Source organism: Moschus berezovskii, chromosome 22 (assembly GCF_049115385.1).
Source record: "Moschus berezovskii isolate FMDL1 chromosome 22, NW_MosBer_1.0, whole genome shotgun sequence".
Taxonomy (NCBI): Eukaryota; Metazoa; Chordata; class Mammalia; order Artiodactyla; family Moschidae; genus Moschus; species Moschus berezovskii.
The window spans coordinates 3,495,140-3,638,367 of record NC_142481.1 but is presented as its reverse complement, the minus strand read 5'-3'; the positions used below and the strand labels follow the sequence as shown (position 1 = coordinate 3,638,367).

Genomic DNA, 143,228 nt, shown 5'->3' with positions numbered 1-143,228 from the left:
TGCCCCTCCGCCCTCCCCATCATCCCCTTTGCATCTTTCACCCCATGCCCCAGAGAGACTGTGTTCTCCAGACTCTGGGGCCCACGCTGTTTGCACAAACCTGCCCCTCCCCCTCGTAAATACCTTTTTCCTCTGTAAATATGTTTTTTTTTTCCCCCTCTATGGCTGGATTTGGGTTGCTTGGGGGTGGGGCGGGGAGAGGATGTTTTTGCAAACGAGGGTCCCCAGGGAAGACTGCTGGGGACCTGATGGGGTAACTAGCGGGTGGGGGTGGGAAGGCGAGGTCAGGGGGTCTTGGGAGGGAGTTGGACCTTCTCGTTGCCCAGACTGGGATGTATTCAGCTGTGGAAGAGACTTCTTCTGGGGAGAGAGGGGAGGGGAGAATCTCTGGGTCTGACCTGGCTGTGGTCTGATTTGGGATTAAAGGTTTGGAAATTTAACAACTTTGGAGTCTGCTGTGATGTGGGTTGTGTATTCCAGGGTGGGGAAAAGGGGTCACGGAAAACGTCTGCCTGAAAAACCTCTTCAGAAAACCTCTGTCTGCTACTCGTCAGCCCTGAAGTCACGTGTCATTGAACCCATAGTGAGTGACGGAAAACCCAATATGGAACCCAGACTCTGTTGCGGGTTGAACAGGGTCCCTGCGGGAAGTATGTGCTGGGGTCCGAACCAGCAGGACCTCAGAATGTGATCTTGTTTGGAGATGGAGCTTTTGGGAAGTATGTGCTGGGGTCCGAACCAGCAGGACCTCAGAATGTGACCTTGTTTGGAGATGGAGCCTTTACGGAGGCAATCCAGTGAAAATGGGGTCATTAGTCTGAGCCTTTTGTGCTTAGTCGCTCAGTCGTGTCCGACTCTCTGCGACCCCGTGGCCCGTAGCCCACCAGGCTCCCCTGTCCATGGGCTTCTCCAGGCAAGAATACTGGAGAAGGTGGCCATGCCCTCCTCCAGGGGATCCTCCAGACCCACGGATCAAACGCAGGTCTTCCGCAGTGCAGGCGGGTTCTTTACCACTGAGCCCCCGGAAAGTCGCCTGGTGTCCAGCGTGGGGAGGAGATTAGGACTCTGAGGGCGGACAGCGGGCAGGCGAGGGGAAGAGACTCAGGGAGAAGACAACTGTCTCCCAGCCTAGGAGGGCTGCCTGTAAGAGATCCCCCTCTCAGCACAGGGGAGTGACCAGCCCTGCAGGCGCCCAGACCTCAGGGCTCCGGTGTCCAGCACCCCGAGACAGCATTTCAGGGTCTAAGACCCAGCCTGGGGGCTTTGTCAGGGCCGCCCCAGCAAGCTGGTACACCCGTCAGTGCCTGGCAGAGGGCTTCAGCTGTAACAAATGCCTACAAATGTACAAGTGGCTTTGGAGGTGGAGATGGGCAGCAGCCGGAGGTGTCTGAGGTGCGTTCTAGAATCAGCCTAGATTGCCTGATGACCCCGTTGGTAGGAATACGATGTGAAGGGAATTCTGAGGAGGACTCGGGAAGAGGGGAGGAGAACTGTGGAGGAAGCGTCCAGCATCTCAGAGAACACTCGGATCATCACGAGCGGAATGCTGGTGGAAGACGGCCCCCACAGCTCTCAGGGAGCAGGCCAGGAGACCCGGTGTCAAGTTCAAGCCCTTCAGCCCGAGGGCCCAGCCTCTTCCTGGGAGGACCAGTGTGCGCCTTTCAACTCAGAAATCTCAACTCAAACGAAGAATGAATTCTTCAGTTAGGTAGGAATCGCAGAAGCTGAGCTCAGAGGCCAAAGTCTCTTAAATTTAAGTTTAAAAATATTTAAATATGGAATGTGTGCTGGCTTATGACTACAAATGTTTAAATATTGTGAGTGTGAGTCTCTTAAGTGCTTCTATATTTAAGAATAAGTTACAATGTGATTATATATATGTATTACATAAAACATATATAATTTAAAGTATTTACTATGCTGCTGCTGCTAAGTCACTTCAGTCGTGTCCGACTCTGTGTAACCCCATAGACGGAAGCCCACCAGGCTCCCCCGTCCCTGGGATTCTCCACGCAAGAACACTGGAGTGGGTTGCCATTTCCTTCTCCAATGTGTGAAAGTGAAAAGTGAAAGTGAAGCCGCCCAGTCGACCAACCCTTAGCGACCCCACGGACTGCAGCCCACCAGACTCCTCCATCCATGGGGTTCTCCAGGCAAGAGTTCTGGAGTGGCTTGCCATTGCTTTCTCTGATTTACTATAAGTTCAGTTAAATATATTAACAGTATATATTTTATATGTATAAATATGTATATAATTACACTCATATTGTAAATTAACATATTTAATATAAACAGAAAAATAATATAATATAATATAATATAAAATTATAGCATAATATAAAATTATATACAATGTATACCAGTATTACATATGATTATATCATAACAAGCAGATTGTTATATTAATATTATGGATATCGTGACATATTTTATATTCATATAAATGTTTCTTTAATTATAGATTATAAACACAATTATGTTATATAGTCATACATAATTATAACGTCGATTATAATTTTATATGATATATTAATATTATGTCATATTATATAAATAGAGCATTCAGAAGATACATATATGTAACAGTATTTCTACAACATAATGTATTATGTAAATAATGTAATATACATGTAACATGTAACTTATATGAATATATTACTTATATGTGTAATGTCATTGATACAATATAACCTATATACATATAATGCCTATATATATGCCACGATATTTATACGATGTAGTCATACGCATGTAACGCGTGTATGTACCGTGATAATCAGACTGCGTAAGTCTTAGAACGCTCATCGTGTGGTTATGACTTGTCCCGGGTTGGAAGCCGCTTCTTCCGCAGGGGGTTCGTCGTCCTCGGGGGGCCGGGGAGCGTGCCCCGCTCGGATCCGGTCTCCGCGCCCTAAGCACGAGCGCAGGCCGTGCTAAGGGTGCTGGGTGCAGAGCCGGCCCGTGCGGCCTCTCCCCTCTGGTCGGCGGGGCAGCAGAGCTGCTGCGCTGCGGCCGCGAGCGGGGGCGCGGGCCCCGGCGGTCCCGTGGGGCTCTCCCTCCGTCTCGGCGCCCCCACGCTCGTGTCAGTGCGTGTCTCCTAGAGGCCCCGCGAGGAGGGAAGGCGGCAGTCATCCCCGCGGAGCCCCTGGAAGGCCGCCTGGCGCGCGTCACAGCTCCTTCAGTCTCGCCCTTACCGCTGTCTGTCGGGTGGCACTTCGGCCGGGCGTACAGTAGAGTAAAAAGGGACCCCCGTTGGGCGACAGTCCAGCGATGGAAACAGATATTGATCACGTAATCGCACCAATGAATGTGTAATTATAAACTGAGATAAGTGCTGAGAAAAGAGATCATGAATAGTTGGGTTTTTGTCCTGCTTGATGATGTGCCCAGAGAGCTCAGGGAAGCCCAGAGAAGTCTGCCCTGAGGGCGGGGTCTTCAGGTCTCTGGGGAATGACTCTGTCCAGTGGGCTCTGCAGCCTGCACCCTCTTCCCACCTGGGGTCTTTGTGGCTTTTCCAAAAGTGAGAGAAGGAAATTGGCCTGGAATCACATTATGCTATGGGATAATTCATCAAACCGTTCACTTGCATCTCACCACCTTGTATTTTTTGAAGTGAAGGAAAACAGAAGCTTCTTGAAGCCTACCACCTTTCCTGTCCTTTTTGTTTACATGTTTATATCTACTTTTTGGAACACAATTTCAAGCTTCCAGAGCCGTTGCAAGAATCAAAATAGTGCACGCGTTGTGTGCTCAGTCACGTCTGACGCTTTGAGACCCCATGGACCATAGCCCGCCAGTGTCTTCTGTCCACGGGATTCTCCAGGCAAGAACACTGGAGTGGGCTTCCATTTTCTCCTCAGGGGGTCTCCTCGCTGCGGGGGTTGGACCTGTATCTCTTGCATCTCCTGCTTCAGCAGATGGGCTCTTTACCACTGCCCCACCTGGGAAGACCCCGAGAGACAGGTCCTCTTTACTCAGATTCCCCTAGTGCTGACATTTTACCCTGCGTCCAAATGTGTGGGGTCTGTGTGTGCGGGGGGGTTAATTCAGCAAGCATTTATTTTTAAATGTGAAGTGCACCATATATGTGCTGACTTTGGATACAAATGAATGAAAAGTCTGAGTTTGATTCTCTTAAATGCAGACTTAATATTCCATAGAAAGAATTAAAATTAAAAAAACGCCTACTAGGGGACTTCCCTGGCAGTCCAGTGGTTAGAACTCTGTGCTCCCACACCAGAGGGCACAGGTTTGATCCCTGGTCAAGGAACTGCTGGAGAAGGCAATGGCAACCCACTCCAGTGCTCTTGCCTAGAAAATCCCATGGACGGAGGAGCCTGGTAGGCTGCAGTCCGTGGAGTCGCTAAGGGTCGGACATGACTGAGCGACTTCACTTTCACTTTTCACTTTCATGCATTGGAGAAGGAAATGGCAACCCACTCCAGTGTTCTTGCCTGGAGAATCCCAGGGACAGCAGAGCCTGGTGGGCTGCCGTCTATGGGATCGCACAGAGTCGGACACAACTGAAGCGACTTAGCAGCAGCAGCAGCAGCAGCAGGAACTGCTAATCTCAGAACCCAGGCTGAGAAAAAGAGCTAGTCTCCTGGACACTGCTGGCATTTCCTCACTAACAACCCCCCTTCAAGGCACAAGTCTCACAGGTAAACAAGCACAAGTTGAATTTTGACTGAATCATTTCTTGACTTTTCTTTACAGTTTTACAAGCCAAAATTCTATTATTTTTTGAAAGGTGTTGTTTCATTTTACTTAGGTTTGAACTTTGTGTAAATGGAATCATTTTATATGTATTTCTCTGTGTAATTGTCTTTTTTTTTTTTAGGCCCAAAGAAGAGGATTCTAACTCATGGCCAGAAGACTTGATAAGCCCCACCGAAGCGTTTTGTTCAGCCTTCAGAATGTTTACTAAGTTTTTTATTTACAACCAACTGCAGATGCAAAACACTCGAGGTGGGGGCGCCAGAATTCCAGAGTTCCAAAAAGCAAGACTTGCATTTGCCAAGGCAGACAAGTATTTACATACCATTTACATTGTATTTACAACCCTTTACATAGTATTTACACCTCTTTACATAGTATTTACACGCGTCGGGTAATGATAAGTAATCTAAGGATTATTTAAAGGGTAAGGAAGGGTTTGTGTAGGTTATGTGTGAACAGCATGCCATTTGAACGAGAGACTTGCCGTCGTGTGCTTCAGTGTCCTGGTGGGTCCAGGTCCACTCAGACGGTGACGAGCAACGAGGAGGACCGGTACCAGTCTCAGGCAGCTCTTCCTGGCTGTGCGTGCTCGGGCAAGTCGCTTCCCTTCACTGTGCCCAGTTTTCTCATCTGATAAGTAGGGGTAATATGTTACCTGCTTCATGGGGCTGTTGGCAAGATTAGTGACTTAATCCGTGTAAAGCTTTTTGTTGTTGTTTTCTGTCACATGCTCGTGGGATCTTAGTTCTCTGGCAAGGGACGGAACCCGCATTCTCGGCAGAGGAAGTGCAGAGTCCTAGCCACTGGACCACTAGGGAAGTCCCAGTAAGTGTTAACCGCTGATGGTGGTAATGCATAGCACTGTGTGTAATCAGTGTGTAAGCGGTAGCTTTTTTCGTGTCATAGTCCATCATTTAATCTCTCTTTCCCCACCTCGTCCTCTGAGGGTTCTGGCAGGCACCAGACTCTAACTTTAGCCACGATTGGACGGAGGCCCACTGATCCATGAGAGCTGAGCACTGGAGATGTAGTAGAAGGTTTCCTAGCAACAGAGGAGTTCGGGTGGACAGCAGCAAATCCCTGAGTGGCTCCCTAAGAGGAGGAATGTAGGCAGGATTGAATCTATTTGAGGCAAAACAGGAGGAGATTGACAAGGGCCACCCGGAGTGTCGGCTTCTGAGGAATGTCTCAGCCCTGCTCCCCAGAGCTCCTGGACACGGTCCCACGTTCTCGTCTCTTCTGCTTCTCACCCTCTCTGCCGTCTCCTTTTCTTTCCTCCTCTCCCCTCCCTCCCTCTTCCTCCTCTCTTACTATCACCACTGAGAATAATAGCAGCTAAACGTGCGCTGAGTGTCTCACCTGTGCCAGGCGCTGTCCTCAATGTTCCACATGAACGCATCTAAGCCTCACGACCCTGGGAGATGCTCCTACTATTATCCCACTGAGCAGATGAGGAAAACCAAGGTACAGGCAGTTCAAGGGAGCCCAGCTGAGAATAGCCAGAACCACACCTCAGGGTTATCCAGAGATTTTTGTCGTCTCAAGCAGGCATTGCTGGAGACCTGGAGTGAATGCTAACCCTCACTGGAGAGTCTGACCTTCAGGAACCTCCTTGGGGGCCCCGCCCTGCCTTGCCCAGCCCTTCTGGTGTCTCAGCACCTTGAGTTGCCGCCACTTCTGCACAATGTAATTCCTGGTCTGAGGGGGAAGAGAACCTCAGGGGACCTTGCAAGAGCGAGGTTGAACAAGAACCAGAACCAGTTCAACTTCCTGATGATTCTGGACAATTATGAGAGCCGGTATTCCCTACCCTTAGTATCCCCTACTCCATAGCCGTTCCCTCTGCTTGCTGATAAGCCCCAATGGCCCAGGCATGAGTGATTCACCTGAACCAGGCATCACAGCTTCCATTTCCTTTTCAGTGTCTAGGAGTGGCTCAAACAAACACATGCACACACATGTTCATAGCGGCACTATTCACAATAGCCAAAGGTGGAAACATCCCCTAACACCCATCAACTAATGAAGGGGTAAACCGAATGTGGTCCGGTCATAGAGTGGAATATTATACAGTCGTAAAAGACTGAGGTACCCATACACGCTACCACATGATCTGCAGACACACGATGCTCAGAGCAGCAGACACAAAGGGACCTATACCGTACGGCTCCGTTTGTTTATCTGTTTGTATTTGTGGCTGCTGGGTCTTTGTTGCACCATGCCGGCTTCCCTAGTCGCAGAGAGTGGACTCAGTTGCCCTGAAGCATGTGAGGTCTTAGTGCCCCGAGCAGGGGTCAAACCCAAGCCCCTGCATCGGAAGGCTGATTCTTAACCGCTGGACCAGCGGGGAAGTCCCCCATATGGTTCCAGTTAGAGAACAAGTAGATCCACAGAGACAAAAACCCGGAGTAGTTGCCAGAGCTGGGGGAAGAGGAGAATCGGGCATGCTTGCTTAATGGCTCTGTGGTTTCCTTTTGCGGTGATGAAAAATATCTGGGGCTAGATAGCAGTGACGGCTGCACAGCACTGCGAATGTTCTTCTAGCATCCCTGGCTCGTAGATTTTTAAATGGCTGAAGTGGTGGATTTTATGAGTGATTCTACCACAATAAGAATAAAGTCTGAGGACAGGCAAAGGGCAGTTCAGCCAGCGTGAGACAGAAAGAAGCCCGCTGGGGTTCTGGGGTGGACATCACGCCCTGATGAGAACACGGAAGGCAAGTTGGGATGCTGTTTTATTCTCAAACGTGTTTGTGCCAGGACAAGATGCTTGGAGCTGCCCCAGACATAATGCGATCTGGAGGCTGCAAGCCAAATATTGAGGATGTCAGGGCAGTAAAACAGAAAGGGCTTGGTCCTCATTGGCACACTCGAGCGTTGGTACAAAACCTTCCTGTTGGGCAGGATGATTAAAGATCTTCATTGCTTAAGCCAGCACTAGGTGATCCGTTCCTTGTCACTGAGCTTATCTTAGCTGATGGAATGATCCTGCCAAGGGACAGGACTTGTTGAGGAATCAAAGCCCATGGCTGCAGGTGAAGAGGATGCCTCTGAGAAGACTCTTTAATTTGCCACACTCCTCTTTTGATAGCTTAGAGTCTTATTAGAGAGGGGAGAGGCTCGGAGAGGGCTAAAAGTGTGAGATGTCTTCTTTCAGTACAGGGCACTTGAACGGGCAGAAGTTGACTGGGGGACTACAGTCTTCTCTGCAGCTCTGTAGCTGGAGAGACCATGTGTCTCAACAATTACCTTTTGCAGGTGGAAGAAGGTGGATGCTTTCATATCCTCCTCATCTCCCCCAGGGCCAGATCCCTTCCAGCGTTCCTCACCACACTCTCCTTGTCTGCCTGGATGAGCCCCGAGATGGCGACACAGGAGCAAGTGTATATCCTGTTTCTTTACTTCCTGTCTGACTGTAGATCCTCAGAGGGTGCCACTCCCCGGCTCAGCACCTGGAGGTGATGTCAAGTGTCCCCAACGCCATCCTTAGCAGAACCTGTAGGTCTGGTCACTCGACCCCCATCCATAGCTCTTATCTCCTTGATAGTTCTCTATTGTAGAAGCTGGAAAGTGCAAGTAAGAAAAGGATTAGGAAAGCTGCAGGTCCTTCCCTAGCAGTCCAGTGGCTAGGACTTTGCACTTCCACTGCAGAGGGCACAAGTTCAATCCTTGGTAGGGGAAGTTCCTCAAGCTCAGCAGTGTGGCAGAAAAAGAAAAAATGCAAAGAAGGGAAGATCAGAATCACTGGAGTGTGTTGCAAATTTCAATAAGATAGTGTATAAACTTCTGATTGCTCACTGATAGGGACAGAATGAAGAAACAAAATAGGTGATCAAATAGTGAATCCCCACTAGGGGATTCGGAGAAGGCAACGGCAAGCCACTCCAGTACTCTTGCCTAGAAAATCCCATGGATGGAGGAGCCTGGTAGGCTGCAGTCCATGGGGTCGCTAAGGGTTGGACATGACTGAGCGACTTCACTTTTCACTTTCACACATTGGAGAAGGAAATGGCAACCCACTCCTGTGTTCTTGCCTGGAGAATCCCAGGGACGGGGGAGCCTGGTGGGCTTCCGTCTATGGGGTCACACAGAGTCGGACATGACTGAAGTGACTTAGCAGCAGCAGCAGCACTAGGGGATTGTAGGTTGGAAAACTACGGGAGACACCTGGAAGTTAATGATGACTCCAGAAAGCAGGTTTGCTTAACCAAGCAGGTCGAAGCCATTCAACAGAAGGAGGAGACCTGCCCTTACCAATGAAACAGTGGTGGCGTGAGCCCACATCCTGCCCTGTGAGCTCGGGAACTTCATGATCCGAGGGACATGCTCTCTGCACGCATAAACAAACAAACAAACAATAATTTGTGGACCTAGCTTCACCATGTAGGAACAAGGATACTCCCCTGCTCAACCCCGGAGGAGGCTGATGATGGAAACGTGACGTCTACTCAAGAAAGACAAGAAAGGTCCTCTCCCCCTCCCCATTTTTCCTTTGATTATAAAACTGAAGCCAAGAAAGTTACTGGGGGCAACACCCCTTTGTCTGGCTGCTTGAAAGCCCCACAAGCGTCCTAGTCTAATGAATCTGTTCTTATCTACCTCCTGGCTCTCACTGAATTCTTCTCTGCACTGGGACGTGAAGGACTGTGGTACCAGAGCTCTTCGGAGCCCCCCTGAAATGACAGCAGTCGGCCTCACTGCTATAACAGACAGCGACATACTCGGTGACTCAAAGTGGTGCAGATTTACCATCTTCCGGTTCTAGAGGGCATCCGTCCAAAGTGGGTCCCGCTGGGCTGAGGTCACCGTGTTGGCAGGCTGTGATCCTTCTGGAGGCTCAAGCGGAGAATCCACTCCTTGCCTTTTCTCAGCTTTTCTGGAGGCTGCTGGCACCGCTTGCCTCCTAAAAACGAAGTCGCTCTGAAACCTCTTGGTGTCAAATCTCCTCCTCTGACTCCGACACGCCTGCTTCTGTCTTACAAGGACCCCTGCGACTGCCATGGGCACTTCAGGATCATCCAGAACAATGACCTCATCTCAGGATTCTTCACTAATCACGGCCGCAGAGTCCCACTTACCATGCGAAGGTCGTGTATTCACAGGTTCTGGCGACAAGGCAGTGGACAGCTTTGAGGGACTCTTCTTCTGCCTACCAGCAGAAGGAAGAGTGAGTCCCATTAGGAGGGAATAATGTTAGTGTAAATTCCTGTGCACAGCACACAGTGAGGCCAAACAAACCTGAACATCGGAGTTTAGAGCAGAGAAAGGTTAACTACAGGGTCAGGCAAGGAGAAGGGGTGGCTCATGCCCTAAAAAGCCCTGAGCTCTGAAAGGGTTTTGGCAAAGCTTTTTGTTTATTCATGTTAGAATACTTTGAGAAAGGTCTTCGGTTGTTTTGGTGGTGGTTTAGGCGCTAAGTCATGTCCAACTCTTGCGACCGCACACACTGCAGTCTACAGAACTGTAGTTGCTTTACACAGCAGTAAAAATTATATATTATACATTGCGTGCTCAATTGTGTCTGACTCTTTGTGACCCCAGGGACTGTAGCCCGCCAGGCTCCTCTGTCCATGGGATTTTCCAGACAAGAATCCTGGAGAGGGTTAGGCAAAGCCTTTTAAAAAGCCAGGTGAAGGGGGTGGGTCATGGGCTGTGTGACCAGCTCCTGCACGATTCTCTGATTGGCTGATGGTGAGGTCACAAGGCGGTGTCACGGGGGGTTCACTTTATAAGTCCTCAGGCTCCAGGAGGCCTGGAGTTCTGTGCTCATGGTCATCAAGGAATGAACATCTTCCACTTGGAGGGTTTTCACATCTGCAGACCAGCTCGGGAAGAGCACGTCCAGTACTGTTATCTGGGCACTTCAGAGCGGAGCTGAAGCAGAGGCTCTGGGGGAAGGCCTGTCCTCGCCCCCCGACACAAGGTCCCACAGCTCACTCACTGGTTACAATATCTGAGCAAAGACTTGAAGGAAGTGCTGCTGCTGCTGCTGCTAAGTCGCTTCAGTCATGTCCGACTCTGTGCGACCCCATAGACGGCGGAGTTGTTAAGAGTTATGCCTTTATTTGGAGGCTGGGCATTTTAGAAAGAGGAAACAGCCACTTCAAAGACCTAAGGCAGAAAAAGCACCTTGTGTGTCCCATCACTTCATGGGAAATGGATGGAAAAACAGTGGAAACAGTGTCAGACTTTGTTTTTTTGGGCTCCAAAATCACTGCAGATGCTGCTTGCAGCCATGAAATTAAAAGACGCTTGCTCCTTGGAAGGAAAGTTATGACCAACCTTGATAGTATATTAAAAAGCAGAGACATTACTTTGCCAACCAAGGTCCGTCTAGTCAAGGCAACGGTTTTTCCCGTGGTCATGTATGGATGTGAGAGTTGGACTGTGAAGAAGGCTGACCGCCGAAGAATCGATGCTTTTGAACTGTGGTGTTGGAGAAGACTCTTGAGAGTCCCTTATACTGCAAGGAGATCCAACCAGTCCATTCTAGAGGAGATCAATCCTGGATGTACATTGGAGGGACTGATGCTAAAGCTGAAACTCCAATACTTTGGCCACCTCATGCGACGAGTTGACTCACTGGAAAAGACTCTGATGCTGGGAAAGGTTGGGGGCGGGAGGAGAAGGGGACGACCGAGAATGAGATGGCTGGATGGCATCACCGACTCTGTGGACATGAGTTTGAGTGAACTCCGGGAGTTGGTGATGGACAGGGAGGCCTGGCGTGCTGTGATTCATGGGGTCGCGGAGAGTCGGACACGACTGAGCGACTGAACTGAACTGAACTGAACTGTGTTTGAGGAATAACCTGGGAAGCCGGCATGGCTGGAGAAGAAGTAGGAGATGAGGTTATAAGAAAAAAAAGTGGGGAATGAGGCTTTTTAAGATGGCATCACCGATTCTGTGGACATGAGTTTGAGTGAACTCCGGGAGTTGGTGATGGACAGGGAGGCCTGGCGTGCTGTGATTCATGGGGTCGCGGAGAGTCGGACACGACTGAGCGACTGAACTGAACTGAACTGAAGATCCCTTTTATTCATTCTGTGGACTTAGGGCTGCTCTTTTTCTTTGAGTAAAATAGGAAGCTGTTTCAAAATTCGGGGCGTGATCTGACTCAGCTTTTAACATAAAGTTGCCCTGGGACTTCCATGGTAGTCCAGTGGTTGAGAATCTACCTTCCAAGGTAGGTGACGAAGGTTCAATCCCTGGTCAGGGAACTAAGACCCCACCTGCTTTGGGGGCAGTTAAGCCCCCCTGCTGCAACTAAGACCTGTTGCAGCCAAAAATAAATTTTAAAAAAAGGGTTGGCCAATTAAATACAGGCTTCCCAGTTAATTTTGAATTTCAGATAAACAAATAATTTTCTTTTTTTTTTTTTTTTCAGTATTTAGTATCTCCCTGAAACTGCGAGAGACATACTTATGCTAAAAAATGTTTGTTGTTGTTGATCTGAAATTTAAATTTAACTGGGTATTCCGGGCTTTAATTTGCTAAATCTGGCAACCCTATTTTTAAAGACTCTGCTGTGTTGAGACCATGTGGTTGCGGTAGTGAGTGAGGCAGAAACAGTGTAATCATTTCAGAGGCCATCGTGATAATCTGGGTGAGGAATCTCGGTGGCTCAGGCTGGAGGCATGTAGAGGCTGAAGACTACCCTACCCCCACCCCGCCCAGCCCTGACCCTCCCCTTGCTTTAATGGCCATTGTACAATCTTAGTGAAGAGGAGGAAATACACTGCAGGATCCAACAAGGGCAGCTGTAAAAAGAAATGTTCCCTGCCCACTCATTTTCACGTGCAAGGAAAAACACTGAAATGTGAGATATGAAAAGTCACAAGAAAAGACTGGCTTCAGAATTTGCATGGCTCCCTTATCACTGTTATGAATGCATTTCTCACACTGCACTTCTTCCCCTTAGATAAAAATTCAAATTTCTTATCGTGGCTTGCCCTGGCCCGCTCCTCGAGCTAAGTTCGTTCTTTTAAAGAATATTTTTGTTGTAGTTGACTTACCATGTTCTGTCAGCTTCTACTGTACAGCAAAGTGAATCAGCCATACATATACATGGGCTTCTCAGGGGGCGCTAGTGGTAAAGAACCTTCCTGCCAATGCAGGACATGTGAGAGACGCAGGTTTGATCCCTGGGTCAAGAAGATCCCCTGGAGGAGGAAATGGCAACCCACTCCAGTATTCTTGCCTGGAGAACCCCATGGACAGAAGAGCCTGATGGGCTACAGTTCATAGGGTCGCAAAGAATCAGACATGACTAGAGGGAACTCAGCACACACACATACACATATCCCTTCTTCTCTTGTGCTAAGTTCTGACCAGCCTTCTCTGCTCCAGCCACACTGGCTGGAACTAGAATGTGCCAAGAACTAGAAGTTTAGGACTAGAATGTGACAAGCTTGCCTCTGCCTCAGGGCCTTTGAACTGACTGTATCTTCTGCCTGAGATGTCATCCCGCTTACATTTCCCATGGCTAGATAGTTCACAGCTTTTTTTTTTGTTTTTACTGTGTTGGGTTTCCGTTGTGATGTGAGCTCTAGAGCGCACGGGCTCAATAGCTGCAGTGTGCACATTTAGTTGCCCCATGGCACGTGAGATCTTAATTTCCAGACCAGGGACAAAAACCCACATCCCCTACATTGGCAGGCGGATTCTTAACCCCTGGACCACCGGGGAAGTCCCATTTCACAGCCTTTAATTCTGAGTCGAAACAGATTTCCTTCAAAGCTCTCCTTGGACTTCCCTGGTACCCCCTGCTTACAACTAGAAAAACAAACATAAGCAGCAATGAAAACCCAGTGCAGCCAGAAATAAAATTAATTAATTATTTTTAAAAAGAAATAGCATGCCCACACAATTAAAACAAGTTCTCCACCCTTGTTAACGTTTTGATGGAGGTCATCTTACATTTTCATGAGCATTTATTCATGAATTCTTCTTCTTAGGAAACTTTTATTTTTCATTTTTAAAGTCTTTATTAAATTCCTTTTGTCGTTGGTACCACATTGTTTCAGTTTTATACTTCAGGTTTTTGACTGTGAGGAATGTGGGGTCTTAACTCCCCAGTCAGGGATCAAACCTGCAACCCTTCCATTGAAAGTAAGGAGTCTTAACCACGGGACCACCAGGGAAGTCCCAATTCATGAATTCTTGTGTGTGTGTGTATGTGTGAGGATTGGTTTGTTTGTGTTTGCTTTTTGGTGATAACGGACTCCTACCATCCATTTGTCTTAAAAACTTGTAGCCCTTGTGCAATATTTGCAAGGTGTTTGCACACAACAGCATAACAGAACATTCAAGTAGGATCATTATAAACTCACTTTCTGCTCAAAAACTACAGGTGTCAATGGGGCCAGAATCCAAAGTAGGACCATCCATTTATGACTTAAGCTAGACACCCAATTTCCCCATCATTGGTTCCTTGTCCACCTGGTGGTAAAATTATAAGAGACTTTTTATTTTTTTCCTTTTTCTGACCAAAGAGACTGAGCACACATGCACCAGGGGCATGTGAGCTCTTAGTTCCTGCCTATGGAAGCCACGGACCCTACACTGGGAGCCCAGAGTCCTAAACCCTGGACACCAGGGAAGTCCCCGGAAGAGTTGCCATGTCTTGTTTTCACGTGTTTGTTTACAAGAGCTCCCGGGGGAGCTGTGGGTCCCATTCTCTCTTCAGCACAGGAGTGTGGTGAGGTTGACAGTTACTCATTTCAAGCTTCAGGCGGGGGAAAGCTTCGCCTGGATCATTCAGAGCACTGAATACGGGATGCGGCTGAGGACCCAGAGAAGACTGGGGTCTCGCTCGTGTCTGAGCTATCTCAGCAGCTCCAGAGCGTGCTAACGGCCTGGAAGGCGTTCAGGGGGAACAGCCTGCAGAAGAGGGAGGGGAAGGGAAGAGGCGGCGAGGGGAAGGGGAGAGAATAGAAACTAGGCGTCTTATAGTCTTTACAGGAGCGCCCTCTGGAGGTGGGAGGTGAACTCTGCAGAGACCCGCTGCAAATGCAACGGCGGACGCCCCCCACCTCCCCCGCCAAGACCGAGGGTTTCCTCCCTGGAGGAGGGGCACCTACAGCCGTCAGACGAGGAAACTGCAGCCTCGAGAGCGAGGAGGAAGAGGCGCAGACGCTCCAGGTAGGGACGTAAATAAAAAGCTGACCATGCCCGCGGAGCTGCAGGCGACTTGCCAAAAGCATTGCAATGACCGAACTGACACAGATTTTTTTCCTTGCATGTGATTAAAAAAAAAAAAATGACTGAAAGTCTTTATCATCTGCGATGACTGTAAAAGTCATGAGATTTGTTTTCGATGTCCCTCAAGGACACAGATTAAAAAGGACACCCGTGAGGTGGGTGCTGTAGGGGAACAAGAGGAAGAGGAGAAAAGTTGATCTCTGAGTCAGTGTGATTATCACACCCACATCTATACAAGGCCGTGTACTTAGAACTGTTCCCTGATAGTTCGGTTGGTAAAGCATCCGCCTGCAAGGCAGGAGACCCGGCTTTGATCCCTGGCTTGGGAAGATCCCCTGGAGAAGGGAACGGCTTCCCACTCCAGTATTCTGGCCTGGAGAATCCCGTGGACTGTATAGTCCATGGGGTGACAAAGAGTCAGATACGACTGAGGGACTTTTCACTTGCATACTTACAACTAGGGTGGCCAACTCCGATTTGCCCGGGAATTTCTCAGTTTTAACCCTGAAATGTTCATGTCCTAGGAAACTTCTCATTCCCACCCTCCAACTCCTCCACCACCACCCCGCCCCTAACCTGTTCCAGGAAAACTGGGTTGGCTAGTCCTACTGTTTACAACTCTTTGTCTCTATGATGAGGTCACAGAGCCCTGGAGACTTTTTACTTAAATTCTGACTCAGATTTTTATTTTTGATAGACAAGAAGTAGATTTATTCAGATACAGAGAGAAGCACACTCCACAGACGGAGTGTGGGCCATCGTAGAGGGTGAATGCCAGATTTTTTATTTTTTTAATTGAAGTAAATTTGGGCTTCCCAGGTGGCCCCTAGTGGGAAAGAACCCACCTGCCAATGCAGGAGACATAAGAGACATGGGTTCCATCTCTGACTCAGGAAGATCTGGAGGAGGGCACAGCAACCCCCTCCAGTATTCTTGCCTGGAGAATCCCGTGCACAGAGGAGCCTGGGGGGTTACAGTCCATGGGGTCGCAGAGAGTCGGACACGACTGAGCGACTAAGCACGCGTGGAAATTTAAGGTGGATAAACACCAGAGTAGATGTCCATAAAAGATATCTATTACGGTCACTGATTTCTTTTTTAAATTGGCGGGTAATTGCCTAACAATGTTGTGTTGGTTTCTGCTGCCCAGCAAAGTGAATCAGCCACAAGTATGCATATATATATCCCCTCCCTCTGCAACCTGCCTCCCACCCCCTGCTCCTGGTCACTGATTTTAATAATATTTGTCAAGATTCTTTGATCAGAACAGAAATCCCTTCTCAGACTAGCTTAGATACAAAGGACTGTTCTGGGTTGTGTGGGTTTTTCTTTGTTTTGGTGTTGGCTCAGAAGGCTCCCAGAGTGATTGAACGAGAGAGCAGTAAGGAGGGAAGAAATGTTGAGTTTCGAAAGCCATCCGAAGCCAGATACAAAAGCTTGAAGGCACAATCACCCCACTTCCTTTTTCCAAAGTTCTCTGAGTCATCTTCGTGTTTCTCGTTAGAGACGGGCTTCCTCCACATGGTGACACAGATGGTCCCCCAGAGCTCCCAGGTTTCAAGAGGATGACTTCTGGGGCAAGAGGAATGGGGAGGCACTCTCCGCCTCCATCCTGATTGTCCCCGCTGTGACTTCAGCACCTTGGCACCCGGGGGCTGGGTGGCTCGGCGGCGGGGGGAGCCAAGTGGGTTCTTCAGATGAACCATCAACGGAGGTTGAAACTGAAATGCTCACAGGGCCAGCTTCCAGGGCGAAGGGGACCTCGCATTCAGAAGGGGACCCGCGCTTGGGTCCTGATGCTCTGCAGTCACCGTCATGTTCTTTTTTAAAAATTTAAATATTTATTTATTAGGCTGTACTAGGTCTTGGTCGCAGCATGTGGGATCTAGTTCCCTGAGAGTGTTAGCTCCTCAGTCGTGTCCGACCCTTTGCCATCCCATGGACTGTAGCCCACCTGGCTCCTCTGTCCAGGGGATTTCCCAGGCAAGAATACTGCAGTGGGTTGCCATGCCCTCCTCCAGGGGATCTTCCTGACCCAGGGATCGTACCTGGGTCCTTGTTCCCTGACCAGACGTCAAACCCTGGCCCCCTGCATTGGGAGCACGGCGTCTTAGCCACTGGACCACTAGCGAAGTCACGGCCATTGTGAAGTTCTTCTTATGCTGCTTTTTTTTTTTTTTTTTTTTAATAAACTGGTCAATCCTAAAAGAAACCAACCCAGAATATTCACTGGAAGGACTGATGCTGAAGCTGAACCTCTAATACTTTGGCCAACTGATGCTGAAGAGATGACTCATTGGAAAAGACCCTAATGCTGTGAAAGATTGAAGGTGGGAGAAGGGGACGACAGAGGATGAGACTGTTGGATGGCATCACTGACTTGATGGACATGAGTGTGAGCAAGTTCCAGGAGATCGTGATGGGCAGGGAAGCGTGGCAGTGCTGCAGTTCGTGGGGTCGCAAAGAGTCCGACACCACTGAGAGACTGAACTGAACTGCACGTGTATTTATCTGTTTGGTTGTGTCGGGTCTTAGCTGCGGCCCATTGGATCCTCCCCGAGTCAAGCAGGACCTTCTGCTGTAGCACACGGACTCTCTAGTTGTGGCGTGTGGGCTCAGGAGTTGCAGTTTGAGGGCTTAGCTGCTTCGCTGGCATGTGGGGCCTTAGTTCCCACACCCAGGATCGAACCGGCGTCGCCTGAATTGCAAAGCGGATTCTTAACCACTGGACAACCAGGGGAGTCCCGATGGGGAAGTTCTTAATCATACGTCTCTGTGCTTTGCTGGCGGGTTCCGGTGGGACCGTGGAGCATATGCTGAGAGCGTCTGCATCCCCTAGCCTCCGCTGCCTCCCCGCTTCCCTGTATTCATCCGGTTCGGGCTGCTTTAGCAAAATGCCGCCGCCTGGGGAGGCTGGAACAACAGACGTCTGTTCTCGCACAGTTCTGAGGACAGAAGTCCGAAGTCAAGGTGTGGGCAGTGTTGGTTCCTCGTGTTCCGCGCCTCTCTCTGGCGTCTGGTGGGTCCCGGCGGGGAGCGTTGGCGTTTCTTGGCTCCGACACACATCACCGCGACCATGGCGGCCCCTCCCAGTGTGCGAGTGTGTCCCGGGTTCCTCTTTGACAAGGGCACGGTCATATGGGTTGAAGGCTCACCCTGCTGTAGGATGACGTCATTCTCTTATTGATCTGCGATGACCCCTCTGCAAGTAAGGCCACCTCTGAGCTACTGGGGGTTCGGGAAGTAGACAAAATTCAACCCGTAACAGTGTGCTCTGGTGTGTGATTGTGTGTGTGCAGAGGTTCTGTGTAGCTCCGTCGGTGGAGGTCTGTTTAGAAGAGCTTGTTTGGAAAGCTCTATTTTCTATGCTTTCTCCCTTCTGTCTTACAGAGAACATAAACCAACGTGGCAACAGGCTTTTTGTTTATTTCCTGCTTTTCAAAAGCAACGTCATAGTTTGGATATAGTTAACAGGGCAAGTCCATACAGAAAAAGTCTTTTATTTGTAGTTTATGAAAGCCCCGTGTTTGAATTTTTCTTAATGAAACCCTTTGGCAAGCCTTATTGTTATGCATGCTGTTGTTATTTTTATATGGTGACAATTATAACATCAAATGTTGTAATTTGACTGATGCCGAAGCTCCAATACTTTGGCCACCTGAGGCGAAGAGCCACCTCATTGGAAAAGACCCTGGTGCTGGGAAAAATTGAGAGCAAGAGGAGACGGGGACGACAGGGGATGAAATGGTCGGATGGCATCACTGACTCAATGGATGTGAGTGTGATCAAACTCTGGGAGACAGTGAAGGACAGGGAAGCCTGACGTGCTGCAGTCCATGGGGTTGCAGAGAGCTGGACATGACTTAGCCACTAAACAGCAATAACATCAAAATACTGTAGGGTGATTACAGTTCAGTACTTTCTAATCCATCTGTATTTTAGTTAATTATTAGAGATAGGTGCACGTGTGCTTGCTAAGTTGCTTGAGTCGTGTCCAACTCTTTGTCACCCCATAGACCATAGCCCACCAGGCTCCTCTGTCCTTGGGATTCTCCAGGCAAGACTACTGGAGTGGGTTGCTGCACCCTCTTCCAGGGGATACTCCCCCCAGGGGTCGAACCCATGTTTCTTATGTCTCCAACAGTGGCAACTTTAAACCAGAGCCACCACTGCTATCAGTGCTTCTTTGAAAAAGACACATCCCTTTGATTCTGACCATCTGATGTCCCTTCTGCTCCATCTCTGGGTATTCTGTCTATCACATAGCTACCGTTTCTGGACAGAAAGATACCAACCACATCCTCTGTTATTATTCCTGACAACTGGCCAGGCACTAATCAAAGATAAAGCTTGTGGGTTTTCTCCTTTATGTATTAGCTGTAGTAACTGCATGAGCAGAATCTTGGCTTCTTCATCTGTTTGGTTTTCCTGAGGTACAGGTTATAAGTGAAAGGCAGGAGAAATGCTTGCTTGCTTTGGCATTTAAAAAAATTTTAAGTTGTGTTTCTAGCATCTTCCAAAGATAGCCAGTAATATCTTTTTCTAAATTGATCCAGTAAGTAGGAGCCTGTTCCCCGCCCCCACCACCAGCCCTTACCTCTTTGGCTGAAAGTCTGCAAGGCTGTGAGCCTAGACTCGTCACTATCAGTTCCAGAGTCATAGGGACAGCTGGTATGAATAATAATGATAACACAGAAATAGAACAGATGAGAGACGTAAGGGAAAAAATAGCCCTTGGGTATGCGGATGTAGCTGTCTGAGGCTCTCTCTAGCTGTCTTTTCCTTAGTTTGGTTACGTGACTCAGTTCCTTCCCTCCTTCTTTCCTTCCTGCCTTCCTTTCTCCTTCCTTCCTTCTCTCTTTATTGTTTTAAAGTCTTTTCAAGTTAGGTTTTTCATCTTGTCATTTCCATCCAAGTATCTGAGCTATGCTGGCAATGGAAGGTGGTTCAGATGAAACAGAAATGGTCATATTTCATCACATTGAAAGCACAGCCACCACGAAAAGGAGCTAAGATCCTGCATGCTGTGCGGTGCATCCAAAAATTTAAAATAAATGAAAAAATAACAGGAAGTACTGGGACCGTTGATTATCCAGATGGAAAAATTAGACCTTTACCTCAGTCCTTGTCAGTCTTCACTCCAATCCCAAAGAAAGGCAACGCCGAAGAATGCGCAAACTACCGCACAGTGCACTCATCTCACACGCTAGTAAAGTCATGCTCAAAATTCTCCAAGCTAGGCTTCAGCAATATGTGAACCGTGAACTCCCAGATGTTCCAGCAGGTTTTAGAAAAGGCAGAGGCACCAGAGATCAAATTGCCAACATCCGCTGGATCATGGAGAAAGCAAGAGAGTTCCAGAAAAACATCTATTTCTGCTTCCTTGACTATGCCAAAGCCTTTGACTGTGTGGACCACAATAAACTGTGGAAAATTCTGAAAGAGATGGGAATACCATACCACCTGACCTGCCTCTTGAGAAACCTGTATGCAGGTCAGGAAGCAACAGTCAGAACTGTACATGGAACAACAGACTGGTTTCAAGTAGGAAAAGGTGTACGTCAAGGCTGTATATTGTCACCCTGCCTATTTAACTTATATGCAGAGTACATCATGAGGAACGCTGGCCTGGAAGAAACACAAGCTGGACAAGATTGCTGGGAGAAATATCAGTAACCTCAGATATGCAGATGACACCACCCTTATGGCAGAAAGTGAAGAGGAAGTCAAAAGCCTCTTGATGAAAGTGAAAGAGGAGAGTGAAAAAGTTGGCTTGAAGCTCAACATTCAGAAAACAAAGATCATGCCATCTGGTCCCATCACTTCATGGCAAATAGATGGGGAAACAGTGGAAACAGTGTTAGACTTTATTTTTTTGGGCTCCAAAATCACTGCGGATGCTGATTCCAGCCATGAAATTAAAAGATGCTTACTCCTTGGAAGGAAAGTTATGACCAACCTAGATAGCATATTAAAAAGCAGAGACATTACTTTGCCAACAAAGGTCCATCTAGTCAAGGCTATGGTTTTTCCCGTAGTCATGTATGGATGTGAGAGTTGGACTGTGAAGAAAGCTGATTGCCGAAGAATTGATGCTTCTGAACTGTGGTGTTGGAGAAGACTCTTGAGAGTCCCTTGGACTGCAAGGAGATCCAACCAGTCCAACCATTGTAAAGGAGATCAATCCTGGGTGTTCATTGGAAGGACTGATGCTAAAGCTGAAACTGCAATACTTTGGCCACCTCATGTGACGAGTTGACTCACTGGAAAAGAGTCTGAGGCTGGGAAGGATTGGGGGCGGGAGGAGAAGGGGACGACAGAGAATGAGATGGCTGGATGGCATCACCGACTCGATGGACATGAGTTTGAGTGAACTCCGGGAGTTGGTGATGGACAAGGAGGCCTGGCGTGCTGTGATTCATGGGGTCGCAAAGAGTTGGACACTACTGAGCGACTGAACTGAACTGAACTGACCATCAATTCTCAGCAAAGAAACCCCAAATGGTCAGTATTCCTCATTCATAATCAGGAAAATGCAAATTAAAACAACAGTGAGGTATCTTTATATAAGCAGCTTAAAATAGGTTTGTTGTTGTTCAGTCGCTCAGCTGTGTTTGACTCTTTGCGACCCCATGGACTGCAGCAGGCCAGGCTTCCCTGTCCTTCACTATCTCCTGGAGTTTGCTCAAACTCATGTTCATTGAGGCGGAGATGCCATCCAACTATCTCATCTGCTATCGTCCCCTTCTCCTCCTGCCCTCAATCTTTCCCAGCATCAGGGTCTTTTCCAATGAGTCAGTTCTTTGCATCAGGTGGCCAAAGTGTAGGTTACCAGTTCACATATTTTAATCAGCAAAAATTACAAAGTTATGTGTATGTGTGTGTGTGTGAGAATTGGTAATGGCTCAAGGAATTGAAAGCTTATACATCCTTGGTGGAAGAATAAATGGGGGAAACCACCTTAGTTATCAATTTGCCTTTTCCAGTGGGATGAAAGTTGTGGACGTCATGGAAGACAGATTTTACTCCTAAATATAAACCTTGAGAGATCACACATGTGAGCAAGAAGGCCAGTTCCAAAGAGGTTTAACTGCAGCATTTTGCTGACAGCACAGCAGGAAAACAACCAAAATAGCTAGCAGTCCAGGAAAGAACAAAGGGAAACGATGGTTTGTGCATACAACCAAGTGCTTTTAAAAATTTTCTTTTATTGACATGTAATCACATACCATAAAATCTACGCTTCTAAGGTATACAGTTCAGTGGTCTTTATTCACGAGGCTGAGCAACCATCACCACTGACTAACTCCACAACATTGTCATCAACCCAAGAAGATCCTCATACCCGTTTCTAGTCACTCCCCGTTTCTCCTTCTCCCCAGTTAATGGCAACCATTAACGGCAGCCATTAATCTGCTTTCTCTCTCTCAGGATCTGTCCTTTCTGGATATTTCATATCAATAAAATGCTGTGATGCACAGCTTTCTGTGTCTTAGCATAATGTTTCCAAGTTTCATCCAGGTCATGGCATGTAACAGTGCTTCATCCTATTTTGGGGCTGAGTAATATTCCATGGTATGGTTAACAACTGAATTCTGTGCAGCAAACAAGGAAATAAATCTTCAAAAATCACCTGGATGAATTTCAAAAGCATAATGTTGATGGCAATGAAAAAAAGGTGACAGAATTGTAATGATGATTCTCTATGTTTGTATAATGTAATAACAATAAAATATAATATACTGACTGTTGATAGATGCTTGAGGAGTAAAAGTATGAAAAAATCCATCAGTATAATATATACTACTCTGAGTGATGTTGACCTCCTAGAAGAAGAGGGAGGGAAATAGACTGGGAGGAGTAGAATAAAAACACAGCAAAGTCTTCATGGTTTGAAAATAAGGTCAGTGTGCTTATCTCCACTTATATTTTGGGGTGTTTTTCTTTATGACAGAAATATTTCATAATTAAAAACTTGAGAAAAAAGTTATCTAGGGAATTTCCTGGCAGTCCAGTGGTTAGGACTCCAGGCTTTCCCTGCTGAGGGCCTGGGTTCAATCCCTGGTAGGGGGGCTAAGATCCCGCAAGCTGCAGGCACGTCCAAAAAAAAGAGAAGTTATCCAGTGTATGCTACTGAGTGAAGAATATTTATATATGCATTCCAAATATTTATACTTTCATCCATTTATGTATTTTAAAATGACCTGCAAACCCGATTGAATGACATAACTTTGGAAGCAAAGCTCACATCCCCGTGCTTATCCAGGAGCGGTCATTTGGTACCACTATCACCTACACAAAAAGTCCGCATTCAGAAAAAAATCCTTAAAATTCTGTGTTCACATGAATTAATGAAGTTATGGGTGCCAAGTGACAGAGTCCACATAGATTCTGTGACTAACTTTATTGCAGCCTTTGATTTTAATAGTAAGAATAAAAACAGAAATATGGTGTCAGTAAGAAACGCTTTCATTCTTATCAGAGAGGAAACTGGTCTTGAGACTAGAGGGCTTGAAAGAATCAGGAACCAAATACTTCCAGCTGCTTTCCTAGGCGTGTGCTACTTAGGGATGCTTTTTGTTAATTCACGAGTGTCTCCCTTCATGGCTTGTATTTTTCTGCTCCTTTTGTGAAATCCCTGTGTCTGAGGGGTCACGTAGTCTTCTCTGAGGAACATTTTCCTTTTGCATGACGTCATCCTGAACTCCCTAAGTGAATACTCCCAGTCCCACTAGCCTATAGATACTGTATGTATTCTTAGCCTATGATTTCATTCAAACCCTCCTTGTGGCTCAGAGAGTAAAGAATCCACCTATAATGCAGGATACCTGGGTTCAATCCCCTGGGTCCAGAAGACCCCTTGGAGAAGGAAATGGCAACCCACTCCAGTGTTCTTGCTTGGGAAATCCCATGGACAGACAGAGGATCCTGGCAGGCTACAGTCCATTGGGTCACAAAGAGTCGGACACGACTGAGCGACTAACACTTGCATACTAAGGGTGCACTCCAAGTCTTGTGAAAACTCAGCTTGTAATTTTTGAGAGGAGGGGAAGCAAGAAGGGAAACGTGATTCTACTACTATGAATAAGTGAGCCAAGAATACAGAATCAGCTGGCTTTTCCCAAGTCTGGTCACCCCGGCCATGCTAATCCGTCCTCTCTCTCCCAGAGCAAAGCTCTTCTCCCAGTCCTATATCTTCACCGTTGTATAGTCACAAGACCCCGGGGTCTCCTCGGCGGGGACTGAAGCTGCCCCAGACAGCGCCGTGGTGTTTAGCTGGGCGTAGGTCACCTCCTCGGGCTCGTCAGGCTTTGGGGAGAAGAGAGACAGGCTTGTAGAGCTGAGCTGTGCAGTAGGGTAGCCACGAACCACACATGGGCATTCAACTTCAGACAAACGTCAACTAAATTCAAACTGAGGTCCTCAGTCTCACCAGATGCATTTCAGATGCGGCGGGAGGCTGTGATATGTGTGGGACAGCACAGCTATAGACTGTTGCCCTCCTCGCAGGAAGTTCGTTCTAGGACAGCACGTTCTAGGATGGCCATGTTTTCGACTCTCATAACAGGATACCATCAATCAGTGGTAACTTGTGCTTATTCAAAATCAGTGCAAACGTATGGTTTGCAGAATAAGAACTGCCCTCCTATATGCATACCTACTGATGACGTAGTATGGTATTTTAAAAAATAATTTTGCTGAGATATAATGTATATACCATAAAATTCCCCTGGGATAAGTGTACAGTTCTGTGACTTTTAGTGAATTTGTAGAACGATGCTACCATCACCACCGTACAGCGGGAGAATATCCATCGCCCCCCAAAAGTTCCCTGGGCTTGTTTGCAGTTAAGCCTTGCTCTCCCTGCCCTCCACCCCCACCCCAGCCATAAGTAACTACTAATTTGCCTTTCCCGGAAATTTTATGTAAATGGAACAATTTTATATATAGTTTTTTGTATCTGACTTTTTTCATCTAGCAAACTGTTTTTGAGGTGCAGTCACTTCTCGCCTATATCTGTAACTTCTTTCTTTTACTGCTGAATATTCTATTGTATGGAGGTATCCCATCACAACATGACATTATCATATTATAATTATGAACAATGTGCTAATCAAGGTCATTAAGCCAACACTTAAAATAGCCCAGATTTAATCACTGGCACTGACTTTGTGATAAACTATGCCTTTCCATAACTTAATATTTATGTGTATCTAAATGAGTGCATCACCGACTCTGTGGACATGAGTTTGAGTGAACTCCGGGAGTTGGTGATGGACAGGGAGGCCTGGCATGCTGTGATTCATGGGGTCGCGGAGAGTCGGACACGACTGAGCGACTGATCTGATCTGATCTGAAGTGAATGCAATGTACATAAATATTACTTTAAATGCAACAATGTTTGAATCTTTTACTAATGCTTTTTTTTCGGCCAGCAGCTTGCAGAATCTTACTTCCCTGACCAGGTATTGAACCCAGGCCCTTGACAGTGAAAGCACCGAGTCTTAACCACTGGACCACCGAGGAATTCCCTGCTAATGATTCTATTTACTTGCTTTGGCTTCAAGAATGAGCCAGTGAACTTCTGTGCCCTGTGGGAAAAAGTGTGAATTTTACTTGCTATTGCTCTTAGATGTTATAATGTTCATTAATATTAAATCACAAATAAACAGTATTTTAGGGGGCTTCCTGGTGGCTCAGTGGTAAAGATTCCACCTGCAATGCAGGTGACGCAGGAGACACCAGTTCGATCCCAGGGTCAGGAAGATCCCCTGGAGGAGAAAATGACAACTCCCTCCAGTATTCTTTGCCTGGAAAATCCCATGGAGAGAGGAACCTGGCGGGCTATAGTCCATGGGGTCACAAAGAGTTGGACATGCCTAGCTGACTGAGCCTACACCCAACAAGCAGTATTTTGAACAGAAGAAATTGATGGGTGTAAATTGATTAATAATTGTTAAATGATGCTTTCATGCCACCCATTTGACACTTAAAATTTGCCAGAAACACCAATAAACCCTTTACATTTATGACATCCTTAGACTCTCACAGCCTTTTAACTGGGGATTTGGATTCCCCTTAGACACAGGAGGAAAGAAGTGAAGAAGTGTTAGTCGCTCAGTCATGTCTGACTCTCTGTGGCCCCATGGGCTGTAGCCCACCAGGCTCCTCTGTCTGTGGAGAGGAGTGGGTTGCCTTTCCCTTCTCCAGGGCATCTTCCTGACCCAGGGATTGAACCCAGGTCTCCTGCATTGCAGGCAGATTCTTCACCATCCGAGCCACCAGGAAAGGAAGGGTCCAAATTATGTGGGCTTGTGTCTTGTCTGTTGAATTTTTGTTGGAGCATAGGTGACTGACAGTGTTGTTAGGTTCAGGTGCGCAGTAAAGTGAATCAGTTGTACATATACATGTGTCCCCTCTCATGGGGGTTTTGTGATTTGTCTCAGACCACACTGGTAATAAATAGTAGAGAATCCAGCTACTGTGAAATTCAAAGCACCTGTTTTGTTTGTTTGTTTGTTTATTTGTTTGAGATGTAACTGATATATAACCCAGTGCAACTTTAAGCTGTACTCATGTCGATGTGGAGAAGGCAATGGCACCCCACTCCAGTACTCTTGCCTGGAAAATCCCATGGACGGAGGAACCTGGTGGGCCCATGGGGTCGCTAAGAGTCGGACACGACTGAGCAACTTCACTTTCACTTTTCACTTTCATGCATTGGAGAAGGAAATGGCAACCCACTCCAGTGTTCTTGCCTGGAGAATCCCAGGGACGGGGGAGCCTGGTGGGCTGCCGTCTGTGGGGTCACACAGAGTCGGGCATGACTGAAGCGACTCAGCAGCAGCATGTTGATGTGATACACTGATATAGGGTACCACCTTGCTAACACCTCCATCCGTCACATAATTATCCTTTCTTTTTCGTGATGAGAACAATTGTGATCTAGCCTCCTAGCATCTTCGACACATACGATACAGTATTGCTGACTATAATCCCCAAGCTGTGCTTTAGATTCCCAGGACTTATTCATTTACAAGTTGCAAGTTTGTTCCCTTAAATGTCATCTTCCCAGGTCCCCTTCCCGCCCGCCCCCCGCCAGCCCCTGTTAACCTCCTATCTACTCTCTTTTAATGGGTTCCTCAGATGTTTTTAAACTCAATATCAAATGGCCGCATGAATATAACCAGCGTTTGAGCTAAGCCAAGAGGCAGACAGACCAGCCTCTGGTGGTACGTGAGCTCTTGGGTTATTCCATAGGGGAGAACTCACCGATTCAGATATCCTTTCCAGGGTAGGTACATCTGCGTGTGAGTACAAGGAGACAAAACTCAGTTCTCAGATGGCAAGAGTCAGATGGTAGTCTTTCCATCCCAAGGTTCCTCATGGTTTCAGCCCTGATCACTTACCTGAGTACCTCTGCTTGTGCACTTTGGAATGGCAGGTTCTGAGAAAGAGAAACGTGTTAAAAGTCTGGGATCTGGAGATCTGGGGGAGGGGATAGGGCTGACCGAGGTGGGGCTGGGCCTCAGAGTCACTGATGTGCAGACGGGGTCTCCGAAGAGTGGAGTGGGAGTTAAGGCAGGGCATGAGGTCTGTCAAGTGTATTTACCTCTTGGTGGATTCTTCCTGTGATGAATCTATTAAAAACAAACCAAGAAGGAATGTATCTCCCTAGCGCATCCTTCACTTTGGTCCCCGTCCTCGCTCTGAGCTCACCTTGCTGCGTGCACTTGTAGATGAGAAAGACGGCAAGGAAGAGGAGAAGGAGGGAGAGGCAGCTGCCTGCGGCCACGACGACAACCCGGGCGTCTGGCGGGAGAAGGACGGGGCCGAGGGTCAGGCGGGCTCCGCAACGCGCGGAGCAGCTCCGCAGAAGAGCTGCAAGCAGCCAGACAGCCTGGCGTCAAGACCTGGAGCGGCCACTCTCCAGCTGGGAAGTCCAGTCGCTTGAGGGAGTTTGCCTCATCTCCCTGAGCGTTTGTTTTCCGGATCAAACCGAGGAGAGCAGTTGTGGCTGCTTTACTGGTTGGTCGAGAGACGGAGTGGGTCAATGCCTACAGAGGGGGCTAGCACAGTGCCCAGCAGATGGCAAACACCCAGTAAACGTTTCATCCCCAGGAATAATACTTATTAACTGTGAGCCATTAGCACTTCTAAGTGTTTTCTCATTAAAATTTTTTTTTGTATCAACTTTTTTCTTTTGCCATGAAGCTTGCAGGAGCCTGGTTCCCCAACTAGGGACTGAATCCAGTCCTTTAGCATGAAAGCCTGGAGCCCTAACACTGGACCACCAGGGAATTCCCTGTTCTTTCTCATCTTGACAATAAGTACACAAGGTAAGTTTGCCATCCCCATTTCATTCATACATAAACCAAGTACCTGGAATTAAACTGAGTTTCCCCAGAGTCACATGGCCAGGATGGGCTTTGGATGCTGCTATGTCTAACCTTTCTGACTAGTCTGCCCCAAGGTCAGGGTAGCTCTGTGCTGACCCCAGGTGTGGACGTTCAAGAGAAGTGACATTCTGAACCTTTTCCAGGGAAGTCATAATCTGGTGAGAAACACATTTACCCAGACTAACTGTGATGCTATGGAAGGGAAGACAAGTCCAGCAACAGATGAATCAACGTCCAAGAATCATTTTCTCAAGATCAGGAAGCAACCTCAGTGTCCATCCATAGATGAATGGATAAAGAAGGTATGGTATATATACACATACACTGCCGATGCTGGGGGTCTGAGTTCAATCCCTGGTCAGGGAACTAGATCCCACAAGCTGCAACTAAGATCTGGTGCAGCCAAATAAATAAATATTTAAGAAAAACAAAAATAAACTCATTAAAACAGTGATTGCCAGAGGCTTGGGGTGGGGTATATTGGGGGAGAAGTTGGTCAAAGAACGCAAACAAGTTTCAGACGACTGAGGACTGAGGACCTAATGGACAGCATAAACCACAGTTGGTGGTGCTGTAGTGTGTGATGAAATTTCCTGAGGGAGTAGATCTTAAGCGTTCTCACACACACACACAAAGCAAATATGTGACATGAGCTGAAAGCTTCACTTTCACTGCAAGGCGCTCAGTCGTGTCCGAGTATTTATGACCCCGTAGACTATACCGTCCATGGAATTCTCCAGGCCAGAGTACTGGAGTGGGTAGCCTTTCCCTTCTCCAGGGGGTCTTCCCAACCCAGGGATCGAACCCAGGTCTCCCGCATTGCAGGTAGATTCTTTACCAGCTGAGCCACCAGAGAAGCCCATGACATGACTTGAGTTGAGTGACGTGCAATTAACTCTATGGGGCAAATCCTTCTACAATGTATTGTTGTTTAGTCGCTAAGTCATGCCCAGCTTGCAACACCTTGGGCTGTAGCTTGCCAGGCTCTTCTGTCCCTGGGATTTCCCAGGCAGGAATACTGGAGTGGGTTGCCATTTCCTTCTCCAGGGGATCTTCCCCACCTAGGGATCGAACCCGAGTCTCCTGAGTCTCCTGCATTGCAGGCAGATTCTTTACCACTGAGCTACCAGGGAAGCCCCTATCCTGTATCAAATCATCCCATTGTACACTTTAAGTATCTTACCGCTTTATTTGTCAATGATACCTCCATGAAACTGGTGGGGAGGGGAAGGAGGTGTGGGAAAGGGAGGTGAGGAGAGCTCCCTTGAAGCAGTGATGATGAAAAGCCCTGACTCGGAAGCGCTCAGTGTAGACTCTGACTCACGGTGTCGGATAAGGAGGTTGCAGTGATCGGGACTGTTCTCTCACACAGCATCCCGCCCCCACCCACCTCCCTCGGTAGCAGATGCTGTCAGCGCGCCTCCGCCTGCAGTCCCCCAGGTTCCCTTGCCATTCTTAGGCATGCTCGATCATGGTTTCTCCCCCTTCCCAGCGTGAGCACTTTGGTGTCTTTGTTGGCAGTGGTGGTGGTGGGGTACTGCCCGGAAAATGCCTTGGGAATCTAAGGGGCCCAAGGACACCCATTTTTCAACAGCTGACATCTGTGGGAGCCACACATCCCCGTGGACTTGGAAAAGTGGAGCAGAAACACCCCTTCCTGGATGGCAACAAAGGAACATCAGCCTTGCCTTACGCTCTCAACCCTCCCCTTGATGACCCTACAGTTTATCTCATGCTGCAGTTCACTAGAAATGAGAAGTAAATGATTGCGAGACTGTCCACCGCCCACTGAACTGGGTTTGCCCTGGGATGGCCACATATCCTGGCCAAATTTTACTTCAGCTACTTACACATTGCCAAAATTAACTTGCAGAAGGTCTGTCATACTGACCTAAGGCATCTGACAGAGCAGTGGGGTATGGCTTGACGCAGGGCATGAAGTCTCAGGACACCTGGCCTTGTGGTAAAGTTAGGGGATGAGCGTCATCGTCGTCTCTGCCCAGAGTTAGAGTAGGGGCCTCCTTTCTAGTAGCCAGGAGGCGCGTGTATGTAGGCTGCAGACAGCCTCTTGTTGTTGTTTAGTCACCAAGTTGTATCTGACTCTTTTGCATCCCCCATGGACTGTAGCCTACTAGGCTTCTCTGTCCACGGGAGTTCCCAGGCAAAGAATACTTGGGTGGGTTGCCATTTCCTTCTCCAGTGGATCTTCCCAACCCAGAGATTGAATCTGAGTCTCCTACATTGGCAGGTGGATTCTTTAGCACTGAGCCACCTGGGAAGCCCAGATCATAGAATTAAGATCCCCTAAGCTGCATGGCACAGCAAAAATGAATCCTGGATGGATAAGCCCATTTCAGTCTAAACCTTCAGAAAGCCCTAGTTTTTATGAGAATTTCTCCTAAAGGAAATCAGTCCTGAATATTCATTGGAAGGACTGAGGTTGAAGCTGAAACTCCAATACTTTGGCCACCTGATGCAAAGAGTTGACTCACTGGAAAAGACCCTGATGCTGGGAAAGATTGAAGGTGGGAGGAGAAGGGGATGACAGAGGATGAGATGGCTGGATGGCATCACCAGCTCAATGGACATGAGTGTGAGCAAGCTCTGGGAGTTGGTGATGGACAGGGAGGCCTGGCGTGCTGCAGTCCATGGGGTTGCAGATTCAGACACGACTGGGCGACTGAACTGAACTGGACTGAGGGTAAAATCTTAGTCAATTCTTGGCAGAAAACCAGCATCAGAAAAAAATTAATATTCACTGTTTTTTGAGAACTTGAAAGTTTTAGCAAGTCTTTGATCATACATCATCCCAGTGTATAGACTCCGCAGGTCCTGGTCCCATTCTCCAAACCAGTCATACCGACTCACCCCCGTTCTTCCTGAAACTCCACCGTAGCTTTTCATCATGTAAAACAGCAGACGATATACCTTGTGCTGTTTTACTCACCAGTGTTTTTAGAGGTGGATATAATTGGGGGAAACAAGTCCCTTCTATTACCTGTCTTTGCAGGGGTGGGTTTGCTTTCCTCTTGGCTCCCTAGAAAACAGGAAAGGAGAAAAAAATCACAGTATTTATATGAGAACCTTGGGGACATAAACCCTCATGTTCTATTTACAGACTTCGTGCCCTCTTTGGGAAGCAGAGAGGAGAATGTTTTTTTTTTCTCCCTGTTCTCCAGGTGCCCACTGTGCCCCAAACCCAGGCCAGAGCACTAGGTTAGTCTTTTTAACACTGCTGGAGCTTCGTATTATTTTAATAACAAAAATATTTATGAATGACACTGCTAATTCCCCACCTTCCAATCCTATCCCAGGGAAGAGCACCAACATTTTGCAAGTATTCTCTCCCATTTGGTAGGTTGCCGGTTCACGTTGACGATTGTTTATTTTGCTGTGCAGAAGCCTTTTTGTTTGATATACTGTTGTTGTTCAGTTGCTAAGTCATGTCTGACTCTTGGTGACCCCATGGACTGCAGCACGCCAGGCTCCCCTATCTCAGTTTGGTCAAATTAATGTCCATTGAGTCGGTGATGCTATTTAACCATCTCATCCTCTGTTGTCCCCTTCTCTTTTTGCCTTCAATCTGTCCCAGCATCAGGGTCTTTTATAATGAATTGGCTCTTCGCATCAGGTAGCTAAAGTATTTATTTTTGCTAATTTTCTGTAGATAAGATCATATCTGCAAATGAAGGCAGTTTTACGTCTTCCTTTTCAATTTGAATGCCTTTTTTTTCTGTCTTGCCCAGTTGTTCCAGAGAGGACTTCCAGTATTACATTGAATTGAAGTGGTGGGCATCTTTGTCTTATTCCTGATATCAGAGGAAAAGCTTTCAACTTTTCACCATTAAGTATGACCTTAGCTGTGGGCTTGTTATACTGGCCTTTATTGTGTTGAAGTATGTTCCTTCTACACCCAATTTATTGAGAGTTTTTATATTGAAATGATCTATTTTATCAAAATTTTTTACATGTAACATGAACAAATGATTTTTACCCTTCATTCTATGAACTTGTGTATCACACTCATCGACTTGTATATTGAACCATCATTGGGTTCAGAGGAGAAATCTCACTTGATCATGGTGTGTGAGTCTTTTAATGTAGTGTTAAAATTGATTTGCCAACATTTTGTTGAGAACTTTCACATCTGTATTCATCAGGGATATCGGTCTATAGTTTTCTTTCAGTGTCCTTATCTGGTTCTGACATCGAGGTGATGCTGGCCTTGTAAAATAAAATGAGCACAGGAATGTTCCTTCCTCTGCACTTTTTGGGAAGAGGCTGGGAATGACTGGAGTTATTTCTTCCTTAAATGTTTGGTGGAATTCACCAGTGAAACCATCCGGTCCTGGGCTTTTCTTTGTTGGGAGGTTTTGATTGCTGATTCAGTCTCTTTATGAGTTATTGATCTGTTCCAGTCTTCCGTTTCTCCATACTTCAATCTTGGTTTGTAAACGTCCGCAAACGTTCTCCTGTCTGTAGGTACTACCCGCGTCCGCGTTCTCCCAGACGACGGCCAAGAGGGGCTGGGATCAGGTCACAGTCGCCTGCTGGCTCCACGGCTAGTTCTGAGGTCTGTCTGCCTGTTATCCAGTGCCCAGGCGGGTAAGGCTCCTCCTGGGCCCTTTGGTGTCTGGTGGTGCCACAGCTCCCACGAGGCACTTTTGCTCTCGAATGGGTGCCAAATTCTAGTTGTTGGAGTGAGGGTACAAAAATAAGGAATGGCAGACCTCCCAAGTGGCACAGTGGGTAAGAATCCACATGCCAATGCAGGGGACACGGGTTCGATCCCCGGTCCAGGAATATTCCACGTGCCGTGGAGCAGCTAACCCCAAGAGTCACAACTTCTGAGCCCACGAGCTACAACCACCGAAGCCCTTGCACCCAGAGCCCGTGCTCTGCAGCAAGAGAAGCCCCTGCAATGAGAATTCCGTGCACCGCAGCAAAGGGTAGCCCCGATTCACCCCAACTAGAGAAAGCCCATGTGCAGCAGCAAAGACCCAGCACAGCCAAAACTTATTTGATTATTTTTTTAAAAGAAAAAGAAAAAAATCACAGGCTCAAAATGGAATCATTTGTGTAGGCTGTGCTAAGACTTAATACCTAATCTAACTGAACTTTGAACCCCATGCCCAGAAATGTTGTCTTAAATAGTCAGTCGGGACTTTTTAGCTTAGCGCCAGTGAGGTCATCTGTCACAGGGACCCCTCCTTCCCCCGGGGGACCGCCGGCTAATCTGCCGCAGACCCCTTTCTGTCCTCCACAGGTTGTGGCGGTGGTTCAGTCACTACATGCAAAGTCACTTCAGTCGTGTCAGGCTCTTTATCGCCCTGTGGACTGTAGCCCGCCAGGCTCCTCTGTCTGTGGGATTCTCCAGGCAAGAATACTGGAGTGGGCTGCCACTTCCTCCTCCAGGGGATAGCAAAGCACGATTTGCAGCGCACATTTTTAGTTACGCTCTGGGATGGGGAAAGCAGCTTCTCAGCAGCAGGTTTCGTGGGTCCATTTTACAGTGAGGTGCCCGGGGTCAGTGACGTCACCTGTGCAAAGGTGCTCTCTGACTGCACCCAAGGATTTTATGGCTGGAAGGATCTCTGTGCTGTATTTGCCAAACATTCAAGACTAACCTGTTTGAGAAATAAAGAGGGGGATTGTCCGAGGTGAAGGACAGAGAGAAAATATGCCCAGACCACCAATCAAGGAGCCCACGATTGCCTTAGGTGGGTTAGTTGCTCAGTCACATCCAACTCTTTGTGACCCCGTGGACTGCAGCCCTCCAGGCTCCTCTGCCCATGGGATTCTCCAGGCAAGAATACTGGAGCGGGTTGCCATGCCCTCCTCCCGGGGATCTTCCTGACCCAGGTATCGAACCCGCATCTTCTGCATTGGCAGGTGGATTCTTTACCATCTGAGCCACCAGGGAAGCCCAGGCTCCAGGTGAGTGAGGAGGAATTCAGCCACCTTCCTGTTAGTTCTGCCCTTTATTGTACCCAGAGTCCTGTGACTTCCCCAGCATGAACGTCACATTCCAGACGTCAGACTGGCAAGTGAGGGTCACGTTGCTGCCGCGTGCAGCCCCTGAGCTGGGCAAGGCAAGGAGGAGAGGTTTGGGAAGTTTCTCTGGAAAGATTCTGGAGTCAGACTCTTCACACTGGTGACCACCGAAACCCTCCTAGAATTCAGAGGATGAAAGGGAAAAGGTCATGAAACTTGGGGTGCGGTAACAGAGTTTAGGTGGGAGACAACTCACCATTCTTTCCCTCATCTTCATTGCCCAGACAAAGCCCTGGAAGAGAAACACTCATGAGAGGTGAATTATATGCTTGTCTTTTTCTTTTTAATTGATGTATCTTTGATTGTTGTGTTAGTTTTCAGCGTACAGAAAAGTGATCCAGTTATGTATCTAGATCTACAGATATACAACTAGACATGAGAGTGACTCAGGAGATCGGCCCTTGTTTCCACTCAAGTGTGGGCTCAAAACACAAGCCCCCAAGCTTCACCAGGAAGCAGGGACATGGGAGCCTGGCAGTGGACGGAGCCCACATTCGCTCTGGCTACAACGGCCGAACTGACAGGCAGGAAACTGGTTTCTGGGTGGTCGGGGGGGTGGGGGTGTCTCCAGGTCTCCTGGTCTCTCTTTAGTTCCTCTCTCCTCTGCTTTTAGTCTAAAGTCATCTCAGCTCTGTTATCAGCCAGTGTGCTGCTCCAATAGTGACTCCCATTCTTCCTTTCTTTTCTTTTTTTTTAAATAAGCACACGATTGCCTTAGATTCACTTTTCATCATGAAACCTTACTGAGGAGTAGGTGAAAACTGACAGAGGGGTTCTCTGTTTTGGACAAATAAGATTGTATTACTGTGCACATGTGATGACTGGATGCACGTATGCGTTGTGCAATGACCACCACCATGAAGCTAGTGAGCAAATAAGTCAGCTCACATAGTTACCATGTGTGTGTGTGCGTGTGTGCGTGTGTGTGTGCGTGCGTGTGCGTGCGTGCGTGTGCATGTGTGTGCGTGCGTGTGCGTGTGCGTGTGTGTGCGCGCGTGTGTGCACATGTGCGTGTGTGTGTGTGCATGCGTGCGTGTGTGTGCGCGTGTGTGTGCACGCGTGTGTGCGCGCGTGTGTGTGTGCGTGTGTGTGCGCGCGCGCGGGGGGAGAATGTTTAAGATCCATTCTCTGAGCTAATTTCAATATTATTAACTATTGTCACCACGCTGGCCATTAGAGCCTCAGAACTTATCTTTCTTTTTAAAAAATATTTCTTTTGTGTTTGTTTATTTGGCTGTGCTGGGTCTTTGTTGCAGCATATGGGGCCTAATTCCCTGACCAGGGATCAAACCCGGGCCCCCTGGACTGGGATCACAGAGGCTTAGCCACTGGGCCACCAAGGAAGCCCTGTCTTTCTTACTAAAGGGCCACAGCTGACATGGGCAGGGAGCCGGCTGCAGTGGAGGCGCCCGCCACTAAGGAGAAGAGACACTCCGGCGTGGGTGGAGCAAGGGGTAAAAGGATAGCTCCTTGAAGCCTTAGTGGGATTCTGAGGCAGGGAGCTGCTGCTGCTGCTGCTGCCAAGTCGCTGCAGTCGTGACCGACTCCGTGCGACCCCACAGACGGCAGCCCACCAGGCTCCCCTGTCCCTGGGATTCTCCAGGCAAGAACACTGGAGTGGGTTGCCATTTCCTTCTCCAATGTGCGAAAGTGAAAAGTGAAAGTGAAGTCGCTCAGTCCTGTCTGACTCCTAGTGACCCCATGGACTGCAGCCTACCCGGCTCCTCCATCCATGGGATTTTCCAGGCAAGAGTACTGGAGTGGAGTGCCATTGCCTTCTCCGAGGGAGCTGTAGGCAACACAAGTAAGCATATTTATCTGGAAATAATTGCAGTGACTAACTACCAATCAGTGAGAATCTATCATCTGACAGACTCTTCACATTCGTCAGCCATGTACCCACTTATATTATCTAGCGGGTCCTTTACGACAACTGACATTCGCCATACAGCTACTCTCTGCCTGACTCAGCCAGGTATCACCCATTTAACATTTAGTATGGGCTCTGGAGAATGAAATGGCAACCCGCTCCTGTATCCTTGCCTGGAGAATCTCATGGACAGAGGAACCTGGAGGGCTGCAGTCCATGGGGTCGCAAAGAGTCAGACATGACTGAGTAATTAAACAGTAACAATGGCCTTTAAATACACCACGTGGAGAGCTGCTCAATTTCCAAGTAGAAAGGGAGGAGGAGAGTGACACTAGAATCTATAGTTCCCCAGAGAAGAGGAAAAATTACTTTGATGTTGTGACATAATAAGAAACACATTGGGTCTTTGTCCCTGGTCCAGGTACAGAGTTCCTCAAACTCTTGAAATTCCTTGAGTGTTGTGAGAGGTAAAAGTGTCTTTTGTTATGTTAATATAACTTTTGGAAAAGTCTCTAGGTAACCTAAGGATGGTGGCTGGTTGCCAGGGAAACAACCAAGTGATTAAAGGGTTGGAACTGTCAGTCTTATCCACTCCCCACCCCACCCCCAACCCCGACCTCCAGGAAGGGAAGAAGGGCTGGAGATTACCAATTGCCAGTGATTCAATCAATCATGCCTAAGTCAACTAAAAAAAATACGCACAGCCTAAAAGTTGAGAGTTATCTTTTATTCATTGGATATTCTTAGGACTTCAAGCCCGGGAGGCAGTATCTCAGGTAACCCTGAGAGAACTGCTGGCAGGTGTGGTGTGGGAAGGATATGTGTGAGTTTTGCAACAAAGGGCAGGAGGTCAGAACAAAACATTACTGTTAAAAGAAAATCAGATATCTCAAGTTAAAGAATTTAGCGCTTTTGTCAGTATGGGCAGACGCAAGCGTCTGGGCTCATGGCAGTCATCCCTTTGGTATGGGCCTCGGCTGTCTGCGGCCAGCATCCCTGTGCTTTCCCACCCCTGAGCTCCCTCGGGGCTCACCGTGGGGAGTGGCTGCAGTCTGGTGGCTGCTGGATGGCAGGTGTCCTTTCCTTCCTGAGCGCCCTCGGGGCTCACCCTCAAGTTCTTCAGCCACTGATAACTGAGACACCCTTTGTTTACCGATCGGCAGGAGATAGTCCATTTCTCATCTTTGTAGCGAAGCCTCCATAGAAACGCAAATGGACGGGTTCAGAGAGCTTCCATGTTGGACACGTGGAGATTTTTCGAGCGCAATGTGCTCAGAAGCCCTTTTCCTCACACTTGGCTTTATGCACCTCTTCCATTGGGCTTTTCCTGAGTTAAATCCTTCTAGGCACTGTGCTTAGTCACTCAGTCGTGTCCAGCTCTTTGTGACCCCACGGACGTAGCCCACCAGGCTCCTCTGTCCCTGAGATTCTCTAGGCAAGAATACTGGAGTGGGTTGCCGTGCACTCCTTCAGGGCATCTTCCCAACCCAGGGATCAAACCCAGGTCTCCCACATTGCAGGTGGATTCTTTACCATCTGAGCCAGCAGGGAAGCCCAAGAACACTGGAGTGAGTAGCCTATCCCCTCTCCAGGGGAACTTCCTGACCCAGGAATTGAACCGGGGTCTCCTACATTGCAGGCGGATTCTTTACCTGCTGAGCTACCTGGGAAGCCCAAATTCTTCTATAAAAAATTGGTAATCTAGTAAGTAAAATGTTTCTCTGAGTTCCATGTTCTCACAAATTTGAGTTCTAGCAAGTTGATGGACCCAAGGAGGGGCTTCTTAGAACCTTTGATCTGTAGCCAGTCGGACAGAAACACAGGTGGCCACCAGGGCTCATGATTGGCACCTGAAGTGGCAGGGAGGTCATCTTCTAGGACGGAGCCCTCAATCTGTGGGATCTGACGGTATCGCCAGGTAGATTGTGTCACAGTGGAGTTGAATTGCAGGACAACCAGCTGAGTCAGCTGCTGGGTGGTATGAAAACACCCCCCCCCTTCATATTCACACACATCAGAACTGGGTGCAGAGTCCTCACTGATATCTGAGAAGTAAAACACTGCCTGCCACGTCAGTAAGCAAATGGTGTCACCACCATACCTCTGACAGTGAGCAGGTGAGCTCTGAGGCAACGCAGGAAGCAAAGAACGCCTGCCATCCAGCAGCCATCAGACTGCAGCCACTGCCCATGGCGAGCCCCAAGGGAGCTCAGGATGCGAAAACACAGGATGCTGGCCCCAGACAGCTGAGGTGTACATCCAAGGAATGACTTCAGTGAGCCCACGGCGAGCCCCGAGGGAGCTCAGGATGTGAAAACACAGGATGCTGGAGCTGAGGTGTACACCCAGGAATGATTTCAGTCAGCCCAGACTCTTGTGTCTTCCCATACACAGAAAAGAGCTAAATTCCTTAGCTTGAGATATATGGTTTTCTTTTATTAGTAGTAGTGTTTTCATGCTCAAACCACCTGCCCTTAGTTGCAAAATTCCTATCCATCCTGGCTCCCCCCTCGCCTCCTTGAAGCAGTTCTTTCAGAATTATTTGTGATGCTGTCTCTAGGGCTGGAAGTCCCAAGAATATCCACTGAATAAAACACAACTCTCAACTTCTACGTTGTGCAATTTTTTTTTCAGTTGACAGTTTACACAAGGTCCTACAGGAGTCGGCTGGAACCCTAACCCAATATGACCGGTGTCCTCATAGGAAGCTGGAAGGGCAGGCACTGTTAGGCACTGGGTTGCCAAGATGCCATTCCCCAAGTACAAGCCGTGAGCCTGGCCACCCTACCTTCTACCCTCGACCCAGCTGAATAGGATATATCTCTGGAAACCCAGAAGGAGCAAGCCAGCCTGTTGGCCATAAGATCCCGGTTTAAATGGGAGTACCAGCTTCCATGCAACAACCCTCGCCGCCGAGGGCTTATTGAGGATCCTGCTTTGGTTCATCGGACCTAAGCAAGGTCAGCAAATGTCTATCCCAGTTTCAGGCCCACCCCCAGAGCCTGCTCTCAGGAGCTCTGTTTGGGACTGGGCACCTCCTCCTCTGGTTTTATGTTTTCAAAACTGACAGAGATAGGAAAGAAAAACTGATCCAGGAAGGAAAATCGGATTGAGCATTTAACATCTCTTGTCAATTCTGACAATGATGACCATATGTACTGTTGTTTAAATGAATCTATTAATCATTAAAAAAAGATAAGAGGTTGGGAACAGACCTGGAGACAGAACATGCAGAGGGAAGGTGGTCATGTGACCATGTGAGGCTCTGTAAGCCGAGGGCTGCTAAGGGTGCCGAGCCATCTCCCAGCCAGAGCTGAGGAGGCAGGCATGGAACAGACCCTCCCTCGGAGCCACGAGGAGGGATCAGCCCTGCTGACAGCCTGGTTTTGGACTTCTGGCCTCCAGAATGGTGGGAGAATAGACGTCTGTTGTTTTAAGCCACCCAATTTGCAGTCGCCTGTTACGGCAGCCCAAGGGGATAAGTGTGGGGAGAATGAGGTCCATCTCTCGACTGCCCCATTTATTCTGTCCTGAGGCTGGAGGTTTGGGGTACGGGGACCAGCGGCCACTTCTCACGCTTACATGCGTGTGTGTGGGATGAGCGTGACCTCAAAGGGAAGGGCTTAGCCCAGAAGGAGGAAGGAACCAGGGGGTGGGAGGGGGGCACCTGGTGTCCTCCACGCCACCCCGCTCCCGAACCCGGCTCCACTCACAGAGGAGGAGCGGGGCACTCAGTTGGGTGGGGCTGCCTTTCCAAAGTCTGGAGAGACCAGGCCAAGATTATAGCCTAGGGCTTCCTTCCTGCCGTCTGAGTTCTGTTTGATCACCTTGTGTTCACGCTGGACATCAGCTTAAAATCAAGCTCAGGATACGGCTGGGCAGAAAATGTTCCTACCCTCTGCTCCCTGTTTGTATCATGAAGTGAAGTGTAATTTACTCAGTCGTGTCCAACTCTTTGTGACCCCACGGACTAGAGCCCGCCAGGCTCCTCTGTCCATGGGATTCTCCAGGCAAGAATACTAGAGAGGGTGGCCATTCCCTTCTCCAGGGGATCTTCCCAACCCAGGGATCGAATCCAAGTCTCCCGCATTGCAGGCAGATTCTTTACCATCTGAGCCACCAGGGAAGCCCCACCTTCACATCACAGGGAAAAACGAATCTGACTCCATCTTGGATCTGTTTCTTTGACTTTAACCTTTGTGTTCTGTGGTTTTTGCTACAAGTTAATCACTAAAGGGATGTTGTCTGCAAGCTTAAGGCAGTCCTAGTGGCTCTCGTCTATGAACCCTGCTTCTCATGCCTGAGTCTTGAGCTGGAATACCTTTGCTTCAGCTCACAGGAGGTATCCGGACCGGGCCCACCTGTGAATGGCTGCAGGAAAGAAGAGACCAACATACGCCTTCTGGATTCTGGCCGGAAGTACAAAATATTTGCAACCATTTGTTGCCGCTTTTATTTCACCTCCTCACTTCCCCCTCTTTGTTCTACGAGAGTAACGAGCATCCAGACCCTCGGCAAGATGGGTCTTTGGGACGTTAGTCCACCATCTTCTTGGGCCGCTGGTGCTATTTTTTACCCCAACAACCCATCTTTCAAGTTATCGGCCTGTCATGCAGTGACCAGTACGAGCTTGGACTCAGTAATAACGTGTCTCTTCTGTATTCCTTGTTCATAACCAAACACAGACTTTCACACCCTGCCTCCCATATGCCAATGGGACATTCAAGGCAAGTTGGTGGTATGTAGACAGTACAGCCTTGGGGTCCCATCCGAGCTGTGCGTTTCTGAGCCGAGAACACTGAGGGTGTTACCACATGTCTCTGCTTCCTCATCCCTTATGTGCAGGCACCAAAACCAGTGCGTGCAGATAGCACAGCCTGCAAAACTGTGACAGGTCGCTTGTACCCAGTACACGGAAGCCACCATTTCTGTACTTGCCACGTTCCCCTTGGCAACCTGCACTACCTGGGGAATGTTCCCACCCTCAAACCCATCTGTCCCAGCCCTGGAGACTCACCGAGGCAAAGCAGGGACAGGAATTCTGTGATCATCGCGTCCCTTCTGTCTGGACCAAGATCCCGTCTTCAGTTCTACAGTTCAAAGGAAGACACGGGCCGGGCAGACCACAGCCCCCTCCTGCCCTCTCGGTCCCAGGGATGTGTGGCCAGAGGTTTTGCTCTGACCCTTGGCTCCTCCACCATCTGGGGCACAGTTTCCTTCTCACAGCTGACTCAGGAAGCCAGAAGCCACCACCAACAACATCTTCCTCATAAATCTACTGTGTGAGGCTCCACCCACCCTGAGATCTTGCCTATCTCGTCTGAAGTCCGGCCCAAGATGTTTTCCTTTAAAATACTTTGTCTTTTCAGAGGAGGAGGAGTACCCTGTGAGATCCTTTCTATGTGGACTCTAAAAAGAAGTCATACAAATGAACTTACAAAACAGAAAGAGACTCACAGGCTTAGAGAATGAACTTATGGTGGTGAGGGCTGGGGGAAGGATGAAGGGAAGGGATAGTTGGGGAGTTTGGGATGGACATGTACACACAGCTATATTTTAAATGGATAACCAATGAGGTCCTACTGTAGAGCACAGGGAACTCTGCTGAGTGTTATATGGGAACTTGGGAGAGAATGGATACACGAATATGTACAGCTGAGTCCCTTCACTGTTTACCGGAAACTATCACATCGTTAATCGGCTGTACCCCAATACAAACAAAAGAGCTTTTTAAATAGATAATCTGTCTTTTAAACAGCTTTATGTTTTTAATTGAAATATAAATGGCTTATATTCGTTTCAGGTGTCCCACATAGTGATTCAGTGTTCTTATGAATTATACTCATTTTAATAAACTTGCTGCTGGGACAGAGGAGCCTGGTAGGCTGCAGTCCATGGGGTCGCTAAGGGTCGGACACGACTGAGTGACTTCACTTTCACTTTTCACTTTCACACATTGGAGAAGGAAATGGCAACCCACTCCAGTGTTCTTGCCTGGAGAATCCCAGGGACAGAGGAGCCTGGTGGGCTGCCGTCTATGGGGTCACACAGAGTCGGACACGACTGAAGTGACTTAGCAGCAGCAGCAGAGCAGCTGGGACTTCCAGTGGTAAAGAATCTGCCTTCCAATGCAGGGTACATGGGTCCCTTCCCTGGTAAGGGAACTAAGATCCCACATGGGGCAACTAAGCCTGCTTGCCTCAACTGGAGAATCCGTGTGCCACAATTAGAGGTGCTCGTGTGCTGCAATAAAGACGCAGCAGTCTAAATAAATAGATTTTCATAAAGTTATTACAAGATAGGGCTTCCTTGGTGGCTCAGTGGTAAAGAATACGCCTGCCAACGCAAGGACATGGGTTCGATCGATGGTCCGGGAAGATCCCACTTGCCGTGGGACAGCTAAGCCTGCGCACCACAGCTACTGAGCCCACGGACCACAACACTGAAGCCCGTGCGCCCCAGAGCCTGTGGCCCACAACAAGGGAAGCCACCGCAGTGAGAGGCCTGCACACCGTGACCAGACAGGAGCCCCTGCTCTCCGCAGCTAGAGAAAGCCCAGCAGCACCGGAGACCCAGCAGAGCCAAAAGCAAACAAACAAGTACATCTTCAAAAAAATGTTATTACAAGATAATGGCTCTATCCCCTATGCTCTACAGTATATCCTGTTGCTTATCTATTATAGTCGTGTCCAACTCTTGTGACCCCATGGACTGTTGCCTGACAGTCTCCTCTGTCCACGGGATTCTCCAGGCAGGAAAACTGGTTCCCGTACCCTCCTCCAGGGGATCTTCCCAACCCAGGGATCGAACACATATCTCCGGCATCTCCTGCTTTGCAGACAGGTTCTTTACCCACTGAGCCACCTGGGAAGCCCATATATATATATTATATATATATATATATAACTGCTATCTTATTTGGTCACCAACCTATAAAATTCAAACTGTTTCATGGCCATGAATACTACCCCACAACATAGTTATAAGTTGTTTCCCCAACATGATTTATTTTTTATTTTTGGTTCTTTTATTAGTTTATACATTATCATACCGTCTTGGAACACTGAGATTTCATTTTCATGTTCCACAGTTCAGTTCAGTCGCTCAGTCGTGTTCGACTCTTTGCGACCCCATGAACCACAGCACGCCAGGCCTCCGTGTCCATCACCAACTCCCGGAGTCCACCCAAACCCATGTCCATCGAGTCGGTGATGCCATCCAACCGTCTCATCCTCTGCCGTCCCCTTCTCCTCCTGCCCTCAATCTTTCCCAGCACCAGGGTCTTTTCAAAAGAGTCAGCTGTTCACATCAGGTGGCCAGAGTATTGGAGTTTCAGCTTCAGCATCAGTCCTTCCAATGGACATTCAGGACTGATTTCCTTTAGGATGGATTGTTGGATCTCCTTGCAGTCCAAGGGACTCTCCAGAAGTCTTCTCAAACACCACAGTTCAAAAGCATCAATTCTTTGGTGCTCAGCTTTCTTCATAGTCCAACTCTCACATCCATAAATGACAACTGGAAAAACAATAGCCTTGAACAGTTAGAACCGGTCATGGAACAACAGACTGGTTCCAAATAGGAAAAGGAGTGCGTCAAGGTTGTATATTGTCACCTTGCTTATTTAACTTATATGCAGAGTACATCATGAGGAACGCTGGGCTGGAAGAAGCACAAGCTGGAATCAAGATTGCTGGGAGAAATATCAATAACCTCAGATATGCAGATGACACTACCCTTATGGCAGAAAGTGAAGAGGAACTCAAAAGCCTCTTGATGAAAGTGAAAGAGGAGAGTGAAAAGGTTGGCTTGAAGCTCAACATTCAGAAAACAAAGATCATGGCATCTGGTCCCATCACTTCATGGGAAATAGATGGAAAAACAGTGGAAACAGTGTCAGACTTTGTTTTTTTGGGCTCCAAAATCACTGCAGATGCTGATTGCAGCCATGAAATTAAAAGACGCTTGCTCCTTGGAAGGAAAGTTATGACCAACCTTGATAGTATATTAAAAAGCAGAGACATTACTTTGCTGACCAAGGTCCGTCTAGTCAAGGCAATGGTTTTTCCCGTGGTCATGTATGGATGTGAGAGTTGGACTGTGAAGAAAGCTGATCGCCGAAGAATCGATGCTTTTGAACTGTGGTGTTGGAGAAGACTCTTGAGAGTCCCTTATACTGCAAGGAGATCCAACCAGTCCATTCTAAAGGAGATCAATCCTGGATGTTCATTGGAGGGACTGATGCTAAAGCTGAAACTCCAATACTTTGGCCACCTCATGAGACGAGTTGACTCACTGGAAAAGACTCTGATGCTGGGAAAGGTTGGGGGCGGGAGGAGAAGGGGACGACGGAGAATGAGATGGCTGGATGGCATCACCGACTCTGTGGACATGAGTTTGAGTGTACTCCGGGAGTTGGTGATGGACAGGGAGGCCTGGCGTGCTGTGATTCATGGGGTCGCGGAGAGTCGGACACGACTGAGCGACTGAACTGAACTGAACTGAACTGAACTGACTAGATGGACCTTTGTTGACAAGGTAATGTCTCTGATTTTCAATATGCTGTCTAGGTTGGTCATAACTTTCCTTCCAAGGAGTAAGCGTCTTTTAATTTCATGGCTGCAATCACCATCTGCAGTGATTTTGGAGCCCAGAAAAATAGAGTCAGCCACTGTTTCCCCATCTATTTGCCACAGAGGATGAGATGGATAGATGGCATCACCGACTCGATGCATATGAGTTTGGGTGAATTCTCGGAGTTGGTGATGGACAGGGACACCTGGCATGCTGCAATTCACGGGGTCGCAAAGAGTCGGACATGACTGAGCGACTGAACTGAACTGATGGAACCGGATGCCATGATCTTCATTTTCTGAATGTTGAGCTTCAAGCCAACCTTTTCACTCTCCTCTTTCACTTTCATCAAGAGGCCTTTGAGTTCCTCTTCACTTTCTGCCATAAGGGTGGTGTCATCTGCATAGCTGAGGTTATTGATATTTCTCCCGGCAATCTTGATTGCAGCCTGTACTTCCTCCAGCCCAGTGTTTCTCATGATGTCCTCTGCATATAAGTTAAATAAGCAGGGTGACAATATACAACCTTGACGTACTCCTTTTCCTATCAGGAACCAGTCTGTTGTTCCATGTCCAGTTCTAACTGTTGCTTCCTGACCTGCATACAGATTTCTCAAGAGGCAGGTCATGTGGCCTGATATTCCCATCTCTTTCAGAATTTTCCACAGTTTATTGTGATCCACACAGTCAAAGCCTTTGGCAGTAGGGCCTTGCTGATTATCCATTTTAAATACAGCAGCGTGTGCATGTCCATCCCAAACTCCTGGGGGAAGGAGTAGGCTGATTCTTAATAGGCAGATAGACCCAGTTTCAGCCTTTGTTGCTTCTTGTGAAAGATCCCAGGCTGTGTATGCATCTGAAGTGTAATCCACAGACCTGGGATGCTGAGGGCTGTGGACCCCACCTAGGATGTGACGTGACACGGATGGTGTCATGCATGAAAAGTATATGAAGAGTGGGAACTTACAGAATGGTCGTTTCCTGCCCCTTTCCCTAGCACCAAGGTTCTTTCTTATCCTGTTACTCAACAAGCAAAGGCTACCAGTGGTCTCAGGGCACAGCTGAAGGTTTTATTTTCAACTTAATGATTTATAAAACACCTTCATTTTTTATTGCTCTTGTTCAGTTACCGAGTTGTGTCCGACTCTTTGAGTCCACACAAACTGCAGCACACCAGGTTTCCCTGTCCATCACTATGTCCCGGAGCTTGCTCAAACTCATGTCCATTGAGTCGGTGATGCCATCCAACCATCTCATCCTCTGTCGTCCCCTTCTCCTCCTGCCCTCAATCTTTCCCAGCATCAGAGTCTTTTCCAGTGAGTCAGCTCTTCGCATCAAGTGGCCAAAGGACTGGAGCTTCAGCTTCAGCATCAGTCCTTCCAGTGAATCTTTAGGGTTGATTTCCTTTAGGATTGACTGGTTCTATCTCTCTTCCCTGTTGAAAAATCTACATCAGGCACTGTTCTTAGGGCTTCAGACTCCTGGCCAACAGACAGTCTTTCTGCAAAGCCCCTTTCTTAACTTCTAGACATTCTGGTTTGTTCAGATCATAGCATTCTCACTGGCCAAAAAAAAAAAAAAAAAAATCCTTGGTACTGTGGATTCCTGATCTGGGTCCAGGATTGGAGGAAGGGTCCAGAAACTAGTTATGAAGAAAATTTCAGTTATTAACTGTGGGACCTAGGTCAGGGTTTCTCAGTGTTGGCACTGCTGATATTTGAGACTAGATAGATGTTAGTGGTGGGGTATGTAGTGTAAGGTGTTGATTTTCATTCCTGTCTTCTCCCCGCTAAATTACAGCAGCAATGCCCTATTTGTCTGGTTATTGAATTAATGCTACTGCTGTTTTAGTCGCTAAGTCGCGTTTGACTCTTTGTGATCCCATGGACTGTAGCCCGCCAGGCTCCTCTATCCATGATAGATTTCCCAGGCAAGAATAGTGGAGTGGGTTGTCATTTCCTCCTCCAAGGGATCTTCCCGAACCAGGCACTAACCCACGTGTCCTGCATTGGCAGGCAGATTCTTCAGCAGTGGGCCACTAGGGAAGCCCATTACTGAATTAATAATCAACTCAATAAAAGTAGATAGGGCACCCATGGAATGTGTGTGGAAAAGAATGAAATAATTATTTCTCCTGCCATGAAAATCAGACCTTCAAAGACAGGACCTGGGCCTTATTAATTTTTTCTAATTTTCAGAATAGAAATGAAGGGTTAGATGAAACAGGAAAAGATGATTAATTTGAGACATGTGTGGTGTTTGTAATCTGTAAGCCTTGAAAAGTAACTGGTTGTGGTTGGTGGTGGGGACTAGGGGCTGCTGCTGCTGCTGCTAAGTCACTTCAGTCGTGTCCGACTCTGTGTGACCCCATAGACGGAAGCCCACCAGGCTCCCCCATCCCTGGGATTCTCCAGGCAAGAACACTGGAGTGGGTTGCCATTTCCTTCTCCAATGTGTGAAAGTGAAAAGTGAAAGTGAAGTCGCTCAGTCGTGTCCGACCCCCAGCGACCCCATGGACTACAGCCTACCAGGCTCCTCCATCCATGGGATTTTCCAGGCAATAGCACTGGAGTGGCTTGCCATTGCCCTCTCCGGGGGACTAGGGGAGTTTCAGGTAATTTCTACATTAACCTGGTAAAAGCAGTGTTTACTTACTGAGATGGAGATGACAGAAGAATCAAAGCTGATTTGAGTTCAACACGGAGTGAATTAAAGAGGCTTGGAGGACTCCTTAATGAAAAAATTCTGAGAGTCTTAAGAAAGTGGAAGTGGTAGTTGCTCTGTCGTGTCCAACTCTTTGTGACCCCACAGACTGCAGCCCGCCAGGCTCCTTTGTCCACGGGATTCTCCAGGCAAGAACACTGGATGGGTTGCCTTGCCCTCCTTCAGGGGATCTTTCCAACTCAGGGATTGAAACTAAGTCTCAGATTCTTTACCATCTGAGCCACCAGGGAAGCCTAAGGAACCAGTTAAATTTAGAAAACCAAACCATGGGGAGTGCTCGGTCTGGAGACAGAGGTTTTTGGTTCTTCAACTTTTAGGTGTCATTTTCAGCTGAAATAGGTTGATACTCTGAACATTGTCAGTAGCGCTGCCCTGAATATAGGGGTGCAAGTATCATTTTAAATTATGATTTTCTCCTGATCTGAGGCAAGGGGGTGGGCTTGCCTCATCAGGTGGTAACTATATTTAGTGTTTTAAGGAATGCCCATACAGTTTTCCTTCCAGGCTGCACCCACCCATTTCCATTTCCCGCCCGCACTGTAGGAGGAGTCCCTGTTCCCCTTGCCCTCCACAGCACCGAATCTTTGCAGGTCTTTTGGAGGATGGTCATTCTGAGGGGTGTGAGGTGATACCACCTTGCAGTTTTGATCGGCATTTCTCTAACAGTGACGCTGAGCATCTTTCAGGTGCTTTATGGCCATGTGGATGCCTTCTTTGGAGAAATGTCTGTTTAGATCTTTGGCCACTTTTCCACTGGGTTGACTGTTTCTTGATATTGAACTGTTTACTTGTTTTGGAGATGAATTCATTGTTTTTAAATTAGGAGGCAAATATTTTTTCTTCATTTTGATTGTTGTCTTTCTCCTTTGTTTAGTGTTTTCCTTGTTCTCTAAAAGCTTTTGAGGTTAACGAGGTCTCTTTAGAGTTTTACTTTTCCTTATTGTCACAGTTGATTGAAAAAGAATTTCCTGCGATTTATGTAAAAGCTTGTTCTGCCTGTATTTTCCTCAAGAAGTTTAGAGGAATCGCCCCTCCTCTTAGCTCTTTAATCAGTTTGGTGTTCCTTCTTCTGTGTGAGGTGAGGGAATGATGTAACTTCATTCTCTTTTCACTGTTTAAGGAACCTCCACCCTGTCCTCCGTCCTGGCTGTTAACAGTTTACATTCCAGCACCAGTGTAGGAGGCTTCCCTTTTCTCCGTAGCCTCTCCAGGAGTTACTGTTTGTAGACTTTTTGACAAAGGCCTTTCTGACCTCCGTGAGCTGATACATCATTGTAATTTTAATTCATACTCTTTAAGATTTCATGATGTTGAAACCTTTTTTATGTGATTAAAAAAAAAACAGCGTGAGTAAAACTGACCTCAGGGGATTGGCCTCTAGATCGTCTGCTCGGTTTTGGATTCTTTTTCCAGGATCTACGCGAGGATATTTGTTGAGGACAGATATCTTTCCTTATATCCGCTTATCTGGTAAATGTCCATCAGCACAGGTTTTTCTATTGTAGTTACCAAACATGGCCACAAGGTGGCAGCATTTCCACTGGGTGGGTTTATTTTGTTTGTTTTTTGGGTTTTTTTTGACAAATCTAATTTTTATTTTGTATTGGAGTACAGTTGATTTCCGTCCTTGTGTTCGTTTTATAGAAACTTGATTCAGTTATTCATAGATGTATGTCTATTCTTTTTCGAGGTCTTTTCCCATTTAGGTTATTTTGGTGTGCTCAGTAGGCTTCCCTGTGCTATTCAGTGGGTCCTTTTGGATTATCTATCTGATAATAAATAGTGCGTATGTGTTAATCTCAGACTCTTGATGTCCCCCTTCCCCTACCTTTTTTTCACAATCATAAGTTGGTGTTCTAAGACGGAGCCTGTTTCTGTTTATCAATTAGTTTCTTTGTATGAAATAATAGACCCCACCCGTAAGAGATGCAGTATTTCTCTTTCCCTCTCTGACCAAACTTGACTCAGTAGGATAAATCTCTTGGTCCATCCATGCTCCTGACAATGGCGTGCTTCCTTCTTTTTGAGCCTGAGTGTATTCCGGTGAGTAAATGGACCAGCCGCCCTTCATTTCTCTGTTGATGGACAGTTTGGTGGATGCTTCGTCTTGGACGCTGTCAACAGTGCTGCCCTGAAAAACGAGGTGCATGTATCATTTTAAATGATTTTCTCGAGATGTAAGGCAAGGAGTGGGCCTGCTGGATCGTGCGGTTACTCTATATTTGGTGTTTTAAGGAACCTGCATATTGTGTTCCTTCGTGGCTGCACCCACCCACTTCCCTCCCCACCCACAGGGTAGGAGGAGTCCCTGTTCCCCTTGCCCTTGGCAGCATTTCATCTTTGTAGATCTTTTGGAGGATGGCCATTCTGACCAGTGGGAGCTGGTTCCTTGTTGTAGTGTTGATTTGCATGTCTCTAATAATTAGTGATGCTGAGCATCTTTCAAAGTGCTCCATGGTTTTCTGTATGCTCTCTCGAAGCAGTGTGTATTTATATCTTTGGCCCATTTTTCTGTCGGGTTGTTTGTTCTTTGATATTGAGCTGCACGAGCAGTTTGCATGTTTCTGTGAGGAGTTCCTTCCTTTTAAATTCAGCGCAAATCTTTCTTTCTCCCCGCGCCCTCCCCCCCATTTTGAGGTTTGTCTTTGCCTTTCCTTTAAGGTTTTCTGTGCTGTTGAAAAGCTTTTGAGATTAATGAGGTCCCTTTTGTTGACTTTGTTTTATTTTTCGTTACTGTCAGAGTTGCTCCACAAAGCACTTGTAATTTATGTCAAATCGTGTTCTGTGTATATTTTCCTCAAGAGGTTTAGAGGAAGAGTCCCTCCATTTAGCTTTTTAATTGATTTGGAGTTTCTGTAAGCGGTTAAGGAGAGATGTAATTTCATTCACTTTTCACTTGTTTAAGGAACCTCCACCCTGGCCTCCATCCTGGTTGTTAACAACGTACATTCCCAGCATCAGTGTAGGAGGGCTCCCGTTTCTCCACAACCTCTCCAGCCTTTATTGTTTGTAGACTTTTTGACAAAGGCCATTCTGACCGTTATGAGCGGATTCCTCCTTGTACTTTCGATTTCCGTTTCTTTAGTAATTAGTGATGCTGAGCATCTTTTCCTGTGCTGTATGGCCATCTGGATGCCTTCTTGGGAGCAATGTCCGTTTAGATCTTTGGCTCATTTTTCTGTTGGGTTGTTTGTTTATTTGATATTGACCAGTTTGCCTGTTTTGGAGATGAAGTCCCATGTGGGTCTTGTTTGCTAACATGTTTTACTCTGCAAATGCTTTAAAGGTCAGTGAGGTCCCTTTTGTTGGCTTTTGTTTTATTTTTCACTACTCTAGAGGATGGATGCAAAAAGAACTTGCTGCGATTTATATCCACGTGGTTTCTGCTTATATTTTCCTCAAGAGGTTTAGGGTCATCATCCCACCATTTAGATCTTTAATTGATTTCGAATTCCTTTTTCTGTATGGGGTTAGAGCTGTCATAATTTCATTCTCTTTTTCCTTGTTTAAGGAACAAGGGAAAGATTGAGGGCGGGAGGAGACGGGGATGACAGAGGAAGAGATGGCTGGATGGCATCACCGACTCCATGGACATGAGTTTGAGTGAACTCCAGGAGTTGGTGATGGACAGGGAGGCCTGGCATGCTGTGATTCATGGAGTCGCGGAGAGTCGGACACAACTGAGCGACTGAACTGAGCTGAAGGAACCTCCACCTTGTACTCCATGGGGGCTGTTCACAGTTTACATTGCCAGCATCATTGTAGGAGGGTTCCCTTTCCTCCACAACCTCTCCAGGGTTTACTGTTTGTAGACTTTTTAACAAAGGCCATTCTGTGAGAGGTATTACCTCGTTGTTATTTTGATTTGCATTTCTCTTACGAATTCAGGAGGTTGCAACTTTTCCCTTAATTTTTTCTAAAAGCACTCTGAGTAGAAATGCCCTCTCCAGAGTGACCTCTTGACTGTCTGCCCTGTACTTAATCTTTTTCCAGGGCCTACACCAGGATGTTTGTTGAGGACAGGTGCTTTTTCCTTAAATTCTCCTGCCTGGCAAATAGTGCCCAGAACAGTTTTCAGTTGTAGTTACCAAAGGTGGCCACAAGGTGGCGGCATTTCTTCATGCGCCGGGCTCTTTTTTTGTTGTTGTTATGTTTCTATTTTCCTTTAAAGTACTGTTGACGTCTGTTGTTCTGTGTTTTAGGTTTACCGGAACTTGATTCAGTTATACATGGACATATCTATTCTTTCTCAGGAATCTTCCCATATAAGTTCTGTCTGTGTGTTCAGCAGACTTCTTTGTGCTGTTCAATAGGCCCTTTTGGATTATCTACCTGATAATAAGTATTGTGTATATGTTAATCCTAACCTGTGATTCATGGGGTCGCAAAGAGTCGGACACGACTGAGGGACTGAACTGAACTGAACTGAACCTCTTAATGTCTTCTTTACCCTACTTTTATTTTTTTAGTAATCATAAGTTGGTTTTCTAACTGTGAGTTTGTTTCTGTTTATAAATTGCTTCAATTTTATGAGTTTATATATTTCACCTGCAAGTGATACGATATTTCCCCTTCCCTCTCTGAGTGACTTCACTGTGCATGATGAATCTCTCTGTCCATCCACGCTGCTTCCAAGGCAGTTTTTCATTTCTCGGTTGATGGACATTTTAACTGAGACTCTGTCTTGAATGTAGTCAGTAGTGCTGTCCTGACAATAGGAGAGCAAGTATTTTAAATTACGATTTTCTCCAGATCTCAGGCGAGGGGTACTGGACTTGCGGTACAGGTGGAAACTCTATATTTAGTGTTTCAAGGAATGTCTATACTGTTTGCCATGTATGGATGTGAGAGTTGGACTGTGAAGAAAGCTGATCGCCGAAGAATTGATGCTTTTGAACTGTGGTGTTGGAGAAGACTCTTGAGAGTCCCTTGGACTGCAAGGAGATCCAACCAGTCCATTCTAAAGGAGATCAGTCTTGGGTGTTCATTGGAAGGACTGATGCTAAAGTTGAAACTGCAATACTTTGGCCACCTCATGCAACGAGTTGACTCACTGGAAAAGACTCTGATGCTGGGAAGGATTGGGGGCGGGAGGAGAAGGGGACGACGGAGAATGAGATGGCTGGATGGCATCACCGACTCTGTGGACATGAGTTTGAGTGAACTCCGGGAGTTGGTGATAGACAGGGAGGCCTGGCGTGCTGTGATTCATGGGGTCGCAGAGAGTTGGACACGACTGAGCGACTGAACTGAACTGAACTGATACTGTTTGCCATCGTGGCTGCACCCACCCACTTACCTCCCTGCCAACAATGTAGGAGATTTCCCTGTCCCCTCACCCTCAGCAAGATTTAATCTTATGGAGGATGGTCATTCTGTGAGGTCTGAGCTGGTACCTCGCTCTAGCTTTGTGTGGCAATTCTCTAACAGTGATGCGAGCATTTCTTCCTGTGCCTCGTGACCATCTGCATGCCCTCCTTGGACAAATATCCACTTAGATATTTGGCCTGATTTTCCATTCGGTTGATTGTATTTTTCCATGTTGAATAGCATGAGCTGTTTGCATGTTTTGGAGAGGAATTCCTTGTTTTAAAATTCGGTTGCAAACCTTTTTTTCTCATTTTGATGTTTGTCTTTTTCTTTCCTTTAGGGTTTTCTGTGTTGTTGAAAAGATTTTGAGGTTAATGAGGTCCCTTTTGTTGAGTTTTATTTCATTTTTTGTTATTGTAAGAATTGATCCAAAATGAATTTGCTACAGTTTTTATCAAATCGTGTTCTGCATGTTATTTACCTCAAGAAGTTTAGAGTAATTGCCCTTCCATTTAGCTCTTTAATTGATCTAGAGTTTTCTCTTTCTGTCAGCGGTTATGGAGAGACGTAATTTCATTCCCTTTGCACTTGTTTAAGGAACCTCCACCTGGCATTGCCAGCATCAGTGTCGGAGGGTTCCCGCTCTCCACACCCTCTCCAGGATTTACTGTTTGTAGACTTTGTGACACAGGCCATTCTGACCAGTGTGAAGTGATACCTCATTGTAGATTCGATTTGCATTTCTCTAGTAGTGATGCTGGGAGAACGCAATGGCACCCCACTCCAGTGCTCTTGCCTGGAAAATTCCATGGACAGAGGAGCCTGGTAGGCTGCAGGCCATGGGGTCGCTAAGAGTCGGACAGGAATGAGCGACTTCACTTTCACTTTTCACTCTTTCATGCACTGGAGAAGGCAATGGCAACCCACTCCAGTGTTCCTGCCTGGAGAATCCCAGGGACGGGGGAGCCTGGTGGGCTGCCGTCTATGGGGTCGCACAGAGTTGGACACGACTGAAGTGACTCGGCAGCAGTGGCAGCAGTGATGCTGAGCATCTTTTCATGTGCTCTTTGGTCATCTGGATGCCCTCCTTGGACGAGTGTCCATTTAGATCTTGGCCCATTCTTCTGCTGGGTTGACTGTTTCTGATCTTCAGCTGTGTAAGCAGTTTGCATGTCTGGAGATGAATTCCTGTCTTTAACTTCAGTTGCAAACATTTTCCCATTCTGAGGGTTGTCTTTTTCTTTCCTTTCGGGTTGCCCTTTTTGTGCAAAAGCTTTTCAGGTAAATGAGGTGCTTTTTTTTCAGTTTTCTTTTATTTTGAATTATTCTGAGCATAGTTCCAAAAAGAACTTGCTGTGGTTTATGTCAAAGCTTGTTCTGCATATATTTTCCTCCAGTGGTTTAGAGGAATTGTGCCTCTATTTGACTCTTTATTCGATTTGGAGTTTCTTCTTCTGTAAGCGGTTAGGCGGAGAAGGCAATGGCAAGCCACTCCCATACTCTTGCCTAGAAAATCCCATGGATGGAGGAGCCTGGTAGGCTGCAGTCCATGGGGGTCACTCAGTCGGACACGACTGAGCAACTTCACTTTCACTTTTCACTTTCACGAATTGGAGAAGGAAATGGCAACCCACTCCAGTGTTCTTGCCTGGAAAATCCCAGGGATGGGGGAGCCTGGTGGGCTGGCGTCTATTTGGTGGCACAGAGTCGGACATGACTGAAGAGATTTAGCAGCAGCAGCAGCAGCAAGAGGTTAGGAAGAGATGTAAATTCTTTCGCTTTTCATTTGTTTAAGGAACCTCCACCCCAGCCTCCATCGTGACTGTTAACAACGTACATTCCCAGCATCAGTGCAAGAGGGTCGCATTTCTCCACAACCTCTCCAGCCTTTATTGTTTGTAGACTTTTTGACAAAGGCCATTCTGACTGGTGTGACCTGATTCACCTCACTGTAGCTTTGATTTGCATTTCTATAACATTTCATGATGTTGAAAGCTTTTCATGTGATATTTTTAAAAACAGTGCAAGTAGAACTGAGCTCTCAATATTGGCCTCTTTATCGTCTGCCCTGTTTCGAATTCTTTTTCCCGGACCTACCCGGGACATTTGTTGAGGACTTGTTGGTTTTCTTACAGCCCGTCGGGCCTGGTGAAAATCAAGTGCCCATCCGCAAGGGTCTTTCATTTGTTGTTACCAAAAGTGGCCACAAGGTGGTAGCATTTCTGCATGCGCCACTTGTGATTGCTTTGTTTTGGCTAATTTTTATTTTCTGTTAGAGTAGAGTTGCTAGGGGTCGGACACGACTGAGCGACTTCACTTTCACACATTGGAGAAGGAAATGGCAACCCACTCCAGTGTTCTTGCCTGGAGAATCCCAGGGACGGGGGGAGCCTGGTGGGCTTCCGTCTATGGGGTCACACAGAGTCGGACACGACTGACGTGACTAAGCAGCAGCAGAGTTGATTTCCGTTGTTGTGTTTGTTTCAGGTTTACAGGGTCTTGATTCAGTTATACAAAGACCTATATCTATTCTTTTGGGGGGGTTTTCCCATGTAGGTTCTTTCAGTGTGTTCAGTAGACTATTAAATATTGTCCACAGTTCTGCCTTGAAAGTAGGGGTACAAGTATCATTTTCAATTATGATCTAAGGCAAGAGGTGGGCTTGCCAGATCAGGTGGTAAGTCTGTATTTAGTGTTTTAAGGAATCTCCATACTGTTTTCATTCGTGGCTGCACCCACCCATTTACATCTCTGCCCACTGTGGTGTTGGAGAAGACTCTTGAGAGTCCCCTGGACTGCAAGGAGATCCAACCAGTCCATCCTAAAGGAAATCAGTCCTGGGTGTTCATTGGAAAGACTGATGCTGAAGCTAAAGCGCCAATACTTTGGCCACCTGATGGGAAGAGCTGACTCACTGGAAAAGACCCTGATGCTGGGAAAGACTGAAGGTGGGAGGAGAAGGGGATGACAGAGGATGAGATGGCTGGATGGCATCAGTGACTCAATAAACATGAGTTTGGGTGAGCTCCGGGAATTGGTGATGGACAGGGAGGCCTGGCGTGCTGCAGTCCATGGGGTCGCAGAGAGTTGGACATGACTGAGCGACTGAACTGATCTGAGCCACAGAGAAGGAGGAGTCCCTGTTCCCCTCGCTCTCAGCAACATTTCATCTTCATAGATCTTTTGGAGGATGGCTATTCTGAGCAGTGTGAGTCGATACCTCGATGCAGTTTTGATTGGCATTTCTCTAACAGTGCTATTGAGCATCTTTCATGGGCTTTATGGCCATCTGGATGCCTTCTTAAGACAAAGGTCTATTTAGATCTTTGGCCTGTTTTTTTCTTAAGTTGATTTTTTTTTTTTATATCAAGCTGAGTGAACTGTTTGCATGTTTTGGAGATGAATAAATTGTTTTTAAATTGGATTGTAACCATTTTTTCCCCCATTTTGAGGGTTGTCTTTTTCTTTTGTTTAGAGTTTCCCTTTCTGTGCAAAAGCTTTTGAGGTTAATGAGGTTACTTTTGTGGAGTTCTGTTTTATTTTGTATTATTCTAAGAGTGAAACCAGGAAGAACTTGCTATGGTTTATTTCAAAACCTGTTCTGCCCATATGTTCCTCAGGTTTAGAGTATCCATCCCTCCATTTAGCTCTTTAATCAGTTTGGAGTGTTTTTCTGTATGGGGTTAGGGAGGGACTTAGGTTAGGTTCACTTTTCACTTGTTTAAGGAGCCTCCATGCTGTCCTCTGTTCTGGCTGTTAACAATTTACATTGCCAGCATTAGAGCAGGAGAACTGCTTTTTCTCCAAACCGTCACCATTTGCTGTTTGTAGAGTTTTTGACAAAAGTCATTCTAACTGGTGTGAGCTCAGACCTAGTTGTAGTTTTTGATTCACATTTCTCTAAAATTACTCCATGTTGAAAATGTGATTTAAAAAGAAAACAGTGTAAAACTGACCCCTCGAGAGTGACCTCTTGACGGTCTGCCCTGTTTTGAATTTTCTGCGGACCGACCCCAGGACATTTGTGGAGGACTGCTGTTTTTTCCTGATGTCCTCACAGACCTGGTGAATATTAAGTGCCCATTAAGACAGGTTTTTCCGCTGCTGTACCAAAAGTGGCCACAAGGCGGCAGCATTTCCTCGTGCTCCAGTTTTTTTCCTTGTAACTTAATTTTTATTTTCTGAAGTAGGTTTGATTTTTGCTGTTGTGTTTGTTTTAGGTGAACAGGAACTCGATTCAGTTACATTCAGACGTGTATCTATTCTTCTTCGGGATCTCTTCCAGTACAGGTTATCACTGTGGTCAGTAGACGTTCCTCTGCTAATAGGTCCTTTCAGATTATATATTTGCTATGTAGTAATTCATTTTAATCCCAACCTCTTAGTGTATCGCTCCCTACAACATTTTTTAAAAATAATCATGAGTTGGTTTTTTTAACTGAGTCTGTTTTATTTGCAAGTTATCTCATTTGCATGAATTTCTGGCTTCCGCCTTTAAGTGATATTTTGAGATATTTGTCTGTCTCTTACCTCACTTAGTATGATAATCTCTTGGTCCATCCATGCTGCTGCCCATGGTACTTTTCCTTCTCTCTCTCTCTCTTTTTTTTGATTTGTGAGTGTATTCCAGTGTACAGATGGGCCAGTTAGTCATTTTTCGATAGATATTTTAGTTAATGCTCTGTCTTGGCTGTTGTGAATAATGCTGCCCTGAAAATAGGGGTGCACGTGCCCTTTAGAATTAGGACTTTTCCCAGATAAAAGCAAGGAGTGAGGTTGCTCGAAAAGTGGTAACTATTTTGTGTTTTAAGGAGCCTCCAAATATTTTCCTTCCTGGCTACACCCACCCATTTACAACACCCCCCCTCCCACACACACACACACACACACAGGGTGTAGGAGGGTTCCCTGTTCGCCTCGCCGTAGGCAGCGTTTAATCTTTGAAAATCTCTTGAGGATGGCCGTTCTGCGCCGTGTGCGATGATAGCTCAACCTAGTTTTAATTTTCATTTCTTTAATAATTATTGATGCTGAGTATCTTTCCATGGGCTTTTTACCTTCTACTGTGTGAGGCCAATTAACCTCTCGAAGTTGGCTTCGTGGAAGTCAGCCCTGTTGTGAATTCTTTTCCGGCGATTTACCCCAGGGCATTTCATGAGGGCAGAGGGCATTTCATGAGGGCAGAGGGCATTTCATGAGGAAAGGTGTCATTTCCAGCCCCGAGGTCCTGGTGAATATTGGGCCCATCAGCACCGGTTTTCAAGGGGTTGTTACAGGGAATGGCCACAGGGCGGCAGCATTTCTCCCCGCCCAACTCCGGTTACCTGGGCAACCAGCGCCTCAGGGCGAGTCCTGTACCTGGGTCATCAGTTAGGTGGATACACCCAAGGCTTGTGTCTCCTTCCTTCTTCCCCCTTAGCCTTTATCCGCATGGACAAATCCCAGCGACTGGCACTCCGCTCTGCAGAGGGCGGTGTCCTCAGGTGGAGAGGAAGGAGGCTGGAGGTGGGGACCCACCCCCAGGAGGCACGGAGCCCGGCGGACTTTGTGAAGCGCCTCCAGCCCAGAGGCCCCACCGTCCATCGGGGCGCTAGGGTTGGCTCTGCTGCAGGAGCGACCCCTGGGTCTGGAGACGGTGGGCTCAGGCGGAGGGGAACAGGAAGGCCAGGTCCGGGGGGCTCACTGCGGGCACAGCCTGCCCAGCGCCCTCAGCCCCGGGACAGTCCCGCTGGGGGACCCGAGCCTGCTCAGGCCCCGGGGCAGCGACACCAGCCCGGGCCCCCAAGGCCTGAGGGGACAGGGTCAGCGGTTCTTTGCATTTACCTTTTTTTGATAGCTTATTTTGAATTGAGTAGGTGATTTGTGTTGTGGGTTTTTTTTTTTTTTAATGTGTACAGCAACTTAATTCATTTATATATATATATGTTCTTTTGGTTTCTTTTCCCATAGAGTTTATTGCAGATTGTTGGGTAGGCTTCCTGGTGCTCCCAGTGGGTCCTTGTGGATTCTTTTATAAATAGTAGTGTATATGTGTTATTCTCAACCTGCTAATTTCTCCCTGCACCCCACGGTTCGTTTTTTGGTAACCATGACTTTCTTTACTAAGTCTATGACGCTGTTTCTGTTTTGTAAAGAAGTCCGTCATATCCATGTTTGGATTCCACCCAGAAGAGATGACGTGCGATACTTCTTTCTTTGTCTCACCTACTTCCCCTAGCGCGAGGGTCTCTGGCTCTTCCCCGTGGCTGGAGGCGGCACTCTCTCACCTTTCCAGTCTGGGTGATGCCGCTCTGTGTATCTGTACCCCGGCTTCTTGATGGATTCACCTGTCCTTCTACACTTAGGTTTCTTTTGTGTCTTGGCGATTTACCCAGTGCTGCCATGATTGTTGGCGGGCAGCATCTTTTGAAAATTTGGTTTTCCCAAGATCCACACCCCAGCGTGGGATGGCTGGGTCATGTCTCACTTTGTTGTTGAGTGTCTGAAAGCCTCTCCATACTGTTGTCCAGGGTGGATGCACTGATTTACATTCCCACCCAGGGTAGGAGGGTTCCCTTCTCCCCACACCCCTCCTGCATTTATTGTCAAATTTTTGAGATGGCCATGCTGACCTGCGTGAAGTGATACCTCATTGAACTTCTGATTTGCATTTCTCTAGTGAATAGGGACGCTGAGCATCTTTCCGGGAGTTTTATGGCCCCCTGGATGCCTTCTCTGGACAAATGTCCACTTAGATCTTAGGCCCATTTTCCTATTAGGTTGTTTTTTTATATTGAGCTGCACGAGCCCTGTTTGCCTGTTTTGGAGGTGAATTCCTTGTTTCTCCATTTGAAAACACATTTTCCCCCCCATTCTGAGGGTTGTCTTTTTCCTTCATTTGTGGTTAACCCAGCTGCTCAAATGTTTTTAAGGCTAATGAGGTCCCATTTGTTTAGTTTTTTATCTAACAGCGAATCCAAGACGACCTGGCTGTGATTTATATCAAAGCGTGTTCTGCCTGCATTTTTCTCAAGAGGTTTACAGCATCTGTCCTCCGTTTAGACCTTTAATTGATCTGGAGTATGTTTTCCTCCATGGGGTTAGGGAGTGACATAATTTCATTCTCTTTTCAGGAACCTCCTCCCTGTCCTCTATCCTGGCTGGTAACAATTTACCTTGCCAGCATCAGTGTAGGAGGGTTTATTATTCTTCACACCCTCTCCAGTGTTTATTGTTCGTAGACTTTTTGACAAAGGCCAGTCTGATCAGAGTGAGGTGATACCTCGTATTTTTTATTTGCATTTCTGAAAGATTTAGAAATATAAAATCTTTTCATGTGATTATTTTTAAAGAGTGCGAGTAAAACTTGCCTCTCCGGGTGGGCTTCTTGACCGTCTGCCCTGTTTTGAATTCTTCTTCCAGGACCTGAGCGAGGACATTTGTTGAGAACGGGTGTTTTTCCCTTACGTCCCTGCAGACCTGGTGAAAGGTGCCCATCCGCACAGGCTTTTCAGTTGTTGTTACCAAAAGTGACCACAAGGTGACAGCATTTCTCCATGCTCCTCTTTTTTTTTTTTTTTTTTTTGGTAATTTAATTTTTATTTTCTGTTGGACTAGACCTGATTTCCCATGTCGTGTTTGTTTTTGGTGTACAGGAACTTGATTCAGTTATGCATAGACACATGTCTATTCCTTTGGGGGGATTTCCCCCCATGTAGATTATCACAGGGTGTTCAGTCGACTTCCTGTGCTATTTGGTAGGTCCTTTTGATTACCTATTTGATACGTAGCAGTGTGTATGTGTTAATCCCAACTTCTTAATGTATCTTCCTCCCTTTTTAAACATAATAAGTTGGTTTTCTATGTCTGTGAGTCTGTTTCTGTTGGTAAGTTAGTTCATTTGCATGAATTCCTGGATTCCACCTGTTAGTGATATCCTAAGACATTTGTCTTTCTCGCCCTGACTTACTTTGGGTAGGAGACAGGGGGGACCCCGGGCTGGAAGCTGGTTTTGTCCAGTGGAGTAAAACTGAAGCTTTGTTCTAACCCACACACTCCAAGGACAAAGCTAGTGGCAGAAACTGAGCTCTGCTGGAGTAAAGAGGCACGGTGCCCGCTCCTGAGGTCAAGGAAGAAAACTTCCTTGTCTGAACGAGAGCAGGAAGGCCCCCCGGGAGCCGAAAAGTGAGGGGGCCGCAGCCCATAATTAGTGCGGACCTGCCCCCCCAGGCCTCTGCGGTGGGCTCCATCTTAGCAAAACGTTGCGCGTGCATGTTGGGGGGCAGGTCCTGGACTGGTCAGATGTGGAGGGACAGACAGATGGTGCCCGGCATAGAGACCCAGGAGGGCGCCGTGAGCGACTCACATCACCGCCCACTGTGCCCCTCCCACTTCGGGGGGGGTGCCTGCCCCCTTCCTCGCTGGTGTCTGTCTCTAATAATAAATGTCGTACATGTTTTTTTGTTTTTTTTCCAGTTTTTGCATCCTTGAAACATTCTTGCTTTCAAACGTGGGCAAGAGCCAGGGCCACCTTGCTTCTAGCCTCTGGCCCCTGGCGGTCTGACTGCGGGACTCCTGGTTCTCATCCAGGCTCCCCAGGCTCAGTCCCTGGGCAGGGCGCTAAGATATCTCTTCAGGACGGCTCAGTGCTCTCCCTCCGAGATCCTTTGGTCCGGAGGTAAACTGCTGGTCTCCCCCAGACTGCTGGCTGCAGGCTCCTGATGTTCACTCTCCCTACCACGCGTCTGGGATTTCCTTTCCCACGTCACTGGCAGAAAAGTTTCCTTCTCTACCCGATCCTCTACACCTCCGAGGGAGGGCTGACTGCAGCCTCTCTGCTGCAAGCACACTGTCAGCCACTCAGGTGCAGCCCTGGGGCCCTGACCCCCTGGCATGTTCCACCGCGGCCCACTCCAGCTCCTCCAGACTTCCCCCCACGCCAGGCCACCGCGGCCCTTCAACTGTGATGGCCCCTTCCAAATGGTCTGCGTCCCAGGCATTATCTGCTATCTGGGAAGCTTACACCTGCCGACCGCTCCGGATCAGCCCGCATGTCCTCACCAGGGTTGGAGAGAAGACACCTTGCACGAGGTGCCAAGGACGACCAGAGACCTCTGTTAGAAGTCGGTGGGGGAGTGGAGGATGCACAAAGCCCCGTCAAGCATGAAATCAGAGTTCAGGGGACTCTCCGGATTCCCTCCAGGCACCTCCTGAATGTGTCCGGGGCGCCGGGGGACATTTCTAGGAGCACACTCTGTCCTCAGTTGAGGTCACTCAACATGGGGGGATCCCTTTCTGAGCCAAAAGTAACACCTCTGGAGTGTATCCTTAAGAACTGGGCACTTTTTTTTTTCTTTTACTGTGACAGTGTCTGGCCTTTAGTTAAATTGGTAGATTGGGGGGGCGGAATCAAATGCCTGAAACTGGCATCTTTATTGACACAGGAAAATGGGCTAGGTTCCGATATGTTCAGGATTTTATTCCACTTTGATCATATTCCTGCGCTGTGGCTCCTGTAATCAGGAAAACCCTCTTAACTTTCTAAAGAAGCCCCTTCTGACTCCTAACTCCTCTTGGGGCGGGGGCTGGGGTGGGAAGAAAGTGGGAAAAGAACAGAGCTTCCCCCTTCCTGCACAGTCCCTTCCTCCTCAGACCCTTCTGATCAGACTGAGACCCCAGCTCCCAGAGGGACAGTCCCTGCCGGGACAGCACCTTATCAGCTGGTCTGCTCCTCCTGTGTGTTAGCTGGGAAGCGATGACCACAGCCAGGAGAGGTGACACTTTTTGACACTGGATGGCCATGATATTCTTTAGACTCCAGAGAAAATGGGTTAAAATGAAACACTTTTTTTAATTAGAAAACCAGTTCTTTTCGCATGTGCAGTTAGGAAAAGCTGGCTTGTTGAAATCTTTTTTCCCCCCAGAATTCTGACCCTGAGAAAGCAAAAATATGCCAGGAAAAAAGCCTGAAGTTAACTCTTATCTTGACTGGGAGACACACAGCCCACTTTACCTGAGACTTCACTTGGGTAAATTAGTAGAAATTCAAGCCAAGAAACAGAAAAGGGGCAAAGAGACATTTTATAATAAATCTTAAGTGGAAAACTATGAGATCCCCTGGAGAAGGAAATGGCAAGCCACTGCAGTATTCTTGCCTGGAGAATCCCACAGACAGAGGAGCCTGGCGGGCTGCATTCCATGGGGTCACGAGTCAGACGCGACTGAGCGACTGAACAGCAGCATGAGACCCTGTCTGCCTGGACTGAGGCAGCCTCCATGTGGGCCTTTGTCTTTGGATGATGTTGTTGAGGTTAACTTGTAAAAGAGCTCCACTTAACTGGCTTAAATAAAAGTAAGCACTTACAAATCACACAATTCTAAACACAAGGAAAAAACCTAAAGATGTTTGGGCTTACTAGACACATGCCTTGTACTACCCTGAGGAAAAAAAAAATTGTCCTTTGGAAAAATACATGTGTTTAGAGGTTCCAAAATATGTTCCTGAGTTTGCTAATCAGAGAATGTCACTATGACAAACAGTTCACAATTGCTTTCTTCTTGGTTTTCACCAGGAGTTAAGGTTTTTTAAAGGTTAAAAATCATAATATGAAATCAAAGCTACTAAAGTGACAACGAAAAGATTTCAGTGCATAACGCAAGTAAAGATCCATGTTGTCAGCAAGAGAAGACATGAAAGACTGGAGGTGTTTTGTTGTAAAAAGTTATGATAATAATTCTGTTCTACAGTTGGTTATTTATAAGTGGGGGGAAATAGAACAAATTATTACAGATCTAGAAGGTGACAAAAGGTTTGCAGAAAAGGAACACTGGAAAGATGCTTTGATTTATGTGTTAATAATACATCAAATGGCAACCCACTCCAGTATTCTTGCCTGGAGAATCCCATGGACAGAGAAGCCTGGTAGGCTACAGTCCACGGGGTCGCAAAGAGTCGGACATGACTGAGCGACTGAACGGAACGAAATACATCAAAGGTTAAAACCAACTTAGATAAAACTAGATAACTGGCTATAAGCCTGCAAATCTCCTCAAAGTGCCAGGTGTAGACTGGAATTCAAGCTTATTCTGGAAATAAATGAGATCAATTTTGTATATTAATGTTCAGGTTGTCACTTCTGCAGCTACTTCTGAAGTTGAGTGGCCTGTCACACCTTCATCAGTCACTCTGGGCTAATAAAAATGACACCAGAAATATGTGAGGCCACAGCTAAAGTTTTCACGCCTTTGGGCAGGGGAGCACCAGCTCTGACTCTCTACTGGGCCAGGATCAGACTTGCTAAAACCCGTAGCCTGGTTCTCACTCCTGCTTGGGCCCCTGGTCACAGTAATTCTTTTACTGATCTTTGGCCCCTGCCTTTTTAAACCTACTTGTTACATCTGTCTCTTTCAGATTACTACAGCTTCACATCAAGATGCTGGTGATGCAGAGACTCCAGCCAGTCCTCAGAAGTCACCCTGGGGCCCCTGAATGAGACAGGACGAGAGCTCCATGGCCCCAGCCAGGTGGGGTCTACGAGCCCCATGCTAGCCTGAAGAAGCTACAGGAGACAGACCTTTGCCTTCAGCCTCCCAATGAAGATTTTTGGGGTTCTTGTCTCTCGGAGGGATTTGAGGAAGGAGATGGAGGGGCCTCTGGGCTGGAAGCTGGTGTTTGTCAAGTGGAGTGAAGCGGAAGCTTTGTTGTCCCCCAGACACTCAAGGACAAAACTAGCGGCAGCAGCTGAGCCATGCTGGAGTCTAGAGATAAGGCGCCAGTAACGGAGGTCAAGGAAGACTCCCTGTACAAGGACGGGAAGGCTCCTGGGAGGCCGAAAAGGGAGGGAACCCCACCCCATAATGAGTGCGGACATGCCCCCATGGGCCTCTGTGGGGGGATCAGACCCACAGTTTGATCCTGACTTAAGCTCGACTCTGGTCACACTCAGGCCTGACCCTGGTGCACACTCAGGCCCAACTCTGCTCCACACTCAGGCCCGACTCTGGTCACACTCAGGCCTGACCCTGGTGCACACTCAGGCCCGACTCTGGTCACACTCAGGCCTGACCCTGGTGCACACTCAGGCCTGACTCTGCTCCACACTCAGGCCCGACTCTGGTCACACTCAGGCCTGACCCTGGTCCACACTGAGATTTGACTCTGCTCCACAGTGAGGCCTGACTCTCGTCCACACTCAGGCCAGACTCTGCTCCACACTCAGGCCCGACTCTGGTCACACTCAGGCCCGACTCTGGTCACACTCAGGCCTGACCCTGGTGCACACTCAGGCCCGACTCTGCTCCACACTCAGGCCTGACCCTGGTCCACACTGAGATTTGACTCTGCTCCACAGTGAGGCCTGACTCTCATCCACACTGCGGCCTGAATGTTCTTTCTCTAAGTTGTGACTCGTCCTCAGAAGGTGTGAATCTGGTCTTCACTAGGCCTTGCTTGCGTCCTCAGTAAGACCTCACGATAGGAAATCCACTCCACCGAATATAAGTTAAGTGTGGACTGTCGGTAATTCAGAAACTGATGCAATGCTGCCAAGCAAAAGTCAAATATAAACACGTTTAAAAATACAGACATATAGAAAGTACTATGACTTCACCTGCTCCACGCCTGTGCAGAGGTCTAGGGAAGCCGACATTAGACGACAGCTGCGAGCCACGGATCCCTGCACCGGGAGGTACAGACAAGTCAGAGCCGCAAGCTGCGGGCAGGGGAGACTACGGGTAAGGAGGCCGGGGTCCAGACATGGAAGGCAATGTTATTCTGCCATAAAATACGGTCGAGGTTACCTTTTCCAGCCTCGGTGACGAAAACGATGACCATGATCTCAGAGAGAGAGGGCAGTGAGCGGTCCTGAAGACAGCCGTGGTTCCCTGTCAGGAACTGGACCTGGGGAGCCGGATGAGAACCAGGAGTCCTCGCCGCCAGACCAGCACGGGCGAGAAGCCAAGTGACCCCGCTGAAACGATGAACGTTTCAAAGAAAGAGAAACCTGTTAGAACAGGTACGGAGTTCACTTTTGGAGACGCGGCACAGCCCGTGGGCGAGCACGCGGAGGAGAGCTTGTTTAAGGCAGAGGCTGGGCAGGGATCCACCCAGGGAGAAAGGGTGTGGGCGTCCTGACTGAGGGGCACCGAAGAGGAGTGGAAACCCCTCAGGCGGGACCGCCCTGCCGGGGCTCTGTTTACCTTTGCCAACCACCCTGTCTCTTTCTTCACACCCGACGGGTGTCTGGACACCCCCCCCCCCCAAAACATGCGTGCGGAACAAAAAGAAAGCAACCAACACAGGGGAAAATGTTTGCAAATGAGGATGTCCACAAGGAGACCATCTACAAAATATGCAAACTGCTCTTTCAGCTCAAAACAAACAAGCAAATAGGCAAGTGGGCCAAAGACCTACATGGAAACTTCTCCCAAGAACGCATCCGGATAGACATAAAGCCTGCAAAGACTGGCTCAGCATTATTATTATAGGAGAACGCAGTTCAAAACTGCACCGCGGTATCAGCTCATCCCACTCAAAATGGCCATCACGCCGAAGATCTACAAACAGTAAGTGCTGCTGCGGGGTGGGGGGGTACGGGGTCCTCCACGCTGCGGGCGGGGATGTAAATGGGTGGGTGCAGCCAGAAGGACAACAGCATGGAGAACCCTTAAAACAGCAGTTGTCAAGTTCCCATGTGATCAGGCAAGCCCACTCCTTGCCTTAGATCCGGAGAAAATCATGATTTAAAAGGACAGGTTCACCCCCTCTTTTCAGGGCAGCACTCCAGACAGCATCCAAGACAGCCGACAGAGAGACGGACAGCCGCTGGCCCATCCAGACAGCGGAGGACACTCAGCGGGAAGAGCTGAGACGTGCCCGTCGGCCTCAGTGGGCTGAGAGACAGCGCACCGAGTGAAGTCAGGAAAGGAGGGATTTATCACTTACAGGCGGGTCTACACGTTCACACACGTGAGCCGATGTATAAAAGAGACAGCCCCACAGACTTAGAAAAGCGACTTCTGATTATTTGTAAAAAAGGAAGAAGTAGGGGAAGGGAGACAGTAAGAGGTTAGGATTAACATATACACGCTGTTATCTGGGAGATCATCCAAAAGGACCTACAGAATCGCACAGGAAAGTCTAGAGAACACACGGACAGAATCTATACGGGAAAAGACCCCAAAAAAGAAAATATATATGTCTGTGTATAAATGAATCAAGTTCCTGTAAACCTAAAACAACCTCAATATGGGAAATCAAATCTACTCCAATAGAAAGTGAAAGTGAAGTCACTCAGTCGTATCTCTTTGCGACACCATGAACTGTAGTCTACCAGGCTCCTCCGTCCATGGGATTTTCCAGGCAAGAGTACTGGAGTGGGTTGGCATTTCCTTCTCCAGGGGATCTTCCCAACCCATGGATTGAATCCCGGTTTCCAATAGAAAAGAAAAACTAAAGAACCAAAAAAAAAAAAAAAGTGGAGCGTGGAGAAATGCTGCCGCCTTGTGGCCGCTTTTGGTAACAACAGAAAAACCTACGCTGATGGGCGTTTGTTCTTGCTTGGAAAATCCCAGGGACGGGGGAGCCTGGTGGGCTGCCGTCTATGGGGTCGCACAGAGTCGGAAACGACTGAAGCAGCAATGGTTGGCTGGCATCACAGAGTCGATGGACATGAGTTTGAGCAAGCTCCGGGCATTGGTGATGAACAGGGAGGCCTGGCGTGCTGCAGTCCATGAGGTCGCAGAGTCAGATATGACTTAGTGACTGAACTGAAGTCTATAGGGACTTAAGGGAAAAAAACACCAGCCCTCAACAAAGTGCCCTCTGCTGCTAAGTCGCTTCAGTCGTGTCCGACTCTGTGCGACCCCACAGACGGCAGCCCACCAGGCTCCCCCGGCCCTGGGATTCTCCAGGTAAGAACACTGGAGTGGTTTGCCATTTCCTTCTCCAGTGCAGGAAAGTGAAAAGTGAAAGTGAAGTCGCTTATTCGTGTCTGACTCTTAGCGACCCCACGGACTGCAGCCCACCAGGCTCCTCCATCCACGGGATTTTCCAGGCAAGAGTACTGGAGTGGGGTGCCATTGCCTTCCGTCTCTCTACCCTGGGGTAAATCACCAGAAGAGAATTCAACACAGGGCCAGTGTTCAAGAAGTCTATTTGAAGACGTGAATTGTATTCACAAGAAGGTCCGCAGAGAGCTCCGCAGCTTCACTGATTGCTGAGTGCACGTTCACAGTGGCTCAGCTGTGTTCCAGTCTTTACGACCCCATGGACTGTAGCCCGCCAGGCTCCTCTGTTCATGGGATGTTCCAGGCAAGAATACCGGAGTGGGTTGCAATTTCCTCCTCCAAGGGATCTTCCCAACCCAGGGATCAAATCCGGGTCCTTTCCAACTCCTGCATTAGCAGATGGATTTTCTTTACCACTGAACCACCTGGGAAGCCCTTACTAATTATTAAGGAACTGCACTGCAAGTCAAAACTACACTGAGGTGCCACCTTACACCACTCAGAATGGCCATCCTCCAAAAGATCTTCAAAGATGAAACACTGCCAAGGCCGTGGGGAGCAAGGAATCCTCCTACACTGTGGGCAGGGAGGGAAGCGGGTGGGTGCAGCCAGCAAGGAAAACATCTGTAGGTTCCGTAAAACATTAAATACAGAGAAGCCACATTTTCTGGCTATCTCACTTCTTGGCCTAGAACTAAAAAATATCCTAATTTGAAACACGTGCACCCCTATTTTTAGGGCGACACAGTTCACAATAGCCAATGCACAGCTTCAACTAAAATGTCCATTGATATTTTCTATCAGAAAAATGAAGAGTAACTGGTTCATCTATACACTGGAATATATTTGGCCATCAAAAAAAAAAAAGTAAAAAAAGCTGCCATTGGCAGCAGCATGGCTGGACCAAGAGATGATCATACTAAGTGAAGTCAGAGAGAGAAATGCTTAAAGATATCACTGACAGCTGGAATCTATACATCCATAGAAACGGACTAAATTCTAAAGAGTAACAGACTTTCAGACTTAGAAAACCAGCATATGATTTTTTTTTTTAAGTTATGGGGGACACATACAGTTAGAGGTTACAATTAACATATACACACTACTCGATATCAGAGATAATTTTAAAAGACCTGCTGAATAGCACAGGAAGTCGAATGAACACACTGTGATGAGGTATAAAGAAAAAACCCTGAAGAAGAATAGATAAACATCTATGTATAACTCAGTCAAGCTCCTGTTCACCTAAAATAAACACAACATCAGAAATAAACTCTACTTCTATAGAAAATTTAAAAATTACCAAATTAAAAAAAAACTCCAAAAACCAATGGAGCAAGAAGAAATGTTGCTGCCTCGTGGCCACTTTTGGCAACAGCAACGGAAAAATCTACGCTGTTCAGTCGCTCAGTCATGTCTGACTCTTTGCAGCCCCATGGACTGCAGCACGCCAGGCCTCCCTGTCCATCACCAACTCCTGGAGCTTGCTCAAATTCACGTGCATCGAGTCGCTGATGCCATCCAGCCATCTCATCCTCTGTCGTCCCCTTCTCCTCCCGCCTCCAATCCTTCCCAGCATTAGGGTCTTTTCCAGTGAGTCAGCTTTTTGCATCAAGTGGCCAAAGTATTGGAGTTTCAGCTTCAGCATCAGTCCTTCCAATGAACACCCAGGATTGATCTCCTTTAGAATGGACTGGTTGGATCTCCTTGCAGTCCAAAGGACTCTTCTCCAGCACCACAGTTCAAAAGGATCAATTCTTTGGCACTCAACTTTCTTTATAGGTTAAGTCTCACATCCATACATGATTACCGGAAAAACGATAGCCTTGACTAGATGGACCTTTGTGGGCAAAGTAATGTCTCTGCCTTTTAATATGATGTCTAGATTGGTCATAACTTTCCTTCCAAGGAGTCTTTTAATTTCAGGCTGAAGTCACCATCAGAAGTGATTTTGGAGCTCAAAAAACATAAAGTCTGCCACTGTTTCCACTGTTTCCCCATCTATTTGCCACAAAGTGATGTGACCGGATGACATGATCTTAGTTTTCTGAATGTTGAGCTTTAAAAACCCCCTCTCTGCCCCCTAAGCCGCCCCCTCGTCCAGCCGGAGCCCGGGTGTGGACCCGCAGAGAGGCAGGGTCAGCACGTGTCCTGCCCACGGTCGGTGCCCAGACACAGCTCCACGGTCCTCTCCGAGACTTTCTCTGTCCTGTTTGTGTTCTGCCCTGAGACTGAACACGAGGCGGCGCACACCTGCCTGGACCTGACTCCGGAGCTCTGTGCAGAGAACTGTCGACCAGGGTGGGCCAGGGGCTGGTGAGTCTACAGTTACAGGGACAGGGTCCCCAGACGCCACCACCCCCGCAGCGGCGGGGTCGGCCACGCTATCTGCACGGAGAGCGTGGCGCGTGTCCCGTGAGGAGCCGGTTTTAACCCCATGCTGTTCATCCCCCTCTCGGTTGATGAAGCAATTAAAGAGCCTAACGGAACAGCCAGACCGCAGGTGAAGACACTTCTGTGTCCTCTGTGGAAAATCAAAGCTGAGAAAGCGTAGTGGGGCATTAAAGGGACAGCGAAGGCGCACCAGTCACTTCCTTCCTGCGCTTTCTCCGGGGCGTGCTCCTTGGGGCGGCGTCATCTCATCACAGCTCTGAGCTCCATCCCGGTCAGGAGTCTGGCTCCAGTGACTTCACGCTCCCTGGTTCCTGCTCCTACGGCTGGGGCTCTTTTCTAAGCTGGACAGCAGCCCACTTTGAAGGCATCTTTCCCACCTCAAAATGCTGTGGATCCCTAATGCCCCCGGCCTCCACGGGAGGATGATGCCTTCTCCTGGGACAGTTATTCGAGCGCTTCATTGGGACGCAGTCACACCTGTTTCCACGTTGTCTGTGGGCAGCGTCTACCTGCAAAGGCGGCCTTAACAGGTGTGGCAGAGACCACACAGCCCGTGACACTAAAACATCCAGTCGCTGATGCTTTATAAAAATCTGCCCCACGTGGCTTTTGATGGCCAGGTCGAAGGTCTCTCTTGGTAAATGTCACATTGCACTTGGAAATTTGTCTTGCCGTTTTGTCAGTCGTCTCTCTTTGCGACCCCATGGACTGCAGCACAGCAGGCACCCCTGTCCTTCACCATCTCCTGGAATTTGCTCAGACTCATGCCCATTGGGTCACTGGTGCCATTCAACCGCCTCATCCTCTGTCACCCCCTTCTCCTCCTGCCCTCAGTTTCCCCCAGCAAATATGTGGGTTACTTTCAAATATCTTTTGACATTGATTTCTAACATAATTCCAAGTGGTAAGAGTACAGACTCTGTATGAATACCTTTAGACCATGAAATGTTTGCTCCTTGTTTTATGTGCCAGGATATATTCCAGTGTCTCCTGGTTTACAGTCTATGGGAACTTGAATCGAATTTGTACCCTGTTGCTGTGTGAAAATTATGTAAATCTGAATTATGTTGAATTGATTCACGGTGCTCTTTGGGTCTACTATATCTTTCTACTTCTTTGTATATTCGTTCTATTAATTTTTGAGAGTTTGATATTGAAACTCAAAACAAAATCTTAATTTATCCACTTAAAAATAATTGTAATATATAGTGGAACTATATGTAACCTTGTTCTGTATTTTCCAGGTCTCCTGTAAATGTGTCATCACACTTTCATAATTTAAAAAACTCAAACTATATTTAAAAAGATTTGCCTCAAGCACCTCCTTGTATCTAGTGCTCCTACTGCCCGACACCCACCCCACGTGATGGTCCAAATGCCCCCGGCCCTGGGCCAACACCCACCCCACGTGATGGTCCAAATGCCCCCGGCCCTGGGCCAACACCCACCCCACGTGATGGTCCGAATGCCCCCGGCCCTGGGCCAACACCCACCCCACGTGATGGTCCGAATGCCCCCGGCCCTGGGCCAACACCCACCCCACGTGATGGTCCGAATGCCCCTGGCCCTGGGCAACCACACATCCCCATGGGCTTCCAACAGGCTTCCCACTGAGAAGTTGTTCTTTTTTGCTGCCTTTTGCTTCTTACTGGGTCTGTGTTCGTGTCTTCATTCTTGTTTTCGGGCTAATTCAGAGTCTTCTCAAGTCACCGTTTAGGATGAGGAGCTGTCGACACCCGAGGCCCTGTCCGCTGTCACTCCTCAGGTCAGGGACCCCAAACCCGCAGTGTCGGCGCCATCCTCACTTTTACTGCGAAGGTGCAGATGGCTCGCTCACTTCACCTCGGTGATTCCACTTCTTCCCAAAGCAGCATTTTCTTGGGGAAACTTCCTTGGACCCTGAGTAGGTGAAACTTTTTATATACCGCACAAATGGCTATAACTGGAACAAAATCTTCCTCTTCACAGTAGCTATTCTCCTTCCATGAAGGTATTCGTTTTTTCTCTTCCGTTATGTCTTGGGTTGGCTAAAAAGTCCATTTGGGTTTTTCTGGAAGCCCGGGTGAACTTTTTGGCTAATCCAACAATATAGACAGACGATGGGCAGGGTGGTCAGGCACTGGGCTAACACGCATCTCAGCCTCCTTTGAGCAGATGACACTTAGACTGAGGTGGATGTGGTCCAGGTTTCTCACTGTTGGTGGAATATTTATAAGCGCAGAAGAGGGAAAGGGTAGGATAAGCCCTAAAGTTCGGTTTATAACTGGAGGGATCACGACAAACTCGTTTTTGTTGTTCAGTTGGTCAGTTGTGTTCGACTCTTTTGCGACCACATGGACTGTAGCCCGTCAAGCTCCTCTCCCCATGGGATTTCCCAGGCAAGAACACTGGAGTGGGTTGCCGTTTCCTTCTCCAGGGGATCTTTCCCGGCCAGGGATTGAACCTGTGTCTCCTGCATTGGTAGGCAGGTTCTTTACCACTCAGCCACCAGGGAAGCCCAGTAACAAGTTGTTGATCATCATACCATTTGTGTAGATCGAGTTAGAAAAGTGGTGACTCTGCTACGTGACTTGGGGATGAAACCCACTGCCACCTTGCTTAGTTCAACCCATCCTACAGATGCTCGTTGGGTGCTGGCTAGGCCCCCAAGAGGCTCAGTGTGGGCTGTGGGCATCCACCCCAGATGGCACAGGACAAGCAATGGCTGAAAACGGATTGACAACCAGGATTCTGAACACTGCAGCCTCTGCTCAACAAGTCTCTCCACTCCTGCTCTGGACTCAGAGTGAGCTTTAAGAGCCCTGTATGTCCATTGAGAGGTGACTGAATAAAGAAGTTGTGGTATATATGCATGTGTGTGTGTGTGTAATGGAATATTACTCAGCGATAAAAGGAGCACATTGAGTCACTTCTAGTGAAGTGGTTGAACCTAGAGCCTGTCATACAGAGTGAAGTGAGTCAGAAACAGACCAGTATCATATATTAACAGATACGTATGGAGTCGAGGAAGATGGTCCTGATGAGCCTGTTTGGAGGGCAGGAACAGAGAGGCAGATGTAGAGAACTGACTTGCGGACACAGCGAGGCGAGGAGAGAGTGGGATGATTTGAGAGAACAGCACTGAAACACACACATCAGCGTATGTAAAACAGATAGCCAGTGGGAGTTTGACGTAAGACGCACGGAGCTCAGCCCAGTGCTCCCTAAGGGCTGGGAGGTGGAGGGAGGGGATGCGTGTACACCTGTGACTGATTCACGTCGATGTAAGGCGGAAGCCACCACACTATTGTAAAGCAATTATCCTCCAAATAGAAACAAGATCCCCTCAACGTCCGGGTCTCTGCCCGCGTTCAGAGGCTGCTGGCACCTCCTGCTTTAGCAGTTTTTCTGGCCTGAGTAAAAATGAATGACTCCACGCACACATGGGTGAAGGGGAATCTCTTCCTTCAGCAGACTCCTACCAGTAAACGCTGAAGGCCGAAACGAGACCACTGCCTGTGTTTTGGCTCGGCAGCGCATTGTGGTGGGAGCTAAGGAGGTGCGCCGTGATGAGCAGCCGGATAGTAGGACAGTCTCAGGACGTCTCCCAGCAAAGAACTCGCACACCGATCGCAGGGCCCATGGTCCGTGTAAATGGAGACACCTGCCAGGTGCCCGTGACAGGGCTGGGACAGGCAGACGTGGTGTGTCCCCCAGCAGGAAGCACTGAGGACATCACAGAGCCTTTCTTTCTTTTTAAATAGTTCCGCCCCGCCACGTGGACCGTTTGTAAAGTCCTTACTGAATTTCTTACAGTACCGCTTCTGTCTTACGTTTTTCACTTTTGTCTGAGAGGCATGAGGGATCTCAGCTCCCCGGCCGGGGATGGAACCCGCGCCCCCTGCGATGGAAGGCCAAGTCCTAACCACTGGGCCACCGGGGAAGCCGCAGCGTCTTGGCTGGCTCAGGAAGCTTTACTGAGATATCACTGGCATGGGAAGTATCTGAGTGTCAGGGGTGTAGCATGTACTTCGATACAGGAATATACGGTGCAATTATTACCACGGGAAGGCTGACACCTCCATCGCCTCACAGAACTAACTTTTCTCCCAGCGGGTGGGGGTGACATGGGAGATGTATTCTCTGACTGACTTTCTAGTATATGGTGAGTGGAGAGTGCAGTCCTGTTAGGTACGGGCCCCAGGAGGTGCATCAGATCCTCAGAACTTATTCATTTTATAACTGGAACTCGGTGCCCTCTGACCACCATCTCCTCGCTCCCCTGACCTCCCGGCCCCTGGAAACCACTGTCTCACTCTCTGTCCCGTGAGTTCGGCTTCTTCGGATTCCACGTACAGATGTCACACAGTACTTTTCTTTCTCTGTGCAGTCTATCTCAATCAGCAGAGTGCTCTTGAGGGCTATCCATGTTGCCACAAATGGCATTATTTCACCCTTTTTATGGCGATGTAATCCTCCATTGCTGGGGGAGGAATGGAAACCCACTCCAGTATTCTTGCTTGAAGAATCCCCATGCACAGAGGAGCCTGACGAGCTGCAGCCCACGAGGTCGCAGAGTTGGACACGACTGAGCGACTAAGCAGAGCACAGCACTGACTTCAACGGCACCAACTTCTAGTTATAAAATAGGTAAGTCACGGATATGTAATGTACAACATGTTTCAGCAGTTAAGTATACTGTGTCACATGACGAAAAGTGGTAAGAGAATCAATCTTCCAAGTTTTCACCACAAGAAAAAAGTTCCGTCAGTGCGGTACAGTGCAGAGGCGGGTAACTAGACTTACTGAACTCGTCGTGTGTAAGTGTACAAATACTCAACACTGTAAGTCCTGAAGCTACACAATGTCACACTGATCATACCTTAATAGTCACTCAATACTGAGAGAAGAGAGTGAGCGGCTGAACCGCTCAGGTCTCGGCGCCTGCTGCTGCTTGGAAACCCGCGCCGGACAGTTCTCAGGTCCTCAGAAAGGATGAGGTACTTGGTGGCCGTGTCCACGTCCAAGGGCACGTCCACGGCGGGGAGAAAGGCCAGCAAGCAGGGACACCGGACACTGCACTTCGTGCCCTTGGGGCGTCACGCGGCTCACTCACTTCACTCCGTAACTCGGCACTTCTCACCCAAGCAGAGGGTTCCTGCGCCTGATGGGTTAGTTCCACATATAAACTGAACGATTAAAGAGATACAATTCCAGGAATAAACTGAATGATTCAAATGGAACCGGTCTTTCTCATTCATGCCCGTGTTCTCTTTGCATTAACTGGATTATTTGATTCAAGACTTCTGTTTAGAACAGGATATGCATTAAAGAAGAAACAAAAAAGAGTTCCTGGATATTGATTTTCCTCAAAATTGTCCAATTGAGACAGACTTTGTCAAAATACAGACACTGAAATACACCTGAATGGTGGTGATTTGACGTGTCCCAGAATAATGTTGGAATAGTACGGTATCTTTTTCTTCTTTTTGCATCTTCCCTCTCTGTAAATGAACAACAAGCAATTGCGTTCCAGTCCTTCCCATTCTCTGAGTTGTAGAAAACATAAGACGTGTCACAGGTCTCTGAATGGGGGGGTTAACTCTGGAAATCAGGACAGAGGAAGGGATTCCCGTGGACACGGGACAGGATGAGCTTGGATACTGTAGTGACTCAGACCCAGAACTCCATGGGGAGGGGCTTAGAGGGCCGCGGCGGGGCTTAGCAGGCCGGGGCGGAAGGACTAGCTGCATTGGCGACATCTCCGCCTAACCCTGAGATGAGAAGGGGCCTTGACCCGCCTGTCCTGATGCGACTGTGCGGATGGGGCCACAGTTCAGTTCAGTTGCTCAGTCGTCTCCAACTCTTTGCGACCCCATGGACCACAGCACTGCCAGGATTCCCTGTCCATCACCAACTCCCGGAGTTCACCCAAACTCATGTCCATCGAGTTGGTGATGCTATGCAATCATCTCATCTCTGTCCTCCCCTTCTCCTCCTGCCCTCAGTCTTCCCCAGCATCAGGGTCTTTTCAAATGAGTCAACTCTTCACATCAGGTGGCCAAAGTATTGGAGTTTCAACTGCAACATCAGTCCTACCAATGAACACCCAGGACTGATCTCCTTTAGGATGGACTGATTGGATCTCCTTGCAGTTCAAGGGACTCTCAAGAGTCTTCTCCAACACCACAGTTCAAAAGCATCAATTCTTCGGTCCTCAGCATTCTTTATAATCCAACTCTCATCCATACATGACCACTGGAAAAACCTAGCCTTGACTAGACGGACATTTGTTGGCAAATGATGTCTCTGCTTTTGATGGGGCCACAGGATGGGGCCACAGGAGACTCAGAAATAAACTCTCTGCCCCAAAGGCTGACGACTCCGCTTGGCTCCCTCCTCACATGACTTTTTGGGAGATGCTGAGACTTTCTGATCGTTGGAGAGAACGTGAGAAATCATAATAAAACTAAAAACAAAACAGAAAAATTAGGACTTCCTTGGCAGTCCAGTGAGGAAGACTCTGTGCTTCTAGTTTAGAAGCTGCAGGTTCCATCCCTGGTCAGGTTAATAAGATCCCACATGCCATGTGGTGAGGCAAAAACAAACAAAAGTCCTCCAAGCAATCTGATTAAGAAATAGGCAGAAGGGGCTTCCCTGGTGGTCCAGTGGTTAAGAATCTGCCTGCCAGTCCTTGGGGCACCGGTTCATCCCTGTCCAGGAGGATCCCACATGCTGTGGAGCAACTAAGCCCATGCATCACAGCTATTGAGCCTGCACCCTACAGCCTGTGCTCTGCAACAAGAGAAGCCATTGCGATGAGAAGCCCCTCCTCCACAACTAGAGAAAGCTCTTGCACCAACAAAGACTCAGCAGCCCAAAAATAATACTTTTTAAAACTCTATTTGTTTTCTAATTGAAGGATAATTGTAGCACTATTCACAATAGCTAGAACATGGAAGCAACCTAGAGGTCCATCGACAGATGAATGGATAAAGAAGTTGTGGTACATATGCACAATGGAATATTCAGTTCAGCTCAGTTCAGTCGCTCAGTCGTGTCCGATTCTCCGCGACCCCATGAATCACAGCACGCCAGGCCTCCCTGTCCATCACCAACTCCCGGAGTTCACTCAAACTCATGTCCACAGAGTCGGTGATGCCATCCAGCCATCTCATTCTCCGTCGTCCCCTTCTCCTCCCGCCCCCAACCTTTCCCAGCATCAGAGTCTTTTCCAGTGAGTCAACTCGTCACATGAGGTGGCCAAAGTATTGTAGTTTCAGCTTTAGCATCAGTCCCTCCAATGAACATCCAGGATTGATCTCCTTTAGAATGGACTGGTTGGATCTCCTTGCAGTATAAGGGACTCTCAAGAGTCTTCTCCAACACCACAGTTCAAAAGCATCGATACTTCGGCGATCAGCCTTCTTCACAGTCCAACTCTCACATCCATACATGACCACAGGAAAAACCATTGCCTTGACTAGACGGACCTTGGTTGGCAAAGTAATGTCTCTGCTTTTTAATACACTATCAAGGTTGGTCATAACTTTCCTTCCAAGGAGCAAGCGTCTTTTAATTTCATGGCTGCAATCAGCATCTGCAGTGATTTTGGAGCCCAAAAAAATAAAGTCTGACACTGTTTCCACTGTTTTTCCATCTATTTCCCATGAAGTGATGGGACCAGATGCCATGATCTTTGTTTTCTGAATGTTGAGCTTCAAGCCAACCTTTTCACTCTCCTCTTTCACTTTCATCAAGAGGCTTTTGAGTTCCTCTTCACTTTCTGCCATAAGGGTAGTGTCATCTGCATATCTGAGGTTATTGATATTTCTCCCAGCAATCTTGATTCCAGCTTGTGCTTCTTCCAGCCCAGCGTTCCTCATGATGTACTCTGCATATAAGTTAAATAAGCAAGGTGATAATATACAACCTTGACGTACACATTTTCCTATTTGGAACCAGTCTGTTGTTCCATGTACAGTTCTAACTGTTGCTTCCTGACCTGCATACAGGTTTCTCAAGAGGCAGGTCAGGTGGTCTGGGATTCCCATCTCTTTCAGAATGTTCCACAGTTTATTGTAATCGACACAGTCAAAGGCTTTGGCATAGTCAATGAAGCAGAAATAGATGTTTTTCTGAAACTCTCTTGCTTTCTCCATGATCCAGCGGATGTTGGCAATTTGATCTCTGGTGCCTCTGCCTTTTCTAAAACCTGCTTGAACATCTGGGAGTTCACGGTTTACATACTGCTGAAGCCTGGCTTGGAGAATTTTGAGCATGACTTTACTAGCGTGTGAGATGAGTGCAATTGTGCGGTAGTTTGAGCATTCTTTGGCATTGCCTTTCTTTGGGATTGCCTGATGAACTCTGGACGGAGGTTCGTGACATTGTACAGGAGACAGGGACCAAGACCATCCCCATGGAAAAGAAATGCAGAAGAGCAAAATGGCTGTCTGAGGAGGCCTTACAAATAGCTGTGAAAAGAAGAGAGGCGAAAAGCAAAGGAGAAAAGGAAAGATATAAGCATCTGAATGCAGAGTTCCAGAGAATAGCAAGGAGAGATAAGAAAGACTTCCTCAGTGATCAATGCAAAGAAATAGAGGAAAACAACAGAATAGGAAAAACAAGAGACCTCTTCAAGAAAATTAGAGATTCCAAGGGAACATTTCATGCAAAGATGGGCTCGATAAAGGACAGAAATGGTATGGACTTAACAGAAGCAGAAGATATTAAGAAGAGGTGGCAGGAATACACAGAAGAACTGTACAAAAAAGATCTTCACAACCAAGATAGTCACGATAACGTGATCACTGACCTAGAGCCAGACATCCTGGAATGTGAAGTCAAGTGGGCCTTAGAAAGCATCACTACAAACAAAGCTAGTGGAGGTGATGGAATTCCAGTTGAGCTATTTCAAGTCTTGAAAGATGATGCTGTGAAAGTGTTGCACTCAATACGCCAGCAGATTTGGAAAAGTCAGCAGTGGCCACAGGACTGGAAGAGGTCAGTCTTCATTCCAATCCCAAAGAAAGGCAATGGAATATTACTCAGCCATAAAAAGGAATGCATTTAAACAATACTTTAATAATAAATAAAAATATCACACTGCCCCCTAAAAGAAGACAAAAGTAAAATCAAGGAGAGAAAACAGCAAATAGGACAAAGAGAAATTTTAGTCTCTGGTTTCTGCTTTTCAATGATGAAAAAACTAGATATTTGAATGAAAAGTACACACGCGGTTTTTTCTCTCTCTTATTATTACTGCATCCAACTAATCAGTAAACTTCACAAGGGTCAACCACATAAGAAAATCTGCAAGGTTTTAAAATGAAGCAACCCACTGGACAACACTGATTTTTCTTTGTAATACTATACCATATTTGAAAACTATGAGGAAAACAAAGATACAAAATAATAAGGGAAAACACCTTATTCTTCTTAATTTTCCACATGTGTTACCTTCACCTATGAAATAAAATTCTTGCCCACCCTGGAGTAGTAGTTATCTGGACCAATATTAGATTATGTGCAAACATATATTAGGTACTGATCACACTCACATGGACAGAAAACTGTGGAAACACTTCAACTATTCCTGAAGAAAGGAAATGTCTTTCAGACGCCAGTACTCATTGAGGAAGAAATTGATCTCCTTGGTGGGCTGCTCTCTATGGGGTTGCACAGAGTTGGACACGACTGAAGTGACAGCAGCAGCAGCAGCAATAATGTTATTAATCTTTTTCTGTCTAGTAATTTCATATATAGACTCAGCTCTTCCCACACAGCATCAGGTAAAATTGACCTCCTAATATTACTCCTTGGAAGGAAAGTTATGACCAACCTAGACAGCATAGTAAAAAGCAGAGACGTTACTTTGTCAACAAAGGTCCGTCTAGTCAAGGCTATGGTTTTCCTGTGGTCATGTATGGATGTGAGTTGGACTATAAAGAAAGCTGAGCGCCGAAGAATTGATGCTTTTGAACTGTGGTGCTGGGGAAGACTCTTGAGAGTCTCTTGGACTGCAAGGAGATCCAACCAGTCCATCCTAAAAGAGATCAGTCCTGGGTGCTCATTGGAGAGACTGATGTTGCAGCTGAAACTCCAATACTTTGGCCACCTGATGCAAAGAGCTGACTCATTTGAAAAGACCCTGATGCTGGGGAAGACTGAGGGCAGGAGGAGAAGGGGATGACAAAGGATGAGATGGTTAGATGACATCACCAACTCAATGGATATGAGTTTGGGTAAACTCCGGGAGTTGGTGATGGACAGGGAAGCCTGGCGTACCACGGTTCATGGAGTTGCAAAGAGTCAGACACAACTGAGCGACTGAACTGAACCAACTGAACTGAAGATTATCATAGGTTTTATGTAACAAATTTTACTAAAAAGAAAAAACCATTTACAGAATAGAGTAATTATGGGCTTCGCTGGTGTCTCAGCTGGCAAAGAGTCTACCTGCCAATGCAGGAGTCATAGGTTCGATCCTTGGGTTGGGAAGATCCTTTGGAGGAGGAAATGGCAACCCACTCCAGTATTCTTGTCTGAAGAATCCCATGGACAGAGGAGCCTGGCAGGCTACATAGTCCATGGGGTCGCAAAGAGTTGGACACAACTGAGTGTGCATACATACACAGAATAATTATAGTTATTATTGAAGCTGACCTATACATATTTAGGCACTCGACACTTCACCTATGACTTCTAAGGACTCAGTAGCAGATCCTAGGAGTTCTAGGATCCCTCAGGAGCAGCAGGAAAGGGGAAACAGTGGGAAAACATGAAGCCAAGACATTGGAGGTCTGCATTAACCATAGACGAAAATCTAAAAAGGCAGTGATATAAAAAGCAAAAAGAGAATTCAGCACGTAGAAGATGACGAAGGTGACCACCAGCATCAGGACGGTGTGGGCGGCTCTGGTCTCCGGGGGCCATCTGTGGTGTCCATTGCGGGTGTGAATATGCTGCATTCTCTGGCGGTGTCTGAGCAGGAGAAGCACCATGGAGCCACTGGACCAGCCCATGAGGGTCAGAAACACGGCATCAGAGAAAGACCACAGGTAGACAAAGCCTGTTTTAGAAGCCAAGGGTGAACAGAACCACTTGCCCCAAGTATCAGTAGAGTTGTGTGTGTCCCAAGGACCAGTGATTTTCAGAGGAACAAGGATGTTCATTAAGAGACTGAACATCCAGCAGACCCAACAGGAAGCACCAGTGACCCTGGGGGCCCTTCCCCTGAGCATCACCCACTCGGCTCTCCTGGGGGAGAGAGTGAAGGACTGACAGGTGCTCAGGACACAGGTGGAGCACAGGACGGTGCTGCGAGCCGCCCTCTGTGTGTAATACACAGACTTACACCCAAGGCTGGACAGGGGCCTCCTTGACACGAAAGCTGCCATTGTGTGGGGAACCCCAGCGGAGAGAAGAACCAGGAGGTTGGCCAGGGCCAAGTGTGGCAGAACCATCTGTACGGGTCTCTGCTTGTGGCCGAGGAAGACTGGAGAGATGCCACGGGAGAAAAGGACGGCGTTGCCCAGAGCCCCAGCCACCATCTGGAGCAGAAAGATGGCGTTCACAGCCGCCTCCCCTGCGTTTCTCAGGGCATCTTTGTGAAAAGACATGGAGAGCACGTCAGAGTGGCCGGGAGCGGAAAGGGGGCTGAGCTGGTGTCGCCATCAGGAGGCGTCTCACAGAACCAACGCTGGGAAAGAATTCCTGCTTTCTCCTCTTCTGAGAAGGGAGACACGGTCGTGCTCCACAGCAGGGGCTCAGCCTGGAACACACAGCCATGACACCGGTTACACTTCTCACTCTGGTTATATTTATTTCCATTATTTTGGCACTTCCTATTCTCCACCAGCATGTAAGGTCCATGAAGGTAAGAACCACATCACTGGTTCAGTAACATGGTGTGATGCATAACAGATGTTACAAAATCTGTGCTGAGTGTATGACAATGTGGCAGGAGACAGACTAGCAGATACACTAACCCCTTAGAGACATTCCTGCCTGTTGTAAGCCTGTGTTAAGAAAGAAATGGAAAATGCACAATCCCGGTGAGCTTTAAGGACCGCCCAACTAATTTTAACACAGTTGCAGGAGAGTCCGCTATTCACACTTTCAACTCATATTTCATCCGAATTACCACACACAGTATAACTGAAAAAATCAATTGTGGACCTGCACTTTCTAGTTCCTTGTGTGAGGAGCTTGGGAGTCGCCTCTGTGTCCTAAAAACAAGGAAAACACCGAATAGACTGAAAATTCTTGGATAAGTAAGAGAGGTGAGAGGCAGGGGAATGGCTGCCTCCACTAGGAAAGGGACAGCGGGGAGGAGGAGGAGCCAAGACAGCGGAGCAGAGGCTCCCGAGCAGAAAGCCCTAGGGAGGAAGCCCTGGGTAGGAAATCCTCCATCATGATGGATGGATCGACGGGGACTCAGTGTGCAGGAGGCTGACAGAATCTCCAGGAGGACCACTCATCCCACAGTCCTGTGAGACGGGTGATATTTCCCTCCGCTAATATCAGAGAGAAATCCATCCCTTTCTGCTTCCATTACCGGGAGAGGAAAGCCAACGTCTTCAAATACACCAGAGCACTGGGCTCTTCTTAACCGAATCTGCTTTCCTGGGAAGGTGGTTAACTAGGGCCCAACCAGCTGGAGTTCGCACAGCGCCTGACTCACCTGGGAAGGGACGTCCCCAGCTCCAGCCCACTCTAGCTGTGCTGTCCTGTCCCAGCGGGCGAAAAGCATGGAGAAACAGGAGGCTCACAGTCCGGAGGCACAGGCTCAGGGGGCGACTGAGACCTCATCGCAGGAGGTGGACGCTCCCCTCTCCCTGAGCAAGGAGACAGAGGGGGCCCCCGGGCTGGAGAGCTGGTGTTCAAGTGGGGTAAAACTGAAGGTTTATTCTCACGCACACACTCCAAGGACAAAGCTATGGCAGAAGCTGAGTCCTGCTGGGGTAAAGTGATGGTGTGCCCACCATCATTCACAGCAGCAATGTTCACAATAACCAGGAAGCGGAAACAGCCCAGGGGCCCATCCGTAGATGCGTGGATGGGCAAACTGCCATCCTATATCGTATGGGAATAGGATTCAGCTGTGAGAAGGGAATATGTGGCATATTTGGTATACGCTACCACACAAAAGGACCCTGAGAACACGCTTAATGAAGCCCGTCCGGCAGAGATGGAAAACGCGTGTATGACCCCACTCCTCAGAGCTACTTGGCTTAGGCAAATTCGTTGAACCTGAAGGTAGAATAGAGGTTACCAGTGGCTGAGGCGAAGAGGGTTGCTCAATGTAATGAGTAGCAAGTGTCTGCTGGGGTGATGCCGTTTGGGGATAGACGGTGGTGATAGTTATACATGGGCTTCAATGGTAAAGGGCTCAGATGGTAAAGGGTCTGCCTGGAATGCAGGAGACCTGGGTTCGATCCCCGGGTTGGGAAGATCCCTTGGAGAAGGAAATGGCAACCACTCCATTGTATTCTCGCCTGGAGAATTTCATGGACCGAGGAGCCTGGCGGGCTGCAGTCCATAGGGTCACAAAGAGTGACCTGACTGATGGACTAAAGCTAAAGCTCAAGCAAAGACCTGGAAGGCTGGTCCTAAATGAGGGGTTTCTGTCGCCTCTTCCTGTGCCCCTCATTCAGGACGCCCACACCCTTTCTCTCTGGGTGCATCTCTGCCCCACATCTGTCTTAAACAAATTCTTCCGTGTGCTCGCCCACATGCTTTGCTGTGTCTCTAACAATAAACTTGATACCTGTTTTAAATTTTTAAACAGTTTTTGCCTTCTTCAGACATTCTTGCTTTCTAATGGGGGAAAGAATCAGGGTCACTTTGCTTCTAGCCTCAGGCCCCTGGTGTTCTGGCAGGTAGGACTCCTGGTTTTCACTCAGGCGCCCCAGGTTCCACTCCTGGGCAGGGAATGAAGATCTCTTTTCAGAACCCCTCACTGCCGTCTCTCTGAGGTCATCCCCACAGCTCACCACCACATCACCAAAGGTTTATGTACAGGAATTCTTTTTACCCACCACAATGCATCCAGTTATCAAGAAAAAACTCCTAGGCACATCGAAAGGCAACAACAAACAAAAGACCCCCCAAACCCAAAGACACAGAACGAGCATCAGATGCAGACACGTCAGGAATGTTGGAATGGTCAGACCAGGAACCTAAATCAGCTGTGATCACTGTGCTGAAGGCTCTAGTGGATAAAGCAGACACGTGCGGGAACAGCTGGGCAATGAGAGCAGGAGAAGGGAATTCTAAATTAGGAAGAAATGCTGGAGACCAAAACACTGTCCCAGAAATTCAAGACCGACTTTGATGGGCTTCCTAGTAAATTGGAGGATGCTGATGTGGAAGTAATCTCAGAGGGAGATTTAGTGAACTCACGGCTCTGGTCCCACTCAGATACACACCCCAGCACATTCCCGCCTTCCACCTGCCATCCAGGGCATGGACGGGGCAGCTCAGGACAAGGCAGGGGAGCGCCTGTCCTGCCCAAGGTGCTGACAACACAGCTCTGAGCTGCTCTCCTGGTTCCTGCCCTGATACTGAACACAAGGGAGCACTCACCTGCCAGCACTTGGCTTCACACTCTGTGTAGGGAAGTGTCAGTCAGGATGGGCCCCAGTTATAGGGACAGGGTCCCTGGGCCCGCTCTCCCCACAGAGGAGCCATTGTCATGTCATCTGGAGCGGAGGTGACACTGTCTGCATGGAGAGTCTGGGGCGTCTCCAGTGAGGGGCAGGTCTTACCCCCCGTGCTCGTCACCCTCACCCACGCCTGGGGACTAGTGACAACTCCTGGCAATTACTGAGAAGGTCCACGTGAGCAGCGGAGCAGAGGGCAGGGAGAGTTTTCTGAGTTCCCTGTGGGAGAACCCAAGTTTACAGTGAAAGTCATAACCGGGGGAGGGACACTCACAGTGCACCAGGGCTCCCGTCACTGTTTCCTGTTGGGCATTTTCCTTCATGGTCTCACTTTTTCAAACTCTTCCAAAGTGTGTTCTCAGTGATCATCAGCAGGGGATCTGGAGGCTGGGCTTTCTCCTGAGTTTGACTTCCTCAGCCCTTTCTATTTATGGCCTCAGGTCTGTTTAATCTGGAAAACACCCCCTTTGAAGCCAGAGTTTCCCTCCTCCGAATCCTCAGGTCTCCCTTTTGTCCGCATGACTCTGCAAGGACTTTGTCATTTGTTCTAAGTCAGCCATGGAGCCCCCTCCTTGAGCCTCTCATTGAACCTCCAGCCTGTCCCTGTGTTCTGGGCCATGACTGCTGGAAAGATTTCTGGACTCACAGACAGGGACTAAGAAATACCACTGATGATAAAAACAGAGAGGGAACATTAGACTGTATGCTGTAGTCCATGGGGTCACAGAGTCGAACTTGACTTAGTGGCTGAACAACAGCATTAGAATACTTTATATTGATCATGGCAATCATCAGTTGATAGTTGGATCTTGGGTACCAGGTACCTCAACTTGGAAATAGTCCTGAGTTCATCCTTCTGAGCCCAGAGAGTAGAAGGGGTACAATCAATCGTCCCCATTGGGCTCCTTCTGCAGGGAGTTGATGCACTGTGGCCAGCGGACTGGTCCACCGTTCAGGTACATGGGTTTGAGAAGAGAAGGCAGGCAGATAAGACGGCCACTGTCTCTTCAAAGTGTTCAACTGTGGTCCCTGTCTGCAGAAAATATATATGATTTAATTATGCATAGGATTTAATGTGCAGACTGATTATTCATCCTCGGAATCTGCCCCCACACGTTTAAACGCATAGAACCTACTGTGTGCCGTCCCTAGTACTAGGTAAAGAAGGTGCAAACAGAAACTCTCATGGTCCTGGCTCTGAGATATGAGATGCTGGTTACATGAAGGCCGTGGTTCATCATCAGACTTCTCATTAAACTGGTGAAAGGGTCTTGATTTTGCTGTCTATTAAGGTAGCTCCAGTCCCGTGTGGCTACTGAGCGCCTGAAATGGGCTCGTCTGAGAGATGCTCTGATTGTAAACACACACTGGACGTCAAGCATCTGTTAAGACAGAGACAGTAAACTATCTTTTCAAGAACTTCTCAAAATTGATTATAGCTTGTGCTCAGTCGCTCACTTGTGTCCGACTCGTTGTGATCCCATGGACTGTAGCCCGCCAGGCTCCCCTGTCCATTGGATTCTCCAGGCAAGAATACTGGAGCGGGTTGCCATGCCCTCCTCCAGGGGATCTTCCTGACCTGGGGATCGAGCCTCCGTCTCCTGTGTCTGCTGCATTGCAGGCAGTTTCTTTACTAGCTGAGCTATCAGGGAAGTCCCCCTCCTTAATAAAATCTCACTTATTCCAGAAATAAGCCAACATTTGATGGGATTAAGGAGGTGGGATGTAAAAATGAGGAAATAGGAACCATATTCAATAAAGTCCCCTTGCAGGGGAGCCGAGTGGCCGTGGGGGCACGGGGAGGCCACAGGGGAGCCTCGTGGACTTGAGGAGGGTCCACCTTGTGGAGTTTCTTCTTCATGTCTCAGGTTTCTCCAGAAGACAGATTGGAGAGACCAGGTCTGCAGTATGGAGGCATTTGTTAACTCAGCCAATATTCTTGAGGTCAGCTCAGTGCCGGGCAGTGTGTGTCCATTTAGGGGCACTGGACAGAGTACTCTGTCCTGAGAGAAGTAAACTGACCCTGGCAGGGTCTTCCTCATTTTCTTCATCATCACAGCTTCACACTTTATGCAGGATGGTGACTTTTCCCCATTGACTTAATCAACCTCTCAGGTCGTGCCAGGCCTCCTGTCACAGCCAGGTGGGTCCTGCTGGGGTCAGAAGGCTGAGCAACGTGCAGGAGAAAAGGAATGCGGCATAGTTCAATGTGCACCTGAAATGAGTGTGTGGTTTTCAGCTGTTGAACGAAACTGAACGCCTGCACACATTTTACTGTTGAAACAAGTCTTGTTTCCATCACACAGTAGGTTACGCTTACGGAAATTTAAAAGAAAACACTTGGAAATTGATCTGAAAAAAACAATAATTGAAATAGAAAGAAGTCCGGAAAGTACAACACTACTTCTGGAAATGTAAGTCTCCCTCATACGATTTGTGTTAGTGATTCATGAACTGTTCTGTCATTCTCTGCTGCGCTTTTGCGCCACGCGGGCAGCAAACGGGGACGTCCCGGCCACAGCCGCGCGCGCACGAGAGCCCTCTCCCCGCGCCTCGGCGGTCGGTGCCACTCGCTTTGCCCGGGATTCGGCGAGGACCGCCAGTGCCCAGACTCCCAGGGCAGATCCTCAGGAAGCTCTGGTCGTCCTGGCTCGGATGAGATGCAGAGAAAAACGGACGCAGCGGCTCCGCAGCGGGAACTTGAGTGAATGTAAAGACGGTGACCCCTCGCCAACGTGGCAGAAGGAAACGAAGACCCCCGCTCGGTGCAGCCGGGGGCTCACCCCGAGCGCGGCGCAGGAAGGCTCGGTGCAGGCGGAGAACAGGGCTCCGTCTCTCAATCTCACGGCCCAGAAGCCGCGCCCCGAGTCGGCCGCGTCTCCCCTCGCCGGCGCGCAGACTCGCGGCAGACGCCCAGGTCCCCTCGGCCGGACCCGCCTCCACCTGAAGGAGCGGCGCCGGAGGTGAACCGCGGGGAGCGCAGGACGCCAGTGGGGCGGCTGAACCGCTCAGGTCTCGGCACCTGCTGCTGCTTGGAAACCCGCGCCGGACAGTTCTCAGGTCCTCAGAAAGGATGAGGTACTTGGTGGCCGTGTCAGCAGTAAGTTTCTCAGGAACATAGATAGTCATTAAGAGACTGAGCATCCAGCCCGCGCAGCAGGAAGGACCAGTGACCCTGGGGGCCCTTCCCCTGAGCATCACCCACTCGGCTCTCCTGGGGGAGAGAGTGAAGGACTGACAGGCGGTCAGGACGCAGGTGGAGCACAGGACGGGGCTGCGAGCCGCCCTCTGTGTGTAATACACAGACTTACACCCAAGGCTGGACAGGGGCCTCCTTGACACAAAAGCTGCCATTGTGTGGGGAACCCCAGCGGAGAGAAGAACCAGGAGGTTGGCCACGGCTAAGTGTGTGAGAATTCTGTCTGTGGGTCTCTTCTTGTGGCCAAGCAAGATTGGAGCGATGCTGTAGCAAAAGAGAATAACGTTGGCCAGATTTGTGACCCCAGTTGGAAAAGGAAGATGGTTTTCAGAGTCACTGCCCTGGGGCTCTCAGGGCATTGTTCTGAGCAGAAATGGAGAGGGCTTCACAGTGGATTGGAGAAAGGAGTGAGATTAGCCAAGTGCAGGCATGAGGACTCTTCTTACATAACCTAGAACAAGGATCCTGGGCCTTTTATTCTATCATGCTCCATGGGGTGGGGGGCGCTTAACCTGGAGATCACATTACTGACACCCATCATAGTTCACCGTTATCATTTTTTATTTAGTTTTATTTACCTTTATGGGCTTCCCAGGTGGCGCAGCGGTAAAGAATCTGCTTGCCAGTGTTGGAGACGCAGGAGATGCCGGTTGGATCCTTAGATGGGGAAGATCCCCCAGAGAAGGAAAAGGCAACCCACTCCAGTGTTCTTGCCTGGAGAATTCTATTGAACAGAGAAGCTTGGCAGGCTACAATCCATGGGATGGCAAAGCATCAGACACGACTGAGTAGGCACGCACTCACCTTTAGAGTCTGACTCATTACTAGAATGTAAGGTAGCATGACCTTAAAAACCATGCCTGTCTTGTTCAAAAATATGAATGGCCTGTAATAAATATTAAATACTATGTACTTAATGACTGAATAAGTGAAAGGGAGACCAGAGCACAGGACTTCTCTTAGAGTTATTCTGACAATTGTCATTCATCAGTTCAGTTCAGTCACTCAGTCGTGTCCGACTCTGCGACTCCATGAATCACAGCACGGCAGGCCTCCCTGTCCATCACCAACTCCCGGAGTTCACTCAAACTCATGTCCATCGAGTCGGTGATGCCATTCAGCCATCTCATTCTCTATTGTCCCCTTCTCCTCCTGCCCCCAATTCCTCCCAGCATCAGACTCTTTTCCAGTGAGTCAACTCGTCGCATGAGGTGGCCAAAGTATTGGAGTTTCAGCTTTAGCATCAGTCCTTCCAATGAACACCCAGGATTGATCTCCTTTAGAATGGACTGGTTGGATCTCCTTGCAGTCCAAGGGACTCTCAAGAGTCTTCTCCAACACCACAGTTCAAAAGCATCAATTCTTCAGTGCTCAGCTTTCCTCACAGTCCAACTCTCACATCCATACATGACCACTGGAAAAACCATAGCCTTGACTAGATGGATCTTTGTTGGCTAAGTAATGTCTCTGCTTTTTAATATGCTGTCTAGGTTGGTCATAACTTTCCTTCCAAGGAGTAAGCATCTTTTAATTTCACGGCTGCAATCACCATCTGCAGAGATTTTTCAGACCTCCAAAATAGTCTGACACTGTTTCCACTGTTTTCCCATCTATTTCCCATGAAGTGGTGGGACCGGATGCCATTATCTTAGTTTTCTGAATGTTGAGTTTTGAGCCAACTTTTTCACTCTTCTCTTTCACTTCCATCAAGAGGCTTTTTAGTTCACTTTCTGCCATATGGGTGGTGTCATCTGCATATCTGAGGTTATTGATATCTCTCCCAGCAATCTTGATTCCAGCTTGTGCTTCCTCCAGCCCAGCGTTTCTCATGATGTACTCTGCATGTAAGTTAAATAAGCAGGGTGACAATATACAGCCTTGACGTACTCCTTTTCCTATTTGGAACCAGTCTGTTGTTCCATGTCCAGTTCTAACTGTTGCTTTCTGACCTACATACAGGTTTGTCAAGAGGCAGATCAGGTGGTCTGGTATTCCCATCTCTTTCAGAATTTTCCACAGTTTATTGTGATCCACACAGTCAAAGGCTTTGGCGTAGCCAATAAAGTAGAAATAGATGTTTTTCTGGAACTCTCTTGCCTTTTCTATGATCCAGCAGATGTTGGCAATTTGATATCTGGTTCCTCTGCCTTTTCTAAAACCAGCTTGAACATCTGGAAGTTCATGGTTCACGTATTGCCATATAGTTGCTCATAATAGTCTCTTATAATCCTTTGTATTTCTGCATTGTCTGTTGTAATTTCTAATTTTGTTGATTTGATTCTTCTCTTTTTTTCTTGATGAGTCTGGCTAAAGGCTTGTCAATTTTGTTTATCTTCTCAAAGAACTATCTTTTAGTTTTATTCATTTTTACCATTCTTTCTTTCTTTTCCATTTATTTCTGCTCGGATCTTTATCATTTCTCTCCTTCTGCTAATTTTCAGCTGTTTTTGTTCTTTTTTTTCCAGTTGCTTTAGGTGTAGAGTTAGGCTGCCTATTCGATGCTTTTCTCGTCTCTTGAGCTGGGATTGTAGTGCTATAAGCTTCCCTCTTAGGACTGCTTTTGCTGCATCCCACAGGTTTTGAGTTGTTGTGTTGTCGTTTGTTTCTAGAAATTTTTTGATTTCCTTTTTGATTTCCTCAGTAACCTGCTGGTTATTTAGAAACGTGTTGTTTAATCTCCCTGTGTTTGTGTTTCTTACAGTTTTTTCTTGTAATTGATATCTAGTCTCATAGTGTTGTGGTTGGAGAAGATGCTTGATACAATTTCAATTTTATTCAACTCACTGAGGTTTGACTTGTGACCCAAGATGTGGTCTATCCTGGAGAATATTCCATGTGCACTTGAGAAGAAGGTGATCCTTCTGCATTTGGATGGAATGTCCTAAAGATATCAATGAGATCCATCCCGTCTAATGTATCATTTAAGACTTGTGTTTCCCTATTAATTTTCTGTTTTGATGATCTGTCCATTGATGTGAGTGGGGTGTTAAAGTCTCTTGCTATTATTGTGTTACTGTCAATTTCTCCTTTTATGTCTGTTAGTGTTTGTCTTATGTATTGAGGTGCTCCTATGTTGGGTGCATAGATGTTTACAATTGTTATGTCTTCCTCTTGGACTGATCCCTTGATCATTATGTAGTGTCCTTCCTTATCTCTTGTAATCTTCTTTAAGGTATATTTTGTGATATGAGGATTCCTACTCCAGCTTTCTTTTGCTTCCCATTTGCATGGAATATATTTTTCCATCCCCTCACTTTCAGTCTATGTGTGTCTTTAGGTCTGAAGTGGGTTTCTTGTAGACAGCATATATACGGGTCTTGTTTTTATATCCATTCAGCCAGTCTGTGCCTTTTGTTTGGAGCATTTAATCCATTTACATTTAAAGTAACTATTGATATATATGTTCTTTGCCATTTTCTTAATTGTTTTGGGGTTTGATTTTGTAGATCTTTTCCTTCTCTTGTATTTCTTGACGACATAATTCCCTTTAACATTTGTTGTAAAGCTTATTTGGTGGTACTGGATTCTCTTAACTTTTGCTTGTTTGAAAAGCTTTTGATTTCCCCATCAGTTTTAAATGAGATTCTTGCTGGGTGCAGTAATCTTGGTTGTAGGTTTTCCCTTTCAGTACTTTAAATATATCCTGCCATTCCCTTCTGGCCTGCAGAGTTTCTGCTGAAAGATCAGCTGTATGGGGTTTCCCTTGCATGTTACTTGTTGCTTTTCCCTTGCTGCTGTTAATATTCTTTGTCTCTAATCTTTGTTAGTTTGATTAGTATGTGTCTTTGCATGTTTCCTCTTGGGTTTATCCTACATGGGACTCTTTGTGCCTCTTGAACTTGATTATCATGATATTTGTCTTTGGCTTACTTCGCTTAGTATGACCATCTCTGGGTCCATCCATGTTGTTGCGAATAACAGTACTTCATTCTTTTGTATGCCTGAGTAGTACTCCACTGTATTGTAGCGTATACGCACCATACCTTCTTTATCCATTCAACTGTCAGTGCAGTGCACAGGTTGCTCCACGTCATGGCTACTTCGAATAGTGTGACTGTAACTCCCTTCGGCCATTTCTGTCAATGCTCTAGTGTTTTTGGAGTCAAGCTGACACCTGTGATCAGCTCACACTGAGCATTTCCATTTGATCTGGAATCTGGTTTCTCCTTTGACTGATGCTCTGTTTGTGCGCTCAGTCGTGTCTGACTCTTTGTGACCCCGTGGTCTGTAGCCCATGAGGCTCCTCTGTCCATGGGATTTCCCAGGCAAGAACACTGGAGTGTTCCTCCTCCAGGGCATCTTCCCCACCCAGGGATTGAACCTGCATCTCTTGAGTCTCCTTCACTGGCAGGCGGATCCTTAACCACTGTGCCACCTGGGAAGCCCCCATACTACACTTTATCTTAGTCAAAAGGCCTTAAGCACCACAGTTCTTGCTTCATGTAGCCTCGAGTTCTCTTAAACCTGGAGGGTGTCCCATTTAACACTAGTCCATCTCACCTCAGCGTCTGTGAGCATCTCGAACGTACACAGGCTCACAGGGTATGATGATGTGGATCCCTGGTGGAGGACAGACTGCTCCTTGGTTCCTATGGGACAAGCAGACTTTCCTTCTTTATTTTGAAGACTTATCTCCACAAGTGGTATTTCTGAACCTACAGACAGGATTCAGCAAAAAGTAATATATAGATACAGATGCAAAGGGCCAACTCATTGGAAAAGACCCCGATGCTGGAAAAGATTGAAGGCAGGAGGAGGAGGAGGCAACCGAGGATGAGATGGTTGGATAGCATCATGGACTCAACAGACATGAGTTTGAGCAAACTCCGGGAGATAATGGGCAGAGAAGCCTGGTGTGCTGTAGTCCATAGGGTCTCAAAGGGTCAGACAGGCCTTAGGGACTGAACAACAACAGAAGGATCGCATCAGAATTCTTTAAAAACGAGAAAAAGCCCAAAACCAATGGCAAATTGGGCAAAAAAAAAAAAAAAAAAGTTCACAAGATAGATGAAAAGACTGACCCTGAATCATACGTTAATTATAACAAGTCATTCAATTTTTCAAGATTGGTTTGGGTATTCTATATTTTTTACATTTTCATATCTTTAGAATAAGCTTGCCAATTCAAACAATGGCAACAAAATAAAAACAACACAAGCAGGATTGGATTATCTTTGGGATCTGTCAACTCTTTAGATCAACTAAGAGTGCATAGGTTCAGGGGGTATATGGGAAACTTCTGTGCCTTCCTTCAGTTTTGCTGTGAATATGAAACTTCTCTAAAAATAAAGTTTATTAAAACTGGAGGAGGGATGGATTGGGAATTTAGGATTAGCAGATGCAAACTAGTATATATAGGATGTATAAACAACAAGGTCCTATTATATAGCACAGGGAACTATATTCAATATCCAGTGATAAACCTTAATGGAAAGAATTATGAAATATATATATGTGTGTATGTATGTATAACTCAGTCACTTTGCTGTACAGAAGAAATTAAAACAGCTTTGTAAATCAACCCTGCTTCAGTAAACTAAGTTTTTCAAATGTATTATACTCAACGAAAATAAAATTCTATATAGGGCCAGTAAGGCAGTAATAATTTATGGCACTGGCAATGGAGAACTAGACAATGCTTAATGACGTTAGTAAAGTATTGATGCATATTTGAAAAAGAAATAGTAAACTGCGCAGATACATTTGAAAAATATTGAATTTAAAAAATGGAGTGGCATGTACTAATAGATAGTAGAGATATGGAAAAACACTTTTTTTTTAAACTAAACCAGAAAACTCAAAGGAGACACAGACGTAAAGTAACAGCCTTTTGGACTCAGTGGGAGAAGGTGAGGGTGGAGCAAATAGCATTGAAACATATACATTCAGTTCAGTTCAGTCGCTCAGTCGTGTCCGACTCTTTGCAACCCCATGAATCACAGCACGCCAGGCCTCCCTGTCCACCACCAACTCCCGGAGTTCACTCAAACTCACGTCCATTGAGTCGGTGATGCCATCCAGGCATCTCATTCTGTGTCGTCCCCTTCTCCTCCCGCCCCCAATCCTTCCCAGCATCAGAGTCTTTTCCAGCGAGTCAACTTGTCGCATGAGGTTTACCATATGTAAAATAGAAAAACCAGTGGGAGTCTGGGGTATGACACAGGGCACCCAAGCTGGCACTGTGCACCCAAGGGCACCCAACCTGGAGGGATGGGGAGGGAGCTGGGAGGGGGCTCAGGATGAGGGGACATATGTATACCTGTGGCCGATTCAAACCCATGTGTGGTGGAAACCATCACAATACCGTCAAGGAATTATCCTCCAATTAACATAAATAAACTCAAAAACAAAAACACTAAATTTGGACAGACTCAAAGTGAAAGCTGTGTGTGAGTGGGATGTTAGATGTAGGGAATAAATTCTAAAATCTAGAGACACATCCTAGCAGCAGTTCTATGTCAGAAGTGTCAGACAATCATGGTTCCTTCAACCCCAAGCTCCTACATCCCGAGAAATCTGGTAAGAAAATAAAATCATGCTTTCCCAAGTGTTTGCCCATGTAATGTAATTTTTTTTCTTCCACACATTGCAAGGCAGGATAGGAACTTTAATGGGAGGTGGAGGATTTAGGCGCAGTCAGTCAATCCCACAATCATATCATTAGAATACTGTGAAGGAAGAGCTCCAAAATTATCAACCAACTCTGATGAACCATTTACAGGACAGAGTGTGTCAGGAGGGGACCGAGGGGGACATCTTTGTGAGAAGATTACTTCAGGACCTGCCCTTGTCAGACAAGGACACCCCTGATTCTGCCCTCGTCGTTCGTCCAGAGATGGTGTGAAATGATGAGGTTGGGGTTCATCTCTTCCACCTGCGTCAGCATCATCCTAATCTCCTCATCATATGAAGATTTGTTCAGGCTGGGAAAATACAAAAAGAGTTGTGTTGACTCGATACATGATTGCTGCCCTCTCTACACCCCGATGGCTAGTTCCCCTTCACCCTTTCCTGGGGGAGTTGTGCAAAGGATGCATAAAAATCCTTCCTAGAGACTAGGAAGTGAGCAAGAAGGGTGTGAACTATTCGTCCCTCCCCTGGAGGTCATCAGGGTCTTGGTACTCGGAAGACACTCAAATGTTCATTCTATGGAAGTCTGTTACACACACTCTAAATGCAAACATAATGTTCCTTGAACTTATGGTTGCCAGAGGGGAAGGATGGAGGGAAGAGATAGTTAGGGAGTGTGGGATGGATATGTACACACAGCTGTATTTAAAATGCAGAACCAACAAGGACCTACTATAGAGCACAGGGAACCCTGCTCAATGTTCTGTGGCAGCCTGGATGGGAGGGGAGTTTGGGGGCGAATGGGTACATGTATATGTATGGCTGAGTCCCTTCACTGCTCTCAGAAACTATCACGTTTGTTAATCGGCTATACCCCAACACAAAATACAAAGTTTAAAAGAAAAAAAACCATAATGTTCCAAACAATATTGACTGTTGCTCTTCAAGAAATGTACTTCTGTGTCAAGATGCTGCTCTGTCCTTGATGGAAACCCTCCTGGCTCTGAGCTGCAGTTGCACTTTTTCGGGCAAATTAAGTAGGAGATGGTGTTTTTAGTAGAGGAGTCATTCTTGCCTGGGGGTGATTCTGCTTGTCAGGGGACATTTGACAACACTGGGAGCCTTTAAAAAAAATTGCAGGGGATAGATATGATGGGCATTCTTTTTAAAAGTTAATTAAAATTTTATTCAGATATACCTGACATACAACATTGTATAAGGTTGAGGTTGCAACACATTGGTTTGATATGTTTATATACTGCAAAGTGATTACCATCAGAGCATTAGCTAACATCTCTACCAGATCACACAATCTCTCTCTTTTGGTGGTGAGAACAATTAAAATCTTGTCTCAGCAATTTTGAAGGTTTTTTTTTCTTGGTGGTGGAGGGGTGGGCATGTGGCTTACAGGATCTCAGCTCCCCAACCAGGGACTGAAACTGGGCCACGGCAATGAAAGCACAGAAGCCTAATCACCAGACTACCGCGAAAGTGCCTAAAGTTTGTATTTCTGGTCATCATCTCTCAAAGGAGGTGCCCTAGGGAACGGAATGAGTGGGTTGAGACCAGAGATGCTTGACCAACATCCTGTGACACACAGGACAGCCACCCCCAGCAAAGAAGTCTCCAGCCCAAATGTCAATGGTGCCAAGACTGCTCAAACCTACGGTGGTCCCACCTCCCTAGGGGGGTCACTCACCACCGAGGGAACAGCATCCACTCACCCGAGCACATGCAGGCTGCACTCCAGACCGACCAAGGCTTCACACAGCACCGCCGCCCCATCATAGTCCAGGTTGATCCATTCCAGGTTCACGCAAGTCAGCGATTTGCAGGTGGTGAGAGCCGAGGCCAGGTCCTCACAAGAGGCAGGACTGAGCTCGCAGGCGTCCAGCCTGCACAGGGGGACACGCCAGCATAAGGTGGGCTGGCATACAGACCACCTCCAGGTGCCAAGACCACGCCTCTGAGAAGAGACCTTTCAGTCTGAACAAGTGGGTCTCAGCTGGGGCACGCAGCGTGTCTGCCGACATCTGACACATGCGCAGAGTCCTGCTAGCCTCCCATGGGTGGAAGGAGGCCAGGGTTACAGCTAAACCTCCCTCAAAGCACAGGACAGCTCATTCCCCACCCCAGCAAGAAACCACCCAGTCCCAGGGCTTCCCTGGCAGCTCAGTGGTGAAGAATACGCCTGCCAATGCAGGAGACACGGGTTCAATCCGTGGTCCAGGAAGATCCCACATGCCACGGAGCAGCTGAGCGTGAGCCACAACCACTGAGCCTGTGCTATCAAGCCCGGAATCCGCAACTACCGAAGCCGACGTGCCCGGCAGCCTGTGCTCCACAAGAGAACACTGCAAAGAGAAGCCCGCGCACTGCAGAGTGGGGCCCGCTCGCCTCCACTGGCCGCAGTCACAGACAGCCCGTGCACGGCAATGGAGACCCGAGAGCAGTCAAACAAACAAACAAAAGTATGTATAAAAAGCAAAACCACTAAGTCCCACATGTCAGCCACGGCAAGCTGGAGCAAACCCTGGTTTCATGGCTGGCATTTTACTCAACAGATTGCTTCGGAAACACTTGTTTTTAAACGTGCATCCCGTTCGCCCTTTCATTCGCCAGCTTTTCTTCTTCTTGAAATAGGTAAGCTTTCCCACCATCCATGGACACTCACCCAAGGTTCTCTAATTTACACTTAGGATGCTTCAAAGCTTTACATAACTGTTTGGCACCAGCGTCGTATATCTTATTGTTCCCTAGTTTCAGGGTTTTTAGTTTTTCACTGTGGATAAGAACAGTAGCGATGTCCACACAGCAAACAGAAGTGAAGTAGCAATTCATCAACCTGGAGGGAAAAAAAAATACAAATATATCTGATCCTGAGGTCCAGTGTGTGATGGCTTCACTTCTGTTCGCTTCTCCCTGTAAAGGAAGAAATACTCAAGTGTTCCTGAGATGATGCTGATGGTGACGATGGCGATGATAAAGATGATGATATGATAGAGAAGGTGATGATGATGACATGAGAAAGATGACAGAGATGGTAATGATGCTGGAGACGACGATAGAGATGATCAGAGATGATGATGATGACGGAGATGACACAACGCCGTTCCTCCACTTTCCGCCCTCTGCCCAACCCTGGGCTCCCTGAATCCTCCTTCCTGCCCAGTCTCTCCCCTCAGGGACCTCTGTTCTTGCTGGTTCCAATGCTCTTTATCCAAGTAGATGCTGAGTTACCCACCTACTTTCTTCAAGTCTCTGTATACACAGCACGGTTTGGGAAGGACCTCACTGAATACTTCACATAATTTGCTATCTCCTGTGTGTCTCCTCGGAGAAGGCAATGGCAAGCCACTCCAGTACTCTTGCCTAGAAAATCCCATGGATGGAGGAGCCTGGTGGGCTGCAGTCCGTGGGGTCGCTAGGGGTCGGACATGACTGAGCGACTTCACTTTCACTTTTCACTTTCACACATTGGAGAAGGAAATGGCAACCCACTCCAGTGTTCTTGCCTGGAGAATCCCAGGGACGGAGGAGCCTGGTGAGCTTTCATCTATGGGGTCACACAGAGTCGGACACGACTGAAGTGACTTAGCAGCAGCAGCAGCAGTGTGTCTCCTGTCTCCAAGCTCATGGCTCCTCACAATATTGCGCCCCACTAACACAATATGTAAGTGTGTATACAGAACACACATGCATACATATGTACACACACATACGTCTAAATCTGATAAACGTGTATTTGCGTATGCAAGCATGTGGACACATGTATAGACACATTTATACACACATATATATCTCTCTTGCCTGGAAAATCCCATGGACGGAGGGGCCTGGTGGCCTGCAGTCCATGGGGTCGCTAAGAGTCGGACATGACTGAGCGACTTCACTTTCAGGCATTGGAGAGGGAAATGGCAACCCACTCCAATGTTCTTATCTGGAGAATCCCAGGGACAGGGGAGCCTGGTAAGCTGCCGTCTATGGGGTCTCACAGAGTCGGACACGACTGAAGCGACTTAGCAGCAGCAGCAGCATATGTCTGCTATATACCTGTCCCTGTGTGGCAAGCCAAAAAATGTCTCCAGGCACTGCCCAGTGTCCCCTGGGGGCAGGAAGCAAAAATCATTCCTGCTTGAGAACATGTGTTGATTTTTGCTTCCTGCCCCCAGGGGACACTGGGCGGTGCCTGGAGACACTTTTTGGCTTTCCACACAGGGACAGGGTGCTACCACCATCCTACCGTGCATTGGACAGTCGTCCTCCCCAGGAAAAAACAATCTCAACCAAATGTCAATAGTTGACATGCTGTTGTTGTTTAGTCGCTAAGTTGTGTCTGATTCTTTGTGTCCCCGTGGACTGCAGCACAACAATCTTCCCTGTCCTTCACTGTCTCCCAGAGTGTGCTCAAACTGTTGACATGTACACACTACCATATATAAAACAGATAACTAATAAAGACCTACTATACAGCACGGGAACTGCTCACTGCTCTATGGTGACCTGAGCGGGAAGCAAATCCAAAAGAGGGGATATATGTACACACATAGCTGACTCACTTCGCTTACAGTAGGAACTAACACAACATTGTAAAGCAAATATACTATAATAAAATTTCAGATGAATGGATAAAGAAGCTGTGGTACATATCTACGATGGAATATTACTCAGCCATAAAAAGGAAAGGATTTGAGTCAGTTGTAATTAGGTGGATGAACCTAGAGCCTAATATACAGAGTAAAAAAGTCAGAAAGAGAAAAAGAAGTATCAAATAATATACGCACATTTTTGGAATCTAGAAAAAATAGTACTGATGAGCCTATTTACAGAGAAGAAATGGAGATGCAGACGGAGAGAATGGCCTGGTGGACACAGTGAGGGACGATGGTAGGGCAAATTGACAACGAAGCATTGACATATATACACTGCCAGGTATAAAATGGGCTTCCCTGGTGGCTCAGATGGGAAAGAATCTGCCTGCAATGCAGGAGACCTGGGTTTAATCACTGGGTCGGGAAGGTCCCCTGGAGGAGGGCATGGCAATCCACTCCATTCTTGCCTGGAGAATCCCCATGGGCAGAGGAGCCTGGCCGGCTACAGTCCATGGAGTTGCAAAGAGTTGGACATGACTGAGCGACTAAGCAAGCACAACATGTATAAATCAGATAGCTAGTGGGAAGCTGCTGTATAGCACAGGGAGCTCAGCCTGGCACTCTGATGACTGAGGGGCGTGGGATAAGGGTAGGGGGCTAAAGAGCAAGGAAGTTATATGTATAATTATGACTGATTCGCACTGATGTATGGCAGAGACCATCACAGTACCATAAAGCAATTATCCTGCAATAAAAAAAAATAAACTTGAAGAGGGAGAGTAAAAAAAAAAAAATAGACACACATCTGTCAGCCAGGAAGCCCCAGAAGTCTCAGGTGGGGTAACCATTGAGCCTTGCTTTTTTTTTTTCTTTTTTCCAGAAGACTCCATGCTTTTTCTCTCTTCCTGTTCCTTTCCTGGGCTGTCAAGAGCCAAAAATCAAAATCAAACACTGACATTCAAACAAACCCCAGCCAGGCATACCATAACTCCTGTAGGTTGCAGCTTGGGTGCTTCACTGATTCACACACAATTATCACTCCCTCATCTTTCAGGACGTTTGACCCCAGGTCGAGAAAAGTCAGGGATCTGTTGCACAGAAGGACTTGGGAGAGGTAGTCACAGGCTGCAGAGGTGAAGCAACAGTGCGGCAATCTGCGAAGACACACACATCACCCGTCAGCCTACGCAAGTTCTGTGCTCTCGATCAGTCACGCAGTCATGTCCTATTCTTTGCAACTCCACGGACTATAGCCCTCCAGGTTCCTCTGTCCATGGGATTTCCCAGGCAGGAGTACTGGAGTGGGTTGCCCTTTCCTCCTCCAAGGGGTCTTCCTGACCCAGGAATGGAAACTGAGTCTCCTGCATTGGCAGGCAGATTCTTCATCACTGCGCCACCTGGGAGGCCCAAATGAGCTCGATGGGGTAATCTTTTCATGAAACTACATGTAAAAAATATCTTGTACTCTGTGGCCACTTAGAAAAATAAGAGGATTAAAACATGTAGCAGAGGTGACTTCCCTGAGGGTACAGTGGATAGGAATCCACCTGCCAATGCAGGGGACGTGGGTTCGATCCCTGGTCTGGGAAGATCCCACATGCCTCAGAGCAATGAAGCCTGTGAGCCACAACCACTGAGCCTGTGCTCGCACCAAGAGGAACCACTGCTCACCATTACTACAGAAAGCCTGTGTGAAGCCGTGAAGACCCAGTGCGACCAAAAATAAATTAAAAAAAAAAAATGTTTAAATGTATAGCAAGGGGAATCTAAAAAGAAATGATACATATGAACTTAGGTACAAAACAGAAAGAGACTCACAGGCTTAGAGAATGAACTACGGTCAGGTGGGAAGGGATAATCAGGGAGTTTGGGACAGACATGTACACACGGCTGTACTTAAAATGCAGAACCAACAAGGACCCACTGTAGAGCACAGGGAACTCTATGGCAGTCTGGATGGGAGGGGGGTTTGGGGGAGAACAGATAAATATGTATGTAGGGCTGAGTCCCTTTGCTGTCCATCTGAAACTATCAGAACATCGCTAATCAGCAATAATCCAATACAAAATAAAAAGTTAAAAAAAGAAAATGTAAGACTCCAATACTTTGGCCACCTCATGCGACGAGCTGACTCACTGGAAAAGAGTCTGATGCTGGGAGGGATTGAGGGCAGGAGGAGAAGGGGACGACAGAGAATGAGATGGCTGGATGGCATCACCGACTCGATGGACATGAGTTTGAGTGAACTCCGGGAGTTGGTGATGGACAGGGAGGCCTGGCGTGCTGTGATTCATGGGGTTACAAAGAGTCAGACATGATTGAGTGACTGAACTGAAGACTTTAACGGTCACTTAATATAATCTCCCAATTTTCCATGACTCTACAATTACGCCTTCCCTAAATATCTCCACTTTCTGCCATCTTAAGTTATACTGAATTAATAACTTGCATCAAAAATTTTAAGTTCTAAGGTTTGTTATAAACAGACTTTTCATATTTTTTTTATTTATTAGCCAATTGACTTCAAAAAAAACCTAACGCTTTCTATCATACTATAAATTTCCCCATTTTGCAGAATTCTGACCTGGTGGAATATATTTTTAAAATCTGCACATTTGTTTAAAATGGTATTAAATATTTAAATACTAAAAATGTTAACTATTTGGGGAAAAAAAGGGTTGAACATTATGGGGATGGTGTAAGGGCTGTAAGAGAATTTTTGTGCTATTTTTCCAACTTTGTTCCAAGCCTAAAACTAGTTCAAAATTAAAAATACAGAAATAGGTTGAACATTTTTTTTTTCCTTTTAAAGTTACTAGAGACTTTCTTGCATCTTCAGTAGTCCTTCATTTTTAAGGAATAAAGATTCAAGTTTAAAAATAAAAAAAAGTTAAATGATGTATTTTAAAGAACTCTTAGCTAAATATATCCCACTTAAATTACCAGCTATTGAATACGCTTTAATTCTATTTACTGAATAATATCAGGCAAGATTTAATAGCCAAGTCCTTTCATCTTCCAATCTGTAATTTCTTTTGTGCCTCTAAATATTTCTTGGTCTAATCGTTATAGTTCAGAGTTTTCCCTTATTTTTTTTTAATAGTTTGGTTTTAATGTTTAATGTTCCTGGAACTTATTTTAGTTTTGACTTTTTTTATAATCTAAAAACAATCATCTCAGTAATAATATTCTAGCCTTCTATTGTAAATGCCACTTTGTGTGTGCGTGTAATACTTATGTCTATATACACAGACACACCTGTGTACACACACAAGCTTTGTTTCTAGACTACAGATTCACTTCCATACACTTGGGCATGCTTCTCCTGTCTCCCAATTTAAGGTATTCTTTTGAAATTAACACTAAGCTTCTCCTGTGGCTCCCCTGGGTAAAGAGGCCATCCTTTCTATTTCCACCGACAAAGAATCAGTTTGGTTTATAGAAACTCCAGGCAAGAAAGAGGTGGGGACACTGGGGGTGGGGGCGCGGAGCCCAGTGATAACTGAGGTCGTGTGAAGCCCCACACCTGTAAGTAATCAAATGAAACCCCCCAAGCTCCCGGTATACCTACAGAAGCACCAACGTCTTTATGACAACCAGGGCACCGAGCTGGACACTAAGGGCTCGTCTTGCGTCTCTAGAATTCATCAATTCAACCTCAGGCTCCCCTGCAGGGTAAGCCCGCTTTGCACCGTGGTGTGGGGGCGGTCCATAGCCGTCTCCCCGGGCTCCCCTCCCTGACACCGACTCACAGCAGCGCCTCCAGGGCACAGTCTGGGTTCTTCAGGGCCTCACACAGCACCCGCACCCCGTCGTCCTTCAGGGCGTTCTCTGACATGGAGAGAAGCTTCAGCTTCTTGTTGTGGACGAGAACAGAGGCGATGTCTTCACAGGCTTCCCCCGTGATGTCACACTTCCCCAGCCTGTGGGAGAGACGGGTGGTCGGGGGTGGCCGGGATGTTTATAGTGTTTCTGCGCAACTGGCCCTGGACCACATCAGGGCCTCCAATCCAGCACCTGCCAATTCCGGACTTTTTAAAAAGCAGAGGTAATTCCGTGATTCTCCGCATGAATCCTTGTTGCCTTCCACTCAAATTAGAAATGCTTTCAAACTGTGGTACTGAAGAAGACGCTGGAGAATCCCTTGGACAGCATGGAGATCAAACCAGTCAGTCCTAAAGGAAATCAACCCTGAATATTCACCGGAAGGACTGATGCTGAAACTGAAGCTCCAATACTTTGGCCACCTGATGGGAAGAGCCGACTCACTGGAAAAGACCTTGATGCTGGGAAAGATGGAAGGAAGGAGGAGAAGGGGGCGACAGAGGATGAAATGGTTGGATGGCATGATGGCCTCAATGGACATGAGTCTGAGTAAACTCTGGGAGATAGTGAAGGACAGGGAAGCTTGGAGTGCTGCAGTTCATGGGGTCGCAAAGAGTCGGAGACAAGTTAGAAACTGAACAACAACAAAGCAAGCCTGTATGTTCAAACAACTCTTACGCACGGACCCTTCCTCTCCCTCCTGATGAATCTTGATAGGGTGAAAATTAACCAAGCGCATGTGATCTGTCAGTCATATTTCTGGTGGAGAGAATAATGTGTCTTCTTGGTGGGTTTAGCAACTTGTTTTTGTTTATTGCTATTTCTATTACTTCCCTTTGTTCTTCCTGCTGAAAAAAAGACTGAGTCTGTTTAGAAATCCCCCAATGAGGCTAAAGGCATCCCAGATAATTCTCAAGAGAAAGCAATGATTGGGGGAAATTACTTTCCCTCTATCCTCAATAGTATTATCTGCCAGATTCCAAGATGACATTTGTGATCCATAACCTTTCTCATTTTAAGTCTCTGTGACTGTCTTCAAGGGAAAAGAAACTGGAGTTATGGCTTTGGTAGGGTTGGTTGAGAGGAGAGTCAAGGAGAATCAGATAAGGCATCTGTGAGGTCATTCAAGTGAGCACAAAAGAAAATTTGGGACAGACCTTCTGAGAGGAAGCTTTGCCCTTGAGAACCCACCCGTCCTCATCTTAGTAAGAGGGCTACTGATCCTGGGATGGACGTGGTGACACATGTCAGAGACAGCGTCAGGAAAGGAGACAGGCGTGTTCGATCTGCCGAGTTCACACAGGGAAACATCTGCATCACGGAGGACAACCCCAAGACTTACATGAGTTCTTCTACGTTGCACATGGGGTGTTTCAGCGCCTCGCACAACTGCCTGGTATCCATATGGGAGAGGCTGCTGCCATAGAGGTTCAGGTGTTTCAGATGAGGGTTATGAAGAATGGCCTTAAAGAATTCTAGGCTATTTGCCAGATTGGAAGCAAAGTTACACCTACAAAAGAGGAAGAGATACAGTAACTCATGCAATGAAATCCAAAGCAAGATACCTCTTACCCAATCTTTCCTACTTTTCATGCTTAGGCTCCTAATATATTTTTTTTAATATCTGCTTTGTTATTGTTCAGTCACTAAGTCATGTCCAACCCTTTGCAACCCCATGGACTGCAGCACGCCAGGATCCCCTGTCCTTTACTGTCTCCCAGAGTTTGCTCAAATTCATGTCCACTGAGCAGGTGATGCTATCTAACTATCTCATCCTCTGCCTCCCTCTTCTCCTTTTGTCTTCAATCTTTCCCAGATTCAGAATATTTTCCAATAATTTCGCTCTTCTGGTTGTGTGTGTGTATGTGAGTTAAGTCACTTCAGTGTGTCTGACTCTTTGTAACTCCACAGACTGTAGCCCACCAGGCTCCTCTGTCCATGGGATTCTCCAGGCAAGAATAGTGGAGTGGGTTGCCATGCCTTTCCCGTCCCAGGGATGGAACCCGTGTCTCTTATATCTCCTGCACTGGCAGCCAGGTTCTTTACCAGTCGCGCCATCTGGGAAGCCTTCTTCTGGTTATTCCCGCCTATGAGTTCTCTCTGGGATCTTTGGACATCAGGTGCTTAGAGGTCTCATGCTTCTGCCTAGTCCCTCCACTTCTTCATTCCACCACAGATATTATAAGGAAACCAGACTGAGCCCATGTTAAATTCTAAGCACCATGTTTGTGCCTCCTTGCACTCCTATATCTGGCAATACCTCCCATGTCCAAACAAGACTGTCTTCCCCAAGGAAAGGATCATTTCAGTCTAAAATTTTTAAAGGGTGTTTTAAAGGAGAAATTTTTAAAAAGTTTTCTTTAAAAAAAAAATAAAACAAATTAAAAAGAGATAGTATATGCCCTGGTTGGAGACCCAGCCTCCTGAGGTAGAGAAAACTGGATTCAAATATTTGCTTTTCTCCTGGTTATTCTGAAGGTTGGGTAAATTAACTTAATGGTGGAGGTTCATCATGAAACAAGTAGATCATGATGGTTCACAAATTACCATTTATTGTCCCCTCTGATAGAGGAATGGATAAAGAAGACGTGTTACATTCCACACACACAATGGACTCTTACTTAGCCATTAAAAAGAAATGAAATAATGCCGCTTGCAGCAACATGGGTAGACCTAGGGAATGTCATACTGAGTGAAGTGAGTCAGACAGATGAGAAATATTGTATGACATCCCTTATGTGTGGAATCTAAAAAGAAATGATACAAACAAACTTCCGTACAAAACAGAGAGAGAGTCATAGACTTAAGAGAATGGACTTCTGGTTGCCAGAGGGGAAGGGATAGTTAGGGACTCTGGGATGGACAGGTACATGCTGCCAGAGGGGAAGGGACAGTTAGGGACTCTGGGATGGACAGGCACACGCTGCCAGAGGGGAAGGGATAGTTAGGGACTCTGGGATGGACAGGTACACTCTGCCAGAGGGGAAGGGATAGTTAGGGACTCTGGGATGGACAGGTATACTCTGCCAGAGGGGAAGGGATAGTTAGGGACTCTGGGATGGACAGGCACACTCTGCTATATTTAAAATGGATAACCAACAAGGACCTACTGTAGGGCACAGGGAACTCTGCTCAGTGTTACGTGGGAGCCTGGAGGGGAAGGGGCTGGGGGAGAATGGACGCCTGTATCTGTATGGCTGGGTTCCTTTGCTGTTCACCTGAAACTACCTCAACATTGTTAATCGGCTCTACCCCAATACAAAATAAAAAGTTCTTTAAAAAAAAACAACAACTCTAGGTATGATGATGACTCATTTCTATATAAACTGTAAAGAGGAACTGTTTTCTTCATTTTGGAACCCCAGGGCCCTTGGAAGGACACGCACATTTTCATTCACACCTTCACTCAGGTGGTCTCAGATACCTGGTCTCCTCCTTTGCAGAGTCATCTGCCCCCTTTAAAATCAACAACCAATCTCTCAATTATAAGACCACTAGTCCTTGTTTTTCAATAAACTGGCAAAGACTCTTGAGAGTCCAAGGAGATCAAACCAGTCCGTCCTAAAGGAAATCAACCCTGAATATTCACTGGAAGGACTGATGCTGAAGCTGAAGCTCCAATACTTTGGCCACCTGATGTGAAGAGCTCACTCATTGGAAAAGACCTTGGTGCTGGGAAAGATGGAAGGCAGGAGGAGAAGGGGGTGACAGAGGATGAGATGGTTGGATGGCATCACCGATTCGATGGACATGAGTTTGAGCAAACTCCGGGAGATGGTGAAGGACAGGGGAGCCTGGCGCGCTGCAGCCCGTGGGGTCTCAAAGAGCTGGACACGACTTTGTGACTGAACAACAGCAACTGAACTGATGTATGAGCAAGTCAGTCCCTACTTTATTTTTGACAGAGCTTCCAGAAGAAATAAAACAGCAACAATACTGTGACGAGGTCCATTTTTTACTACCCACGCAGGATCCACAGCAATTCATTTATGAGTCCACTTCCTTCTGTGAAATGAATAAACCCTCCAGAATGCAAGGATCCATACATTCACTTGACCTCAGTTTAAAGAGCGCCCAGAAAACTCTGTATTTTGCTGCCTGCTGGAGCCGTCACAGTAAACAAGAGAGGAACCTTTTCTCTCTCCATGGTGAATTAGTCAGAGAGACATTGTGTCTCAAGACCACCCCCAGCTGTAGTGGGTTCCTAGGCTCACAGGTTTTGGTACATAGCAAGAAGTGACACTTAGGCTGAAGGAGGAGTTAAATTTAGCTTGAAAGTGATAAGCTCGTGGGGTTGAAGACAACAGGATGGCCTAGGGCAAACCAAGTTACTCAAAGTATCAGAGAAGGCCATCATCAAAAAATCTGCAAATAATCAATGCTGGAGAGGCTGTGGAGAGAAGGGAGTCCTCCTACACTGCTAGTGGGAATGTAAATTGGTAACAGCCACGAAGGAGAACTGAATGGAGATTTTAGGTTTAAACCTAAAAGCAGAGCTGCCAGATGATCCAGCAATTCCACTCCTGGGTATGTATCCACAGAAAACCATAATTTGAAAAGGCACACATACCCCAATGTTCATAGCAGCACTATTCACAATAGCCAAGACACGAAAGCAACCTAAATGTCCATCAACAGATGCATGGATAAAGAAGACGTGGTCCATATATAGAATGGAATCTCACTCAGCCATAAAAAGAATGAAATCATGCCTTTGCAGCAACATGGATGGACCTAGAGATGATCACACTCAGTGAAGTAAGTCAGACAGAGAAAGACAAATACCATATGACATCACTCATATGTAGAATCTTAAAAAATAATACAAAGAAACTTATTAACAAAACAGAAACAGGCTCACAGACTTCAAAAACAAACTTACAGTTACCAAAAGGGAAAGGTCGGGGCGGGGAAGAATAAATTAGGGGTTTGAGATGAACACATACACACTCCTGTTTATAAAACAGATAACCAACAAGGACCTACTGGGCAGCACAGGGAACTCTGCTCAATACTCTGTGATGATCTGTCTGGGAAAAGAATCTGAAAGAGTGGATACATGCATGTGTGCCTGTGTGCCAAGTTGCTTCAGTCCCGTCCAACTCTTCGTGGCCCCATGGACTATAGCCCGCCAGGCTCCTCTGTCCATGGGATTCTCCAGGCAAGAATACTGGAGTGGGTTGCCATGCCCTCCTCAAGGGATCTTCCCGACCCAGGGATCAAACCTGAGTCTCTTATGTCTCCTGCACTGGCACACAGATTCTTTACCACTAGCACCACCTGGGAAGCCAAGATACATGTATATGTATGTATGTATGCATGTATGTATGTGTGTGTATATATATATTTAACTAATTTTGCTGCGCACCTGAAACACAACATTGTGAATCAATGTTCAATACAGTTCAATATATATAGTTCAATATAATACAGAAGTTAAATTTAAAAAGTTACACAGAAAAAAGTACATTTCTGTACATAAAGGCAGTCTCTCCATTAGAGAAACATCTCCTCTCCTTGACTTCTTAGCTGTCATAAGAAGCATTCTTTCTACCACGACAGAGGATGAGAGGGATGGATGGCATCACTGACGCGATGGACATGCGTTTGCGTGGACTCCAGGAGTTGGTGATGGACAGGGAGGCCTGGCGTGCTGCGGTTCATGGGGTTGCAAAGAGTCGGACGCAACTGAGTGACTGAACTGAACTACCATAGAAAGAAAAGCATCAGAGAATTACTAAGATCTTCTCTATGCTTCTGGTATCTGTTTTGTAAAAAGGTCATGACGAAATTGTTATAAGGATTACAAGACAGAGGAGATGGTGCATATAAAGCAATCAGCTCAGGGCCTAAGAATCATTCCATACACACTACCCATTCTATGCTATTCTTAATATTTTTCTCTTTTATGAACTTAAGGCTCTTTCATCACCCGTCCTCAGCACCTTCCTCCACCATTTCCTGGGAAACATCTATTCTCAATCCATCAGCATCCAAGCAAACATCACCAACTACCAGGACTGTCAGCTCTCAGGCTCCCCATGCAAGTTTTATGTCACAGGTGAAATATTTGTGATAGAGAAACTGGAATGGGGGCCTCACTGCAAACACATCGCTAGACCAAAACTCACAGTTGTGTCACCCAGAGGTAACACCAAGTTCCCTGAAATGCCAATTCTGCTTCTGAAACAAAACAAGATTTCTCTGGGCTTCCCAGGTGGCTCAGTGGTAAAGAACCTGCCTGCCAATGCAGGAGACCCAGGTTCAATCCCTGGGTCGGGAAGATCCCCTGAAGGAGGGCACAGCAACCCACTCCAGTATCATTGCCTGGAGAATCCCATGGACAGAGGAGCCTTTCAGGCTACAGTCCACGGGCTCGCAAAGAGTCAGACACAACTGAGCGACTAAACAGCAACAACGAGATTTTTCCAAGTCAGCACGAACTCCACAGCTAATCGTCTGCACACAACTGAGCTGATGCCGTGGGAAGGAAGGCCTGGTTCTAGGGACCACTCACGGCAGAAGAAAAGAAAGTCTGTCCTTTCTCATTACGGAGTGTAGCCTGGCAACCAAGCTTCTTGGGCACATTCAGTCTTCAAATCTCCCTGCTCGGCCAGTTTGTGTCTCACTCAATGGAGCATCTTAAATCAAGGGAAGCGCTCAGAATTTGCTTTCAACACATGGGACTGTAGCTCAGGTTTTCAAAAGAAACCAGAGTGGAAAAAAATGACACCCTGCTATTGACTTAAAGAACAGATGAAGATCCGACTTACACGAACTTGCGGAGTTTACAGACAGGCTGAGACAGCGTCCTGCAGAGAACAGCCAGAGAGGCCTCGTCGAACTGACAGTTCTCCAGATTTAGCATCTCAAAGTCCTCGCTGGCGGTGAATGCTGAGCACACATCCCGCCACAGGGTGAGCTTCTCGATGGTGCTGTGGGAAGACAAATACCATGATTCTCCCATGGCTCCACTCAACTCACTCCTTAAACCACTAAAAAAAGGGCTTCCATCCCTGATGGCTCAGTGGTAAAGAATCCACCTGCCAATGCAAGAGACACAGGTTTGATCCCAGATCTGGGAAGATCACGTGCCTTGGGGCAACTAAGCCCATGTGCCGTGACTACAAAGTATAAGCTACTGAGCCCACGTGCTCTAGAGCCTGTGCTCTGCAACAAGAGAAGCCACCACAATGAGACACCCGCACACTGCAACTAGAGAGGAGCCCCTGCTTACTACAACGAGAGAAAGCCTGCAGGCAGCAAACAAGGACCCAGCAAAGCCAAAAATAAATTAATTAATTTTTTTATAAAACCACAAATAGAGTTGCCATACAATCAAGCAATCTCACTCCTGGGCACATATCTGGAGAAAACCAGATATATTCAAAAGGATACATGCACTCCCATGTTCACTGCAGCACTGTTCCAAGACATGGAAGCAACCAAAATGTCCATCAACAGATGAGTGGATAAAGATGCAGTGTATATACATACGAACAGACACACACAATGGAATGTTACCCAGCCATGAAAAAAGAATGAAATAACGCTGTTTGCAGCAACATGGACAGACCTGGAGATTACCAAAGTTAAGTGAAGTCAGTCAGGCAAGAGGAAGGCAAATATCATGGGATATTGCTTGTATGCAGAATCTAAAATAATACAAATGAACTTCTTTACAAAACCGAAACAGACTCACAGACTTCAGAAACAAACTGACTGCTACCAAAGGGGAAAGGTAGGGGGCGAGATACATAAGGAATTTGGGATTGACATGCATACACTACTATACGTTTGCTCATTTGTTTTATCTTTTTGATTCCACACATAAGTGAAATTGTACAGCACTTATCTTTCTCTGATTTATTTCACTAAGTATAATATCCTGCAGATCCATCCATGCCATCATAATTGGCAAGATATCGATTTTTATGGCTAATACTCTTAACTATCTATATCACATCTTTTTAAATTTATTTTTTAAGTAAAAGATAATTACATTACAGAATTTGGTTGTTTTCTGTCAAACCTCAACATAAATCAGCCATAGGTATACATATGTCCCCTCCCTCTTGAACCACCATCCCATCTCCCACCCCTTCTCACCCCTCTAGGTTGGTACAGAGCCCCTGTTTGAGTTCCCTGAGAACCTACAGCAAATTGACAAAGTGGCTATCTATTTTACATACAGTACTATAAGTTTCCATGTAACTCTCTCCATACATCTCACCCTCTCCTCCCCATCCCCGTGTCCATAAGTCTGTCCCCTACTGTCTGCTTCTCCATTGCTGTCCTGCAAATAAATTCTTTGGTACCATCTTTCTAGACTCCACATATATGTGTTAGTAAACATATGTATATATACCACATCTTCTTTATTCATTCATCTGTTGAAGGACACCTAAGTTCTTTCCATACCTTAACAAGGCTGCTACAAACATTAGGGTAGAGACAAAAGTCCTCCTTACGGGCGAAATAATCTGTAACTATGTATGATGACAGATGTTAACTGGTCCTCAGATGGTAAAGAATCTGTCTGCAATGCGGGAGACCTGGGTTCAATCCGTGGGTCAGGAAGATCCCCTGGAGAAGGGAATGGCAACCCACTCCAGTACAGTAAATTCCATGGGCTAGAGGAGTCTGGCACGCTGCAGTCCATGGGGTTGCAAAGAACTGGATACAACTGAGCAACTAACACTTTCACTTTTCATGTATGGTAAAAGATATTAACTAGACTTACTGTGGTAACCATTTCACAGTATATACAAATATTGAAAATTATGATCCCCATCTGAATCCAATATAATGCTGCATGTCAATTATACATTTTTTTGGCTGCCACACAGCACATGGAATCTTAGTTCCCCAATCAGGGATCAAACCCATGCCCCCTGCAATGGAAGCATGGAGTCTTAACCACCAGACCACTAGGGAAGTCCCTCAATTATACATTAATTTTTTTTAATGACAATGAAAGATGATATGTGTTTGAGAGCTAAAGTGTGAGCTAGGAGCCTGAGCCTGATGAAAGAATGCAAGTTAAAATCAGCCCAGGGATGCAAGGATTCTTCAATATTCACAAATCAATCAATGTGATACACCACATTAACAAATTGAAAGATAAAAACCATATGATTATCTCAATAGATGCAGAGAAAGCCTTTGACAAAACTCAACATCCATTTATGATAAAAACCCTCCAGTAAGCAGGCATAGAAGGAACATACCTCAACATAATAAAAGTCATATATGATAAGCCCATAGCAAACATTATCCTCAATGGTGAAAAATTGAAAGCATTTCCCCTAAAGTCAGGAACAAGACAAGGGTGCCCACTCTCACCACTATTATTCAACATAGTTTTGGAAGTTTTAGCCACAGCAATCAGAGCAGAAAAAGAAATAAGAGAAATCCAGACTGGAAAAGAAGAAGTAAAACTCTCACTGTTTTCAGATGACATGATCCTGTACATAGAAAACCTTAAGGACATCACCAGAAAATTACTAGAGCTAATCAATGAATATAGTAAAGTTGAAGGATATAAAATTAACCCACAGAAATCACTTGCATTCTGATACACTAACAATGAGAAAACAGAGAAATTAAGGAAACAATTCCATTCACCATTGCAATGAAAAGAATAAAATACTTAGGAATAAATCTACCTAAAGAAACAAAAGACCTATATATAGAAAACTATAAAACTGATGAAAGAAATCAAAGATGACACAAATAGGTGGAGAAATATACCATGTTCATGGATCAGAAGAATCAATATACTGAAAATGCTTATACTACCCAAAGCAAGTCACTTCAGTCGTGTCCGACTCTGTGTGACCCCATAGACGGAAGCCCACCAGGCTCCCCCGTCCCTGGGATCCTCCAGGCAAGAACACTGGAGTGGGTTGCCATTTCCTTCTCCAATGTGTGAAAGTAAAAAGTGAAAGTGAAGTCACTCAGTCGTGTCCGACCCTTAGCGACCCCATGGACTACAGCCTACCAGGTTCCTCCATCCATGGGATTTTCTAGGCAAGAGTACTGGAGTGGCTTGCCATTGCCTTCTCCAAGCAATCTATAGATTCAATGAAATCCCTATCAAGCTACCAACAATATTTTTCACAGAACTAGAAAAAATAATTTTACAATTTGTATGGAAATACAAAAAATCTTGAATAGCCAAAGCAATCTTGAGAAAGAAGAATGGAACTGGAAGAATCAACCTGCCTGACTTCAGGCTCTACTACAAAGCCACAGTCATCAAGACAGTATGGTACTGGCACAAAGACAGAAATAGAGATCAATGGAACAAAATAGAAAGCCCAGAGATAAATCCACGCACCTAAAGACACCTTATCTTTGACAAAAGAGGCAAGAATATGCAATGGAGAAAAGACAATCTCTTTAACAAGTGGTGCTGGGAAAACTGGTCAACCACTTGTAAAAGAATGAAACTAAAACACTTTCTAACACCAAACACAAAAATAAACTAAGAATGGATTAAAGATCTAAATGTAAGACTGTCAGGAAGCATCTAACCCGAGACTTCCTGTGTGCTGTTTTGGATCTCTCAGGAATTCTCTGTTCCTTATTAATTCCTGAATATTCAGGAATTAAGAGGAGAGGCAAGCCTCTCCTGGGGGCTGAGGAATCCAGGCATTTCCTTCATTAGTTTTTCTATATAGTGATAAGTACCCTCTTCCTTTTTATGAACCATATGGTAAAAGCGATTATTTACAACTCTGTCTTTAATATGGATCGCCTATGTTTTGTGAGTCTGGAATTTTAATCTCTATCTTTGCTGAGAGTGACTACAGTATATGTGCCCACACCATGTTGGTTAAAACGCCTCTGCTCCATCAGAACTCTGGTCCCGTGTCTTGCTTTCTCTCTCTGTCTCTCTTTCAGGCTAACTCCTGGAGTGCAGAGGCTCTCTATGTTCACTTTCCTGCCCGGGCTTCTAAGGCCCTCTCGAGAAGGTGCTCTGTGCCTTCACCCCATCGAGAGGGCGCCTGAGGCCTTTGTGAACACAGCAAGCCCCATGCCAGGGGCTTTATTGACTTTCTGCGTAAACCAAGGAAGATCAGCCTCTTTCTCTCTCCTTTACTTTCTCATCGGTCGACTCTGGACCACCAGGTTCCGGTCCGTTAAAGGACCTCAACATAAGACCAGAAACTATAAAACTTCTAGAGGTAAACATAGGCAAACCCCTCTCTGACATAAATCACAGCAGGATCCTCTATGACCCACCTCCCAGAGTAATGGAAATAAAAGCAAAAATAAACAAATGAGACCTAATTAAACTTAAAAGCTTTTGCACAGTGAAGGACACTATAAGCAAGGTGAAAAGACAGCCTTCAGAATGGGAGAAAATAATAGCAAATGAAGCAACTGACAAAGAATTAATCTCAAAAATATACAAGCAGCTCCTGCAGCTCAATTCCAGAAAAATAAACAACCTAATCAAAAAATGGGCCAAAGAACTAAACAGATATTTCTCCAAAGAAGACATACAGATAGCTAACAAACACATGAAGAGATGCTCAACATCACTCATTATCAAAGAAATGCAAATCAAAACCACAATGATGTATCATCTCATGCTGGTCAGAATGGCTGCTATCAAAAAGTCTACAAACAATAAATGCTGGAGAGGGTGCAGAGAAAAGGGAGCCCTCTTACACTGTTGCTGGGAATGCAAACTAGTACAGCCACTATGGAGAACAGTGTGGAGATAACTTAAAAAACTGGAAATAGAACTCCCATACAACCCAGCAATCTCGCTGCTGGGCATACACATCAAAGAAACCAGAATTGAAATAGACACATGTACCCCAATGTTCATCGCAGCACTGTTTACAATAGCCAGGACATGGAAGCAACCTAGATGTCCATTGACAGATGAATGGATAAGAAAGCTGTGGTACATATACACAATGGAATATTACTCAGCTATTAAAAAGAATGCATTTGAATCAGTTCTAATGAGGTGGATGAGAATGGAGCCTATTATACAGAGTGAAGTAAATCAGAAAGAAAAACACCAATACAGTGTATTAGTGCATTATATGGAATTTAGAAAGATGGTAATGATGACCCTATATGCAAGACAGCAACAGAGACACAGATATAAAGAACAGACTTTTGGACTCTGTGGGAGAAGGCGAGGGTGGGGTGATGAGAGAATAGCATTGAAACATGTATATTATCATATGTGAAATAGATCACCAGTCCAGGTTTGATGCATGAGACAGGGTGCTCGGGGCTGGTGCACTGGGATGACCCTGAGGGATGGATGGGGAGGGAGGTGGGAGCGGGGTTCAGGATGGGGAACACATGTACACCCATGGCTGATTCATGTCAATGTGTGGCAAAAACCACTACAATACTGTAAAGTAATTAGCCTCCAATTAAAATAAATTAATTTTTAAAAAATAAATAAAATCAGCAAAGAGAAAAGACACATAGGCAAAATCTGAAGGAAATCAGGCACAATCTTCTAAGTGTGCCTTCCCCGTGGAATTATCAGGATATGCTAAAATGCTATGGGGATGATGGGGGAGCATTGTTCTGGCAACAATAAAAACTGCTTACCTTTCAACCTGACATTGGCCCTATGAAGTAAGACGCTGACCCCTGTTTATACAGATGGAAAAACTGAAGACTCACAGTTCATGGTCACAGCACCAGCAAATAGCAGTGCGAGGACTCAAACCAATGTCTCTTTGACTACAAAATCATGTTTTTTAAGTACAGAAGTATAATGTTTTATGAAATACCCATTGGGGGCTGGAAAGAAAGTGAAAAGTGAGACTGTTAGTCTCTCAGTTTTGTCTGACTCTTTGTGACCCCATGGACTATAGCCCGCCTGGCTCCTCTGTCCTTGGAATTTCCCAGGCAAGAATACTGCAGTTGGTTGCCATTCCCTTCTCCAGGGGATTTTCCCACCCAGGGATCAAACCCAGGTCTCCTGCACCACAGGTGGATTCTTTACCATCTGAGCTACCAGGGAAGCCCATCTGGGACTGGCACAAATATGGCATGTAGGAGAGAGGGAATTAATACATGGACTTACTTTGAGATGTATCCAGACTCATCTGGGAAGACATGTTCCATACACAGGTGAAATTTCTGCAGACTATGGCAATGTCTCAGACAGGCTGCACATATGATCAGTTCCTCTTTGGTACCAATATAAATGTCAATGTCTTTGAAGAAATTCACCACTTGGGCTACAAATTCTGGGTCCTGGGTCTCAAACAAACAATTGAACAATGCCTGGAAACTCACCATGACATTATTGGGGTCATACTGACTTAAAGTGTCAAGGCTCTGTGTTATTTCCTGCTTTATCTCTTTGGACAGTGGAAAACCAAAGGAGGTCTCCAGCCTGTGGGTCATCCTTTCAGTTGAGAACACAAACAGGAATACCGCTGTCCAGGACAAGCGGGAGTAGTGTTCGCTCACGGCCCGGGTGATGAGCTGGGTCACATTTCCAATGACCGAGTGAGGTGGGTCCTTGGGCCGTTTGAACATGTAGAACATGGCGGCGCAAAATTCTTGGATACAGGTATGGATGAAGGCAAGGCAGTCACCACTCCTGTGAAGAAGTTTCATATCTAACCACATCGAGGTGTCCGATTCGGACATCCCGTTCCTCCTGAGGTCCCCGGGGCAAAACAGGAACGTGCGAGTCCACATACCCTCGGCAGCCAAGGTACACAGGCTTTTCAGACGGGCTCTTCTTTGCTTCAGTGGACAGGTCTCACTTCCTGATTTGAATACTTTCGTGAAGAAAGACACGTACAAAGCAGTGATGGTTTCAGAGTCCAGCTCCAGGTCTTCTCCTTTCTCCAGCTGACACTTCAAGCCAGTACAGACCAGCCAACAGAGAAAGGGGCTCTGGCACAAGATGAAGAGTGAGCTCTTCTCCCTCACAAAACTGAAGGCTCTCGAGGATGCATCCTTCTCCTGGAAGTAATGGGAGAAATACAGCTTCCTTTGGCGCTCAGAGAACCCCAAGAGAAAAATGCATTTCAAGTGCTTCAACAAGGAGTAGTTTTTTCTCATCCCCATCTTGCTAAGTGCGAGGAGCAGAGAGCATTCTGGGAGCATCCGTTTCTGCAGCAGGCTCCGCAGGACAACCTGCATGGAGCGTGGCTGCTCCCAGTCTTCACAGAGGTCGGTGTTGCAATCCAAGTCAAACTTCAGTTCCTCCACGCCATCCAAGATAAAGAGGATTCTCTCTGGCTGGGAAAAGATGTCCTCAATGGGCTCTGAAGACTCAGGCCAGTCCCTGGAGAGCAGCTCCACCAGGCTCATGTCTGTCACACCATTCATTTCACGGCCCGTGAGGAAGAAGACAAATGAGAACCTGTCCCTCCACAGGTCTCCCTTGGCCCACTCCAGCATCACTTTTCTCAGAAGGGTTGTTTTTCCAATCCCTTCAGGACCGTGCAAGATCACAGTGGGTGAGGACTCTCCAGGCTTGAGGGGGTCAAGGTAGACAGCGTTCAGTTGTTCATACTCTCTGTTTGTGGTCTCTTTGTAGAAATCTTCAGGAACCAGAAGGCAGGGTTCCTTCTCCCATATGACTTGGAATTTCTGCTTCATGTGGCTTCTATACGGGTTTATCTTCTCTGAATTAACAGGGACAGAAGAGAAGACAGTTTTTAAAATATACACCCCATATTTGGTACTGAGAACAAACCCTATGGATGTACTCAAACACACGTGCAAAGACTGATGTATGTCCATGGGGGACCAGGCTCATAAACTTTTGGGTTTTTTCCTTATTTATTTTTATTGAAGTTTAGTTGATGTACAATGTTGTTAATTCCTATTGTACAGCAAACTGATTCAGTTATACTTATATATTCATTCTTTTTTAACATTCTTTTCCACTATGGCTTATAGGATTTTTTTAACTGGAGATTAATTAGTTTATAATGTTGTGTTATTTTCTGCTGTACAACAATGTGAATTAGTTATGTGTATACATATATCCCCTCCCTCTTGAGCCTCCCTCCCACTCCTCACATCTCACCCCTCTAGGTCACCACAGAGCACCAAGCTGGGCTCCTCGTGCTATACAGCAGCTTACCACTAGCTATCTGTTCTACACATGGTAGTGTGTATATGTCAGTACTACCCTCCCATTCATCCCACTCTCTCCTTCTCCCAATGTGCCCTAAGAACCTAGGAATAAAACTATCATATGACCCAGAAATCCTACTGCTGGGCATAGACCTAGAGAAAAACATAATCCAAAAAAAAAAAAAATCTACCCCAGATTTTACACAGAATATGAACACCTGGGGATTACATTTCAAACTAGAAGAACACTATCTGCCCAGTCAAGAATTCATAAGCACTGCTATTTATTTAGGGATTTCATGATGGCTCAGCAGCAAAGAACCCACCTGCCAGTGCAGGAGACATGGTCAATCCCTGGGTCAGAAAGATCCTCTGGAGAAGGAAATGGCAACCTACTCCAGTATTCTTGCCTGGAGAATTCCATGGACAGAGGAGCCTGGTAGGCTATGGTCCATGGGGTCACTAAGAGTCAGACATGACTGAACATGAACGCATGTATAAAACAGATAACCAGCAAGGACCTACTGCATAGCACAGAAAACTTTACTCATTATTTTGTAATAACTTATAAGGGAAAAGAATGTGAATTATGTATACCTTATATAATTTATGTACTATATAATATTTATGTATATTTTTCATTATAATACATAATATATAAATTATATGTCAGAAAGATCCCCTGGAGAAAGAAATGGCAACCCACTCAAAATTATATATTATATCACTTGGCTATACATCTGAAACTAACACATTATAACATTATAAATCAACAATAATTCCTTTTAAGAAATCATAATAAAGCCATGAAAACAGATAAAAGAGAACCTTGAGAGCAGAAAAATCAAATATAAAGAAATATTGGAAGAGTTTCAATGTTCATGAGCTCCAATTTAAGATCAAACACTCAAAAATAAATTAAAATATATGTATATATACATATGTATATATATATTTAAATATATGTGTGTATGTATATATATACATATATAAAGAGAAAAAAATCAATGGGTGATTTGTCTGGTATTTTTGTTGCCAGGATTTAGAACTCAACTGATCTTATTCTCTGCAGGAAAAAAAAAGGCATACTCTCCCAGAGGAGGATGGAAAGCCCTTCATTGAGTCAGCTGTGTCCCTTTTGGACATGTCATCAAACATGCGGGGACACTGTTAGGGCTGCATTTTTCTCATTTGCAAACCTCAGAGTCACAGTAAAAATGAAACGACGTCACACATGGAAAGCGCTTCCTGTGGGAGCGGGGGCATCTGCTCTCTACTTCCTCATCTTAGGATTCCGCCTAGTTTCTTATGCCAGTCTGGTGAAAAAGACGTGACCTGTATGGCAAAAGAATCTAAAAAAGAGTGGACACATGTACATGTATAAATGAGTCATTTTGCTGTACAGCAGACACTAAAACAACACTGCAAGTCAACTCTGCTCCAACAAAAACTATTTAATCAAAAGAAGGGTGGAACAAATGGAGAGTGTAGCATGAAAACACACACACCACCAGGACTAAAGTAGACAGCCAGTGGGAATTTGCTGTGCGACGCAGGGAACTCAAACCGGGGCTGTGTGACAACCTAGAGGGGTGGGATGAGCTGGGAGGTGGTAGGGAGGCTTCAGAGGAAGGGGACACGTGTAAACCCATGACTGATGCATGCTGAGGGATGGCAGAAACCAACGCAGTACTGTCAAGCAATTATCCTTCAATTAAAAAAATAAATTTTTTAAAGTATTTTTTTAAAAAAATGGGTGGGTCAGAAGGAAGCATCATGGAATTCCATCTCAGCAGTCCTGGTGACACAGACACTAAGCCCCAGGTTCTCAGTCACTCAGTCAGGTCTGTCTCTTTGCGACCCCATGGACTGTAGCCCGCCAGGCTCCTCTGTCCACGGGATTCTCCAGGCCAAGAATACTGGAATGGGTTGCCATTTCCTTCTCCAGGGGATCTTCTAAACTAGCATTGACTCAGCTTGGAACAAAAAAATGAGGAGAAGACACTTAGATGAACGGCCTGAGGTCATTGTTCATCCACTCTGGCCCATGAATGACCAGAGCTGGCTTGCAATTCTATTTCCAACGGTCCTACTGACCCCTAACACATTCTCAGCAGATGGAAGTGTGGAGGCTAACTCAGTAATGATGCGACCTTCATTAAAAGCTCCCAGTAAACCAGCCACCCCCGTGGGTCCCTGCCCCCCATCCCTTCCAGGACACTTACGTCGGATCTCGTTCCGAGCCTTCCTCCAGAGATCACCCCGACTGATCTGAAGAAACAGACTCAGGGTCACGTCCCAGGCCAGTTTTCCCGGGTAATGCTTGCTCAACAGCTTTGACACATTTTCTCGTGAAGCCTTCTTTAGTTCAGTCCACGGGATGGGCTTCAGTTCAAATTTCAGAGGTTCTTGCTTGAGGAGCTCCTTAAATTTCCAGAACTCTTCCTTTTTGAGCTCCTCCAGGTACCACAACAAGCCAAAGTCAGAAAAAAAAGATTCAGCCATCTCGTCGCGGGATTGCGCAGCTGGACTTCTCCAGCCGGTGGGGGGAGGGGGAAATTCTCAAAAAGAAGCAATAGGTGATATGATACCTGGGAAGAAGAGTGTCATGATGAAGTTAAATCTCAACAGATGTGGATATCATATCACGCATTTCTTGTTTAAAATCTATCTTCCCAGCCTCACTTGTGGGGGAGGGAAGTACCCCATCCTTTCTCAACATCCCTAAATCACGTATGTGAATTCAGTGCTAGCAACTGAAAATGTGGCTGATACTAAACCAAATTCCCTGGACTGCAAGAAGACCAAACCCTGACTATTCACTGGAAGGACTGATGCTGAAGCTCCAAAACTTTGGCCACCTAACTCAAATAGCCAACTCACTGTAAAAGATCTTGCTGCTGGGAAAGATCGAGGGCAGGAAGAAAAGGGGGTGACAGAGGATGAGATGGTTGGATGGCATCACCAACTCAATGGACATGAATTAAAGCAAACTCCAGGAGATAGTGAAGGACAGGGAAGCCTAGTGTGCTGCAGTCCATGGGAGGGAGGATTGTTGTATGGCAGAAGCCAACACAACATTGTAAAGTAATTATCCTCAAATTAAAAATAGAAATAGGAATACAAACGGGAGTCTGTGTTGCTTTGTTAGCATTGTTTGTTTCATGTACGCAAGGGTCAGCCTAAAGATGTGTTGCTAAAATAAAAATCGGAACTACCTGGTGGTGGGGGGGGGCAGGTAAATACCAGCAAAAATAAGTTAAGAAACATGGAGATTTAAAGAGGGAAAGTGCTGGACAGACGACCTCTCTATGAATTTAAATGCTTTTCACTTTAGTGCACCCTTGCCTAAACAAAGCGGGGGAGACCTGGCCATTTCTGGTACCCCTCTCTCTTGTTCTTTAAGCACACCCCGACCTACAGTAAGCTCTGAGAGTGGAAAATGAAGGAAAAGCGATAAGACCTCCTCACCCAGCCTGGTCCCTGGTCCTCCTGACTGGCACCCGTCAAGGAGCAGCTGTAGAGACTGAGACGTAAAGGCTGTGCCTGCTCCTGATTGGTCACAAAATCTCTCTCTCCCCATTGGCTGGCGTGGCTCTTGATTGACGAGTCTCAGAAGGTGATGGGAAACTGGGCTTCTTTTTCCACCTCAGGTGAGAATGATCTTGCTTAGGGAGCTGCTGGCTCCTGGATATTCATTCCCATGAAGCTGTTCACAGCTCTCTTTCTACCATCTCATCACTGGGCTGAACTGAACAGTCTTCTCTCACTGCCATCGATGGAAAATATAGAGACCGGTGTCGGGAACCTTCTACTCATCCTCTGAGTGTCTAACTTCTCCCACACTGTGTGCTTCCCAAGGGAGCCTATGGTGTGCGTCCTCTCAACTTTCATAGCAGCACCTAGATGAAGCATTCATATACTATTCATATATTCAAACAACGAATATTCCCGAGTAAACTAGCTCTGGATGGAAAGGGCAGAAATTAGAATTTGCAAATGTCCTTTTCTATTGTGATAAGAACACTTCACGTGAGACCTACAATCTTAAATGTTTTTTTAATTTATCTATTACTTATTGAATTTTTGGCCACACCCTTCAGCATGTGGGATATTAGTTCCCTGACCAGGGATTGAACCCACAACCTCTGCATCAGAAGGTGGAGTCTTAACCACTCAACCACCAGGTAAGTCCCACTCTTAAATATTTAAGTGTCTGACACAGTATGGTTAACTATGGGCATGTTTTGAACAGCAGAACATTGGAACTCATCTCGCATAACCAGGAGTTTGTACCCACTGAACATTTACCCCCAACTTCCTCCTCCCTCTGCCCCACCCCTTGGAAAGGCCAGTTCTATTCTGGTTCTATGAGTCTGACTATTTTAGATACTTCATAGGAGCGGAATCATGCAGTATTTTTCCTTCTGTGGCTGGTTTATTTCCCTGAGCACCACATCCTCCAGGCCCATCCATGTTTTTGCATATGGCAGAATTTCCTTCTTTTTCAAAGGTGAAGGTTCCACCACAGGTGTCTCTCGATACTCTATGACAGTCACCATTGAGACTTGTGGGGATTTTGCCACAGCATCACTCTTATCACCATCACCCACCATTGACAATCGTAAGAGTCTCCACCAGCTCTAACATTCACTGGATGCTAGTAATGCAAAAGCCCTCCAGGTAAGAGCATTTCAGGCAAGATCTGATTATCTTCAGCCCTCTGAAGCAGGTGGTATCATTTACACCCTACCCGCTTTTCAAAGATATGTGAGGCCATCAGGTGGAGGCCAGAGTTGAGAGCATCCCTACTTGGTTAGCCTTAATTTTAACCTTTCTTCTGAGCAGCCTTCCAGGCAACATCAATCCCACTGGGAGTTTAGAGAGAGTGAGACCGAATCAGTGGGCAGGTGTGGCTTCAGTTCAGTTCAGTCTTTCAGTCGTGTCCGACTCTTTGTGACCCCATGGACTGTAGCACGCCAGGCCTCCTTGCCCATTACCAACTCCCGGAGCTTGCTCAAACTCGTGTCCATTGAGTTAGTGATGCCATCCAACCATCTTATCCTCTGTCATCCCCTTCTCCTCCTCCCTCAATCTTTCCCAGCATCAGGTTCTTTTCCAATGATTCAGTTCTTCACATCAGGTGGCCAGAGTATTGCAGTTTCAGATTCAGCATCAGTCCTTCCAACAAACACTCAGGACTGATCTCCTTTAGGATAGACTTGTTGGATCTCCTTGCAGTCCGAGGGACTCTCAGGAGTCTTCTCCAACACCACAGTTCAAAAGCATCAATTCTTCAGCACTCAGCTTTCTTTCTAGTCCAACTCTCACATCCATACATGACTACTGGAAAGACCGTAGCTTTGACTAGATGGACCTTTGTCGGCAAAGTAACATCTCTGCTTTTTAATATGCTGTCTAGCTTGGTCATAGCTTTTCTTCCAAGGAACAAGAATCTTCTAATTTCATGGCTGCAGTCACCATCTGCAGTGATTTTGGAGCCCCAAAAATAAAGTCTCTCACTGTTTCCATTATTTCCCCATCTGTTTGCCATGAAGTGATGGGACTGGATGCCATGATGTTAGTTTTCTGAATGTTGAGCTTTAAGCCAACTTTTTCACTCTCCATTTCACTTTCATCAAGAGGCTCTTTAGTTCTTCTTTGCTTTCTTCCATAAGGGTGGTGTCATCTGCGTATCTGAGATTATTGATATTTCTCCCGGCAATCTTGATTCTAGCTTGTGCTTCTTCCAGCCTAGAGTTTCTCATGATGTCCTCTGCATATAAGTTAAATAAGCAGGCTGACAATATACAGCCTTGACGTACTCCTTTTCCTATTTGGAACCAGTCTGTTGTTCCATGTCCAGTTCTAACTGTTGCTTCCTGACCTGCAAACAGGTTTCTCAAGAGGCAGGTCAGGTGGTCTGGTATTCCCATCTCTTTCAGAATTTTCCACAGTTTATTGTGATCCACACAGTCATTCTAATACAAAATATAAGTTTAACAAAAAATCTGAAAAAAGGAAAAAAAAAGTGATATGATCTTTCTTTTCAGGTTGATGAAAATTTCCTAAAATTGAATGTGGTGAAGGCCACAACGGGCTTCCCAGGTGATTCAGCAATAAAGAATCCACTTGCAATGCAGGAAACATGGGTTTGATCTCTGGGTTGGGAAGAGCCTCTGGAGTAGGAAATGGCAACCCGCTCCAGTATTCTTGATGGGAAATCCCATGGACAGAAGGGCCTGGGGGGCTACAGCCTGTGGTGTCACAAGAGTCAGATATGACTTAGTGACTAAACAACAACAAAAAAGACCACAACTCTGAATAAACTAACAACATTGAATTGTATACTTTAAATTAAATCTCAAACATGGTTACCAATATAAAATTGTATACTTTAAATTAAATCTCAAACATGGTTACCAATATAAAATTTATAATACCTGCCAATATATAGATATAGAAATATAAAGAAAATGTCTTGAGAAATAAGCCCAGTTGGTAATGTGGTTTCAAAAAAAGAAGTTTGATGCCCCTTAAAGTGCCCCTATAATGCCTGATGACAATTTGTTTCTGAACTACCATTTTCCATAGGGACTACAGAAGAGTTTTCTGCCAGCTAGTTGGCTGCCCATCCGGGTCTTTTCACTGACAGCCAAAAGGTGTCCTTAATCACCCAAGGAGGGAGATGATTTACACTGGGGAAAAATTCGCTCCTCACTGGAAATGCCCCAGACTCCGCATGCAATCAGTGTCACCCACACAGCAGGTGACATGATAATGGAATCTCTGTGGAGAGACCAAGGCTAGAAATACCGTCCCTGTAACCATGACCTCAGGTGCTCGGGGCTCATCCTGAGTGACACGTCCCTGCACAGAGCTCTGAAGCAAACACCAGCCAGGTGAGTGCTTCCTTCTGTTCCATCTCAGGGTGAAGACTGGGAGAGACATTGCCTCCAGCAGGAGAAGGACTTAAGAATAACTCACACTGGGCAGGACAGGGGCAACATGGCCTCACTTGAGCTTCCACATCCATGCTGTGCTGGGTGGAGGGTGGCTGTGAGCCCGGGAGTGTCTCAGGCCAGGAGCAGAGCCGGGTAGTCCACTGCAGATCCCGGTGGTCCACCGCAGATCCCTGTGCCCTGGAGTCTAACGATGAGAGAGGAGGGGTGTGGTCTCTGGAATGTGTGCCAAGTCTTGGATGATCCAGTCACTGAGCTCCTCCCCGTTGTTAACAAGGACTCTGCTCGGTGTAGCAGACCTCACAGATCTATGCTTGCAGGAGGAGTCCCCCTGCCCCCTTTCTCAGTGTATCTCCACCTGGGACCTTATTCCAGGCTCCAGTCCTGTTGCCCACAGCTCATGACGATGCCTCTAAGCAGCTCATTCTCGGCATTCCCTCAGCACTGGGCTACACACCAGCTCTGATTTCAGGGCTCACCTGTGATGAGTACACATTCCTGTCAACAGGATTCCTGCTGCTTCCACTGTATTGTAAGCATTTTTATTCACAGAAGTAAAAAAAGAAAAGAAAACCAAGACAATATGAGGAAACCAGTGTAGCAAGAAGTGCTCAGGAGCAAAAGAGAGACAGAACTGCCTTTAAATTGTGTTTTGTGAAAGCAGAGGTGTGTCATCAGAAAAGGGGCTGGAAAATACAGCTCTGTGTTCTGTTTTTTTCTAAGAAAGGTTGCTTCCAGCTTGTCCTATTACACGGAGAGTGACCTGCTGACACTGGTCCCCCGACACCTGTCGGTGCAGAGAGGCTCCAGGGGGCGGCAGGCACTAGGATGTGTGTTCTCATCACAACACAAAGGCACCTACTGTGGGTTTGCTTTAGACTCTGGCTGTGGTGGTGCCCGCCCACCCCATCCCCCCCACCCTGTGTGTGAATATGTGGGGCTGGGTCAGGGATTCTGTGGGGCAGAGGGTCCTTCTGCAGTTCATCATAATTGGTGTCCGTCAGGCACCTCATCTGTGGGGTTGATCCCTGTGTATCCCACATAATGGACAAACAGTAGCTATCACATCTCTCACCCAGTAAATACCCAGCCTCACAGGAAGGAGATCATGGGCCATGTGTGTGGGAGGAGAGATGCAAGAGGGTGAGGGGACCTGCATGTACAGGAGTCACTGGGAGGCTGATGTAGGGAGTAATGAGGGGGTTACAGGGAGGATCCTGTGAGAATTCACTGTGCATGAGATTCAAGTCAGAGGTTTTGCCAATAAAGAAAGTTCAGTGCCATTCATGAAGCAGCCCCATCAGAAGGGCCAGGCTCAGGGCACCCCCAGGATGGGCCATAGTAGCCTCGAGGAGGCTGGCTGGGGGTGCAAAGCAGCGCAGGCAGAAGTTGCTGTGTGGTCGCTGTGCTGGAAGGACACGTAGTCCACGCACTGGTCCAGGTCCGCGCCCCGGTCCAGGTCCGCGCCCCAGGAGCTAACGCGAGATCTGAGGTACATGTCCAGGCCCGTGCTTCCGGAGCTGTCGCGAGAGCAGGGGTAACTGTCCGGCTTGGCGCCGGGGTAACTGTCTCGAGAGCAGGGGTGGTGCCTGGCGCTTGCTCCCTGCCTCGATGTACAGCAGCCTCAGCAGGAGGAGCCGAGGCTAAGGCAAAGCGGACCGGGAATCAGGGTGCTTCGGTTGGTGTCATCTGCCAGGAGAATAGTTCTAGTTTCCGAGAGCTCTCGGTTTATCAGGAAGAGAGAGCAGAGAGGAGGAAACGAACAAAGAGGTATGAATTTCATCTTGAGGTGAAGAGAGCAAGTCAGTCATGGTGACTGAGGGGGCTTCTGAGGTGACTCTGAGCAGGTGGAGCCAGGAGGCTGAGCCTGAAGGATGAGACGGGAAGAAGGGCTCCAGGAAGAGGGGTGACTGGGAGCTGGGAGGTGAGGCCAGGACGGGTTTCCTGCTTTGAGGGGAAGGAATGCCGTTGCTCTGGTGGGAAAGGAGCGAGGGCTGCTGTGGGGTTAGAAACGCCTTAGGTTTCCGAAGCCACTGTTCCCTCCTCACGTTCCTGCCGGTGCTCAGTGACGAGGGAAATGTTCACCTTTCCAAACGCCAGCTCATGGTCTCCTTGATCTTTTCTATTGTTTTTCTGGTCCTTATTTATTTCCACTCTGTTCTTTCTTATATCCTTGTATCTGCTTAGTTTTGCCTTAATTTTGTTTTTGTGTGGGTTTTTCTCTTTTTTTCTTTTTTGTCTTTTATGGTGTTTTTTTTTCCTTTTTTCTTCCTTTTTTTGTTCCTTGTGGTATAAATTTAGCTTGATTATTAGAATCTTTTTTCTTAATGTAGACATCTGTGGTGAAAACATCCCTCTTAGAGCAGCTTGTGCTGAATCTCATAACTTTCGGTTTGCTGTTACCGAAACAACAAAGCTTCTCTCGGGATATTTTATTTCCCTTTGAATTTACTCTCTGACTAAGGTTCTGGAGGTGGTTGTTAATGTCCATGTACCTGTGAGTTTTCCAACTTTCCTGCTGTTATTGGCGTCTAGTTTCATATCATTGCGGTTGGAAAAGTTACTTCATGTGATTTCAATTTTATATCTGTTAAGACTTGTTTGGGGAATTTTGCTGGTGATTCAGTTCAGATCATTTTTGTGTAAGATAGTGTCCAACTTTTTTCAGAGTTTTTTAATCAGGATGTAACTGACGTAACATTATGTCAGTTTCATGGGTCAAATAATGATTCAGTAATTGTATATATTGCCAGTTGATCGCAGTACATCTAGTTAACATCTATTATATATACAGTTACAACTTTTTCATTCCATCAGAATTTGTAAGGTCTAATCTCTCAGTTTGTCTCTACATGTGAATTTCCAGTTTTCCAAACACTATTTATTGAATACATTATCCTTTTTCCATTATATAATCATAGTGCCTGTCAGAGCTTAGCTAACCAGGAGTGCATGGGTTTATTTCTGGGCTCTCTATTCTGTTGCATTGATCCATCTGTTTTTAAGCCCATATTATACTGTTTATGTTACCATAAATTTGATATATAGTTTGAAATGATGAAGTTTGATGCTTTGTTCTTCTATAACATGATGCTTTGAGTAGTTGGTATATATTGTGGTTGTATGTAACTTCAGTTTTTTTTATATTTATGTGAATAAGACATTGAAAATGGTTGAACTGGGCCTGCAGTGTTGTTGAAGAAGACAGACATGTTTCCTAAGTTTACAGACCTTACATGGATGTAGAAGATGAAGATTGGAAAGTAAAAAAATAAATAAAACTAAAATAATAATGGTAAAGGCTTGCCCTGGTGTGAGGGGTATGTTATCCTGTCAATGTCATTTTTCTGGGCTGTGACAGTGTTATCCTTTGCAGGGGAAATAAAAATGCAAGAGTCCTTGTACAACATTGTTATGTAAGAAGACTGCTGATATTGTCATCCAAACAGGTTCCTTTCTGCTGCAGGAAACTTTAGTCCTTTCCATGTCCTTTCATAAAAATACCCAGAGAACCACAAGTCAGGCAGCTCTGGCAACAACGTATCTTATACAGATTGGAGTGGGCTCCCTGGGCAATGTCATTCTTTTCTTCCACAGCATCTCTCCAATCTTGCTTGGCCACAACTGGAGACCCGCAGACATGATTCTCACCCACATGGCCATGGCCAATCTCCTGGTTCTTCTGTCCCCTGGAATTCCACATACAGTGGCAGCTTTTGTATCAAGGAACCCCTTGTCCAGTCTAGGGTGTAAATTTGTGTATTACATACAGAGGGTGGCTCGCAGCACCACCCTGTGCTACACCTGTGTCCTGAGCACCTATCAGTCCTTCACTCTCTCCCCTAGGAGAGCGAAGTGGGTGATGCTCAGAGGAAGAGCCCCCAAGGTCATTGGTCCTTCCTATTGCACCTGCTGGATGTTCAGTATCTTAATGTACATCTTTGTTCCTCTGAAAATCACTGGTCCACAGAACATGCACAACTATACTGATTCCCAAGGCAATTGGTTCTGTTCATCTTCATTGCCTAAAGCAGGCTTTGTCTACCTGTGGTCCATCTCTGATGCCACGTTTATTAGCCTCATGGTCTGGTCCAGTGGCTCCATGGTGTTTCTCCTGCTCAGACACCACCATAGGGTGCAGTATATCCACACCCCCACTGGATACCACAGATGCCCCCCAGAGACCAGAGCCACTCACACCATCCTTTTGCTGGTGGTCACCTTCGTCATCTTCTACGTGCTGAATTCTGTTTTTGCCTTTTATGCCACTGCCCTTTTTGATTTTCGTCTATGGTTGATACAGACCTGTGATGTCTTGGTTTCCTGTTTTCCCACTGTTTCCCCCTTCCTACTGCTCCTCAGGGATCCTAGAACTCCTAGATTCTGCTCTTGAGTTGTTAGCAAGACTGTCTACAGTGATGTGTATTTAGTAGACAGCTTGAGTAATAACAAATTATCCTGTAACTAATCAATACCAAGTTTTAAAATTGACTTATAATTAATCTATAATATTGCATTAATTTTAGTTTTACGGCATGACAAATGAGTATATTTGTATATGTTGCAAAATGATCCCCACAATTCTTCTTAACATCCAGGCATACATCCCTACACGTGGTATAGATTCTTTCTTGTGATGAGAACTTTGAAGTTTGAATTTCTCAGGATTTTCCAAAAGTGCAACACAGTGTAACTAACTGTAGTCACCATGTTGAACATCACATCCCCGTGACTTATTTATTTTGTAACTAGCTGTTGGCGCTTTTGGACATTTGTACTCAACACTATTTTTTTATGTAAAATACAATGAACACAGAAGGTTAATGCAGGTGCTTTGAGAGATCTGGAAGTCAATCCATGAAATTATTTGCTCAGAGAAGACACAAGCCAATATTGAGAAAGCCATTCCCCCTTGACCATGGCAGCTATCTGAAAGAACACTCCTTCCTTCAGGAACATTTCAAGAGTTTCCACAAATTTTATCTCCATTACTGGGGGTGATACCTGATATACATTGGCATATAATCCAGTATTGGTCTCATTAAATATTAATCCATAACGGGTGGAGATTTTATTTCATAGATGAAGATAAGAAACCTGGGAAATGGAAAGGCCATTTTCTATACTAACTTGTGTCCTGTTTCACTCACATTTCTCCATATGCTTTAGTGTTAACACAGAAAATAAATGTTTTCTGATTGGTTGCTTTTCCTTTAAACCTGGATTTTTTTCACGTGGATGATCATCAGTAAATTATATTGGTTAGGTCGATGCCATAACTGGAATGATGGACTAGAAACTAACCTCTTTATATTTGTCACTTGAATATCATTGCAAAACAGAAACTTGAGATTTGTTTTATGTTTCCTCTGTTTTTTTTACTTTGCCTTTTCTTTCAGTAGTGCGTTTTTTATATTTCATTAAAAACATTTTTCTATTAAGGTATAACTACTTTTTATTGGTAGAACTAAAGAGCCTCTTGATGAATGTGAAAGAGGAGAGTGAAAAAGTTAGCTTGAAACTGAACATTCAAAACACTAAGATCATGGCATCTGGTCCCATCACTTCATGGCAAATAGATGGGGAAACAATGGAAACAGTGGCAAACTTTATTTTCCTGGGCTCCAAAATCACTGCAGATGGTGAGTGCAGCCATGAAATTAAAAGACACTTGCTCCTTGGAAGAAAAGCTATGACCAACCTAGACAGCATATTAAAAAGCAGAGACATTACTTTGCCCACAAAGGTCCATCTAGTCAAAGCTATGGTTTTTCCAGTAGTCACGTATGGATGTGAGAGTTGGACTAGAAAGAAAACTGAGCGCCGAACAATTGATGCTTTTGAACTGTGGTGCTGGAGAAGACTCTTGAGAGTGCCTTGGACTGCAAGCAGATCAAATCAGTCCATCATAAAGGAAATCAGTCCTGAATATTCATTGGAAGGACTGACAGTGAAGCTGAAATGCCAATACTTTGGCCACCTGATGCCAAGAACTGACTCATTGGAAAAGACCCTGATTCTTGGGAAGATTGAAGGCAGGAGGAAAAGGGTATGTCAGAGAATGAGATGGTTGGATGGCATCACTAACTCAATGGACATGAGTTTGAGCAAGCTCTGGGAGTTGGTGCTGGACAGGGAAGCCTGGCGTACTACAGTCTGTGGGTTCATAAACAATTGGACACAACTGAGCACCTGAACTGAACTGAAATTTTTATTGGTAGATGTCACCATTATGTATGCATCCCAAATAGTTTACCTATATATTTGCTACCCACAATTAATGCTATCCTTTTTGCTATCATGAACTAGTGGTTTCTTACATAAAATAAGAAAAGATAGAGTATAGTTTATGTATGTATCAATATGATTGTCATTTCTATTGCCTTTAGTGTCTTTATTTACAGTTTTTACTTTCATATAACTTGCCTTCTGTTTGTAAAACTTCCTGTAACTTTTAAGGAGTTCTTTTACTATGAGTGAATTGTTTTAATGTTTATTTACCTAAAAATATTTGAACTTTACTTTCTGTTTTTCCTATTAAGTATAGAGTAATGTAATAAAATGTGATCAATAAAAAAATCATACTTAGTAATAGACAACTTCATTTAAACAACACAGGATTAAATGCCTGTGTCCTTTTCGGTTTTTAAATAATTGATTAGAGTAATTTTCAGAATATTTTCTTTTTTACTGAGACACTCCTTTAACACTTTAACACATTTGATATATCAACTACTTTCTCTGTATTTATCCCCTGATCACTTGATTTTTTTCCCATCCACTTAAGAGCAATGTGTAAACGTGGTAAATTCCACCCTTGATTGACTAAAGTGGTTTTCCCTAAACAAAGACCACTCTCCTACCTGACAAACATACCATTTGATTTAGAAAACCAACATGGCTACAGCACTACTATCCATGAGTCCCCTTCAGAATTTCCAACTGACCCAAAATATCTTCTCTTCTTTTTCCCTTGAGATTCCCAATGAGATTTGTGTGTTGCATTTAGTTGTCATACCTTTTCCTTCTTCCCCGGTCTCAAAGCCTTTCTCTGTTGTTACTTTCATTTATCACATCGTTGATCTACTTCACTCTCTAGAATGACCCTTCCGTTTAGTGTTTCTGATGACTCCTCATGACAGGATCAGTTTACATTTCCTGTTCTAGTACTGTGAAAAATGCCATTGGTACATGATAGGGACTGCACTGAATCCATAGTTTGCCTTGGGTAATACTGAAATGGAGAAGGACCATATGGTCCTTGCTGCCCCTCCCCATGTCCTCTGCCTTCCTTTTGTCAGTGGAAAACTCTAGCCAAAGGACAAGTTTAATCCAAAAAATGAGAACTTGCAAAACCAAAGAAAACAAAGGAGACCAAGGAATAATAATGCAGTCATTAAGCAAAGTCAAGGACCTTTAGTCGAGTCATATCTTGTGAACTGTCTTTTAGATACACAAACCTCCACCAGGAGGAAGAAGTTAACTACATGATGACTGGACTATAGCCACAACATAAGCTGCCACAATTCTGCGAATTGGCCTCAAAGAAATGGGAACAAACCATAGACTAACTGTACCTAAAACAACCAAGATGACGCTGGTCAGACCACCAATGACCAATTTCAAGATGATTGTCAGAGCTGACTGTGGTGTTTCTGCATAGCCCCTCACCTCTGACTATAAAAGGTCTTTCCCCCGATTGTCATTAGAGGGGCACACTGTTGGACAGACATTGCCCGCCTCTTCCCCGCTTCCACCACATTGCCAGCATCCAAAATAAAGCAGACTTTCTTTCCCACCAACCTGGATCACTTTAACGGCTTTTGAGCGGTGCACAGCCAGACCCCGCTTTCAGTAACAGTAATCATTTTAACAATATTGATTCTTCCATCTGAGAGCAGAATATATCTCTCCATCCTTTGGTGTTGCCTTCAGTTTCTTTTATCAGTGTATCAGAGTTTTCAAGGACAGTTCCTTTATCTCCTTCAGTAAGTTTATTCCAAGGTGCTTTATTAATCTTGATGCGATGGTAAACGGATTGTTTCCTTAATTTCTCTTTCTGATAGTTTGTTGTTAATGTAAGAAATGTAAGAGATTTCTGTATATTAATTTTCTCTCCTGCAGTGTTACTGCAGTCACCAATGAGCTCTAGCATTTTTCTGGTAGGAAAATTTAGAATTATTTATGTATAGGATCATGTCATCTGCAAAGAGTGACAGTTTTACTACTGCCTTGCCAATTTAGATTTCCTTTATTTTTCTTCTCTTACTGCTTTGGCTAACTTCCAAAATTCTGTTGAATGAAAACTGGTGAAATCCATTTGGTCTAATGTGTTTCCTTACACATTTTCTGTCTGGGTGATCTGTCTGTTGATGTAATCGGGATGCTGAAGGCCCCATTATGAGGGTGTTACTATGGATTTCTCTTTTTATGTCTATTAAGTGAAAGTCGCTCAGTCGTGTCCAACTCTTTGTCACCCCATGGACTATACAGTCCGTGGAATTCTCCAGGCCAGAATACTGGAGTAGGTAGCTGTTCCCTTCTCTGGTGGGTTCTTTGCAACCCAGGGATCGAACCCAGGTCTACTACATTGCAGGCAGATTCTTTACCAGCTGAGTCACCAGGGGAGCCCAAGAATACTGGAGTGGGTAGCCTATCCCTTCTCCAGTGGAATTTCCCGACCCAGGAATTGAACCAGGGTCTCCTGCATTGCAGGTGGGTTCTTTACCAGCTGAACTACCATATTTGCCTCACATATTGATGTGTTCCTGTGTTGGGTGCATATATATTTACAATATCTTCTTTTTTTAATTTATTTTAATTGGAGGATAATTACAATATTGTGATGGTTTTTGCCATACATCAACATGCATTGGCTGTGAGTATATATTTGTCCCCCCATCCTGAACCCCTTCCCACCTCCCTCCTAACCCCATCCCTGTGGGTTGTCCCAGAGTACTGGCTTTGGGTGCCCTGCTTCATGCATCAAACTTGCACCGGTCATCTACTTTACATATGGTAATGTACATGTTTCAATGCTATTCTCACAAATCATCCCACCCTCGCCTTCTCCCACTGAGTCCAAAAGTCTGTTCTTTACATTTATGTCTCCTTTGCTGCCCTGCATGTAGGATTGCCACTACTATCCTTCTAAATTCCATATATATGTGTTAATATATAGTATTTGTCTTTCTTTTTCTGACTTACTTCACTGTGTATAATAGGCTCCAGTTTCATCCACCTTATTAGAACTGACTCAAATGTATTCCTTTTTATAGCTGAGTAATATCCCATTGTATATATGTAATACAACTTCATTATCTGATCATCTGGTGATGGACATCTAGGTTGCTTCCAGTGTCTAACTATTGTGAACAGTGCTACAGTGAACATTGGGGTACAAGTGACTCTTTCAATTCTGGTTTCCTTGGGGTGTATGCCCAGCAGTGGGATTGCTGGGTCATATGGCATAAATGGCAGCATCCATTGGATCATTGAGAAATCAAAGGAGTTCCAGAAAAACATCTACTTCTGTTTTATTGACTATGCCAAAGTCTTTGACTGTGTGGATCACAACAAATTGTGGAAAATTCTGAAAGAGATGGGAATACCAAACCACCTGACCTGCCTCCTGAGAAATCTGTATGCAGGTCAAGAAGCAACAGTTAGAACTGGACATGGAACAACAGACTGGTTCCAAATCGGGAAAGGATTTGGAACGTCAAGGCTGTATATTGTCACCCTGCTTATTTAACTTATATGCAGAATACATCATGAGAAACGCTGGGCTGGATGAAGCACAAGCTGAAATCTAGATAGATGGGAAAAATATCAATAACCTCAGATATGCAGATGACACCACCCTTATGGCAGAAAGTAAAGAAGAACTAAAGAACCTCTTGTTGAAAGTGAAAGAGGAGGGTGAAAAAGTTGGCTTCAAACTCAACATTCAGAAAACTAAGATCATGGCATCTGGTCCCATCACTTCATGGCAAATAGACAGGAAAATAGTGGAAACAGTGACGGACTTTATTTTGGGGGGCTCCAAAATCACTGCAGATGGTGACTGAAGCCATGAAATTGAAAGACACTTGCTCCTTGGAAGGAAAGTTATGACCAACCTAGACAGCACATTAAAAAGCAGAGACATTACTTTGCCAACAAAGGTCTCTCTAGTCAAAGCTATGGTTTTTCCAGTAGTCTTGTATAGATGTGAGAGTTGGACTATAAAGAAAGCTGAGCACCGAAGAATTGATGCTTTTGAACTGTGGTGTTGGAGAAGACTCTTGAGAGTCCCTTGGACTGCAAGCAGATCTAACCAGTCCATCCTAAAGGAAATCAGTCCTGAATATTCATTGGAAGGATTGACAATGAAGCTGAAACTCCAATACTTTGGCCACCTGATGCCAAGAACGGACTCATTGGAAAAGACTCTGATGCAGGGGAAGATTGAAGGTGGGAGGAGAAACGTATGACAGAGGATGAGATGGTTAGATGGCATCACCAACTCAATAGATATGAGTTTCTGTAAACTACAGGAGTTGGTGGTGGACAGGGAGGCCTGGTGTGCTGCAGTCCGTGGGGTCACAAAGAGTCGGACACAACTGGGCAACTGAACTGAACTTAACTAATGGCATAAAACTCTTAGAGGAAAACATAGGCAAAACACTCTCCAACATAAATCACAGCAAGATCCTCTATGATGCACCTCACAGAGTAATGGAAATAGAAACAAAAATAAACAAATGGGACCAAATTAAACTTAAAAGCTTTTGCACAATGAAGGAAACTATAAGCAAGGTGAAAAGACTGCCCTCGGAATAGGAGAAAAATAATAGCAACCGAAACAACTGACAAAGAATTCGTCTCCAAAACATACAAGCAGCTCAATACCAGAAAAACGAACAACCCAATCAAAAAGTGGGAAAAAGACCTAAAAAGACACTCCTCCAAAGAAGACGTACAGTTGGCTAATAAACACATGAAAAAATACTCAGCATCACTCATTATCAGAGAAATGCAAATCAAAACCACAATGAGGTATCATCTCACACCAGTCAGAATGGCCATCATCAAAAAGTCTACAAACAATAAATGCTGGAGAGGGTGTGGAGTAAAGGGAACCCTTTTACACTGTTGGTGGGAATGCAAACTAGTACAGTCACTATGGAGAACAGTGTGGAGATTCCTTAAAAAAACTAGGAATAGAATTGCTATATCTTCTCTTGAATTGATCCTTTGATTATCATGTAGTGTCCTTCTTTGTCTCTTGAAACAGTCTTCATTGTAAAGACTCCTTTGTTACTTTTCCATCCCAAATGGCCCAGAACACAGGGACTGACTGGTGGGCCAATGAGTGACTCAAGAAAAAGGATTCATGGGTGAATTAGAGCAAATTATATGCCCTTGCTTCCCTGATAGCTCAGTTGATAAAGATTCCACCTGCAATGCAGGAGATCCCGGTTTGATTCCTACATTGGGAAGATCTGCTGGAGAAGGGATAGGCTACCCACTCCTGTGTTCTTGGGCTTCCCTTGAGGCTCAGCTGGTAAAGAATCTGCCTGCAATGCGGGAGACCTGGGTTGGGAAGATCCCCTCGAGGAAGATCCCCTCGAGGACTATACAGTCCATGGGGTCTCAAAGAGTCGGACATGACTGAGCAACTTTCACTTTCTTTCTCATGTCCTTGCAGAGTCATGTGGATATGAGAGAGACCTGAGGAGAGGATTTTGAGAAGAAAAATACTGGCCTAAAATGGTGTGTTTTTCAGATAAAACAGAACTGCGGCCATAAATAGAAAAGATAGTGGAACTTAAACTCAGGGGAAGACCAGCCTCCAGATCACATGCTGATGATTAGTGAGAACACACTTTGGAAAAGTGAGACCATGAAGGAAAATGCCCAACAGGAAACAGTGACGGGAGCCCTGGTGCACTGTGAGTGTCCCTCCCCCGGTCATGACTTTCACTGTAAACTTGGGTTCTCCCACAGGGAACTCAGAAAACTCTCCCTGCCCTCTGCTCCGCTGCTCACGTGGACCTTCTCAGTAATTGCCAGGAGTTGTCACTAGTCCCCAGGCGTGGGTGAGGGTGACGAGCACGGGGGGTAAGACCTGCCCCTCACTGGAGACGCCCCAGACTCTCCATGCAGACAGTGTCACCTCCGTTCCAGATGACATGACAATGGCTCCTCTGTGGGGAGAGCGGGCCCAGGGACCCTGTCCCTATAACTGGGGCCCATCCTGACTGACACTTCCCTGCACAGAGTGTGGAGCCAAGTGCCGGCAGGTGAGAGCTCCCTTGTGTTTGGTCTCAGGGCAGGAACCGGGAGAGCAGCTCAGAGCTGTGCTGTCAGCACCTTGGGCAGGACAGGGGCTCCCCTGCCTTGTCCTGAGCTGTCCCGTCCATGCCCTGGATGGCAGGTGGAAGGCGGGAATATGCTGGGGTGTATATCTGAGTGGGACCAGAACTGTGAGTTCACTGCAAATCCTGTGTCGTGGAGTCCCTGACAATGAGGGGAAGAGGGAGGGGGTCACTGTGGAATCTGTGCCAACTCCTGTATGAGCAGAGCCCCGGGCTTCTCAACCTTTTATAAAAGGTTCTAGTGACCTCCTCGAACCTAATTGATTCGGATTGGATGTGAGTAAGGTGAGATAAATTGATGTACAGAGTTTCGGTTAGAACCTGAAAGTCCTGAAACAAGATCCAGTGACAGACATATACACGTGCAAACAGAAATACAGAGAGAAACAGTGCCCTGTAACAACCTTCACATTATCCTTCACGGGTTGCAGTGGGCTCAGTAATTTCTGTGTAGTATCCTGTCTCGAGTCTCTCTGTTTTCTGTATTATGTATATCAGTGTTGCTCATGTTTTTCTGTCTCTAATCGAATGACAAAATGCACTCAGACTTCTTAACATGAGAAGCAGGGGAAAGAGAAAAGAATTTGCACTGAGATAGAATCCAGTTAACCTCCAGTCTGCCAAATGAGTATAAAGGTTGCAAAGTCAAGTTTTTTTAAAAGAATTAGGAAGTAAAGCAGTTTCCCCTATGGTAGTTCAACATTATATTTGGAAATACAGCTATCATCTGATGTGTGTATCTGCAGATATTCATATATTGAAAACCTCAACCTTAAAGATAATGGTGTTAGAAGATGGAGCCTTTGGAAGTGCCCGTGTTAAGTGGGTGAGAGTTTGTGAACAGAATTCCTACCTTGTCAAAATTCATGGAAACTGACCTGCCCACACTGGACTCCCCCCTAACACCTGTGGGTGCAGAGAGGCTCCTGGGGGGCGGCAGGCTCTGGGATGTGTGTTCCTGTCTCAGCACAGGGGACTGGCTCCGGGTTCATTTCTGACTTTGGCTGTGGGGGTGCCCCATGTGTGATTGTGTGGGGCTGGGGGGGTTCATGGGTCATGTGGGGGCAGGTATGTCCTGCAACCTGAGTCATGACTGCTGATGTCAAGGAGGCACCTCCCCTGTGGGGTTGGTCTCTCTATCCAGGAAATGTCCAGGCAGGAGGTCTGACCACATCACTGACCCCAATAAATACTCAGCCCCATGGGAAGGAGGTCATGGACCATAACTGATTACTGAAATTGCAGTGTATCTAAAATGTACATCATGATTTAATATATGTACACATTGTGAAGGAGTCCACAGCTGACTGAATTGATGCATCCATCGCCTCACATATTAGGTGTCATCACCTATAGTCACCAGGTTCTGCATTAATCCTCAGACCTTATTCATCTTATAACTGAGAGATTGTACCCCTTTACCCTCTTCTCCCCTTTCCCCCAACCCCAGTTCCCAGGCAACCACCATTCGACTGTCTATGAAATCAAATTTTTTTTCAAACTCTACCTATAAGTGATAGAAGGCAGTGTTTGTCTATGTATGAATATTTCGCATACCAAAGTGTCCTCGAGTTTTACCCACGTTGTTGCAAAAGGAAAGATTTCCACCTTTTTTAACCTGAGTAATATTTCCCTGTGTGATACGCCACAGCTTCCTAATCTCTTCATCTATCAGTGGACCCTTGGGCTGTTTCCATGTCTTGGCTGTTGTAATAATGCAGCAATGAACATAGGGGTTCATTTACAGATATTCATCTTTACAGATATTACTTTGAGATCTGATTTCATCTCCTTATATATATACTAGAAGCAGAATTTCTGGGTCATATGGGAGTTCTGGTTTTAACTTCTCAGGAACTTCCATAACGTTCCCCATAGAGGCTGTACCCATTAATATTCCCACCAACAGTGTGTGAAGTGTTCGTTTTTTTCAAGATCCTCGCCAATGTGTTATCTCTTCTCTTTTGGAGACTAGACACCCTAACAGGTGAGAGATGCTATCTCATTGTAATTTTGACCTGATGACTAGAGATGCTGAGCACCTGTCCATGTACCTTTAGGCTCTTTGTATGTCTTCTTCGAAAAAAAAAAATCTGTTCAGGTCCTTTGCCCATTTTAAACTGGACCATTTGGGGTTTTGCACAAAATTATTTTCGTATTTTGGGTATTCACTCATTCCTGGATGTGTGGATTGCAAACACTGTCTCCTGTTGCGTAGTTCCTTTGCTCTGCAGGGGCTCTTATATGACAAACTCTCACTCTTTTGCTTTCATTGTCAAATCCAAACCATTATGACCAAGGCCAATTCAAGGAGCTTACTTCTTTCCTCCTGGAGTTTGATGGTTCCAGATCCTACATCCAAGTTTAATCCAGTTTAGAACATTTTTGTGTGTGGTGGAAGATAGTGTCCAGATTTTTTTTTAAATTTTAAATTTGGATATAATTGATACAACATTATATCTGTTTCACGGATACAAAATAACAATTAAATATTTCTATACATTGCCAGTTGATCACAGACAGTCTAGTTTACATCTGTTATACATGTTCAGTTCAGTTCAGTCGCTCAGTCGTGTCCAACTCTTTGAGACCCCATGAATCGCAGCACGCCAGGCCTCCCTGTCCATCACCAACTCCTAGAGTTTACCCAAATTCATGCCCATCAAGTCAGTGATGCCATCCAGCCATCTCATCCTCTGTCGTCCCCTTCTCCTCCTGCCCCCAATCCCTCCCAGCATCAGGGTCTTTTCCAATGAGTCAACTCTTTGCATGAGGTGGCCGAAGTATTGGAGTTTCAGCCTAAGCATCAATCCTTCCAATGAACACTCAGGACTGCATGTAGTTATATTTTTTTCATTCGACCAGAATCTATAAGGTTTACTCTCTCTTAATTGTTAGATGTGGATTTCCAGTTTTCAAACACCACTTATTGAAGAGACTATCATTATTCCATTGTATAGCCTTAGTGCCTTCATCGAAAATTAATTCACCAGAAGTGCGTGGGTTAATTTCTGCACTTTCTGTCCTGTCCTATCAGTCTGTCTGTTTTTATGCATATTTTATGCAAATTTATGTTGCCATAAATTTGACATATAGTTTGAAACGAGGATGTTTGATGTTTTGTTCATCTTTCATGTGATGCTTTGACTACTGGGGGTATTTTTTGGTTGTATACAATTTGGGGAATTTTTTTTTCTGTTTCTGTGAATACTAACATTGAAAATGATTGAACTGAGCCAACAATGTTGCTGAACAAGGCAGACCTGTTTTCTAAGTTTATAGATCTTACATGAAGATAGAAGATCAGGATGTACAGGTAAATAAAAAGCTGTTGTATAACACAGGGAGCTCAGCTCAGTGCCCTGTGATGACCTAGAGGGGTGGGGTGAGGGGATGGGAGGGAGGCTCTAGAGGAAGGAGATATAGGTGCATTTATATCTGATTCACATTGTTGTACAGCAGAAACTGACACATTTTAAAGCAAGTAACCTCCAATTTTTAATTTAAAAAAATAAAAGTAAATAGAAAAAATTCAGAATAGTAATGGTGAATGATTTAACTGGTGTGCAGAGTATGTTATCCAGGTAAAGTCAGTTCTCTGGACTATGACAGTGTCTTCCTTTTCAGGAGAAATAAAATGTGGAAATCTTTGTCCAATGGTGATTCTGTAAGAAGACTGGATGGCATCACCAGCACAGCCTACTTTCTGCTCCAGGACACTCTGACATCCTCTCCATGTCTTCTCACAAAAGAGCCCTGAGAATCACAAGCCAGACAGCCCTGAAAACCATGTATCTTATACAGATAGGAGTTGGGTCTATGGCCAATGTCATCCTTTTCTTTCACAACATCTCTCCGATCTTGCTTGACCACAACCAGAGACCCACACACCGTTCTCACCCACATATCCCTGTCTAATCTTTTGTTTCTTCTCTCCGCTGGGGTTCCCCAGAGGAACAGCTTTCATGTCAAGGAGGCCCCTGTCCAGCCTTGGGTGTAAGTCTGTGTATTACACACAGAGGGCGGCTCGCAGCCCCGTCCTGTGCTCCACCCGCGTCCTGAGCACCTGTCAGTCCTTCACTCTCTCCCCCAGGAGAGCCGAGTGGGTGATGCTCAGAGGAAGGGCCCCCAGGGTCACTGGTGCTTCCTGCTGCACCTGCTGGATGCTCAGTCTCTTAATGTGCATCTGCGTTCCTGTGAGAATCACTGGTCCTTGGGACAGATATAACAATACTGATTCCCAAGGCAAGTGGTTCTGCTCAATCTCAAGTACTGTCACAGGCTTTGGCTACTTTTGGTTCATCTCTGATGTCATGTTTATTGGCCTCATGGTCTGGTCCAGTGGCTCCACCGTGCTTCTCCTGCACAGACACCACCAAAAATGCGGTATATTCATACGCGCACTGGACACCACAGATGGCCCCCGGAGACCAGAGCCACCCGCACCGTCCTGATGCTCATGGTCACCTTCGTCATCTTCTACATGCTGAATTACGGTTTTGTTTTTCATATCAGTGCCTCTTCAGATTTTTGTCTGTGGTTGCTCCAGGTCTCGCATGTCTTGGCTTGTTTCCCCATTATTTCCCCCTTCCTGCTGCTCCTGAGGGATCCTAGAACGCCTAGGTTCTGCTCTTGAATCATTAGAATGTATATATAAAGTGCTAAATATCTAGTTCAGTTCAGTTCAGTTGCTCAGTCGTGTCCGGCTCTTTGCGACCCCATGAACCACAGCACGCCAGGCCTCCCTGTCTATCACCAACTCCCGGAATTCACCCAAACTCATATGCATCGAGTCGGTGATACCATCCAGCCATCTCATTCTCTGTCATCCCCTTCTCCTCCCGCCCCCAATCCTTCCCAGCATCAGAGTCTTTTCCAGTGAGTCAACTCTTCACATGAGGTGGCCAAAGTATTGGAGTTTCAGCTTTAGCATCAGTCCTTCCAATGAACACCCAGGATTGATCTCCTTTAGAATGGACTGGTTGGATCTCCTTGCAGTAAAAGGGACTCTCAAGAGTCTTCTCCAACACCACAGTTCAAAAGCATCAATTCTTCAGTGCTCAGCTTTCTTCACAGTCCAACTCTCACATCCATACATGACCACTGGAAAAACCATAGCCTTGACTAGACAGACGTTTGTTGGCAAAGTAATGTCTCTGCTCTTTAATATGCTGTCTAGGTTGGTCATAACTTTCCTTCCAAGGAGTAAGCATCTTTTAATTTCATGGCTGCAGTCACCATCTTCAGTGATTTTGGAGCCTCAAAAAAATAAAGTCTGATGCTGTTTCCACTGTTTCCCCATCTATTTGCCATGAAGTGATGGGACCAGATGCCTTGATCTTAGTTTTCTGAATGTTGAGTTTTAAGCCAACTTTTTCACTCTCCTCCTTCACTTTCATCAACAGGCTTTTTAGTTCCTCTTCACTTTCTGCCATAAGGGTGGTGTCATCTGCATATCTGAGGTTATTGATATTTCTCCCGGCAATCTTGATTCCAGCTTGTGCTTCTTCCATCTAGTAGACACCTTCAATAGTAACTGTAATTATTCTGTAAGTCCTCAGTATCCATTTTTTACTGAGATATAACTAACACATGCATTGTATTAGTTCCAGATATACATGATGAATGTGTGTTTGTATATGTTGCAAAATGATCACAATAAGTCTAGCTAGTTGCATCCTCTCACCTTCAGAGAAGATACAAATTTTTTTCTTGTGACACAAACTTTGCCACGTTTATTTATTTA

General features: G+C 46.2%; 5 protein-coding genes and 2 pseudogenes across 10 annotated transcripts in view; 4 read left to right on the top strand and 3 right to left on the bottom strand.

The window, feature by feature from the left end:
* CACNG6 (calcium voltage-gated channel auxiliary subunit gamma 6) overlaps positions 1 to 2,126 on the top strand; it is an 18,030-nt gene extending 15,904 nt beyond the window's left edge. For all 3 annotated transcript variants that reach the window (XM_088830108.1, XM_055411309.2, XM_055411308.2), the window contains one exon: positions 1 to 2,126. This exon is cut by the window's left edge and continues 274 nt beyond it. The gene's annotated coding sequence lies outside the window, so the exon portion shown is untranslated.
* Positions 2,127 to 22,109: 19,983 nt separating this feature from the next.
* LOC129546396 (V-set and transmembrane domain-containing protein 1-like) lies at positions 22,110 to 41,529 on the bottom strand. 3 transcript variants are annotated; one of them, XM_088830107.1, is made up of 8 exons: positions 41,263 to 41,529; positions 34,572 to 34,607; positions 31,320 to 31,358; positions 27,642 to 27,734; positions 27,535 to 27,562; positions 27,332 to 27,369; positions 27,195 to 27,226; positions 22,110 to 22,554 (listed from the first exon to the last, which is right to left on the bottom strand). In XM_088830107.1, exons 1-8 carry the CDS (start codon positions 41,294 to 41,296, stop codon positions 22,444 to 22,446), a joined length of 411 nt encoding a protein of 136 aa, XP_088686233.1. In that variant the 5' UTR covers positions 41,297 to 41,529; the 3' UTR covers positions 22,110 to 22,443. The 3 variants fall into 3 exon arrangements, with proteins under 3 accessions (XP_088686233.1, XP_055267281.1, XP_055267282.1); XM_055411306.2 differs by having other exon boundaries at positions 22,110 to 24,230; positions 41,263 to 41,523; XM_055411307.2 differs by lacking the exon at positions 34,572 to 34,607 and having other exon boundaries at positions 22,110 to 24,230; positions 41,263 to 41,526.
* Positions 38,497 to 39,385, top strand: LOC148774271 (NADH dehydrogenase [ubiquinone] 1 beta subcomplex subunit 4 pseudogene; annotated as a pseudogene).
* A 39,372-nt stretch (positions 41,530 to 80,901) lies between the features above and the next one.
* LOC129546310 (vomeronasal type-1 receptor 2-like) lies at positions 80,902 to 81,831 on the bottom strand. Its single transcript, XM_088830702.1, is given in 1 exon segment — positions 80,902 to 81,831. A coding segment is annotated over 1 exon segment (930 nt).
* Positions 81,832 to 94,865: 13,034 nt separating this feature from the next.
* Positions 94,866 to 120,672, bottom strand: NLRP9 (NLR family pyrin domain containing 9). Of its 2 annotated transcripts, XM_088830634.1 has the most exons (11): positions 120,384 to 120,663; positions 116,138 to 117,701; positions 109,838 to 109,997; positions 106,696 to 106,708; positions 105,323 to 105,341; positions 104,405 to 104,542; positions 102,990 to 103,160; positions 100,221 to 100,391; positions 97,320 to 97,490; positions 96,370 to 96,540; positions 94,866 to 94,998 (listed from the first exon to the last, which is right to left on the bottom strand). In XM_088830634.1, the coding sequence occupies exons 1-11, from the start codon at positions 120,661 to 120,663 to the stop codon at positions 94,866 to 94,868; spliced, it is 2,991 nt and encodes a 996-aa protein (XP_088686760.1). The 2 variants fall into 2 exon arrangements, with proteins under 2 accessions (XP_088686760.1, XP_055266987.1); XM_055411012.2 differs by lacking the exons at positions 105,323 to 105,341; positions 106,696 to 106,708 and having other exon boundaries at positions 104,405 to 104,572; positions 109,836 to 109,997; positions 120,384 to 120,672.
* Positions 120,673 to 128,604: 7,932 nt separating this feature from the next.
* LOC129546160 (vomeronasal type-1 receptor 4-like) lies at positions 128,605 to 129,513 on the top strand. The gene has a single exon (XM_055411011.2). The coding sequence runs from the start codon at positions 128,605 to 128,607 to the stop codon at positions 129,511 to 129,513; it is 909 nt and encodes a 302-aa protein (XP_055266986.2).
* An 11,743-nt stretch (positions 129,514 to 141,256) lies between these two features.
* Positions 141,257 to 142,118, top strand: LOC129546309 (vomeronasal type-1 receptor 4-like; annotated as a pseudogene).
* The last annotated feature ends 1,110 nt before the right edge of the window (positions 142,119 to 143,228 follow it).

Bases quoted from the DNA above. Each gene is read 5' to 3' on its own strand.
- LOC129546160 (XM_055411011.2), top strand. From the start codon at position 128,605: ATGTCCTTTCATAAAAATACCCAGAGAACCACAAGTCAGGCAGCTCTG.
- LOC129546396 (XM_055411306.2), bottom strand. From the start codon at position 41,296: ATGATCACAGAATTCCTGTCCCTGCTTTGCCTCG. The intron at 27,735-31,319 runs GTAATAGAAGGG...TTCTCCCGCCAG, and splicing joins ACCCACCCCTGCAAAGACAG to ACGCCCGGGTTGTCGTCGTG. The intron at 27,563-27,641 runs GTGAGCTCAGAG...TGTTTTTAATAG, and splicing joins CTACAAGTGCACGCAGCAAG to ATTCATCACAGGAAGAATCC.
- NLRP9 (XM_055411012.2), bottom strand. From the start codon at position 120,663: ATGGCTGAATCTTTTTTTTCTGACTTTGGCTTGTTGTGGTACCTGGAG. The intron at 109,998-116,137 runs GTAAGTCCATGT...GTCTTCCCACAG, and splicing joins GAGTCTGGATACATCTCAAA to CACCATCGAGAAGCTCACCC. The intron at 104,573-109,835 runs GTAAGTCGGATC...CCTCTTTTGTAG, and splicing joins TGTAAACTCCGCAAGTTCGT to GTGTAACTTTGCTTCCAATC.